Source organism: Nannobrachium achirus (assembly GCF_963921795.1).
Source record: "Nannobrachium achirus genome assembly, chromosome: 2".
NCBI lineage: Eukaryota > Metazoa > Chordata > Actinopteri > Myctophiformes > Myctophidae > Nannobrachium > Nannobrachium achirus.
Genome location: NC_137811.1, coordinates 38,119,111 through 38,242,578, shown reverse-complemented (window position 1 = coordinate 38,242,578; position 123,468 = coordinate 38,119,111). Strand labels below are relative to the sequence as shown.

General features: G+C 41.4%; 4 protein-coding genes across 4 annotated transcripts; all 4 read right to left on the bottom strand.

The window, feature by feature from the left end:
* Positions 1 to 1,337: 1,337 nt before the first annotated feature.
* LOC308298225 (retinoic acid receptor beta-like) lies at positions 1,338 to 19,298 on the bottom strand (the record flags this gene model as incomplete). The annotated part of the gene is made up of 8 exons (XM_080741786.1): positions 1,338 to 1,552; positions 3,260 to 3,418; positions 5,375 to 5,579; positions 8,110 to 8,286; positions 9,029 to 9,195; positions 11,000 to 11,141; positions 13,474 to 13,628; positions 19,133 to 19,298. The coding sequence occupies 8 exons, from the start codon at positions 19,296 to 19,298 to the stop codon at positions 1,338 to 1,340; spliced, it is 1,386 nt and encodes a 461-aa protein (XP_080597912.1).
* Positions 19,299 to 46,070: 26,772 nt separating this feature from the next.
* Positions 46,071 to 52,619, bottom strand: nr1d2a (nuclear receptor subfamily 1, group D, member 2a). Its single transcript, XM_080745517.1, has 8 exons — positions 52,204 to 52,619; positions 50,026 to 50,262; positions 49,796 to 49,884; positions 49,478 to 49,622; positions 48,568 to 49,286; positions 48,239 to 48,424; positions 47,783 to 47,993; positions 46,071 to 47,512 (listed from the first exon to the last, which is right to left on the bottom strand). The coding sequence occupies exons 1-8, from the start codon at positions 52,232 to 52,234 to the stop codon at positions 47,313 to 47,315; spliced, it is 1,818 nt and encodes a 605-aa protein (XP_080601643.1). The 5' UTR covers positions 52,235 to 52,619; the 3' UTR covers positions 46,071 to 47,312.
* A 1,296-nt stretch (positions 52,620 to 53,915) lies between these two features.
* LOC308301398 (ubiquitin-conjugating enzyme E2 E1-like) lies at positions 53,916 to 72,989 on the bottom strand. The gene is made up of 6 exons (XM_080745374.1): positions 72,859 to 72,989; positions 68,570 to 68,747; positions 66,137 to 66,187; positions 60,902 to 61,034; positions 56,588 to 56,735; positions 53,916 to 54,449 (listed from the first exon to the last, which is right to left on the bottom strand). The coding sequence occupies exons 2-6, from the start codon at positions 68,716 to 68,718 to the stop codon at positions 54,352 to 54,354; spliced, it is 579 nt and encodes a 192-aa protein (XP_080601500.1). The 5' UTR covers positions 68,719 to 68,747; positions 72,859 to 72,989; the 3' UTR covers positions 53,916 to 54,351.
* Positions 72,990 to 77,496: 4,507 nt separating this feature from the next.
* LOC308301389 (ubiquitin-conjugating enzyme E2 E2) lies at positions 77,497 to 118,567 on the bottom strand. Its single transcript, XM_080745363.1, has 6 exons — positions 118,443 to 118,567; positions 115,426 to 115,609; positions 114,094 to 114,144; positions 89,735 to 89,867; positions 80,622 to 80,769; positions 77,497 to 78,330 (listed from the first exon to the last, which is right to left on the bottom strand). Exons 2-6 carry the CDS (start codon positions 115,599 to 115,601, stop codon positions 78,233 to 78,235), a joined length of 606 nt encoding a protein of 201 aa, XP_080601489.1. The 5' UTR covers positions 115,602 to 115,609; positions 118,443 to 118,567; the 3' UTR covers positions 77,497 to 78,232.
* Between the last annotated feature and the right edge of the window lie 4,901 nt (positions 118,568 to 123,468).

Below are 123,468 nucleotides of genomic sequence, written 5' to 3'. Positions count from 1 at the left end.
AGAAAAGCCTGGTGACAATATGAGGCAGAGACAGTTCTAGGTGGTGGGGCTGAATTCTCCCGGAAGTTGACTATTTTTTCACAGTGCAGTGTCCCTGCAAACGTATTCCCTGCTGAAAAAATCTGGTCTACGTCTCCTGCTTCGTCGGTTGCGCTCGCAATAAACAAAAACATTGATTCAGGCGATGTTACACCTATAAAGAGCGAGTTAAGAGCTACAATCTATTTTTGTTTTTGTTTTCGCTGGGGAATGTAAACAGACCCGCACCGCATGACGTAACTTCCGAACCCATTTAGGCCTGAACACATTATGACGCAATATTTTATGCTTTAACTATTGAAAAATAGCAGATATACAAGCTCACAGCGCGGCACCGAGTGCCGCGCTGCGAGCTTGTAGATCTGCTATTTTAGAAAAATCGTGAAAATTAGATTTTTGACCCGATTACATAAGTGTCTTTTGAATCCTTCTAAGATTTTTTGAAAAAACGATGTTTGTATGTCAACAATCTGGCCAGCCATCGTCAAAGAAAAAGGTCCTTTTCACTCATATGGAGCTCAGTTAGTCTGTTCTTGAGAGACTACTATGTCAGTGGTTCTCAAACCATTTCATGTGAAGGACCTCCAAAATTATATTTATTTGGCCACGGACCCCCATCTCAAAATATTTAGTTCCAGGGACCACCCAGAAGCAAAATTTGAGTTACAAACGTTCGCTTTGAAAATACATATATTCAAAGATTTGCACACATTTTCACGACTTTTAAAAAAATAGCAGATCTACAAGCTCGCAGCGCGGCACTCGGTGCCGCGCTGTGAGCTTGTATATCTGCTATTTTTCAATAGTTAAAGCATAAAATATTGCGTCATAATGTGTTCAGGCCTAAATGGGTTAAACACAGCACTTCCGCTAGAAATATTAGAACCAACCAGAAGGCATATTGTGGCCAGGGTGGCTCCTGCTCCAAAAGATTCGGCACAGCGTTTACCCACGTGACACGACCAATACAACACTGCTCTGGACCCCTCAGCTCATACGAAGCTATTAACCACTTAAACCCCGGCATCCGCATTAGAAAATAGCAGAGCCACAAGCTCACAACGCGCCGTCACGTTTAAGACGCGTTGTCAGCCTGTAGATCGGCTATTTTCAGCGAAGATATGAGTGAAAACAGAAAACGCACACTTGCACAGAGCCCTGAGGGACTCCGGTCAACCAAGTATAGGGTTTAAGTGGTCAAACAACATCAAGCTATGTGGTCATTCTTTTTGAGGGATTTTGCTGGAGGTATTATACTGCGACAGGGTTTTTTTTCTTTTTGTTTAGTTTTGTTTTCTTCACATGAACAATCCTGTGTCTAGGTACTGTGTAGAGAGGGAGAGCATGGCTGGGCTGTGGTTCTGCTCGGCAGGGCCACCGCTCTCCACAGGCTGCTGCTGCTTCTTCTTCTTCTTCTGCTTCTCCAGGTACTCCAGGTCCTCCAGCATCTCCTGGATCAGGGGAGGCATGGAGACAGGGATCTCCATCTGCAGGGTGACCACCCGCTCCGCCCCTGCACGCACAAACACAAGCCTGCTTTAGACACAAGTCCTTTAACAGCACTGTTTCCCAAACAGTGGGTCGGGAGTCTTGGGACTCTCGGGAATCAAATTTTCTTTTACTACATTAAATAAAATAAAAAAGTATAGCCTATATATATATATTTTTTTTAAATTAAAAAATTAAAAACGTTATATCCACGAGTTTCCAACGCCCCATAGTGCATTGCGCAGACGTCTGCACCGAGCTTCCGCCGCCGATTTACAAGCTCACAACGGGTTGCATCTGCGACGCGACGTGAGCTTGTATGTCTGCTGTTAAACCCGGAAGTTTGGTCCCGATGGTCTCCAGTAAACTCCCGCGGAAACTTGTGGATACATTTTAAAAACAAATAATATAAATATAATAAATAAATGAATGAAATAGACAATCTACAAGCTCGTGTAGATCTGTTATTTTCACTAGTTTGGGTCTCGGGCAAACGTCTAATCTCTCTTTCGGGAACCACTGCTTTAACTGTGTCCTACCGCCTACGGCCTACGCCAACAGTTGCTGCGTTGTTGTGATCAGCAGTTGTTGGCACCATCGTAGGATGGAATATATATATTACACAACAAAACACATACACAGAACACAAGGGGTTCAAGTCCATTAACAGCACATGATCATGATGATGCGTTATGGTATGCTATATACCAGGGGTTCCCAAACTTTTTTGTCTCAGGGCACCCCATAAATATTTTCTTTAATCCGAGGCACCCCTACATAATAATTTTCACTCCCAGCACCTTATATTTATAGCATATCGTCGTTGTCGGGTGGAAACCTTGTATGTCCAAAACCGTTCGTTTTGTATTTATCATCTATAAAATGTACTAAACTAGTGAAAACAGCAGATCTACAAGCACACTGTGTGCTTGTAGATCGGCTGTTTTCACTAGTTTTGTGCGACAGTCTTGTATGATGAAGCAGGGCTTTGCTTTACCAAATGACGTACAATTGGAGATACAAGGTTTCTGCCCGACAGTGACGATATTTTAGTGATTATGTTGCGAGGAAAACGTTGAGATAATTTTTTTTGAAATGACTGAAAATAACCCTAACTGAACCCTAACCCTAACCCTAACCCTAAATTCCAAATATTATCAAATGATCTCGCAGCACCCCTGGACTGCCGTCGCGGCACCCCAGGGTGCCCCGTCACCCACTTTGAAAACCCCTGCTATATACTTTGTTACAAACACAGACCTGCATTTAGCATTTAGCAAGTTACAAGATGAAATGCACAGGGAATGACACATGCAATGACGCATAATGACCACAGGATGGAGTTTGTGTTACATAGCTAGACTCACACTCATTCACATTCATTTACAGCACCAGCTATAGACATAAACATTGGTTCTCTGACTTAGACCAATAAAACTTCCCCAAAACAGACAAAACTATTTTCCAGCTTTTTTTGGGCAAGGAACATGCATGATCATTTCCCCTTGCACCCTTCCAGCAGCCACATTAGTAAATATTATAAGAACATATCATTTTTGTCAGGTGGAAACCTTGTATGTCCAGAACCGTTTTGTATTTATCTTTTTAAAAATGATTTAAACTACTTTTGTGCGACGGCCTTGTATAAGGCTTTACTTTGCGAAAAACGTAGTCACATTTAGAATTTGAAGATACAAGGTTTCCGTTAGCTTGCCAGCACGTTATCTCTGACCTTTAGCGCTGATGCTGCGTAGGTCTGTGATCTTCATGAGGGCCTTGGGGAACATGAGGGGCATGCTGGGGCGCCGTTTACGGGAGTAGATCTTCAGAGCCTCCAACAGGGGCTCCTGGAGCACCTCCACCTTGGACGGCTCCTCCAGGTCCTGACGGTCTGTTGACAGTGACAGGACAGCAGCAGTGGTGAAGATTGTGCGAGATAAATAAGCAACCAGGGTCTACCAAAACAAGCCCAAAAGAAGCGACTTGATGACTATACACGAGCTCGCAATGAAGATGGGGCGCCATGACCCCCCCCCCCCCCCCCCCCCAAAAGAAAACATGATGATCAGGTATTATGATTATACTAAGAGGAAGATAAAAAAAAAGAAGAAAAAAAAAGTGAATAGAACGTGTTAAAATTACGTTTTTATGTGGCCACACCCAACAGTTCATTAAGTATGCCTGGTTGTCAGGTGGGTGGTCTGGTGACCCAGCTGAAGTTAGCCACACCCACAGTGTTGGGTGAATGGTAAAAGGGGAGGAGATTATTATATGATGTTATTAACGCAAGTGTTTTTCGACTGGGCCTTTTGACTCAAATCAAAAATACACAAGGAAGACATATTTGCATATTATAACCACACCTGGGGGTCATTTAGAGTAATGTTAAATCCGTATACACATAAAAATCACACCCGTGTGAACTGAGCGGTGGTCGTGGAGGCTGCGCAACAGCAAAACTAATATATAATAATAATAATAATTATAATAAAAAATATTTAAAAAATATTTAAAAAAAAAATTATAAAAAAATATATATGGGGGGGGGGGGGGGGGGGGGGGGTGCTTGCTTGTGTGTGAGAGAGAGAGCCATCCATCCATCCATGTCACTCCATGTCATTGCAGTTGATGCTCAGGGCAGACTAGACTCAACAGCACCTCTCTGGTCATCAGAGGTACTTAGGCTACATACGGCTACATACGGACCCACCCACCCACCCACCCACATAGACGGATACACACACGGCCACGCTATGGAGACGGTGTGACCACCGCTCAAAAAAAATGAGAAAGTTAAAAACTATGGCACCACCTCTCTAAAAAGAAATCTAAAAAAGATATTTGGAATATTTACAAAATATTGTACAAAATATATCACTGGCACAACATATTTTCAGATGGGGGTCAGTGCAGTGGACACTGGACAAATGCATTTTCATTTGGGTGTCCTTGACATGAAAATGTTTGCGAACCACTGTTTTAAAAAACATTAGGAAGCAAGCCCAAATAAGCAACTACACTTTAGAAACAAGCGCCCCAAAAAAACCAATCACCAATATGTACAAGCTACGTTTACTGGCTTTACTGGACTTTTAGTGATTCTTGGTTTTCTGCCATTAAAGGTATTTTTAATATGCATATCATTTTCAGACATAAGTATACTTGAGACATTTATATTTCAAAGTAAGTTGAAACCTGAAAAGACTTGATGGGTCATCACTGATGGGACTGTTTTAAGAAAATATCTTTGTGACATTTTGTCTCCTTGATGTTCTAAACATGGGGATCAACAATCTATTCTAGACAATATATACCTGTAATAGAATAGAATAGTTTGATTATAGTACAATCTACTAATAGGCTTGAAAAATATCAACAATTACAGACAATGTTCCTTTGATAAGCTCTGTCTGCATTTAGACGAGCATCTCTCACTGCTTGCTATCCTTCTTAGAGAGAAAGACCTGAAAAAACGGAACTAGAAGAGTGTAAGATTAGTGATGAATTTGACATTTGAATTTGAAAGATGATAAGTAGGAAAACAAAGTTGTAGGCTTGTGCAGTATGAATGTGCAAAAGATTTAGAACTTATCCTATTACATAATAGTCACGTTGCCATGTTTTTTTTAATCATTTTTTACTGTAACATCACCATGCTTATTTACATTAAACTTGGACTATATCATGATTGGGTAAATGCCTATAGTTGTTTACACCCATATGCTGGAAAGGCAAGCTCCGCCTCTGGCTTACATAACCACGTTGTCTCTACTATCTGAGTGAGTTGAGGACAACATACATTGCAGGACGAACTTGATGAACTAAACTTGAATATCAACAGCAGTACCTCCAGAAACCAGGCAGATGGCGCTGAGGAGACCGCTCTCTGTGTCATCCATCTCCAGGGGCAGCAGCTGGCCGGCGAAAGTGAAAACCTGGTCTGTGAGAGGTCCAAATCCAGCATTATGGATCTGGGTGCGAGTCAGGGTCAGCCCATCTGAGAAGGTCATTGTGTCCTGATCAGGGGTGTAGCGCGTACAGATCCTCAAGATCTACAGGGGAGGCGAGAGACACAATGAGAGAATTGGACAAAAGATTCAAAAAGACAGACCCCCATAAACTGTGAAACTAACCCCTGTCAGGTTCCCATGAACATGTGTGGCCTACAGTCAATGGATCATTTTAGGAAAAAGCATGGTCAGAACCCGGTTTAGACCTCTCTGATTGGAATAAATCTTTTGAAATTCATAATTAAAAGCCTCAAAATATGCATTAACTGTCTGTACGACAGTTTGATATATTCATCCGTTTCTGTAGAGGGCAGACAACAGAGGATGAGCCAGATCAACGATGACAGATCTAACGAGGACAAATATAAGTAGGCTATGCAAGAGAAATCAAAGAAAAGAAACAAGTAGGGCAATATGAGACAGATCAGGTTAATCATTATTACATTTACAACAGTAATATTTGTCCCAGCAGCATGCCTCATTAGACAACACCCCCATGGCGTAAAAACAATGTGATAGGGCTTTGATTTTACATTACAATCCCGTGGGGCAACCAGACAGTCGATTACCATTGGCAGAGACAGAAAGCTTTGATGACAACAGAGGAGGACACAGTCTGCAGAGAACAACAGAGGAAATGCATGCAAGGAAGACAAAAGGAAACCTGCACGCGTGCATGACGCAACAAAGGTCTCTGGGGATGAACACTGTTCTACTCGATGTGGGCAGTGTTTTTAAAGATGTCACGCGCACATCGCTTAGCACCCACAGGTCAGTTAACAGGTCAGACAGTGGTGTACTGATATGCATACAGGCGTGTTCTTTTGTTAAATCAGCCTGGTGTGACATTACAGCTTTTGTAAACGTTGTCGGAGGTGTGCCAGCCAGTAAACTGGTGCTGTGGGAACCAACACGTGGGCACCGGTCACGAGGACGTCCCACACTAACATCCGTGGATGTAATCAAGAATGACGCAGGAGCGCAAAGCACAAACGAGCTGTCTGGATGTATGGAGAACCAGGATGACTGGAAGCGACGATGGAAGGCTCGTCTGAGGACGACCCAGAGAGAGAGTTTTACATCGATGCATGTCCGTGCACGTGCACCTGCTGAAAAAGATTTGGGACAGGGTGTACACGTGTGACACGACCAATGCAACAATGGACTAGGTCTGCTTTAAGTGATGAGCATTACACCCGCACAAAGGCCCTACTTTATCAACATGGTGCAGATCAAAATTTTGGCATGCGCCAAAATTTAGGCAAGTGTCAGCATTTATTATCGCAACGTGACTTTGACATTGGGTAGGATCAGATCTCACGTCAAGTTCTGAGGTGGTGTAGGGTTCATCTTACACCACTTTGTTCCATTGTAGACATGCGAAGCAGCATTGTCTAACTATCTTGACACATGTATCCACTCCAAAATGTATATCTATCACACTAATAAATAATCCCTGTAAAAATATAAAATTTTATAAAAGCATACTGTACATCATGAACATGCTCGCCGATTTTATTACAATGTTACAATGACAAGCAATTAAAATTTATAGATATGTAAGAAATCTAACAACGTGCTTTAACAGTCATTCAGATAAGATCGCCCGCTCAGAACAAGGATATATTAACGCTCCCATATTAGGCTAGGCTATATGAGCGCTGAGCATTTTCGGGAGTCAGGACCAACAGCACGGCTGTAATCTTTTCGTTTTCGTGGACCGTCCGTGATCGTGAGGTCTCCATACAGTTAAGTGAGTCCTATAAAACCCACTCCAAACTTGGCTGTGCCCAGCCCAGCCCAGTGCACTCTGTGGATGATTTATTTGGGCCACCGGGGAGATATACGTATACATGATTGCTTTATTTTAGTGTAAGCACTAAAATGCGCTCGTCACCGATATTGGGTTAAATTAATATCCAAACGTAATTCCATTAATGACGATGTGACTGCTGGTGTGGTCATGGTCGTGTGTCATGTACGTAGGATGCCAGCCTCCTTTACAGAATAAATCTGAGTGAGGCGTGCGGTAAACTCTTTCCTATTGGCTTTCCTTACGTTGCTATGTAGTATTCTGTTTGTTCTGGTCGCAAAATCGGGGCGTTTCGAGAACATTTAAGGGCGTGTTATTTAAATTCAGCTGGCAACGCTGGGATCATATGTATGCCAGGGTTGGCCAGGTAGGACGATTTCATAAATGCCACTTCAATGTTGGCCTACGCAAATATCTGAGGACAAAAATACACTGATTTTTACACTCCATTGATAAATGAGGGCCAGAGAGTCTCAGAGATTTAGCCATTTCTGGAGACAGACACAGCTGACAAGGTATGTTCTATCTCTCAATATGAATGAATTGCTGTCTGATTGTGTTTGTTGTCGCTCAAAGAGGGATTAGAGGCTTGTACCTCCTAACCTTCTCAGACAACCTTTCTTCATAATTGTCCATGGAACTGCCAAAATGAAATGTGTTTTTTATTTTTATATTCTAACAATAGTATCTACTCAGATATATTTTTCCTTTTAGTGTTAAAACCGAAGACCTTTTTTGTGGTAGAAGCTGAAGCCCTACCAGAATGTCCAGACAGGCAGCTTTAAGAAGAGTGATCTGGTCAGCGATGGTAAGGCCGGTGAAGCCGGGCACTCTCTTGGCAAACTCCACCACCTTGATGATGCACTTGGTGGCCAGCTCACTGAACTTATCCCACAGCCCAAGGTCCAGCTGGATCCTGTGGTCAGAGCTCGAATTCTGCAGTGGGACGAGAGGGGAGAGGAGAGAGACAGACAGACAGACAGATAGAGAGAGAGAGACAGAGGAGTATTTGTTAAGTTAATTTTCCAATCCAATGCAGTGTACAGAGATGCTTTCCCAATTTTAAAGGTATAAAAATGTACGGTAGGCTTTCCAGTTCTTGATGGGTTAAAGTTATCTGAATCACTGTAGTGTGACATTTCAAAAATAGGAAGTTCAGTCATTGCTCAAGTGGATTTAAATACAGTGAATTCATTATGGATCCTATTTAACACACAGCATGTCATAATACAATCTGACAACAAAAACTGTGATTGGTCACCACCAATGGTTTCATTTATTTTTAGATCCTCCATCTATTGATTAACTCAGAAATCATTTTAAATGCTTCATTCAGTGAAGTGAGAATTCAGTGTATTCACTGCACCAGTGTGGTGATCACCAGTGTTTTACTCAAGGATACAGAGCCGCTGATATTGGCAGATTCTACAAATGTCTTCTAAATCCGACAAAAAAACAGTTTTCTGAAAAACGTACCGGTATGTTTCTATATCAGTGGTTTTCAAACTTTGTCATGTCAAGGACCCCCAAAATGATATGTATTTGGCTGCGGACCCCCATCTAAAATTTTCTTTTTCCAGGGACCCCCAGAAGCAAAGATTTGAGTTAAAAATGTTCACTCTGAATTTGGGTCTTGCCTCATGCTAGATGCAGAATAGATACACGCATTGTGACTCACCGTGGTGTATTTCCCCAGCTGGCAGAGGGATGGAAAGGTCTCTCTGTGCGCCCTGCAGATCTTCTCCACAATCAGGCCCAGTTCTGCTGTCAGCTCATAGGTCTCCATGATGGTCATCTTCACCGCTTCCTTCTTCTCCTTCCTCTTGTTCCGGTCATTCCTCACCGCTGGGGAAGGCATGAGATGATATAAGGGCACTGGGTCCTAAACAGTGGGTCGTGGACACATTTGTATGGCTCCCTTTATTTTTGGTTTCCTACATTTTGTTTTTAATAATTCATTAACATTTCCCCAAAAAGCAGTCATTTTATGAATAAATCAAAGAAAAAGCTAAGAAATTCCATAAATTAGAAAAAAAATGTTTAAGAATTAGTGAAAATAGCCGATCTGCAAGCTCACAACGCGGCGCGAAACGGCGCGTGGTGAGTTTGTTTGGGTCACTACTCACTAGTTTGGGTCCCGGGCAAATGTCTAATTTCTCTTCTGGGTCACGGGCTAAAAGGTTTGGGACCCACTGCTATAGGGGAAATAAGTGAAAGAGATTCCAAATGTCATGCTCATTGCTATCCAATCCAATCCAGTTGTTTTATTTTCTTTCTCTGACTTGAAATGTTTTAAAAGTTTGTTAAGTGTAAAAACATTTAAATTTAAATAAAATAATGTCAAAGACAAAATAATGATCCTTTGCAGAATATGAAGACGTGAGGTTCCCATCTGAAACAGCAGTATACTGTTACAGTATGTTCACTTACTACACTACACACGATAGGCCTGATGAATGAGTATGCATACAATAGCTTATAGAATCAGCGTTTTATGGGCCATAGGCCTATAGTACAACTTTCTATTCTAGGCAAGTCCATGAACTTGGCTTAAGGTAACTTAAACCAAGTTTCATAACCGCTGCGGTATCTGTGTCAACACGTTTCGCGATCTGTGTCAACACGTTTCGCTGTAGCCCAATGACTGAAGCCCAATGATTGGGCCGGGCAGCCATTCACATGTTGGGAGTTCCATGTCTTACGTAACTACTGCCGCGCTGCCTGACGTTGAAGTGACGTGCCTGTGCACTCCTATGAGCTGGACTCTCCTCCTCCCGCTCTCACTGGATGCTCTATATCCACTCCGTCATTGTGTAAACACCAGCAGTGAGATCATATTACATCTCGATCACTGGATATGGGCTACAGTGGCAGCCTGCAGGAGTTATGCAGTACATTGTCCACAAGGCTAACACATGTGATGTAGTATTTATGTAATGCGTGTGTCTAGAGTGCTGAGGGCTAACAATGAAACATGTGCCCACAGAGCCATTCCTACTACTTCCCAAACCCTTCCCCCTCTCCCACCACATTAATGACTTTGTTATATGTGAGTCAACCGTGCTGTGGGTAGTAGTGGACTGCTTGATGTTTTTGAAGGATAATAATTGTGTTAAAGAAGCAATACTATTTTTACCTGACTACAGTACACCCAACATCAAAATATAATATAGCCTACTATCCTTCAAAAACGTCATTATTTAATCATTTTTATGACTTTCTTATGGTTGCCATCTTCCTCACTCTTAAAATCAGCATATTGCAATACAGAGACGTGTTATGTCTGAGGCTGTATATCATCGTTGTCGGGTGGAAACCTTGTATCTCCAAGCTTCAAATGTGTACGTTTTTTTGCAAAGTAAAGCCCTGCTTCATCGTACAAGGCCGTCGCACAAAAGTAGTGAAAACAGCCGATCTACAAGCACACAACGCCTCGCGGTGCGAGGCGATGTGTGCTTGTAGATCGGCTGTTTTCACTAGTTTAGATCATTTTTAAATTGATAAATACAAAACGAACGGTTTTGGACAGACAAGGTTTCCACCCGACAACGACAATATGCAAAGACTTCATGAATATTTTATCGATAGGGTGAGGTGACAATCTTGACGATTCGTGCCTCACTTGCATTAAAGTACACCAGACACTTACACTCCTTAGACATGCCGGCAGCGACGCATTTCTGGAGACGACAGTACTGGCAGCGGTTCCTGGTGATCTTATTGATGATGCAGTTCTTATCTCTGTGGCAGGTGTACACCATGTTCTTCTGCACACTACGTCGGAAGAACCCCTACAACCACACAATGCCAAGGAAGAAAGGATTCATTTCGTCGTTGTCGGGCAGAAACCTTGTATCTTCAAGTTTTACATTTGTACTTTTTTTTTCTCGCAAAGTAAAGCCCTGCTTCACAATACAAGGCTGTTGCAAAAAAGTAGTGAAAACAGCAGATCTACAAGCACACAACGCCTTGTGGTGCGAGGCGTTGTGTGCTTGTAGATCGGCTGTTTTCACTAGTTTAAATCATTTTAAAAAAACAAACGGTTTTGGACATACAAGGTTTCCACCCTACAACGACGATTTGTTTTATTATCAAATTTACCACAACCATTAAATGTGTAGTTAGTTACACAATACACAGACATTACTATTTGCAGTAAACCCCCAGTGAAGTGAACACAACTTACTTACTTTATTCGATTAAATATTAGGATATTGCACAGCATTACCAAAAAAGAGCATTAAATACACAAATATCACTTTATATGGTGATTGACTATGGAGTAACGTACAGTAGTTCATCAATAAGAGGAAACAGATTATGAAAGAGACCACGCATTTGTTGTGTCTGTTGTGGAGGCCATTATCAATAGTATTGATTGAAACACTATGATCCTGACATGGAGGCAGTTTATGAGGCCAAAGTTCAACTCTACTTGGGTTTGACAAAAATAAGCACAGCAGTCAAATGCTCCCATGAGTATTTAGACGTCCATGATTTCATTCATTACACAGTGGATCTGCAATCTGGGGAACTTGATCTCTCATCTCTCTTGAGATCTGATTGTTGCTCTTGCATTCTGTTTATTGTTTCTCTGCCTTGTTGTGTTCTCTAACTCTCTCTAGTTTCTAATCTATAGGAAGACTTTCCTCAGTTTCCTCAGGTCCTCTTCCACCATTCCATACTTTATGTTACCTTAGTCAGATGGCTGAGCTTGAAACGCATTGCTTGTCTACATGTTTTATAGGCAGCAACCTACTGTACAACTGCACTTCTATTGAGTTATGCAGTTTAGCAGGAGCAATACAAGTTTCACTTTTTGCAAGCAAGAACCTTCCAATCTCTTGTATTTTGTATTTGTTACAATTGCAAATACAATGTAATAATACCAGTGAGACTCCCTAATCGGGAGATAAGCGACCGCCAGGTCGCATAATGTTGTCTGCCAAAAGTAACCTCACGGTGGCGCTATGGGGCATGTGAGAAATCAGGGGCGGAGGTTGTGGTTTGCCAGCCAAGGAGTGTGTGTGCAAGGTTTTGGCATGGATAGGGGCACCGGAGATAAGAGTCTGCAGAAAGCAACCTGAAGGTGGCGATAGAAGAGGCCCATGTGTAAGTAGATTTATATATTTTGTGTTACCTTTGGAGTAGGCTGCTGTTACAAATACATTTAATTCCAAAATGACATAGCTTCTATTTCCCCCCAAAATAGGAATGCCAGGTTGAAAGTGGTTAATGGCAGTATGGTTGCAGACAAGAAAACACTTGTCTATAACATGTGTCATACTGTATGTCACATGTAGATGGATGGGAGTGGATTAAGATTGAATAGTGTCAATCTAAAATCAGATTATTCCACAGAAAGCATTCAGAGGTGGAAAATTATGCATAATGTAACTGAATTTGAGGTTAGATGCAAACACTAGGGGGTTCCAAATCCAATTGCTATCCCCTGGGACTCCAAATGACGTCCATGACCCCTGAATCTTAGCTGAGTGGTTAGTGACTCCCGCCTGGGCAGCCAGAGGCCCTGGTTGTCGCAGGTTCAATTCCAGGCCAGGCCAGCAATGTGTCAATATGCGTCCCTGAGCAAAGACTCTTAATCTCGAATTGCTTTCCTAGTGCCATTCTACTGCGCTCAATGCTCCAAGTGATTATAGGATAGGTAAATGCAGAGTTTCACATAATGTGCAAATATACAGCGACAAAAGAAAAAAACACCCCAAGGGGTTAGGGTCATTATTATTATTTATAATAATTAGGGCTGTCACGATTATGACATTTTACATGACGATTATTTGTCACTCAAACAATTGCGATTAACTTTTAATTGTGTTTTTGTCGTTGACAATTACATTTCTGCTTTAAGTTGCACATGGTAGATATCATATGACACATAATTACTGACATATTTGACAACTTTATACTTAAAAAAGAACATTGATAGTGGAAATAGCCGATCTACAAGCTCACAACGCGTCGCATCTGCTATTTCCACTATTTTTGACCTTTTATTGAAATATATGATCATTTTTCAACATGGAAACGATTATGACGATTATGAAAAATAATCACGATTATGTCCAAAAATCACGATTGTGACAGCCCTAATAATAATCTTACCTTGCAGCCCTCACATGCGCTGACACCATAGTGGTAGCCCGAGGACTTGTCCTGACATACAAAGCAGGGCTTGTAGGTTCGAGGAGGGGGGAGCGGGGAACGGGGACTGGCGAATAAGTCTTCTGAACCAGAACTAGAGCTCTGACTCTCCACTGCTGCTAGCACATGGTGACAAGGAGATAGAAGGGGAAAGAGAGAGAGAGTCACCAGGGACATACAGAGAATGTTAGAGGCAGGGCTGACATTTCTAAAAGGGCCTTTTGGTGAAAACATCGAAAATAGCAGACCTCCAAGCTCACAACGCGTCGCGCTGCGACACGTTGTGAGCTTGGAGGTCGGCTATTTTCGATGCTTGATTTCTACACAGAGAGGGCAATTCTTTCAACATACGACGCTGCATTCAAGTTCAGGAGAGTTTGGACAAGGCAATTCTCTTGAATGCTGCCTTCAGGTATGACATGGAAAGAGGGCATTTGCATTTCTTTCACCATAATAAAAACTGCATTCATGGTCTGGAGAGGGAACCTTTTTACAGACGGGTAAAAGGGCCGGGGCTCAAGCCCCCTTTTAGGGCTATGTGTGCACGTGCCTGAGTAACACTGAAAGCAAAATTGTCAAAGGAAAAAGAATGAATGATGTGTGGTCAACATTCATCTGATGCAGTGTCTGAACTCTAAAATTATGAGTGTTCATTTAACTCATACATACATACATACATACATTTGCACACTGTCTAAAGTTTCAAATGTATAAAGGAACACTGAGGATTTTATGGTTTCAAGAGTTTTCAATCGTATATCCCAGGTTGTATCAAATTGTCTCTCCTAAAGAATCTGTGAAGGATTAATGATCTTTCATTGTGTTCAAACTCAGTGACGAGTATCAACAAAATTAGCACTGAAAAGGTTTATGCTCTTATTTTTTCAATAACAATAGTCTGAAAATGATACATGCAATTAGATTTATTTATTTACTTATTCATATTTTGTTTTATTTTCGGTATCTTTTCCACTAAAGTTGAGCATAATGTTATTTTCCAACAATACACAATACACCAAACGTTTGAATTGCAAGGACCCTTCGTTTGATATGCATTTGGTATATGCCACATACCCCATTTGGTTCCATTTGTACAATCTCAGAGTTACAAACCATTAAGGGTCCATTTGGCTCTTATTGATTATCAATCTTAGACAGGGACCCCCTGGAACGCCCCCAAGGACCCCTAGGGGTCCTCTGACCCTACTTTGAGAACCACTGCAATACACTGACACAGTTTACACTTTGTAGGTGCCCAGTACAATCCCAGCTTCCTATTGGTGCCCGAAGCTGCTCCACTGAACCAATGGGAGATCAGATCAGACCGTCCTGCATGACTGCTTAACAACAACAACCCTATTCTGGGACAAACATTTGGCGAAAATAGAAGATCTACAATCAATGGTCTACAGATATGTAGATCAGCTGTTTTCACTGGCAAAGGGATTTGGTGTAGAGGGAAAAAAGGAGTAGGGTTTAAGTGGTTTTAAGCTGTTTTCACATAAAAAAAAAAAGAAAATGTCTGCAGAAGGAAAATACTATGATTATCATTTTAGATTGTTTGGGTATGAATTTGTGTTGGCCCTCTTTCAGATGTTGTCATGTAGAACGGTACACAGTATCTCTGTAGCCTTTAAACGAAACAGGTCTTTCTTACATTGATGCTCCTACATATTATTATTTAAGCACCAGAAAGTTACTTTCCATCCCTCATATACTGTGTGCACAGTGCACACCCCATAACCCACACACTGCACATCATTTCGGAGCTTGGACGGGTAAGGACTAGTCTATACTATAATTTTGCGAATGTCTGTCTGAGTGAGTGAGTGAGTGTCTGTCTGTCTGTCTGTCTGTCTGTCTGTCTGTCTGTCACAGCGTTTCTCCTCAGTGGCTGGAGCAATTGATCTGAAATCGCATCACCATTAGCATATGAACACACCTGACATAACTGTGAAGCCCGTTTGTCACTTTCACAAATCGTATGCTGTATATTAGCATTTTTATGGTGTATCTATTATCTATTCTGCATCTAGCATGAGGCACATCTATTCTGCATCTAGCATGAGGCAACATGTTTAACCAGCTCTCTCTCTGTGTGTGTGTGTGTGTGTGTGTGTGTGTGTGTGTGTGTGTGTGGGGGGGGGGGGGGGGGGGGGGGGGGGGGGGGGGTGTTGGCTGGCCCTCTTTCAGATGTTGTCATGTAGATCGGTACACAGTATCTCTGTAGCCTTTAAACGAAACGGGTATTTCTTACATTGATGCTCCTACATGTTATCATACAAGCACCAGAAAGTTACTTTCCATCCCTCATATACTGTGTGCACAGTGCACACCCCATAACCCACACACTGCACATCATTTCGGAGCTCATATCTTTGAACGGGTAAGGACTAGTATATATATATAAAGCTGACACCCTTAAGTGTACCTATTTGTATAGAATGATTACATTATGAACTATGATGCTATAAAATACAATGCACTAAAAGACAGTGCCATGTTCACCCTAACCCTGAAATGTGTATTTCTATAGATACAAATAAAATAGCATTTAACAGATAAGAGATCTTTGAATCATGTCATGATTTGAGTGAAAAGGCAAGACAGTCAGCAACTGTTATCTTATCTGAGGCTGTTAAAATAGCCTTGTGAGAGAATAACACAGGTAGTTAATTGTCATTGTAGGTCTTATCACCTGTAGAGACAATACAGTCTAAAGAATGTCAAATGTGTGGTGATTGTTCCACCACATACAATGAGGCGATCAACAGTCGGTATACATTATAAAAAATGCAATTCATTATTACTTATATGAGCAAAGTACGAGCTAGGGCAGTGGTTCTCAAACCTGGGGTCGGGACCCAAAGTGGGGTCCCCAAATTATTTTGTGGGGTCCGTTGAGTGAGGAAAAGAAAAATATTTTTCTCACTCAACGGTAAACAAACCAACATACAGCATAAGTGTATACAGGGTATCTGCACATTTATAAAGTGACAATTTTTGACTTTCAAAACCGTTTTAATACCAAACTGGCCACACTGTCAATAAGTAAGCAAGAGGCAAACATTGTGAAAATAGACGATCTACATGCTCACAACGCCTCGCAGTGTGAGGCGATGTGAGCATGTAGATCTGCTATTTTCACAATATTTACCTGTGGAACTGAGTCACATTAAATGTAATACCTACAATTCCGGTCCCCAGTTCAAATATGTTTATTTTGGGGGTCACAGCCTAAAAAGGTTTGAGAACCCCTGAGCTAGGGGTTGGGATCCTGATCCTATAGGAACCGGAATCAGTTCTATCACATTTGGAACCGCCTGCAGAACCGCTTGGAACTGTTTTATCACACAATCTTCCGGTCTGCTTTACAATTAAAATTAATATGTACGCAAGACAAGTCTGCATGAATTTGTGTTCATCAAAAAAAACATAATGAAGGAAGCAAAATTATATACAGGTATATATTTTTAAATACATAGGAATCGTTAAAAGGGAACCTTCAGGAATTCAGGCCGCTGAGAGGGAATCTTTAACTTAATACCGGGAGGCATATATGTCTCATTTTAGATTTTAGCGTTGGGATATAAAAAAATAGCACATATATGATTCTTGTACATCTGCTATTTTTGAAAGATCTTGAAAGAGTGAAACTACTTATTTAGAAACGGCCTCCGGTCTTAATAGGTTAAGGAATCGGAATGGTTAAAATCCTAAAGGATCGCAGCCCCATAGACTACGGGCTCATACTATGGGCCATAGTATGATGAGCTACTCTTACTTGCATTTTTCTTGGATAAGCATTATGGCCATTTCACGCCTAGAGAAGCATCCCACCCATGCACATTTCTCACACGGGGGAGAACAGGCCATGCCAGCCTCCCTGCTGTCTCCTAATCATCTCTACCATTAGGAGGACAGAACCTCTGACAGAAGAAAAAAAGACACCCAAGAAAGACATTTAAAAGGAGACAAAAAGAGAAAAATTGCTTATCTCCATCCCCTTGAACCAGTGGCCTCTAGTTGAACCTGGAAACTCCAGGTCAAACAAGAGGACACCCCCATTAGCCAGCATTCTCGCCCAACGCAAAACAATGCAGGAGCATGCCACGACTGACTGATGAGGAAGAGAGAGTGGAACACAGTGTATTTGTGTGTGTGTGTGTGTGTGTGTGTGTGTGTGTGTGTGTGTGTGTGTGTGTGTGTGTGTGTGTGTGTGTGTGTGTGTGTGTGTGTGTGTGTGTGTGTGTGTACGGGGAGGTTATGCTACGCTAAGTGATTCGAATGGGGGAAGGGAGTGAGGTTACCCCAATTTAGGTGGTGTCGTTTGATGTATATGACACAATGCCTCATTTGTATTAGAGTAAACCATCTGCATCTGCAGAAAATGTGAGGGTATTAGTGTTGGAGTGTGACAGATAAACAGGACGTTTCGGTCTTTGTTTTGTTTTGTTTCAGAGAACTTGAGGAGGTGGATTGGATAATAGTGCTATTATTACTAGTGGTGATGAATGACAATGGTTCACCATGGAAGATATGTGATGTCATTCTGTGCGAATCACCTTGTTAGTTAAAATATAATAAAATGTTTAATGAGTATTAGATGAGTAAGTAGGGTGTGTGTGTGTGTGTGTGTGTGTGTGTGTGTGTGTGTGTGTGTGTGTGTGTGTGTGTGTGTGTGTGTGTGTGTGTGTGTGTGTGTGTGCTGGTGGTGGGGCTCAGTCTGGACCTTGTCTGACCTCCTGAGTTGGTGACCGTCCAGTGAACTCAGGGTGACCCCAAAATGACCATCCTGTCCTGTCCAAACTACAGTCCTGGCCACTGACAACATCCAGGCCTCCAACCGGCATGCCTTTATAGATACTGCATGCTGCTCTGTTATTCCAAGCATTATGTGCTTGTGGAAAAAACTACAGAAAATAATACCCCGAGAGATGATGAACACTGAATCATCATCAACACTGATGATCATTGTGATCCTTGAAGAGCAACATGCCAAGAAAACAACCAACCCACACTTGGAATAAAATCATGAAATATATCATTACTTATAATACATACTTATTTCTTAATATAACATATTTTAAATAGAAATGTAGTGATGTGATGACAATTAACCGTTTATGATTAGATTCAAATCAAAGCATATATTAAACAGCAATTCAAATAGGCCTGTTGCAAATTGGTCCATTGTCTGCATGTCTAGCCTAAATTATATTTAAAAAGGTATAATGATTTAGCATTTGTTGAAATTGTTTATATTATAACATTTTAAATAGCCACATTATTTAAGTGTAAAGATACAATATAGGCTATTGTAGGTCTATAGGCCTAGTGACTCGCTTGTTTAAAGTGTTATATAACACCAACCATTTGGAGCGAATAATTCCCCCCCACAGATGTAGATGTCTGCTTTTGCAATGAGCCTTATTTTATTATAGAATAGAATGAGTTTGCTGCTTAATTGTACAATTGTCATACAGGTAACTCACAACAGGCCTAATATGCATCTATATAAAGCTATATCAAACATAATTTCTTATGATGCAAAACATATTAATAATTGACATCAATCACCAAAAGGATAACATTCTCGTAACAGTTAAGTTTAACCTACATTGCGACGTCCGATGATGTACTTGCCAATCCGACTCCGTCTCTGTTAACTCACTGAAGCAGGAGGCAAAAGACTGTTCCTGCTCCTGCAGCATGCAAGGGCTCGCTGTATAAAAATCCACAATCTCCACGTTACCAACAGCGAGAAAATCCATATAGTCGAACATCTTCAGCGTTCATTCAAAGCGATCGGATGTCCTTTTCGAGAGGTGTCTTCTTCATAACAATCAAGTGCACAAAAAAAATCCTAATTTGTGTAGCATGTGCAGCTCACCCGTGATTTCTACAACAGAGAGTGCATTTCAGATAAAACTTGTAATTGATCCAAACGGCGTTTCAATAATAAGCGTCTGAAATATCGCACCGAAAGGGGCGTGAGCAGCACACACGCTTCTATTTTCCATCGACGTACAATCCGTAGCCTACTTGTCTTGCGTCTCCTCCTCGCCCAGCCAACACACAACACTACTACTCCGCAAAGTCCGCTAAAACAGAGCGTGGTTATTTTGCATAACAAAGTTTGTTTGGGAGTTCTTATCTCCTCTTTGTTGACGAATGAGCCGCTGTCTCAAAAGCATTGCAACCTACTTCATACTAGTTATGTCACACTCACGGCGACCGATAGAATTACCTAATATATGCGACTGAACTTTCCATGAACCTTCTCCTAACCTTCAGATGACCCAACCACGGTCTGACATCACCAAGTACCAGGATTTTCTCCTCAAAAGTGATGGTGATCAGCCTGTTCGTGCTAAAAAAGGGGTCTAAAGTAAAATTGTGGCATAAAATACAATAGACCTATGCATGAACACTTGGTTATAGTCTATTATTTGATATTTATATTTTTTAGACTTTTGGCTACCACATTCAGAGACACAGTGCAGATGATGAGCTCCATCTAATTCTAAACTAAAGTCTGAACAATTATAGCCTATTTTAGATTTATTTTTGTCTTCTGTGTTTCACTTGGCGCTGTTGCTGCTACACCTGGAATTTAGGCTGCTGCCAAAAAATATGTATCTGTTCTTATTTTATTATGAGAAACATTTAAAAAAAAAAAAGTGTGTGTGTGTGTGTGTGTGTGTGTGTGTGTGTGTGTGTGTGTGTGTGTGTGTGTGTGTGTGTGTGTGTGTGTGTGTGTGTGTGTGTGTGTGCATGTATAGACATGTATATGTAGTCTATATCTTGTCACTTTGCCAAGTTAAAATGTTGAGCAAAATAACAAACAGGTGAATTGTAAATTCATATGAACATAAATACACTACAGTAGCCTATATAATATTACAAGCCTCTATAACATATTTTGCATTTCATTTGCCAATAAGGATATGTTGTCTCTAATATGATAACAGCGAGAGTAAAATGTTCTTACACATAAACAGGAACTATCTGCCTAAAGTCTTTAAGACGTTATCTAATTGTACACTAATGTGCAGGAAAATATCCAGGTTTTTAGATTTTACGTGATCTTATCAAAGGCATCACACAAACTGGCATCACAACAAAACAAATAATATAGGGATATTGGCATATTGCTACAGCATTGGCATGCTCAGCTGGTCTATGGGGGTCCCTACAAAAATCTATTCTCTTTAGCTTCCGTTTCTCTTCATCTACGTCTACTTTGATCCTCCCTCCTTGACATAAGTAAGACTAATTCACAGTTAGAGTGAGTCATAATGAAATCTACCACAAGATAAAGTAGGTCAGCTGCAAGATGGGCTTGATGAGAAGAGGGGAAGAATGGTAGGAAAATCTGCTCCCTTGCAGCATAATGGAATTAATTGGCACATTTATCAGCTTCAATTGATTTTATCCGATTTCCTGGCCCAAAGGCCTATAAATGAAACCAAAAAAGATCATTAACATTAAAGAAAAATGCCATTTGCACATGAGATCCAAAGACAATACATAAAGTCATTATGAACTTCTGCTGATTTACATCCATCCCAGCAACTGGATGCAGGTACACAAAAATCCTCGACGTTAAATTATCCATTTGTAACTCAGAGAGTGTACAAATGTAACCAAATGGATCAAATGGATGGAGTTAAATTAACACTAAGGATTTTTTACTGTGTACGTATCTGTACACTCAATGGAAAACAGCCTTCATCGTCATCGTAAAAGAAGTGCGAAGAAGAATGCTGAAGCTTTTTTTGTGTGTGTGAGAAAGTAGAAATACACTTGGTCTCCCTCAATGCCACTGCTAACCCCATTGAGGCGCGGGGCAGCGCAGCACCAATGGTAAAGGAGGCTAATTAAGTGTGCCTATGCATAGCATGGGCAGACTTATTGTTATCACTCATACTTAAGCCAGACATGGAGACACACATGTATTTCCCCAAAGTTTGGCACGCTACTCCTCCCACAGTTTTTGCACCACACACTTGCGCCATATGTCAAATCGACTGGCTTACGCGGGAATCGTGTGCTATCAACTTGCTAAGAGAAAGGTTCTATAGTTTAATTGATATGAATTTATTAAGAAATTAATTAACCCTTACCTGTCCCCATTGACTTATAATGGGAATCGCATTCAATAATTTTTCTCTCGCAAACCATAGGGGCTACAGTTTCAAGACTCAGAGAGGAGGTTCATAATGATTACAAGGAATAAATAAAAAATAATAGCGTCATTTGGCCTCATGGTGGCGCTATAACAGCCCACTTTACGTTTTGGCCTGTAACTCTTGAACCGTAGATCGGAAAATTAAAATTCTTTTTTCCCTGGATTCCTTGGGTCAAGACGCATCTCCCCATATAGGCCACGCCCATTTGCGCCAGGATAGATTTTCCACCATCTTGAATTTTCTCCAAAACACACTTTTTGCTCCTTTTCCTACATATTTTCTTCAAATGTCTTAAAAACCGGTACACATGATCTATGAAGCCATGCGATAAACATAGTCAAAGGATATTTCGATAGTCCGTACCGTTCGTTCGTAACGCGCTTCCAAAGTTAGCGGGAGGGGCCCGTTTCGCAAACGATAGCCATAAATCACAAACAATAGGTCGAGTCAACACTGAATTTCAACCACAGGTCGGGGGTGGCATACTCAACGAATCCCCAAAAGCATTTCCACTTCGACCCCTAGGGGGCGTCACAAACGCGCAAAACGTAACCGTTTCGTGCCAGAACGCGTTTTTCACGGGGACCGACCCTCTCACAACGCAACGCGGACGACTCGGCGGACAATCTCACGGTCCGAACCGCCACACAAGGTCGCGCATTTAGCGCGCTGCAGGCACACTTGTCAAAATTGACCCTGTCAATTCTAGTTAAGTGTGCCTGGCATGCAATGCCAAAACACTTATTACTCTCGCTCATATTTATTTATTTATTTATGTCTGTCCATACGATTCCCCAAAGTTTGGCACGCTACTCCTCCCACAGTTTTTGCACCACACACTCGCGCCATATGTCAAAACGACCGGCTTACTCGGGAATGGTGTGCTAGTAACTTGCTAAGAGAAAGGTTCTATAGTTTAATTGATATTAATTTATTAGTGAATTAATTTTTCCCCATTGACTTATAATGGGACAATGCAAAAAGTCACATTCAAGTATTTTTCTCTCGCAAACCATAGGGACTACAGTTTCAAACCTCGGAGAGGAGATTCATAATGATTTTAAGAATAAATAGAAAAATAATTACATCACTCATCCTCATGGTGGCGCTATAACGGCCCACTTTACGTTTTGCCCCGTAACTCTTGAACCGTAGATTGGAAAATTAAAATTATTTTTTCCCTGTATTCCTTGGGTCGAGACGCATCTCCCGATATAGGCCACGCCCATTTGCGTAGGGATAGATTTTCCGCCATCTTGAATTTTCTCCAAAACACACTTTTTGCTCCTTTTCCTACATATTTTCTTCAAATGTCTTAAAAACCGGTACACATGATCTATGAAGCCACGCGATAAACATAGTCAAAGGATATTTCGATAGTTCGTACCGTTCGTTCGTAACGCGCTTCCAAAGTTAGCGGGAGGGGCCCGTTTGGCAAAAAATTGCCCTAACTCACAAACAATAGGTCGAGTCGACACTGAATTTCAACCACAGGTCGGGGATGGCATACTCAACGGATCCCCAAAAGCATTTCCACTTCGACCCCTAGGGGGCGTCACAAACGCGCAAAAGGTAACCGTTTCGTGCCAGAACGCATTTTTCACGGGGACCGACCCTCTCACAACGAAACGCGGACGACTCGGCGGACAGTCTCACGGTCCGAACCGCCGCACGGGGTCGCGCATTTAGCGCGCTGCAGGCACACTTGTCAAAATTGACTCTGTCAATTCTAGTTAAGTGTGCCTGGCATGCAATGCCAAAACACTTATTACTCTCGCTCATATTTATTTATTTATTAAGTGTGCCTATGCATAGCATGGGCAGACTTATTGTTATCGCTCATATTTACTTACTTAAGTCTGTCCATACTTTTCCCCAAAGTTTGGCACGCTACTCCTCCCACAGTTTTCGCACCACACACTCGCGCCATATGTCAAATCGACCGGCTTACTCGGGAATGGTGTGCTATCAAGTTGCTAAGAGAAAGGTTCTATAGTTTAATTGATATTAATTTATTAGTGAATTAATTTTCCCCATTGACTTATAATGGGAATCGCATTCAATTATTTTTCTCTCGCAAACCATAGGGGCTACAGTTTCAAGACTTGGAGAGGAGGTTCATAATGATTGTAAGAATTAATCAAAAAATAATTACATCACTCGGCCTCATGGTGGCGCTATAACGGCCAACTTTACGTTTTGCCCCGTAACTCTTGAACCGTAGGTCGGAAAATGAAAAATTTTTTTTCCCTGGATTCCTTGGGTCATGACGCATCTCCCCATATAGGCCACGCCCATTTGCGTATGGATAGATTTTCCGCCATCTTGAATTTTGTCCAAAACACACTTTTTGCTCCTTTTCCTACATATTTTCTTCAAATGTCTTAAAAACCGGTACACATGATCTATGAAGCCACGCGATGAACATAGTCAAAGGATATTTCGATAGTCCGTACCGTTCGTTCGTAACGCGCTTCCAAAGTTAGCGGGAGGGGCCCGTTTCGCAAACGATAGCCATAAATCACAAACAATAGGTCGAGTCGACACTGAATTTCAACCACAGGTCGGGGGTGGCATACTCAACGGATCCCCAAAAGCATTTCCACTTCGACCCCTAGGGGGCGTCACAAACGCGCAACACGTAACCGTTTCGTGCCGGAACGCGTTTTTCACGGGGACCGACCCTCTCACGACGAAACGCGGACGACTCGGCGGACGGTCTCACGGTCCGAACCGCCGCACGAGGTCGCGTGTTTAGCGCGCTGCAGGCACACTTGTCAAAATTGACTCTGTCAATTCTAGTTAAGTGTGCCTATGCATAGCATGGGCAGACTTATTGTTATCGCTCATACTTAAGCCAGACATGGAGACACACATGTATTTCCCCAAAGTTTGGCACGCTACTCCTCCCACAGTTTTTGCACCACACACTTGCGCCATATGTCAAATTGACCGGCTTACGCGGGAATCGTGTGCTATCAACTTGCTAAGAGAAAGGTTCTATAGTTTAATTGATATGAATTTATTAAGAAATTAATTAACCCTTACCTGTCCCCATTGACTTATAATGGGAATCGCATTCAATAATTTTTCTCTCGCAAACCATAGGGGCTACAGTTTCAAGACTCAGAGAGGAGGTTCATAATGATTACAAGGAATAAATAAAAAATAATAGCGTCATTTGGCCTCATGGTGGCGCTATAACAGCCCAGTGTACGTTTTGGCCTGTAACTGTTGAACCGTAGGTCGGAAAATTAAACTTATTTTTTCCCCGGATTCCTTGGGCCAAGACGCATCTCCCCATATAGGCCACGCCCATTTGCGCCAGGATAGATTTTCCGCCATCTTGAATTTTCTCCGAAACACACTTTTTGCTCCTTTTCCTACATATTTTCTTCAAATGTCTTAAAAACCGGTACACGTGATCTATGAAGCCACGCGATAAACATAGTCAAAGGATATTTCGATAGTCTATACCGTTCATTCGTAACGTGCTTCCAAAGTTAGCGGGAGGGGCCCGTTTTGCAAACAATAGCCATAAATCACAAACAAAAGGTCCATTCAACACTGAATTTCAACCACAGTTCGGGGGTGGCATACTCAACGAATCCCAAAAAGCATTTCCACTTCGACCCCTAGGGGGCGTCACAAACGCGCGAAACGTAACCGTTTCGTGCCAGAACGCGTTTTTCACGAAGACCGACCCTCTCACAACGAAACACGGGCGACTTGGCGGATTGTCTCACCGTCCAAACCGCTGCACAAGGTCGCGCACTGCAGGCACACTTGTAAAAATTGACTCCGTCAATTCTAGTTTATGTCTGTCCATACGATTCCCCAAAGTTTGGCACGCTACTCCTCCCACAGTTTTTGCACCACACACTCGCGCCATATGTCAAAACGACCGGCTTACTCGGGAATGGTGTGCTAGTAACTTGCTAAGAGAAAGGTTCTATAGTTTAATTGATATTAATTTATTAGTGAATTAATTTTTCCCCATTGACTTATAATGGGACAATGCAAAAAGTCACATTCAAGTATTTTTCTCTCGCAAACCATAGGGACTACAGTTTCAAACCTCGGAGAGGAGATTCATAATGATTTTAAGAATAAATAGAAAAATAATTACATCACTCATCCTCATGGTGGCGCTATAACGGCCCACTTTACGTTTTGCCCCGTAACTCTTGAACCGTAGATCGGAAAATTAAAATTATTTTTTCCCTGTATTCCTTGGGTCGAGACGCATCTCCCGATATAGGCCACGCCCATTTGCGTAGGGATAGATTTTCCGCCATCTTGAATTTTCTCCAAAACACACTTTTTGCTCCTTTTCCTACATATTTTCTTCAAATGTCTTAAAAACCGGTACACATGATCTATGAAGCCACGCGATAAACATAGTCAAAGGATATTTCGATAGTTCGTACCGTTCGTTCGTAACGCGCTTCCAAAGTTAGCGGGAGGGGCCCGTTTGGCAAAAAATTGCCCTAACTCACAAACAATAGGTCGAGTCGACACTGAATTTCAACCACAGGTCGGGGGTGGCATACTCAACGGATCCCCAAAAGCATTTCCACTTCGACCCCTAGGGGGCGTCACAAACGCGCAAAAGGTAACCGTTTCGTGCCAGAACGCATTTTTCACGGGGACCGACCCTCTCACAACGAAACGCGGACGACTCGGCGGACAGTCTCACGGTCCGAACCGCCGCACGGGGTCGCGCATTTAGCGCGCTGCAGGCACACTTGTCAAAATTGACTCTGTCAATTCTAGTTACCCCTAGTATCTCCCACACTCCAGGGAGGAGAGGGTCATTCAGAGGACAGGCATGTGAAACATTCCTGCAGACTACTGCTGCTGCAACTCCCCACTGGCCCAGTCCTCCCATGTCGCCCTCCACCTCTTCTTCCAACACCTCCTTCTCCTCCTCTTCCTTCCCCTCCTCCCTTCCTTCTCTTGCCCTTCTCCTACCCCCTCTTCCCTCCTTCTTCCTTCCAATACAGTATCACATTCTCGCCCGTATGCCCTTGCTTTTAATCTGTCAATCACCACAACACTCAGCTGCTTCCCTTGCCCGCAGTGCTGCGGTGAGTGTCTCAGCATCAAGTGTCAGTTTAACCGAGAGTGTACAGAAAATGACAATTAAGGGTTCATTACTGAATGTGTTTTAAATTGACACTTTGGATTTTCTTTTTGCTAGGGTCGGGAAGAGGTGAACATTACCTCCATCATACATTCAAGTATAGGATTAAACGGTTTCTCTATATGCCTTGCAAGGTCAAAAGGAACATTATCTTTTATGTATTCTATATGCCTGTGTTACATTATGTAATGATGCATTAAAGAGCTTTCCTTCAATTCCTCTCCAGTGTGCTTCTCTTTCTGCATCCTGAGAAAAAAATACTGGTCATTTGCCGTGCCTGTGCTGTGTATTTGATCATATTGTTGAAGTGTAGACCAAGTGGACTTTGCATGACGTATTAATTAAGTTCATTGACTGGACAGAATTGTATGTGTGTACTCTTCCTAGCTAATACAGTAGGATGCAACTGACCCAGTGAAGAAGTAAGGTTATATAGTCTTTTGGCCCAATGTTGGTTTTACACTGAATAAAACATGTCTGTGTTTCTGTTCACCCATTCATCACTTTGTAAGCTGCTGCGGTGCAGGATGTTGTGATGCAGCCACCAGAACAGCAGAGATTAACATTCAAATAGCAGCAGATCGTCAGAAATATTTGATTTTACCTTTATTTATACCGGTGAAATCCCTACAAGTTCTCTTTTATGAGGGAGCCCTGTTCAGTTTAGCAGCAGCAGTACACTTACACAATATAAACATAGGCCTATAATTACATGAAAACAGAAACATTATGCTGTGTTCAAGTCCTAAAGACTTGTACAGACCTAAGCTATTATAAAACCAAGCTAAAAGTACAGTAGAAGAAGCTTGAGTGCCAAGGTTATGGGTGCCACCTGTCAGTGACTCAAGTCTCAGCTGGTGTGCCGGTTTGGGTCGTGACAAAACAGGCTGTTTCTAAAATGTAAAATAGCACCTGTAGATGAGAAACGTCTATATTTAGTTGCTACATGACCTATTTATAGACAAAATAATATAGGAAAAAAAAACTTTTACATAGAAACAGAAGCATTTATAAATGAATTGTAAACTAAGAAATATTTAAAAATGAATGGTAAACTAACAGAAGGCAAAAGAAATAATAGCACACTTATTAAAACCATTTAGGGAAGCAGGTCCACTATCCGATTGAGTCTGCCATGCAGTGCCATCAGATCGGAAAAAATGTTTAAATGCCGTGTTCAAGTCCTTAAGCTTCACATATGTCTGCAGGTGATTCAGCACACATGAAGCCTTGTTTGCCAAGTTCAGTTTGAGCTTTATGGACACTAGTGAAGTAGCAGGGAGTTGCTTGAACATAAACTGTAGTTGCTGGGTTTGTATACCCACAAAGGTAGGAGGGAAGCAAACCAAGGATGGATAAGAAGATACAGTATAGAACATGTGGTACATATGATATCCTGTGAACATAATAGGGCAACAATGTGTAAATATGTAGATTTGTATTATTTATGTTTGAGCTAAGATGATAGTACTTTCTCATATTCCTTTACACAGATAAAGAACTGTCTGAATCCTAAAATGAAGAGGAAGCTACTTTATCAACTGCCATATTCAATGTAATCAGTTGTTGTGTGTATGAGAAATAACACAATGTATTCATATGAACAGAGAATATGCTGAGCCACACAAAGGTAAATTTAAACATCAAAGGAAAAACAAAATGGACAGAAAAGTCAGACAACAATTTCCTCAGTCTCAGTGCATGTCATCTTTGAGGACTTATTTATTGGTGCAATATATCTTTTATTCTGGCTGCTACACAAGCAGCAACAGGATGAGAGGGAGAGAGCATCTTTAAAGGGGGTGGCTTTCCATCAAACTTCCTTTCAAAGCAGCATTTGATTTTCTAAAGGGTTGTGTCTGACCTATTTAGCAGCCAACAAAGAAAAGCCATCTTCTTGATTGATGGATGGTTGCCATGGTTTTTTCTTTTTCTCTCTCTCTCTCTCTCTCCCTCTCTCTCTTTAAATTGGAGCATCTGAGGCCAAGGAAAATTGGGACACAACCATATTCTCTGGTCTGGAACCACACTGCAACCCTAATCTATAGTGGATCAAGCAGAAGGTTATATAATATTCATGTCTGCACCATAAATAAAGTGCAACAATTTGTCATTATTATTTCAAAAATATTTAAGCACTATTAATGCTTACTTTTATTAAGAGTGACATTTTCCACCTTTAGCTAATTTAACTTTCATTGTAGCTTAACACTTACTAAAAGCCATCTTAAATTCTTGCTATTGTATTATGACAACAGAATTAATATTTTTCATCAGTAATAAATGTTTAGTAAATTAAATATTTTTCGATGTGATAGATGTGCATAGAAGATGCACGATGCTCAACACTCAGTTTTGAAATTCTTATCCTTTCTATTGTACAAAGCAAACAAAATCAAAAGATCAAAAAGAGCTAGGCAGAGACCAGGGGGGTGAGACCTACTAGTCAAGGCTGACACCAGAACAATTTGAATCCTATCATAGTGAGGGCCCAAACGTTTATACAAATTCTCTGGCAATAATACAACATGAAAATGTATTTATTAATTTAAGTAAACTACAAATAGTCAATACCCTTTATTACTCTATAATACAAGTCATACATTTAATCTGAAGCCCTGCAGTTACCGTTTAAATGACTTTGGAAAAGCTCAAAAAATTGTGTTTGTCTAGCACTGTTAACAACTGTATGCTATAAGTATTCTGAGGATACAGCCACATGTCTGATGCATCAGATACAGACAGTGATGTGTTCTACCTGTAACCCACGTATACGGCGTCTGCTGTCGGAAATAGAAATATGAACAGCCCCTGCCTTCGTGAACCTTTCAAGTAGCGTATTTGATAGGCATTATGCACCGGCGTATGCCCAGGCCCCACGAATAGCCACAGATCATAGATTATAGTATGCCCTCAAAAAAAGTCTAGAACACACCACTGGATACAGATGATGTGTCAGATGATATCTGATCGACTGGGCAGTGGTTATCCATGACCAGAACATGACCCAGGTTGACTCTAGATACCTAAGCATACACATGACTGAGGGTCTTTGATGTCAAGTAGAAGTTGTTGCTCCTCTTCTACCATGCCGTAGAGCAGAGCATTCCGCCATGCAGACCGGTATGGCATATGCGTATGGTATTAGCCTGGTTTTTGGCAACCTTAGTACAGCTGAAAGCCCAGATTACCATGCAGTTTATACAAAGAGACGAAAATCGTGGGGGTCGGGCAGCATCCCACTCTCACGGCTGTCATATGATGAGGCTATCATCAGACAGGCCCAGAAGATTATTTTAGACCCCACCCATGTCCCCCACCCTGAGTAACAGCTAGAGATTATTCAGAGCCCCCCTGTGCTAGCGGAACCTCCTTAAGCACTCCTTTGTCCCCCTGTCCATGCATCAAAGCCCAAAATGACAAGCTAGCCAGAGCCAAACCCCGTAACGCTGATTGTATTTTAATGTTTTAAATGTACATGTGAACATTTTTATGGTGATTTTATGTTGAGCTTACTGCACACTATTACGTCTACAATGTGTGTCATTCAGAGGGGAATATGCAATTAGTTGGCAGTCTGCATCTGTATAGGTTTGATTTCATTTTATTTTTTAACAGAAAGGCCTGTGGCCTTGTTGATAGTTGTTAGATTAGTTCTAGTTTACTTGAATTTATTACGCACTAAAACACAACATAACTCACAAAAACAAGAAATTGCTTACCTACATTAACTTAACATTAGTTCACATAGATTTGTGACATGCATATACCGGTCAGGATCAAAGCTATTTCTAACTAAGAATTATTTTTGGAAAAGTATTAAAACTCCATGATGTAATGTTGTATTGATTGTTATAAATCTCAAATACAACATAAATTTGTATTCAGCTAATCTATTTCTCACACTTCACTTAGCTACATTTCTTCATTTGATCCGATTCCCTGTAGTCATACCGTCCCACTTCAAACACAATAGTGATTGAAAGTAACAACAATGAAACATCAGTCTCTCTTTTTAGAATTATATTTGGTTTAGTTAGGATCACACATCCTGAAGTTACATTCATTTGGAGAGGGATAGCTGAGGTCAGAGGCAGAACAGGTTTCATTAAAAACAGCATTTCATTAAACTGGTTCAACTTTTATTCAAACCCCCAGTGAGAAATTACTGCTATACCTGCATTATGATTGATTGAAGAATTTATTAGAAGTTTGCATAGGAAAAGGCCAAGAAAGCCTATGGCTTGTTTCAATTGAGATCCTTTTTTTAAACTCATATAACATTGAATGACAGACAGATAGAACACAGTACTATGCAGAAGATAATCATCAGAAAAACAATCGTAAAAAATTGCAAAATAAATGGTATTTACAATAGAAAGGTCAGGGGGAGGTAAATAAGTATTTGTTTTCATTTACCAGTTTTGAGTAGCCACCTCTAAGTGGCTTTTCAGAGTCGTTTTAAAGGAAGGTAGGGATTGACGTTTAAGGCCTTCGGTAGGGCATTTCACATTTTTTTGTGCCAAATCTGGGTTGGACATGATCTGTGGAGCTGCCTCTCGTGTTGTAATTGTGAACATGGTACATGGGTATCGTAGCCTATCTTATACACCAGGCCCATTGCAAGATGCTTTACTCTGTCAGCTACCTGTGAGCCGCCCCACGCTTAAAAAGTGATAAGCGGTAAGGTATGGTATTTGTTGGTAGACTGAATCATGGCCAAGCATCTTTACATTTAAAAGCAATGCAGGGGCATACCGGCAATTTGTGTTTGTCACCACTGGTTAACCAATTATTACCAATAAACCATATGCATAAGGCAAGGGGGAAAAGAAACATCAGAGCCTCAGGCCAGTGCATCTGTTCTGATATAGGGCCTGTTGTGCGTGGGCATAGACACTTTAGTCATGTTTCAATTGTCATGAGGGTGAGTAGAAGTGACAGGACTTTCATCTACTGTATGGATGAGCTATGCCTTTATTGCAGGCCTCCTCTTCTGGTGGCATGCTCCAGCGTAGTGTGAAGTTAGTCATCTGACTAGCTAGAGCCATATGCAGCTGTGAGTGATTAGAGTCAATCATGCTGAACATGTGATGTACAATACCAGTAAGACTCCCTAATCGGGAGATAAGCGACCGTTGGTCGCTTATCTCCACAAATAGGCCAAAAGTTTGTTTTACCAATTATCAAGACATACGGGCAGTTGACAGTTTGCCATGGTTACTCATTGAAGTTGAATCTCCATATATGGAGATAACCTACGCATCACACTAAGTCTGACCTCACCAGCCCATATTTGGGCATGAGCAACTTTTGTCTCCATATATGGAGATATGATGACATCACACAGTCCTCAGCCGATGATGTGGCGTGATGTCATACAATACACAAACGAGCCCTACAGTATAAAGGGGAAATTCTTGCGCGACTCAGACCTTATCGCCAGGGTTGGCTTATAGCAGCTGTCGGTAGGACCATATATGGATTCTGTTAGTGTGGATCTCCTAACAGGGCATCATCTGGGATACAATCCCTTTTATGCCCATATATGGAGATCCCTAACAGAATCCCTTTCATGCCCATATATGGAGATCCCTAACAGAATCCCTTTTATGCCCATATATGGAGATCCCTAACAGCATCCCTTTTATGCCCATATATGGAGATCACTAACAGCTAACAGAATCCCTTTTATGCCCATATATGGAGATCCCTAACAGAATCCCTTTTATGCCCATATATGGAGATCCCTAACAGAATCCCTTTTATGCCCATATATGGAGATCCCTAACAGAATCCCTTTTATGCCCATATATGGAGATCCCTAACAGAATCCCTTTTATGCCCATATATGGAGATCCCTAACAGAATCCCTTGTATGCCCATATATGGAGATCCCTAACAGAATCCCTTTTATGCCCATATATGGAGATCCCTAACAGAATCCCTTTTATGCCCATATATTATGGAGAAATCCCTGCTCTGAGTATCTGACATCAGTGTGATGTCACCTGTTTATGCCCATATATGGAGATCCCTGCTCTGCGTATCTGGTTGCTATGGTAAACAGTTGGTTGCTAGGGTAAAAAAACATGGTTGCTATGGTAAACAGTTGGTTGCTAGGGTAAACAGTTGGTTGCTAGGGTAAAACCATGGTTGCTAAGGTGGTTGCTAACGTACACTAACAGACCAGCAACAACAGACTGTTGCCACAGCAACGTACACAAAGGTTTGTGTACACATGTGGTGTGATGTCATACTGATGCGGAGATATGAGCAGGGCAAAGGTGTGACGTGTGACGTGTGACCGACGGACGGACGGACGGACGGACGGCCGGTGGAGGTTTTCATAGTAAACTGCTCCCTGACGGTCGCAATCAATGTACAATATCTGACCTTCTCTATCCAAAACAATGAAATAACAACAACACAAAATCACAACAAGCTTACATCATAGTGATCATACATCACTACCATACCTGCTGAAGAAGTAGGTTGTGTATGGTTGGATCCGCCAAGTCAGCCTCACTCTGTATTTGCATCCTCAACATCAACACAGTCTGTTTTGGGCCTTAGAACGTGCATGTGCACAAATGCATGTGACACGCACGCACGCGCACACACACGCACGCACGCATGCATGAGCACACACACACAGTGATGAAAAAATGGATCATTCTCAGGCAAGGATATAACAGATATACAGTAAACATTTACCTCACCTTCATTACAGATGAAAGACAGTTCATGGTCACAGCTCTGTTCATGCCATTTCTTTGTGGAGAGGTTTACTGCCGCACATGTAGGCCTATGTGTGAGGTTTCTGGGTTGTTTTTTTGCCCAGTAACTCAGATGATCGAATTTGGTAGGCGAAGGCCATACGAAAACAAATCGTCTCAAGCCAATCCAAGTACCTCCATTTTCCAGCAGCGACTGTACAACTTCATCCTCACCTGGAGTCTGAATCAATGCCAAATCCGTGTGATTCGCTCTACAGTAACTCCAGGTTCTCAGGAATGGCATGCTGTATTTCACAAGATGGTATGTTTTGTGGTTCCCTTCTAGTCCTGGAAGATGAGATTCATTAGGTGTTATTTAGAAACAAGGGGCACACACACATGTTTGTCACAATAGTTCAAATACTCATGAGTGAAGCAAACGAAGGGAAACCTTCTATCACCGGGGACATCCTTCCAACGTCCTCTAGATTTGACCATTATTGCGCATAATTTACCATTACTTTCATCAGCTGCATGCTGACTGTTCTCCCAGTTGTAAAACTGGGATTAATTTTCATCTACTGCCCACAACCAATAAGAATTGTTAATATGCAGTCCTATCCAGGCCTACTCGTTGAGGGATGGCGTCCTCTCATTCATTATGGACAGTTGGGTTTCATCCTCTATGGCCAAGTCAGTGTTAAATGACCTGCCCAGCATCTTTAGCCCATTAAATAGCCTACAGCTCATGGTACAGAGGCTGCAGTGCATGACATCATGCCAACTGTTTTCCAAATCATATATGGCAACTATGTGCTTTGGAAAATTATCTATTTTTGAGGAACCCTTTGGTTTCCATATTGGTTTGAAAAATCAACTTGAGAAAGACTTGAAAATAGATGATGCAGCAGAACAGTGTATGGTGATTTAATGCTTGTTGAACTTGACTATTGCTAGAAATAACACCTCCAGTAGCGATATCTTTACTAATCCATAACTTATTATTAATGGTGATATTCATAAACATAAGCCAGAAATGTGGAACTTGAAGGTTTATGGTTTTCAATAAATAGCATAGCACAATCATTGTTGTCATTGTTTTCAAAATGTAACTGAAGTTACGGAAAGTATGTCCCGAGTTCCTGACTTGCTGCTGTCCATGCAATAGTAATAGTAGGATATGGTCTGAGAAGTAAACCACTAAACCTCACCTGAGACTAGAAGCAATAGCAGAATCAACCTCCCAACAACTTCCTAGAAGATTCACAAGACAATGAATCAGCTAGACAAGAGATATAACAGATTGTTAAAGTGTTTTGATAGACTGCCTCCTCAAAGTATTTGCACCCATTAGTAAAGTTAATCCAAAACACACTGAGAAGATAAGACAGTATCAACATCATATAACAAATGTATAATCCTTTTCAAATGCAATGAATGAGGAAAAATGAGGATCTTCATTACTTATTCACATTAAGGATTTTGAATAAAATCAACAGCTTTTCAGAGTTCAGAGTTACAGAGTGTAAAATAAAGCTTATCACTTGTGTTTTTATCTGTTAAAATAACATGCCATATAAACTCATATCTTCATGCACTGAAAAATGCTCTGTAAATGTCTTTAAGTGGTTTCATCAAACACAAGATTGCACTGGAGCAGATGGTTTTCAATAAAGTAGGTCTACATACCAAAGTTGAAAATATCCGGAGATTGAGCTCAATACTCTTTCATGGTGGTATCTTATAGAGAGATCAGGTACAGTGAGACCTCTTCAGAGAGTTATAAGCTTTTCCCCCATGTAAATGTTGTATTATTTTTGTCCAGCACTTTGGCCTGTTGTTTTACATAAGCTATATAAATACAATCGTCTTACAAACTTACTATAAGCGATGTAATCTGAGGACATTTGCAAATGTATTTAGGGAAATTGCGATCATCTAAACACAACCTGTACTACAGGTCATGTTATAGTACTGTAATGGTGGCGTTTGGGATTCATTCAAAGATGCTCAAGTAGCCAACACAATTTGTGAGAGTATTGATGGTCCAGCCTCATCAATTCACAGAGGAGAGTGAGTGTACATCTTGAATCTGTATTTAGGCCAGGTGCAGCCGGTTCAACAATCAAGCTGAAGAAGGAAAAAACATTTGCACATAGGTTTAAAGATCCAAAATGTAATTTATTTAATGGCACAACGTTTTGACCTTTTATGTCTTCACTATTTGCCTATTGATGACGTATGGTCAAAACATTACGCCATCAGTGTAAGTATGCAGATGTTTTACTCTTCTTTTCCCAATATCAATACAATAAGAGCAGCATGGATTCAGTCATTTTAGCTGTGGCCATTTCAGCTTTCTTCAAAAGAACAACATGACAAATGGAGCTTGATGGAATGGATTATTATATTCCATATGAATAGACAGTTTCCCCCAAAATGATTGAATTCACTCCCACACAATAATAAATGAGACCACACAGTGCAAGTCCGGGTTTTTCTCTTACTGTATATTAAATCAATGAGCATACAAAATAGATGTCCAGTACAGTACAATAAACATGTGTCTCTTTTCTTTCTCAATCTGAATCTTCATACAATGTAACATCAGTTCACAAATATACTTCAGTAGGTACAGGGAAAATAGATTTGTCAAGCATTCATTGGACAGTTAAACAATAACAATGGATCATGAGATGGTGTTGTGACTGAGTCTCGTGAACTCAGAAAGGATGTAGAATGTTTTGGCCAGTGTCCGGGACACTTTGACATTTCGCTGGTCAATCTCTCTGTCCCTGGAGTGGGCAGATTCTCGTCACATGCATTAGTTATCAGATCAAAACAAAATAACCTTGTCACTTGTAACACTGAAGTTGGTGTTTTAAATATAATAGATATTAAAATGTTTTTAACCCAACAATTCCGCCCTAAAACAACAGCTGAAGGAGTTAAAGTGTCGACCCTAGAACCCCAAACAAATGCTGCCAAAGGGACAGAGAACTTATGGTTCACTATCAGCCAAATATTTAATTAAACTCTTTTCGATAGCAGAGTCAAAGAACTGTATATTTCCAAAGGTATTTAAATCAGAACATCTAATAATTGAATCACAATAGGTACAAATATTATGATAACTTTTAAAAGTAGAGCTAAAAGAAAAATATAGCTGTATTTTCTTAATTATTAATTATTATTATATATTATTATTATTTTTTTACAAAGGTTCAATGTCCCAAGGTTTGTTGAAAAATTCCCCATGCGATCAGGCGAGTCAAAACACATCAACACGTTCCCAAGTCATAATTATAATTTAGGGCTTTACAGTCAAAACAAGACGAACTTGACTCTTCATCATTTGTTTACTTTAACAAGACAAAAGAATTTGGGTTAAAGGAGACAGCATTCTGGTTTTGCCTACCCTAGTAAACTAGACTCCTCTGTCTACGAGGCTAGGTTTGACGCAGAACCAGCCGTGGGGGCCATAATTTCCTGCCCATCCCCGATTACCTTATGTAAGGTGTTCGTCCCTCTAGACCTGTGGAGATGTCGGAAACCGGAACCTCCTTAAGCCAAGTGTTCCTTCCTTTTTACCCTTAAGGTTAGTTATTGGCTGCTTTTGTCCGAGTCAATTTCTGTAAGAAAACACTTTACAGCGGGAAAAACGTGTGTAATGTCTTTTGATACTCACGAAATACCATATAGAATTTCAACCTCCTTTTGACATTTCTCCTTTGGACAGACAATGAGGGGGTCTGTCAAATCATTCTCAATTATCATCGAAATATCTTATCTGTAAGACAAAGGAAAAGAAAAGACAGGAAACAATCAATCAATACTGTAAGTAGTAGTTTTTTTTTTTAAGTGTTTAACATCATAATGATTCCCAGAACAGAAATTAAACAAAATACTTTATAAAATACTTTAGACCGTATCAAACATTAAACAAGGGAATGTTGTTATTAACTGGAAGAGAGCAGGTCTAAATAATCTCTCACACACAGACCATCTGTCCTTGAAGGCTACAAATGTCTTCTAGCCACACATACGCACACGTACGCACACGCAAGCAGAGACAAGAGTTGGAGAGAAAGTGGGAAGTTGATAAGGTAGTTAAAATCAATTAATGTTATAGAAAATCAAGTTAAATTCAAAATCAATGTAAAATCACTGTAAAATCAGACAAACAGATAATAGGCAATCAGATAAACTCCCCCCTTGAACACACAATGTCCATTGTGTGTGAAAACATTAAAGCATAAATGTACTTGTTGTTTTTAAATGAAATGATTTTTTTTTTTTTTATAATCAATAATCATACAATTAATTAATAATTAATAACATTTTTTTTTTTTTTTTTTTTTTTTTTATAATGAATCCAACTACTGTACTGTATAATCCTAACATGGCCTAAGATGGGCTGGCTAAAATAATCAAAAGTGGGCTGTCTACTAAGGCCAAACACTGTGTGCCCGTCGTCCCCGCAGACAGCCTACCCTACCAAAATAAATCAAAGAAGGTAAACTGACAAATTAAACGCCAAAACTATACTAAACCAGCCCATTTTTTATTTTTATTAACAATAATTAATACTATTCAAAGAGAGTAGTCAATATAATACTATTAGAATGAAGGTTACCGCCCTTAGAAACTTTGTGGCTGCAGCGATGTGGTCTGGTTGCAGCGGGCGTGTCACACCATAGAGTTCCATCAAGGGTCAGAAAGGCCAGGGAAAGGCAGCCATGGTTCTGCTCCGCCCTGGACTCCAACAACTGCAGGCTCTATGAGTGGAGAACTGACAACAATACTAAATTAGGCATGAAATACAACTACTAGGGTTGGCACCGTGATCAGCCGATCAACGGGGTGCCACACATCTGAAGTGTCAGTGTCAGTAGTAAGTAGTCTGGTGGTGGTGGGAAAGAGTAGTCATTATCATAATCATCAACAATAGCCAAGTTATCTGGGTGGCATACGTGGGTGGCCCAATGGGCCTTTATCTAGTCATGATTGTACTTGTACCTGACCTGACTCAGTTGGGGGACCGGGACCCTGTGTAGCAGGGTTCTGCTGCTGTTGGGCCTGCCACTTCTTTCCACAGCTGAAACAGGTGATTGTGTGTGTATTGTTCTGGGCCCTGTTAGTGTTTGTGTTGATGTTGTTACCTTGACTCAGTCCTTCAGGTCCATTCCCGGCTGGGGGATCCCGCTGATCACCACTGGGACCCCTCTTCGGGTTATGTGTTCGGTGGAGTGTCACTTGTCCATCATCCGACATTACGGCTCGCAACTTAACTAGTGGCTTGGGCTCTGGAACGATGTCGTTGTAATACCTGGCTAGTATTGTGATCTTATCTGTCGTTCTCAATCTCCATAGCGGGTCATGCATAATGATCGCCTGTCTCAAATGGGGGCGTAAAGCGTCAATCAAAAGCTGATTAAGCACACTGGCATATCCTGGCAGCCCTTTTGTGAAACCAGAGTGGCGGTCAAACTGAGTGGTGAAGTGATGGACGAAATCAGAGACGTCCTCACCCTGCCTCATCTTAATGTTAGTGATTAAGGAAAAGTCCACGTTACCCCTAACAAGGTCCTTAGCCTGATTAATCATAACCTGTACTGCGGCTTGATGTGGGGCGTTCCTGACCTCACCTGCAGGGTTACTACCTTGGGCCGGCACGGGCCGCATACACTGGTATGGGTGACCGTTTGCCTGTAGCCAATCTAATCCCACAGAAATCTGATAAGGAAAAGCGTTAGGTGTGCAACACATAGTAATTAGTTTTTTAACTTCCCAGGTGTCTAGTCTTAGCTCCACAATTTCTGCCTTTACAGATTTTTCCCACTCATCAGGGTTGCTGTGGATATCGGGTAAACGTTCAGCCGTGTCTCGAGCATCCACTGGGTACCAATTACGGTACACAAATGTAATTTTGCCATCCTCTGGGTACGCCAAAAGAGAATCGTTAATTTGACTAGGTGTGGGTGTGTGAACCTGTTCCTGACGCTCACCTGTGTACACTTTTTCCTTAGTGAGTGTATGGCCATTCTTAGTGGGTGTTGGTTTTGGTGGTTTGCGTGGAACGCCGGGGAGGGGCGGATTCGTGTGGTCAGCGGGATCTCCCAGCTCGACCTGATTACAAGGAGGAGAAAAAACAACTGAGTTATTTAAATCATTGTCACATCTTTCTCCTTCATGTTGCCTCCCCCCTCTCTCTACCCCCTTCCTATCAGATAGAAGTGTAGGTAATGAGGTTTGCATGTCAATGTGATGTCGTGCATTGATACCCCCCTGGCGTGGAGGCCCGTGAGTCACAGCCACAGGTGGGGGAGGTTGTGGTGATGGTGTTCGTCCAGCCGGGCCGAGCTCACTGTTGTCCTTCACCTCTGGTGTGGCACGGTGTCGTCCAGCCGGGCCGACCTCACTGTTGTCCTTCACCTCTGGTGTGGCATGGTGTCGTCCAGCCGGGCCGAGCTCACTGTTGTTCGCCCCTGTTCTGGCACGGTGTGAGGAAGGCAGAGGCTGGCTGTCCGATTCTGAAGGCCTCTCCTTTTCTTTTCTCTCCCTCGCTGCCTCTCTTTCTGCAGCCGCCCAGCGCAGCTGCGCCAGAGCGAGAATCCCAAGCCTGGCGACCTCATTTTCGGCTCTCTTCAGACTTTTCCGTTGTGAGATTTTATCGATATGTTGATACAGTACTCCAGAAAATCTCGTCAAGTCCTCAGTCGTGAGAGAGTCATCATATCCGAATTCCTTTCTCCATATGGGCAAAAATGGTGCAATTGTTGGGCACCTAGAAACAACCTGTTTCATTTCCTCATTGTCTATCTTAGCCGTTAAAGCTGTTATCAGTTCATTCTCCAAGCTTTGGAGAGAGGCTTCAAACTCAAAGTTGTTGTTCAGTTTGTAAAGAGGTTGTTTAGATTTCGGCAGGTGTTTTCTACCTCCCTGTGCATTTCCCATTTTTGAAGCTGGTCGGTTAGGAGGAGGATGAAATCGAAGCTAGTTTGCTTGTCACCTCAGCTGGCGGATTAGACGGAATAAAAAAATAATAAGACTAAAAAAAGACGAAACACACCAGATAAGACACAACATGTAAGCGTAAAGCATGAAGATTTCCGTCAGAACGTTCTGTTCTGGAACATAAAGGAAATCTACCAATTAAAATAACCACGCTATTTCTTATGTGATTAAGTGGCTTGAAACAGCCGTATTGGGTTATGCACTGGCCAAGAGATTCTCCCTTCAGAACAATTGCTTTTGTTCTGGGTACACTAAACAAAATCGTGTAAAGATTTCCTTCAGGACAGAAATAACTTTCGTCCTGGCAACACTAAACTGGAGTCTCGTGCTAAATAACACCAACTAATAATATGGACAAGCATGAATCTGTGACCAACAGTCTGCTATGTCCTCAGAACAGGAAACCGCAGTCCCTATTCTGTTACTCAAACGTGCAACAAAAAGCAACAAAACAATAGACAAAAAAAAACATTAAACATTAAACAATCAAAACGCAGCTTGGGCTAGAGGTAGCAATTCTCTAACTTAGCCGGTACAAATCTTTAAGTACTTGACCCATCTGTGATTTTCAGTCCAAAAAGGCATGAATAAAATCAAAACTTACACTGTGTGCTTTATACACACTTCTCAAGTCCCATGGTAATTTCTCCGCGCGCAGGAGGAAAAACGAGTGGGAGAGAATCCTTTCAGTGATAATCCGTGGGAGTCAGGGGAAATGTCTGATAATATCCTCGGCTGGTTGTTTCTCTAGCAGAGATGAACGAAGACTCCAAAACAAACTGTCCAGCAGCTGTATCGAATCCATAAACGTCAACTCAGTAGAAATCCGCAACTGGTTCTAGCAGCGGAAGAGACAAAATGAGTCCAACAAAGTCCCCAATATCTCCTCGGAGCTAATCCGGCAATCGAATGGGCCAATTGATGGAATGGATTATTATATTCCATATGAATAGACAGTTTCCCCCAAAATGATTGAATTCACTCCCACACAATAATAAATGAGACCACACAGTGCAAGTCCGGGTTTTTCTCTTACTGTATATTAAATCAATGAGCATACAAAATAGATGTCCAGTACAGTACAATAAACATGTGTCTCTTTTCTTTCTCAATCTGAATCTTCATACAATGTAACATCAGTTCACAAATATACTTCAGTAGGTACAGGGAAAATAGATTTGTCAAGCATTCATTGGACAGTTAAACAATAACAATGGATCATGAGATGGTGTTGTGACTGAGTCTCGTGAACTCAGAAAGGATGTAGAATGTTTTGGCCAGTGTCCGGGACACTTTGACATTTCGCTGGTCAATCTCTCTGTCCCTGGAGTGGGCAGATTCTCGTCACATGCATTAGTTATCAGATCAAAACAAAATAACCTTGTCACTTGTAACACTGAAGTTGGTGTTTTAAATATAATAGATATTAAAATGTTTTTAACCCAACAGAGCTCTCCTCTCACCTAGACAGGTGCTAAACATTGACTGTGTACTTAATTATTTAAGCAGTGTAAACAATGCTACAGAGCCATGTGCAACTCTACCAGTGTAGAGGCATGCAAAGAACACATTATTGTATTCCCTGTTGTTATGATGCTCGTCAGATGATCTATTCATAAAGCTGACTATGAAACGCGATTCTTGAATTTATTTTCTGTTAGAAACCATGATATTATTGATGCATTGATAAAGATATATCTTTATAGCTATATGACTGTGATTGTTAGGTATTTTAATTCCTTTAGAAAGTAATCCATTTCCAGAAGACTCAGCTTCCACCCACAGAGTAAAACCACAGTAGGAGTCAGAGTCAAAGAAGAGGCAGCACAAGAATAAGTCAGTTTGAAATAATTGTATTAAGAGAATAGTTCAGAGTTCAGCGTACAGTACAGCAATTCACCCATAGTGCCTTCTGCCTAATAGACAGTTGACATGATTTTTATATAGTTAAGACAGTAGGATGGGTCCTAACATGATGATGTAATATCGTGACAAGTGGTCACCTGAAATGACCTTCATCAGTGGACAGAACACCAGAGATGTAAAAGAGTCTTTGATCTCGAGTCAAGTCCGAGTCACGAGTCATTGATCTCGAGTCACGAGTCGAGTCGAGTCTTTAGTGGGTCAGCCCGAGTCGAGTCACGAGTCTTTCATCACGAGTCACGAGTCGAGTCACGACTCATGAGTCACATAAATACCAAGTTAGCTGAAGTAAAATAGCTGATGATGAGCTAAACATGTGTGTTTTATTTCGCCGTTTTAATATTTAAATCTTACGATGAAAGGTCCATGCAGACGGCTGTGTCTGTGGCACCAGAGAGGAAAGAAGAAAGGAGAAGTAAAGGCCAATATTTGTCGGGCTTGTCATGCATTATAGTGCTTAAAATAAAGATTGTTCACGAGTCTTATGAGCTCGAGTCGAGTCGAGTCGAGTCTCGAGTCTTTGAGGGGCGAGTCCGAGTCGAGTCTCGAGTCTTTGAGGGGCGAGTCCGAGTCGAGTGACGAGTCTCCAAAAACGCGACTTGAGTTGACTCGAGTCGCAAGTCTTTAACTCGAGTCCCCATCTCTGCAGAACACAACAGAGTTGTGTAATCTTGTTGTTGACAGCTCCTGCCGTCACAGACAGATCTAAAAACTCATAAAGATTGTTTACTTAAACAGTGGAAGGTCAGACAGACACTTGTGCCGAGTCAAGGTATCAGAGTTGTTGTTTTAATAACAACTAGTCCTTACCCGTTCAAAGATATGAGCTCCGAAATGATGTGCAGTGTGTGGGTTATGGGGTGTGCACTGTGCACACAGTATATGAGGGATGGAAAGTAACTTTCTGGTGCTTGCATGATAATATGTAGGAGCATCAATGTAAGAAATACCCGTTTCGTTTAAAGCCTACAGAGATACTGTGTACCGATCTTCATGACAACATCTCTGTAACAGGGCCAGCCAACACCCCCCCCCCCCCCCCCCCCCCCACACACACACACACACACACACACACACACACACACACACACACACACACACACACACACACACACACACAGAGCTGGTTAAACATGTTGCCCCATGCTAGATGCAGAATAGATATGCCTCATGCTAGATGCAGAATAGATAGTAGATACACCATAAAAATGCTAATATACAGCATATGATTTGTGAAAGTGACAAACGGGCTTCACAGTTATGTCAGGTGTGTTCATATGCTAATGGTGATGCGATTTCAGATCAATTGCTCCAGCCACTGAGGAGAAACGCTGTGACAGACACTCACTCAGACAGACAGACAGACAGACATTCGCAAAATTATAGTATAGATGTTAGAACAACAGGGTTTGTTTTGGAACATGGAGTGGCAAACAGCACAATTAATAGATGAGCTGTTATGTACAGTAGTTTGACCTTTAGACAAAATTGGTACAAAATATTTTATTAATATTATATTAATAATATTAACCAAACTTTTCCAACAGTGATTATTCCTTTCTTATCCACTCCCTGTTTCCATTCTTGTTATCAGATTGGATATTGATTCAATTGTTATTCCTTGGAGATTTTAATTTGATTAACAAAATATATTTTGTACAGTATTTGTGTTATATCGTAATGCTTCCAGGAAGACCATGACAGTGGTTCCAGAAACAATCAGTCTTGTCTTAGGCTGTACAGAAGATACATTACTTAAACATAAACAAAATATGTGCCAAATTATTATTGTTATTATCTGTTCAATACACATTTTTACACAAGTCGAGCAGCTCTACACACAACAAATGTCTCTGTTTCTTCAGCATTTCTCACACTGAGTGCATTGACTACATTGATATATTGAGCCATTGTTTGCCAAAAGGACATGTGTTACATGGTAACATGATATACAGGGGTCATCAATTGCCTATGTCCGTACATGAACAAATGTGTCTGTGGCAAAGACTTGGCCTTGTCTGTGAGAAATTTAGATCGATTTTCCTTTTTACACACCATTATAATGTTCTTATTTTGAGTTATTCTGAGAGGAATTCAAAACATTTAAATTAAGCATATAGTAGTGCCACTTCTTCATAAATTTGCTTTTGTTACAACAACAAATCCCTGCTCCCAGTTGAGCCAGATCATCTATGGTAATTTTGAACCATCTTTGAATGTAAATGACACATCCTTGCAAATGTTAGGGCCGTGTGAGTGAGAGTGTGTGTGTGTGTGTGTGTGTGTGTGTGTGTGTGTGTGTGTGTGTGTGTGTGTGTGTGTGTGTGTGTGTGTGTGTGCGTGCGTGCACGCGCGTGCGTGCGTGAGTGTTGTATGCAAAGGTAATCTGTGCAGGCAGGAGCTCTATGAGGAACCATGTGTCAGGCTTTGACAACATGCTTTTATTTAGAAAAGAGGAGAAACAAGATGAATGGTGGCACATATTGTACGGTAGTACTCTCTCTCTGAAACCTTCATGCAGTGCATATGATTTTCAGGCCACTGTGACCAAAAAAAGGAAAAGCACAATGCATTTTTAACAAAGATTTTGGATATGGTGAGTCACAAAACAAGCACATGAACATTAATCTCTCACCTACGGCCTGTCAGAAATAATCACCCTTAACAACAGACTCCAGGGGACCAAAAGATAACCTCTGTGTCCACTCACTCACTCTTTTAAAGATAAAAATGTCATCAATCAAAATGCCATCAGAGGCCTAAACAAGCCTCAAAGATGGCCTTAGCTGCTGGACTATATCTCTTCTTTGGATGCTGTTAATGATGTGTCCCAGACTCGTTGTTAGGCCTGGCTTGTAACTTCTTTGAGGTCACAATGTTATTGAAGGATTTCACCAATGTATTTATAATAATGTCCTACAAAGGCAAATAGAAATACGTTTTTGTATGATTTAAATAGGCATAATGGGGTTAGATGATTACTCTTTTAGTAGGTCTATATATTTTTTAATTGTAGGTAGGATAGGAATACTTTTACACCATTTCCCCCGTTTCACTTGCTCTTTGACTTTGTTAGACAGTATTCTTGTAATTTTACAGACACCCCAAAGCTGTTAAAATATCACACACAGCAAATGAAATTATTTTAAGTAGACTAAATGTTTGTTAAAATGTCCATAACATTTTGGCAAATAGATATCTTAAGTGCCAGGATGAATGTCAATCTTAATATTTTTGTGTTTTTTCATAGAAACGCCCCTAGAAAAACACAAGTCACAGGGAAATCCTAGAGACTAACAAACATTTCCTCACAGTAGGCCGATAGCAACACCTTGTGGAAAATCTAAGGCACTGCAGTTTCAAAGCTTGATATTGGACTGAAAGGGATTGGATTGGACTGAAAGTCAAACACATTCTAACAACTGGATGAGATGATGGCAAAGTAAGATAAATACTAAAGTATCAGGATGCTAGCTTTACTAAACCTAAAGCTCAACTTTCAATAAAGGCAGACAACACACAATTAATGTATCACTTGTATTTATTTATACTATAATATATTCATAATTCCTATGTTCATGAAAGATATACATGGCTATTTACATATTGCAATGTTGCCAGTGGAAGAAACATACATTTCAATAAAATAGATGAGTAATATATGTCGCGAAACAAGTGCTGTGCTCAAGGCCCAGAAAGTTGTATACAAAAGTTTCTTAAAAAGTGGAAGTTGAAAAAAAAAAAAAAAAAAAAAAGTAAAAACACAAAAAGCATGTAAAAGCATGAAGCATGATTGCATTTACATGTACTCTACTCTCCCATTACATGTAGCCCATACATGCATGATGATCTAGGATACTGTGTGGCTTTTGAGTTAGTCGGTTGGTAGCTGTTCCATAACACCATGTGCAAATGTAGTGTTGCTAAAATGGCGTCATTATAGTCTCCCCATATGGAGGCATATACTGTAGGCAGTTGACAGGGGCTTAAACACAACCCCTCAAAAAACAATACAACACTATACAGATAAACACTTCACATCTTTTCTATATACATTATATAAAACTGTAATGTTTATATATATTTATATATCTATATAAATAATGGTTTCCCAAGGCAAAGGGAAGAGGAACCATGTCAAGTTGTTCGTTTAAGGATAGCCATGCATTAGCAGCAATCGTCACACAATCATATATACAGTTTCTGATAGTTTGCCTGTCTTAAACATTTATTGGTCTTAATATTGGACCAAGTATAAGGGCGCGCAGCCGTGCACATCAATTTCTAACATGCTCTCAATAAGGTATGGTCTATCTATGGTACTGGTTCTCACATTCACACTGCTCATTAGCAAATACACTTTGGAATTAAATGGCTTTTGGAGAAAAATAAAATCAATAATGCGTAAAAACCAAATCGGCTTTCTGAACTTTATCCTCTCATATAGCCAAATAAGTACTCTTCTTGCTCTCAAAAATAGAAAGGCGCCTCTAACTCTGAAAAACTAGGAACCTCTGTGTGCAACAAGCTTAAGCTGTCTATTTCTTCTACAAATACAGTACATTTCAGATTCGATCAGACCCTCCTCTGGCCTACTATAACAAAAATATAATAAAAAATAACTTTACAATACATTCCAGAAAGAAAACATCATCACTGGATTGGTCAAATGTGGTGGGCAGGGGAAATACGAGGCAGACTCTGGCGGCGGCGGTGGAGGTCGTGACTGTGGGTAGGAAATACTGTCCTTTAGTCAAAGGAGATGAGGTGAGAACAGAACTGTGCCCTTCAGAAAACCTTTTAAGGGTGCACTTTGAAGGAGAGCAGTTCCTCTGAGTGCATGTTGTTGAGAGAGCGCAGCTCGGGTAGCTTGAGCAGCAGCTTAGTGAAGGTGGTGGCCGAATCGTCGCCGTGGTTCATCATGACCAGGTTGCGCAGTGCCCGGATCAGGTTGTCCTGCAGGGCCTCCAACGAGTTTACGTCCCGGATCCCCGAGCGATCTGATCAGAGGACAAAGAGGAAAAGTCAATATTCATGAACAATAATGAATAGATTTTAAGATTTCACTTTAACTACTTTGTTCAAAATGAATTTTCATTTCTATAATGCTGCTGTAAAATACAATCTGATGGGTACAAACAAACCATACAAGCCAACTATATTTATAACACACACACACACACACACACACACACACACACACACACACACACTATATATTCAGTATATATAAACAGTAAATGTCTACTTTTATGTTCCAGTATCCTTACCAGCTGAGACGAGCACCACGGCTGTAAAGAGGCTCATCTCGTCATGGTCTAGCCGCAGTGCTGCCAGCTTCTCGCTGAACTCGCACATGGAGTTGAGCAGCTCGCCAGCTCCTACCGACCGCAGCATCTCCAGGCTGTAGGACTTGCCACTCAGGAAGGTCACCGTTCGCTCTGCCATGTTGAACAGAGAGGCGAAGCGCACCATCAGCACCTACACATGAAGGGGAAGGGCCAAAAGAGAGCAAAAGTGTTATATGGGTCATGTTTTCCTGTAAAGGTAAGAAAAAGTAAAAAAGGACTCTTTGATTTCCACTGATGGACTGAATCAAGAGAGAGCTATATTCAGAAGCCACATCACTAACAGAGTATTTCAAAAGGTCCCCTTGTACGGTCTCAAAGCAAGCACAAAATAACATTTTAGTGATATTTTTAGGCATTGCATGTTTGCTTTCTTACCTCAAAAGTCCCAGCTTTTAGCAAGCTGACCTGGTCATGCTCAGGTAGGTCACGGAAGCCTGGAATCCTCTTGGCGAAGTCCACAACATCCCGTACAGCAGGAGTGAAGCTCATGGAAAACTCCTCCCAGATCTCTTGGCCGAGCTTGTGTGGGTCCACGAAGGGCGAGTCATTCCTAGGACAAAACTGGACAAATAGACAGCAGAGCTATCAGCATAGGTGAAATGCTACAATACGATTCATACCTATGTAATGCCTTCTAACCTAGCAAACCACGTATCTATAGTAGATTCATTTGTAAAGTTTCTAGAAGTCTTGCGGAGACCCACCAGGTGTGCTCGCTGGTCCACACTGCTGGTTGGTCCATTGTAACCGCTGAAGACGGTTGACGTATTCATGTTGTGCTGCCTCTGCTGAAGGCTGTGGCCGTCTTCTGGTGCCTCACAGCTCAGGCTGCTGTTCAGCTGAGGCTGTTGGTGGACTCTCCTCTCTTCCCTGTAGGCAGCATTCGTGATGTGTTGACCGTTGCTGTTGAGACCGCGCTGGTAACTCCCCACGCTGACGTCATTCCAGTGGTTCCAGTTCTCTTGCTGCTCGTCCATGCGGCTGTCGCTTGGCGTCTCCGCGGCAACTGGCACCGGCGAGGGGTAGCGCTGGTCCTGTCGCGGCGACTCCTTTTGGCCGTAAGTGAACACGTCGCGGCATTGCCTGGGTGCCTCATCCTCGCCGCTGTCTGAACCGCAGGAGGAGGAGGAGGAGGAGGAGGAGGAGGAGGAGGAGGAGGAGCTGGAGTTGGTGTCCATGGAAACCACAGACTCCGAGTCCTGGGGACACTGTGGCGACGAGGGGTTGGAGTAGGAGACGGAGGACGAGGAGGATCTTGTGCCGCAGTCGTTGGGCAGGGCCTCCATGGGGAGGGACGGGCTCTGGCGGCCTTGCAGCATGCTGTGTAGTTGGCTGTTGTTGCTCATCATGTTGTTCATGGCGTTTTGCATCTCCAGCAGCATCCTCTGCTTTTCTCTCTTTGGGATGCGGCCAAATCTGACAGCTGCAAAGGTCAATAATGACTGATGAATTGATTGCCAGCATTACAAGGAGCATTCTTTCACTGCCCTGTCCTTCCTGGCATGACCTGGTGTAAGCCCCCCCGAGGGGTCTCCGACCTCACTTGTACACTTGCCCTAAAACATGTAATTATTATTTACTCTAATATAAACATAATATTAATAATGTTCTCACCATCTCTGGACATTCCAACGGCCAAACACTTCTTGAAACGACACTGCTGGCAGCGGTTCCTGTTGATCCTCATGATAGTGCAGTTCTCCATCTTTAGACACTTCTTATACTGGATGTTCTGCTGAATACTTCTCCGGAAGAAACCCTGGAGAAACCAAGAGAATCACACATGCCATTTAGCCTTTTAAAGAATTGTACCACCCTCTTGTTTACTGGCCAATAGAATGGTACTACATTACAAGTAGTAGTTCAGTGCTGTTGAGTGACTGAACGAATCAAACTAGTAGAATGGCTTTGCAGCATTCCAGCTCGTCTCACCTTGCAGCCCTCGCAGGCATGGACGCCGTAGTGGAATCCTGAGGCGACATCACCACACACCTTGCACAACAGCACCATTCCATTGATTTCTGAAAAAGAAGATTAACCACCACTCAATCAATTCCCCAGGTAGCGTACAACTCATGAGAAATATTTGTTTATTTCCTGGACATTGATTGCTTGAGTTGACTTATGAACACATATTTTTTCTTCTTCTTCTTACTACTTACTAGTGATACTGCTCTTAGAAGAGGTAGACGAACGTCCGGTCTTCTCCGCGCCAGTGCTTCGCTGATGCCCCTGCTTGGCAGGGGGAGCGATGTCAACCACCAGGCCCACAGCCCGACTGGGCAAAGAGGGCCGTGGAAGGCTTGGGGAGGTCGACTGGTAGCTGCTATTAGAGCTGTCACTCATACAGGACTCTGGGCAGGACGCAGAGCCAGAGGAGATGTAGGCTATGACGCCTCCTACAGAAGAACACATAAAACAGCCATGATTAGTTGTGGCCAATCATTTCTGGTTTAAAAAAACAGACCATGTGTACCCTTTTCTCTCCAATTCTATATACTAGAATCATTCAGATTCAAGAAATTATAGGCCTATTAGGTGAAACCAGGGTGAAGTCAAACTCTGTTTGGCATCTAAAGGCTAATTAAAGCAACAACAAATCTGCACTCTTTCACCATAATGGCACTGTGGCACATTGCTGTAAATGCTTGTTCGTTTTCCTCCACAATGACACATTCCATTTAAGTAAACTGTTAGTATAAAGTTTAAACAAGCACAATCAATGTTCATACTCTAACAAATAAAACAAGGCTATGGATAATCATAAACATATGCCTTACCCTTAATTGGAGTTTTAAACTATTTATGTATGTTTGTTTGTTTTATCCCTGGGTTGCTCATTCATCAGTGATTGACCTGCTTCAGCTTTCTGGTTTGATAACACGATTACATAAGAAGCTGGGCTTCTATTCTATGGGAGTGTGCTTCCCTGTCTGTACAATCGACCGACTTCCAGGCTAGGTCAGTGCAGCAGTAGGCTACACAGGTTGTAGGAAGAAAAAACCCTGATTGATTATGTAATAACATTTTCTTTGCCAAGCAAGGAAAACATCCACTGACTGGTTGAATTTATGTAATATTTTCTTTGCCAAGCAAGCAATTTCTAACTCACAATTAACAGGAACTGGACATATTGACACAAAAACAAGACCATAGTAGTCCACCCTAAACTTTCGTGAAATAAGTTTACCCTTTTCTATCCTTTCTTAAAAAAGATATCTTAATTGTAGCCTACACAACCAGATATGCTGAACTATTCGATTTAATTGGCATGGTATCTAGCACTTGTTGACTGCAATGTGAACAATGGGAGGTTGATTGATTGAATACTTAGAAGTTATTAGAATTTTGCAATAGGAAAAAGTACAGGACAGTACAGTTAACTGATACACGGTCAACTAAAAATGATTTATACCACAAGAAAGCACAATGTCTTGTTTGCATTTGGGGTCCTTTTGTAGCCTACTCAATTCATAAAGAGTGCATCTGCAGGGAAGGTAATATGGTAATAATAAATAAATAAAAACTCATATGATAATACACAGTTGAACACACACACGTGTGTAATAACACTGCAATTTTGTCGTTTGTTCTAAAAAAGCGGTCGTTATTATACCTAACCCCATGACTACTCCTCGTTCCCCGACCCCCCCGCACGTGGACCTGTCATGCATTCTGTTAAAGAGAGGAACAAATCTAGGTCACACAGGGACTGCTGCCTGTCTCACGTGGACCTGCGGTCTGCGCCCGCACCATACTGATTAAGTAATGACCGCGTCACCGCCTCCTGCGAGCCAATCAGAGGCGAGTCCCGCGCAGCGTGTACACAGAGACACATGGCTAGGCTCCGTGGTCCATGTGAGGGAAGTGGTTGCAATGCTGTTGTTGTGTCAAATGCCCCATTATAGCTACACTGACTGGTACTCCTAACCCCATTTTAATGGCTCCACCAGTCCACCACACAATGCAGCGACCAGACTAGAATATGCGTTTTATCAGAATGTTTGTTTCCAGCCTTTTGGTTTGTTTTTTACCGACGAGTCACAAAGACAAAAGAGAATCCAGAAACACTATTTTTGAACAGGATGAATGAAACCCCATGGCATGCATGATGATGAATCGATGCAGGATATACTATGTAGCGAAGCACGTCAACTATCCTCCTGATAGCAAGAGAGATTAACATTCATATAAACATTCTAACCAGTGCAATTTTTTACGTTTGCTATTTAGTGCATCGACACTGATTATTGAAATTTGAACTCTCTTTGCATGTTCAACACACATCTCCACATAGAGCTGCCTATATTTGCTTTTGTAGTTGATGGATGTTTTCTTACCAGGCTTGGCTATTCCGACGTCTTCAGGCATCTCTGAACTGGAACTCTTCACAGGATAAACTTGTGTGGAATGGATTCAGCCGCTGTCACGATCTCGCCGGTGTCACAACAAGTAGGTCGCTCGAAACTAATACTGCGAAAAGTGTGTGCGAGGTTTGCTCATTCAGTGCATTAAGTCAGTGTTACAGAGTTATAATCTCAAATTCAGAGATCATAACAGTTACTGTTATAGGACCGTCATTACTTCTAATCTAAATGGAAAAAAGTCCGAGTCTTTAGAGTAGACCAGCTCCAGCAGTATTCTTCAAAGCATCAAACAACTTCAGCCTTCAACACAACCTTGACGAATACAGCAAAGTAGTAGTAGGTGAAAAAAGAAAATGTTCCACAGACAGCAAACTGTGTTGTCGCTCCGAAGAGAGTCTCTTGTTGTATGGAGTCCGGTAGTCAGAGAGGACTAAATGTTCTCGGTAATGTGTTTGTCGGCCACTCCCCTTTGCCTGGCCGCTCAGTCACTTTAACCCAGTGACACACTTTAAGACACTGGAGGCGGAGTCAGCGCGGTGTGAACGTAACGGGGGTACACCATGGGTACACTGCTGTCACGTTGCAAGGCACGTATGTGTATGTATGCGAAGCACAGCACTGAACGGTTGAACCTAGTAGCAAGACAAACACATGTGGTGGAAAAATGTACTCACATGTTTTACTTAATAAGTGAAAGTATCAACACTGCCATGTAGAAATACTCCCTCCGAAATTCAAAATGTACAGAAAGTACAAAAGTTATTGGCGTAAAAAACATTTTGTGTACCTCCGTCCTCCAGAAGTAAAAGTAGGCCTACTCATTATGCAGAATGTCCCATTTAAAGTTTTCAAATTATGTTTAAAAACACAATTTTGAAAATAGCAGATCTACAAGCCCACGATGCGATGCACTGTGAGCTTGTAGATCTGCTGCCTTTTTTCCAAAGGCCAAAATGTGTAGGCCTATAGGGCTGGAGTGGTTAATGTATGTTTTGTAATAATAATCAAAATCTACAAAGTAATTAATAAAGTTTTCGAATATTAATTGTAAAGTAAAAGTACAATATTTGGATCTGAGATGTAGTGGAGTAGAAGTCAAAGTATTGGAAATTGTACATACTCCAGTAAAGTAAAAGTACCTCTAAATTGTATTTAAATACAGTACTTGAGTAAATGTACTTTATTTACACCATTGCTAGCAAGACACATCAACGTGAGGATGCGGTTCAGAAGAGTTTGACACATGTTGCTGGCTGCTGTCAAATTAAAACGTGGATTTCGGTATATTTTTTTGCAGTATAAATGGATATAGTGCAGATCACTTCCCAAAACTGACTGAATTGCATTGAAGGTCAACTTTATTTCATGTCAGCCACACAGGGATATTAACAAGAAATTGGGACCCATTTAGAATGTTTATGCTTGTGTGTGAAAATGTACTGTCTATATATATTTTTATTCTATTTTTCTCTCTCCATCTCTCTCCATATCCAAAACAATTACCTTAATTGACACAGCTACCAGTTAAAACAGTTGTAAACATACAAAAGAGTCAACAGGCCAGTCAGAGGATACAAACACACTCATGACAAATGACGGAGAGACAATGACATGCATGTGTCTGCTGGTCTCAGATCAAATTCCACTTGTGGTGGGATACACAAAGTTGTAGACAAACTTTGAACCAGCGTTTTATCTCAATCCTCTTTAATGAAAATGACCATTGTGATTACATTTATCCACTGACCACAAGATAAAAACAAAAAACTTCAGGACATGGTTGCCGTAAAAGAAATATCAGTCATAGCTGATGAAGGTAAAATCGACTGATTACAAATGGTTCAACAATATCTTGCATACATCCACCCATAAAACATAATTCCACATCTGAAAAAGCAAATCATTTCCAAACAGAAAGAGGGACGTAAACAAAATGTTCCTTTTCCATTGTTGTCTTTATTACCATATTTGAGGCGATAACTTAATCAAGAAGCAAAAAAAATATACCAGACAATAAAGTACTAAAAATCTGAAATAGAAATACCCCGCCCCCCAAACACAAACTGTTTGGAGCTCCCCTTTCTCCCTCCCCAACACACACACTGCTGTCCTCTTGTGGGCTTATGTTGCGTATCGCTTTGTCCACTGTTTGGCTGTTCGATCATGCTCCGCTCTGTTGGTCGTGTACTGGGTGGCAATGCTTCCAACAAGGGGATCAGCTAAGAGGGGGGAAAAAAAATCCATATTTAGTTTAGACACACAATCCAATTAGAATTTGAAAATAAACAACCTGCAAAGGGGGCTAGGAAAACATAGGCAAAAACAAATACTAAGCACTGAATGGGATATAAAACAATTTGTTCTGCAGAAATGACAATTTCAGTTTGACTGGAAAGAGGTATTTTGATCAACCAATACTGAACAAGAAAAAATAAAGATTTTTTTAATAAAAATATATATAAAAAGACGTGCTCTACCAAAATTAGTTGGATGTCACATAAACAACATTACAGAAAAGAGATCATTAGCTTTCTAACATTCTACATTTGTAGCACTGCACTTAAGGGTGGGTACTCGGGGCTGGCTGGTGCGCCTGGTTCCCCCGGGGGGTCCCTGGAAGTGGCGGCCGGTGCTCGGCGGTCGGCCAGGGACCACCAGGGACCACCGGCGCCGCCACCTGGTGGAGCGGCGCCGGCCAGAGAGCACCCAGGGAGCAGTTAGCTTAAGGTACATGAAACCCCGCCTCTTTATTTATTTTATCAGAATTCAGAATATGAAATTAACTCTCAAATGTAGGCGTGGTTATCTGTTGTTGTGGGGGGAGGGGGCGGAGTCGAGCGCACATATCATATTCTGAAAGTAGCCACAGAGAAGCTGTACGCACTGCACTTGCTGTCCGCATTTCGGAAACAAAATTTAAAACTAGCCATTGCAGGTATAGAAATTATAAAGATTCCGCAACTTCTTGGAATATTTACCGGTAAAAATGTGCAAGTCTTTTACAAACAAGCCATCTGAGATTTTATCCATGGTTTAACTTTCTCCACCCGTGTTTGTGGACACTTTTACCGGCCATGTCCTGCTGGACAACCGGAGCAATCAGAGCGCCGCTGCTGATAGTACTGTTCAACATTAATCCACAAGCCTACGGGCAAATTGAACCATATTATTGCTCCTTATGACAAGTGACTTATTGATATAATATATATTAATAGAAAAAGTGATTTTGGGTTTCGTGTCCCTTTAAGTGTCTTGCTCAGGGACACTTCCGACACTTTGACCAGGGCTGCAGGGGACCAAGGAGCTTCTGATTCCCAGACGGTCTCTCCATCCATTCAGCTACCAACACCGCTATTGTTTGCATTTAATATGTATTGGTTTCTACTTATGTGAAAGCATCATCTTTATGCTATTGTCTGGGCTCTATTGCATGATACCATCTCTGCATTCTACCTTCTTCTTTGTTGCCATTCTTAAGAAATGCCTTTAATATTGAAATGATCAATATGACGACATTTATCCACAAAATGCTACACAATCATCATTTTCCACCGTTAAAGTTAATTCATCTACCTTTTTCAACCAGTGTCAGGTTATATAAAACCAACTGGCATCTTTATTCTTTACCATGGTTGGAGACGATCCATACTGCTATTCATATCTTGGATGGGTTAGGACAAAAGCTTTTCTAAACACAGGAAGCGACTTTAGCTGCACCACTGCAGGCTACTGTTACTGTGAAGTAAAAATATTTACAACACCATAACCGACGTTATTGCCCAATTTCATTATACAAACATTGAAACCCTTATTTATTTTTACAAGGGACGTTTACTGCCTAACTAACCAAACACGGATGACAATGGCTGTGACATCTTGTTTGTAGGCAAACAAAATATACTACAATATTTCTCACAGACAGTTGTGAATGTAAAGCAACATTGATTGAAAATCTTGCATTTATGAATACCATTGTTTTTTGTCTTTCATTAGTATCAAAGTATCTACACCATTTTAATGTACAGATTTAGCACTGGTATATACCAGTGTTTGTTCATACTGGTATATACAGTATGAACGTAAAATATGAACGAAAATAAAATAAAATAAACACAAATATAAATAAAACAATTCACAGGAGGCAGGCAGTGATCACCCCAGGTGCACAGTGCACAACGCCCCCCACCACCTTGTACAATTCAGCAAAGTCTCATCTCAAGTCCCTACATCTGACTCGGTAGAAGAGGTCACTTTTGGCATGAAAGGTTTACGATTCTAGACAGTAGGCTAGTTTGGTATGGAGAGCTTGCAAGGGGGGAAAAAGGTTTAAAATGCAATTCTCCAGCCACAGCCTTACCTGGGTTACAGTCAGTGAGCAGGGAGCAGATGGACAACAACACCTTGGAGATGGTGAGGGCAGGGCTCCAGTTGTCCTTCAAGATGTCTAGACAGATCACCCCCTGGCTGTTGATGTTGCAGTGGTAGATCCTCGTACGAAACGTCACCTGGCAAGACATAGACAACACTGGGTACTGCAAAAAGAACAGATATATACCGTGGCGTGTATATATAGACAGGTAACAAATAAAAGGAAAAACCATCGGGTGCCCGCTGGCCTACTGGTCCAGGCGCATACCACTTAGGCATTGCCACATAGGCATGGATGCCTGGCGCCGCCGCCGGTTCGATTCCCGATCTGGACGACCTTTGCCGCATGTCACTCCCCATCTCTCCCCCCATTTCCTTTCAGTCTACCGTCCTATCCAATAAAGGCATAAAAGCCCAAAAACAAATCAAAAAAAAAAAAGGAAAAACCATTATAAAGGGTCTTAGTAAGGTGTTGGACCGCCACATGTGCCTTGGCATAGATTCAACAATTTCTCTGGAACTTTATTGGTGACCTGTTGGCACTCGTCTGCAGTGATCTCCTCAAAAAGTTCCAACTCTCTGACAGACTTCTCACTGCGCAGATGGGTGGGCAGTGCACCTCATTCATTCACATGAATTTGAATTGTGGGCAGGCATGCACGGAAATAAATATCTAGTCTATAAACACAGTGTACTCAAGCATTTATGGAAACCAGAATCACACTGGATAGAGGAATTCTCAACCAGGGGTTTGTGAGCCCCTAGGGGTACTTGCCAGTACTGCAGCACAGGGTTCACACAATTGTGAGGAAAATAAGATGTTTTAAAATATATATTCTGTACAAAAACGTTGTAATGACTTTTAATTGTAATAACAGTTTTGAGACCGAGTTTAAAGTGAGACAGAGAGTTGTAATTGTTCACTACATGTGTAGCCTACCTTTTAAAACTGCAATTAAACCTATTATTGCTATTGAGAAATGTATTTCATCATAGGGGGTACTTCAGTTGAATCTTTTGAGACATGCCCAGCAAGTGTTCTCACTTGTGCTTACATCCAACATGGCAATAAAAAGACTTGACAAAAACTGCAGTACACAATGACAAGGAATCAAGGATATTGCATGATGTCCATTTAGGGTCATATAATATAGATCCTGTTGTTTTTACGTTGTTGTAAATACTCACCATTGAAACTAGGCCTCTGTAGTGTGTGAATTCATGTCAGTCTATGCATGAAGGTTTTTATTCTGGTATGGTTGTTTGAGCTTGTTATCCATGTGGACCGTTATTGTGTGCACCTGGGGTCAGATATATTTATACACAGCTTAATATGGAGCCTACTGTATAAATTCATCAGGCCACCACAAACCTTAAAGGACAACCTTTTTGTTTTTTTTACAAGGGTTCATATTTTAGATTGTAATTAGAGAAAAGAAGAGATGATTGTTAAAATGTTTTCATTTACTGCCATCTATCATTTTAGCGATTTTTAACAATTTTGATATCAGTGGGTGGACTGGGGGCATGCGTACAAGTGGCTAAATGCGTCTTTATATACACAATAAGCCCATTTCCAAGACACACTAGAATTTGTAATTGGGTAGATGTGACTTATGGGGGCTAGTAGTGTTACTGTAAGTGGTAATATAGTCTCTAAAAAGACATGTACGCATGCCCCCACCCACTGAAATCAAAATCGCTAAAATGCCTAAAACGATAGAAAGCAATAAATGAAAACATTTTAACACCCAGCTTTTCTTTTCTCTAATTACAATCTAAAATATGAACCCTTGTTGTACTGACCACGCTGACCCGTGAAACCAAAACACACAAGAACACATGGTGGGACTACTGTACTGTATTTTACCTCCGGTTGTCCCCTCCCTGTTCTGCATATTCTCTGACCGGCAAAGAGTTCTTGAACTTGAGCCAGACTTATTTGTGCATCAATCTTCGTCATCTATATTTTTGCTGTTTAAAAGTAAAGGAAGATGGGACTTTATTACAGATGTTCCTGCGTTTACTTGATTTCCTGAATAACTACTCTTGCAGGGTTGTCGGAGGATGAATGAGTGAGCTGCTCTTGGTACATGACTATGTCATGAGACAAAGAAGAAGTCGCCAGTACTCAAGGAATCTCCTTTTCACATGATTTAATTCACCTCACTGGACAGGAGGAACATACGCGTTTCGACCTGTTGGTCTTCGTCAGCGTTGTCAGATGTTGCAGACATCTTTCTCTACTTGACTATGTCATACTACGAAAGCAACTAGGCTGAGCAGGTTTGGGGCTTTGTTTGAATTTCATTCAACCTTAATACATAGTAGCTGATTATATAAATCAGCTTTTGTGTTAGTTTGTTTTTATTTAAACAGTCAATTACACTGGGAACCTTAACACACACACACACACACACACACACACACACACACACACACACACACACACACACACACACACACACACACACACACACACACACACACACACACACACACACACACACACACACACACACACACACACACACACACACACACACACAATCTACCCCACCTCTCTTTCCCGCTCTCTTAACGACACCAATTCTGCAGGAGAATTGGGTGACAGTAGTGAGTTATGCGCAGATGCCTTGCAGGGGCACACGGCACATGTTACAACCGGGTTTTGGCTACCGACAGTTATCGATGGCAGTCGAGTGTGCCACAGCCTTAAAAACACAGTAGCAGCTAAACGGCTAAGTTATAACACTTCAGTTCAACAGCAGCCGGTCTCAGTTTTCACTTTGATAACCAACTACATGCTTTACTTCCAAACAAATCTCACATTTGCTAAATCACATGAAACCTACTGTAGCCTACATAGAACTGTTTACGGAGGTGTCAGTTTTTGATCCTTGCTAAAAACAAGTGAACTGGGACATTGCTGTTATCAGACAACAGTAACATAAGATTCCTTATTGTGACTCAGCAAAAGGGAAAAGCCCTCTGGTGGCTGAAAAGAGGCACTTTGAAACGCCAGGAAATACCCATTCATGTGACTACAATGACAGCACGATCGATTTTCACAAAATGTTATGCAAAGTCGGCATCTCCAAGGACATCAGTTTTTTGTTCTTCCTTCGTTTGAAGATAAATGTTTTATGAGCAGACAGAGATTTCTCTTCACTTCTATTTATACAGCAGAAGTTCAAGTATGACTCAATGAGTAAATGTTAGGAATAATAGATTTTTAGATGGAAAAAGTCTAACTGGCATTAAAAGCAATATTGACTGCCATTACAAACAAAAAACGGGTTATGCTGTACACAAACACGACACACGTGCATATCTCCTTGTATGGGCCGTTCTGTCCCTGACATCAGCTGTGGTGATGTCGGTTTCTGAGTACCTTCTATGATGTTAGTCTTGTGTGACGTCAGTCTCGTACTTTACTTTATTTGTTTATTTAGACAGGACATTACCAGTTCATGAACACAGAGATATTATATTGACATATTGCAAAGAATACATACATATGATTTTGGTGTAAACCAGCCGGAGTTAGCTAAGGCTAATTTCCATCCGTTGTCCTGAAGACATAAATCAAGAAACAAAACAAAACCCACGGCCATAGCGAGTAGGGACACACAATTTCATAGAGACGGACATGGGGACACACAAAGCCAGGCGTAGGAGCGGTAAGCACTGCTCAAAAACAAAATGTTTTTTAACCGGTACCGAGTGGCACCTATAACCACCTGTTATACAGTATATATTAGGGTTGTTCGATGTGGCCTAAAAATAAAATCTCGATTTATTTCTCAGAAAAGTTGATTTTCGATTCCGATTTCGATTTTTTGGTAAAAGAATAATACATTGTTTCAACTATGTTGTTTTCATTTAAAAAATGCAAAGACATGATTTTTTTTTTTTATTATTGTTTTACTTTTTACATTTTTTATATAGCCAAATAGCAGAATCTAATGTGGTGAGCCCTGCCCAGTCTGACGTGCGCTGCATGTGCATCAAAGAAATTACACATCAGAGATAAAGTAGTATTAATTTGGTGTCGGACCTTGTCGTCCTGCTTTAGGAGGACCGGGCTGTGCACTTTTTGCCCCGTGCAAGGCTCCAATGAGTAAGAATTACCCTAATTAAAGTGAAAATCGATTTTACGATTTCTTATTTTTTAAATCTTCCAAAGGACAAAATCCCGATTTCGATTAAAAATCGATTAATCGGAAAACCCTAGTATATATATATAAAGTGGTTGCGTGGCAATAAGTGAGCTGTGACATGGACATTTTGAGCTCAGTACCTTGGGTGGTTTGAAGGGGTAGTCAGGTGTGAAGGCAATGTCCAGGAAGAAGACGCCTCCCTCGTAGACGGAGCCCGGCGGTCCCAGGATGGTCGACCTCCACTCATAGATGTTGTCTCCCTTAGGACCAGCGCTGCAAGAAGAAAGACATGTCACCCTCACTAATTACGGTAGAGCAGATTTCATCTCAATAGAAACTCTGGAGACAGGCAGTGTTTTGGGGGGTGTTTTGTTTTGTTTTGGCCCTAACATGATGATGTTGTGAATACAATTCTAGAGGTTGTGAGCCTAAAATAATTCTATATCTATTATACCCCTACCACGCAATGTTAACACATTCACTGCCATTGACCGACAGGGATCCATGTCAATTGGTGTTTTCATCGTTTTATTGTAGTCTCCAATTCCCATGATGCATCTGGAAGTCCTCCTTTCCGCCCAGAACAATGTTATGAAATTCAGAAAAATTGATATATATCGGTTTCTTCTCCCAAATGACTTTTTTGGTCAAACCAAGCCTTTTTCAATGGACCATAACTAAATCATGGATGATTGCAGTTGCAGAGGGACACATGGTGCGTTCATGGAGCCGTCGAAAAATAAGGTAAAAATACTGAAAAACCCTGGCTGGCAGAGGCGGATGAATTAATTCATTAATACCTGGTGGTGAATGTGTACTAGAACGTTAAGCTAAATTATTAGTTGGTTGCCAAAAAATGTCCTTGTTGGTAATGTCCTTGCCGTAGTGCAGGAAGAATTAGGAAACACTCCAAAACATAATGACATAATAGCAGAGTGAATAGAAAATTGTCACAAAGTACAGATAACAGTGTAACACATTGAGCTTTGGCAGCAAGGTTCAGCTTATACCTGGAAATAACTCCATGCCAGGAAGTGGCAGTAGTCTGCAGTGTTAACCAAAAGGTTTTCAGAAACAGTGAGCAACAAAAACAAAGAGTATTTTTTTGCACTACTGTAACTCTGAAACCTGTTTGTGGTCTCGTATGTGCTCAAAAAGGAATTGAGAAATGAGAGTATGGTATTGGTATTGTTGAACACACCCCTACAGTAAGTCTGCAACACTGACATAAAACATCACGTTTTGCCTTTCTCCCTCACACTCATTCGCTTTCTGCCATCTTTCTCTGTCTCAGTATTTGCCCTGACCCCCCCCATCCCCTTTTCAAATGTTATAGTCCCCACCAAGCACCGGCAGAGATGGGTTTGGGTTTTTCGCTATAAAGAATGACATTTCATTCTATGACAACCTCCAATATGACAACCTCCAATTCGTGGCTGCTCAAAGAAAACCTTATGGAGCTAAAAAAAAATAATGAAGTTAATAATACTTAAACGGGAAGGTGACTGTCATGAATCTCACTTTCAAAAAGATGTCTTGTCTATTCAAAAATGTTCACTTCTATTACATCCATTTCTGAAGAAAAAAAACACCCACTACTCAATTTCAGCAGAAAAGTCTTTTAGCGAGGAAAGTCCTATTCCTCTGGGCATCATTCGGAAGACATCCCTTACAGCAAATCACTGATATGCGTCTATGTGTTCCGATCCGTATTGATGTTCTTAAAGCGACTGTTCCCTCTTACAGTACATACTATACATGTTGCCCTGGAACACCCACAGAGAGTCCTGAGTACAATAAATAAATGTAAGTGCTTTTTGATCCAAAGTAGACGTAGAGTTTTTTTAAAGGTGGATTATCGATCAAGAAGACACCCTGTGAGTTTTCACTCACACTCAGTTGAAAAACATTCAGGGCGGCTTGCACCAACACGGTTTAAGCCTTAAACTGGTTTAAATCAAGGTTTATCTTTTAATCAGCTTGCACCAAACCTTAAATCTAGTTTTCATTAATCAGGTTTAGTTTTAAACCATCCTTTTAATCTTGGTTTGAATTTTCACTGTAAACCTGGATTACTGTTAATCCTGTTGCACCACTACTTTAAACTTTGATTTAAACATCAGTAAGGGATTAATTTTAAACCTGCTGTAGAGGTGGTTTAAATGCAAACATGTCATTGACATGAATGGGGGTCCCTCTCCTGTGAGGGAAGCCCCACAGCAAGTAAGCTGCAGACAGCGTTTCACAGCTGAAAACAAACACCTCATCACATCCTTGTAGTACTGTACATCGGCTATTTTAAATTAGCGAACATTTAAATATTTACAGGGACATACAGACATTCGTCATGGAAGCTTGTGGACTTCCCAAGCAACATGGAGACGTTTTAATTTTCGAAATCGCTTCATAATTGACTCAAATGTGACTGTGATCAAAACTGTGGTCTTTTCTTGCTTCTAGCCGCGCATCGCCGCGCCGCACCGCACTGTAGCGTCCGAGCGTCACCGTCGTATGACGGGGAGCGTTATATTTTAGTTATGTTTTGTTTTGGCTGCAGGCGCTATTCTTAACCTAGGCCTGCCCACATTCTCCTAGAAGTGAATAAAAGAGTAACGCTAATGATATTAGGCTCAAGAGAATAGCATATTCCAGTTTGTTTATATCGAAATCCAAGATGGAGGACATTTAAACCATGAATTAATCACAGTTTATGGTTTTAATCACAGGTTAAGGGTTTAATCACAGATTTGTTAAGCAATGCTTAAATTTAAGTGGTGCAACGCACCTCGATTTAAAATAAAACCTAGATCAACAAACCCTTGATTAACCCTAAACTAAGATTTATTTAATCCCTCTTGGTGCAAGCCGCCCTCAATGTTGTAAAAGGCTTTGACGATCAATTCAAGGTAGTCTCCAGCCTCAGTTCAGTTTCTGATAATCTTGTTTATTGACTATGAACACGAATATAAGTATTTACTGTATATTTATTAATAAATTATACAATGAGCCTAGGCTTACTGCCACAAGTTGAATATGACCATGTCTCTAATTTAAAAGGACAACTTTGTTTTTTTACAACAAGGGTTCATGTTTTAGAATTTAGATAGTACTTAGAGCATATATATATTTTTTAAATGCTTTCCATCGTTTTAGAGCATATATATATATATATATATATATATATATATATATTAGGGCTGGGATGCGATTAAAAATTTTATATATATATATATATATATATATATATATATATATATATATATATATATATATTATATATATATATATATATATATATATTTTTTTTTTCTTTTAATGCTTTCCATCGTTTTAGCATTTTACCAATTATTATTTGAGTGTGCTAATTATGTCTTTTTAGACACAATAAGCCAGCAATTTCTTTATTACCATTTACTGTAGGCCTACTAGATCCCATAAGTCACAATATCCAATGAAAGTGGGAATGTCACATGTCATATCCCACTTTCATGGGATATAGTGACTTATTGGGAGCTAGTAGGCCTATGATTTGTTGATATAGAATATCTTTCTAAATATTACAAACAATCGAGTATTCGGTTAATTGGAAAAGTAATCGACAGGATAGATCGCGCATGAATTAACGAGATTTCCACTGTCCCTAAGTTAACTGCTATCTAGCAAAACCACAGCCGAGGGAACAGGCTTGGCAGAATTGGCGGGGAAACAAACAAAGTTCAAACATCCACTGTCAAGTGAATGGCCCAGTACAGGGGGGTGATTTTATGTCTATAGCTAATTCTGACCGTGGTCACAAAATGCTTCAATACAAATGTTCCGTATTAAAAGGTAATTCAAAGGAATATATGACTATGGTTGTTTACTTTTATTAATTTACAGTGTTTTGGCCAGTTTAATTCGTTCTGGCATCAATTGGAGGGACTGAAAATGTTGCATCACATATTAATCCATCTTAAGTTGGAAAACAAAATAGACTAAAGCACCTCTGGCAGAATTAACTTAATATTTAAACATGTGAGCAAACAAATCTCAGAAGTAGTTATTATATTTGAAATCATGATTGCATTTACAAAGTGTGATGAAACCTGAAATTCAAAATGGACATGATGTTGATCCACTGGCAACCTATTTTATTGCAATGTTTTATTTCTTTTCAGTGTTACCTCTGGGTTGAGCTGTAAATTGGCTGTAAAAATTGGCTGTAAATATCAGTCGTATCAAACTCCCCACTGTGACAACTGTCACGATGACAATGATTCATTTCAATTAGGGGTGCACAATAAATCATTCAGTCATCATTTTAGTATCCGCCTAAAAGAACATAAGAATAATAAATAGATCTGATTATTATGAACCAACTAATAAACTATTTATTAAATATAATATCTTGAAATTCTATGACAGTTGATCAGAAAACAGTCTTATTAGCATTCAAAGCGCAGCATAAATCACTGCCATTCTGCATTCAGAAATTGTTCCAAATCAAAGAAACCAAGTATGAGCTGAGGGCCAAATGCATGTTCGAAATGGAGACTCCTAGAACAAATATCAAGAAGAGATGTACATCATTTAGAGCACGAGAAATATGGAATAATTGTCATAATGACCTTAAAATGTGTAGTTCTATTTACCAGTTCAAATGTGTAGTTCTATTTACCAGTTCAAGAAAACCTTTAAAGTTAATGTATTAAATATGTATAAAACTGATTTGTAAATGATCTGTAACCTTAACTGCTGTGCTGCCTCTGGGCAACTGAATTTCCCCCGTGGGATAATAAAGGTATACATCTATCTATCTATAAAATAGTATTTCTATGCGAGAAATGTCAATTGTTATATATTTTACGGAACAACGATTTTGTTTACGATTTAAGAATTTAAAATTATACAAAGGACAAAAAGGGTAGGCACTATAAGCTTCGGCTTCTGCCTAAACCTTTTCGGTTGGATTATTGTTTATTTATTTTATATTGTTATTGTTTTAAATGATTTTATACCTTGAACCGAAATAAAAACCATTAATTCATTCAAAAATAAGGAATGGTCGTGGTATTGGATTTCAAATGTATTCCTAATAAGGCATGCTGATATCATCACATCATATTGTGTAAACCACGATGATGCACTGGTGGAAAAACAATTAACCTACCTACACAGGAGACAATGTCTGCGGTGTCAGGAGAAAGACAATATTCGTACCAATATCGATAACGGTTTATATGACCATGGAAATATGTCAATATCGTACAGTACATCCTTCATTTCGAAAGCATTGCCACTGCATAATAAATATACAACACAATGCAAGCTTTTCAATGAATACACCACAGGCAAGGAATGAATAGACATTTGAGCTGAGATTAGATGAAACATACCTGCAGTTAGGTGGAGGGTCCAGTGTGATATCCGCCAGCTCTTTCTGAATCCTGCAAACAAACAAGAATTATAAATCATGGGCAATGTGCATCTTTTACTTAAAACAAGACAGATGATCTAAACCAGGGTTCCTCAGGGTTTAGATCATCCCAGGGTTCGCTATTTTTGGCAAAGAGGTTTGGTGTAGAGGGGCAAAAAAGAGCACACCAAGTACAGAGTGAAAGGTCAAGTTTATTAAGTATTGACGGTAAATATCTGAAGACACAAATTGATATGAATCCAAAATACACTGACGATTGTGCTGTCAATCGATGAAACCATATGGAATCTATGAAAGGTTGTGGGGGGTCCCTGCTCTCTCAACTAAGGGGTCCTTAGCCTGAAAACATTGAAGACCCCTGGTCTAAACGGTGAGACTTGCACATGGATCTCGTGGCCAGTCTATGAAGTCAGTCATCTAGAATGTGATCTAGGACTTATCTTATATGTTTTGTCCTCAATATGTGGACATGGACTCTGATCTGACCCTCCTTACTAACTTACATCAGTACAAAATTAAAATGAAATATATGAGGCCGGCCTCGATGAGACTATGAGCCGAGTTCTTTGAGGTTTTTATAGACAAAACATAAATGTGCACAATTTCCATTGTGGTCTTTTGAGTGAAATGTGTGGACTTTAAATCATCAAATAGTTCTCTACAGACATCAGTACTGAAATCGATGTGTAAAAAGGACACAAAATAGCCAATTTAAATTCATGGATAATCCTCCAGTAGCAAGTAGAAGAGCTAGCTGAATTAATCCACTTCTGGGTATTCCACTTGGCAGTCGGCTCAAGTAGTTGCATTTGCTAGCCCCCACTAGTAGCTAGCATTAACCCAACGAACCGGTATTTAAGTTAATATGTTAGGCTGACACTTTCATAGCAAGCATACTACTACCAGGTCGGAAGCTGTCTGAGTTATACCAGGGTCAAATGTTGTGACACACACACACATGCTGTGAAATATACTATAGATTATGGGCGAATTCGCGGAATGAGAAAGTTATGAGATGTTTCCGGTGAGTGAATGGATGCGGTTCTCAAGATGTGTGACTCATCTCACTACTAAGAAGCCATAATTGCTATCTGGAAATGTTTTGAATGATCTGTTCCTATCTGGAAATGTTTTGAATGATCTGTTCCTTACTGTTTTTCTTTATTGCGACCGTAGATCGCAGTTTACTATCAGAACCGTCACAGCTTGTCCATTGACGGGTAACGCCTGACACTGTGGTTCCCCTGACACATCACTGTGCAAGTGTGTATCACAGGTATGTCAGATATTCAGAGCAGGGATCTCCATATAATATGGGCATAAACTGGTGACATAACAGTGATGTCAGATACTCAGAGCAGGGATCTCCATATATGGGCATAAAGCGGATTCAGTTAGCGATCTCCATATATGGGCATAAAAGGTATTGTATCCCAGGTGATGCCCTGTTAGGAGAACCACACTAACAGAATGCATATATGGCCAAGACAGATGGCGCGACCAAGGGTGAGTTCGCCTTTCGCCCTTAGGCGTCTTACTGGTTAAATAACATGATATAGTATAGATTATGTGCTCTCACACATAATCTATACGACCATTTCCCAGCTTTGGGTCGGGACCCATTTGTGGGTCATGGACCTATTTTTATGGGTCAACATTTCTTTTCCTACAAAGAATTAAAAATATATATCAAAAATGTTCCACTCCTCCCCCCAAAAATGTTTTAGAAATAAAACAAAATTGAGAATTTTATACATTTTCAAACAAAGAAAAACACATCTAAGAAATTCCATAAAAGAATATATAATAATGAAGTAGTAGTGAGCTTGTAGATCTGCCATTTTCACTAGTTTGGGTCCTGGGCAAATGTTTAATTTCTCTTTTGGGTCTGGAGCTAAAAGTTGGGAACCATTGGTATAGATTAGATTATGTGCTCTCGCACATGGTCTATCTATACAATAATTCACAGAATTTGTGTGTCACACAAGATTTGAGACTAGTCTAGGCAGCCTAGACTTTGTCTACACTGTATTTTCTTATGAACGGCAGAGTGAAAAAAAATCTGCTAGTCAGCATTGGCTAACCACAGATGTATTATGAGGCTACGGCATTCAGCTAATGTTTTAACTCAACCTACACTCTGCCCACTAAATGCCTTAATGCTTATTATCGAAAAAGGAGTATTATGTTGCTACATGCATTACTGTCAGTTCCCACATTCTTCATAATTCTGGACCAGAGATCCATTGACTTTGAAGTTTATTTCGAAAAGAATGTGGACCTTCACTTACGAGTGATGAGTAATAAGACCATTCCTTACTAACCAGTAAATCTAAATAATCTCATAACAGTTTTGTTTTGAAAAGTCAAGCCAATGATGGATGTTTACTACCTTTTAGCGCTGGTGGAAAGCAGCTTGGAGGTCTTGCTCATGGCTTTGCTCTCACGTTTCTTGCAAGGCGTGTCCCTCTGTCTGTTTTGGCTGGAGGACGAGGGTGACGATGAAGAGCTGGTACTGGCACGGGAATCCTCATCCGACATACCGGTTTGGATTGGAGAAGAGCAGGAACCTAGAGTGATAAGTAGAGACAAGATACCGGTGCAGAGGCAAAACAGGGTCACAAATGCATCCAAATTAGGACAAGACCTAGAGAGTAATTTAGTTTAGTATTCTCAGACAAGTGGAAAATGTCTTAAAGCTTGTTAAATTTAGGTAGTGCTTTGGTCATACTGTAACCTAGCACCAAGCCGTAAATCCTGTGGTCACTTGTGATGTGAGCAGTTTCAGTTTCAAACGGTTTCAAAAATTACGTATGAGTATCCAGTTCTTTCTGTAAGGGCAAGTAACATTAGGCGGCTGCTTAAGACAATTAAGCAATTGCCTACTTTATCATCTTGTGTGTTGTGTAGTCTTCTCTGTAGTCTAGTCTTGCGCCTTAGGCTTAGTTTACAGATTGTCACAAGATCATATTGCTCAACAAAGCGACTTTTCAATGAAAAGTGTGGACAAGACATGTAATTTTGTAAATCGGCGTTGGTTAACAGAGTTTGGACACGACATTCTCTTCATTTTCACAGATATTCAGTGTGCATAGTTTGGAAGACATTGCCTGCAACACTGGATTGCATCATCATGACATCCAAGGAATCCATAGGAAAGAATGTTTAATTGTATGACCTACAGTTCTATTGTCATAGGTCAAAATGAAAAGTCACTATGAGGTCAATCTGAAAAATGAGGAGTGTGAGTGTGTATGCAAAATGTTATGCTGTGCGCTTCAGTGGTGGAGAAACAAATCTGCCAAAAAGACATTGTGTTGCGCATCAAACATATCAGAACTGCTATTTTTGACACAACACCGGAACCCATTCCAATTTAATTTAGTTAAACCTAATGATGATACATTTACTGACAATATATAACTCTTGGCTTTTGACACGCTTGTCAAATGGTATGAGAGGTTTTGAAAATGACTCGTTTGCAGTGTTGGACAATGCTGTTGGCTCTTGAGGTGAATCCAGACTTCCAAAATTTTGTCCGCCGAGTTTTTATTTTATACAGATGTTTTGGGGATTTAACATGATCCACAAGGGCTTTAAATCCTTGTGTTCCATGTATTATTAGGTTTGAACAAAGTGAACAAATCACTTTAGCCGGCATATCAACCTTTATATTAACTCCCTGCGGCTGTTTTGACATCATACCCCCGAATGAAACCGTTATTGTCCAACTCAACCAGTCCCATCGGAGCATAATGTCTCACATCTTTGTCAAAATCTTTTTCTTTGTAACCGATCTTTACCTTGATAAACTTTGCCATGTTGGTTTAATGGAAATCTCTTTATCTGTCTGTCATCAATATGATGTCATAGTACTGACATCATGTGCCATCCAATTAATATGATATAATACCTGTACTGCAGGATACAACAACGGATACTGCATAAACTGAGTGGGTTATTGGGCCCAATGCTTATCTTCCCAATGGGCATGACACTAGTTTATCAAATTTTCGATACCTGCATGTAAGGTTATTTTGTAAATGTTATTAGCTGGCAAATGTATATATCTTAATATTAAGATGCTTTTTCAAAGTATTTTTTATTTTACATTTCACATACTTTCTGGCTCAGGCTGCCATGCCCACGGCGTAAACACCTACATCTGGGAGACATCAAAAATCATCCCAGAGTTTCCCAGTTTCATTGAATTGAAATATTGAATTGCAGTAGGCTAAATTACATTATTCATTGTAGTAGGTGGTCAGAAATTCAGACTTTCCAAAATATATTGAATATCCGCATAATTTAGCACAAGTTAGCTTTTCTCAGTGGTGGAAAAAGTACTCACATTTTTACTTGAGTAAAAGTATCAATACTGCAATATAGAAATACTCTGTTAAAAGTAAAAGTCTGGAATTCAGAATTTCCTTGAGTAAAAGTACATAAGTATTGGCATCAAAATGTACCTAGAGAACCAAAAGTAAAAAGTACTCACTATGCAGAAAGTCCCATTCAATTTTGAAAATGTTTTTAAAAAAATGAAGAAAATAGCAGATCTACAAGCTCACAATGCATCACATCGCGACAAATTTTGTGCTTAATTGTAGATTGGCCATTTTCAAATGGACGAAATATGTATATAGGGCTTAAGTGGGTAATGTATATTTTGGAATTATAATATAAATCTATAAAGTAACTAGTAACTAAAGTGTTCAAATAAATGCAGTTAATTAAATATTTGGATCCGAGATGTAGTGGAGTAGAAGTAAAAGTATTGGAAATTGGAAATATTCAAGTAAAGTACAAATACCTAAAAATTGTACTTAAGTACAGTACTTGAGTAAATGTACTTAATTACTTTACACCACTGCTAGCATTCTTTGATAAGAAAGAAGAGACATATCATAGGGGTGACAAGTCAGCTAATAACGTTTATGATTTCACAAGCTTTAGAACAGAACAGCCCAGTGAAAAATCACTCAACATACTGGCGACATATGAGCAAATTAATTAGAGATGCTGGAACTGTTCTCAATCATCAATAATCAGCTAAAACCGAAGCGTTTTCGTCGTACGATTGTATCGCGCGCCGATCTGCAAGCTCACAACGGCTCGCATCGGGCTTTAAACTCTATGGCATCGGGACTGGCTGCGACCTTGTAGATCTGCTATATTCCCAGCAGTCCCAATTGGTTCTTCTCAAAGTGGGGTCCGGGGGCCCCGGCCCCAGGGGTCCTTGAGGGAGTTCCAGGTGGTCCCCAGCTAAATGATAAGTTAGGAACCAAATGGACCCTTATGGGTCTGTAACTCAGAGAGTGTAGGAACGAAATAGACCCATTTGGTTCCTAGGCCTACACTATTGATTTTACAATATAAACTGGGGTCCCAGAGATAGAAACAACATTAAAATGGGGGTCCGTAGCCTTACAATGCATGTCAAACTGGGGGTCCTTGAAATTAAAAGGGTTGAGAATCACTGTCTGCTAGAGCCGTAAAAAACCTTCTCTTATGGGGGGTCCCTGGCGTATATTTTCAAATGGGGGTCCGCGGGCTAGTAAGTGTCAATTTGGGGGTCCCTGACATGGAAAAGTTGGAGAACCACTGGCCCAAACGGCAACGAAAACCAGTTGGGTTTTCAGGCCTGGACCCCAGGCCGGGGCAGACTACTTGCTGGAAAGGAACAGGCGAACTCGCTTGCTAACAACACAGTGGTGGAGAAAAAAGTACTCTCAGATGTTTTACTTGAGTAAAAGTACCAATACCGCAATGTAGAAATACTCGCAGGTTAAAGTAAGGGAATTAAAAACGTACTTGAGTAAAAGTACAAAAGTATCGGCTATCAAAATGTACGTAGAGTACCAAAATAAGTAGAAAGTACTCATTATACATAATGTCCCATTTCAAGTTTAAGTGTATAAAAGATATTTTGAAAATAGAGATCTACACGCTCATAATGCGCACTGTGAGCTTGTAGATCGGCTATTTTCAAATGGCCGAAATGTATGAAGTGGTTTATGTAGGGTTTTTGTAATAACAATCAAAATCTACAAAGTAACTAAAGTAAACTAAAATAATTGTGGAGTAAAAGTACAATATTTGCCTCTGGTGTGTAGTGGAGTAGAGGTACTGAAAATCCGAAATGCTCAAGTAAAGTAGCCTACAAAACCTCAATGTTGTACTTATAAGTACAGTACTTGAGTAAATGTAATCAGTTACTTTTTACACCACTGCTTGCTAACAATAGGCTACCGTCCTTTAACTTGGGCATTTAACGACGCCGAGCGACACTCTACCAGTGTAGGGTGGGCTTATTATACGCGTATGGAGCACTTTCAACCAAAGACACAACGAAATAACGCGTCCCTGTAACGGTCAAAACGAAGACCACGTTAGTAGCATTAGCCACGGGAAAAAAAACTGTTCCGATCCAGCACATAATCACAGCCATTTCCGAGCAACCAACCAACCAACCAACACAACCTCCCACAAACCCCCAAGATTGTCTTGTTGTTGCGAATGCTTGCGTTATCCGTCGGCTGACTTGTCTTGTTGTCAACCGTTCTAACGGCAAATCGATGTTAAACACGTACACGTAAACATAGGCGTTGGTACAACGTTCGTTTTGGGAAATGTTACGAGAAAAGTGATCTATTTTTGTTGTGATCAAACCGTCCTTACCCTCTCTATTGTGTCTGGACCTCCACCACTCTGACTGGCTGGTGCCTATTGCTGCTGCTGCCTTCTGCGGAACGACGGAAGTACCGCGGCTGGCTGGGCTCAGTGGGCTGGCTGCTGCAGCAGCAGCGATGGAGGCTGGCTGACAGTCGATCGAATCCAGATGAAAAAGTGAATCCACCGTCCCGTTTAATACAGGGATCTTCATCAACGTTTTCAGGCCAAGGACCCCTTAATAGCTGAGAGAGAGAGACATGAATCTGGGACCCCCTTTACATATAATTGTATACAGATTTTCATTGATTTCATAGATGGATTCATAAACTTACTAAACTACTTACTAAACTTCGCCTTTCACTAGTCTGTACTTGGTCTGCTCTTTTTTACTTCTACACCAAACCTATTTGCCAAAAATAGCCACTCTCAATGAGAACTTGTAGATCTGCTATTTTTGTCTAAAGTTCTCCTCAGAATTCGAATACAAAGGTTCAAGTTGTTAATTTAAAAGAATTATCCTATCACACAAAGATTTGGCAGCCCCCCTGTAGTAACTCTGAGGACTCCCTAGGGGTCCCGGACCCCCTGTTGAAGACCCATGACCTACAATTAACAGCTGGACAGGCGATCTACAACAGTGGTTCTCAAACGTTTTCATGTAGGTCTACTAATGATGGACCCCCCAGATTTATATATTAGACCTAGGACCTCGATGAAAACAAGTCCTCAGAACTTCTTTGGGTTTTCATTTAGACGTTTTTCAGCCCAAGGAAAGGAAGGACCCCCTAGCTCAGAGAGATATGAAGGGACCCCCACAACATATTGTATAAAATTGTATTGCACTTAGATTAACCTTTTTCATAGATTTATTTGACGTGTTTGACAGCACTATCAACAGTGTTGTGTTGGATTCAATTCATCGTGTAGGCTATTTTCAAATAAACGGTAGTAAACTTGATCTTTCACTCTGTACTTGGTCTGCTCTTTTTTTTTCCTCTACACCAAACCTCATTGCCGAAAATAGCCGATCTACAAGCTCTGCAATGTGTTGTGAGCTTGTAGATCTGTTATTTTTGGCTAAAGTTCTCAGTACTGGGATGGTAGGTAGGGTTCAAGTCATGGGCAGGAAGGCCATGGCCGCCGTTGCCCCTCAGTTTGGCCTTGTGCCCCTCAAACCAATGGCATGACCTGAGGCCACTAGTGGCCGTAATGCCTCAGCTGACTGTACCACTTTCTCCTCTGTCTTTCTTGTCAATATGTAGACAGCACCAGTGTCTCTTTCTTGTCATGTAGACACCAGTGTCTTTTGTTGAGATTCTGAAGGTGCAGGGCTGAGCATAGATCAGATTGTAAATACCATCATTCATCTATTTCACTGCAGATTAGGTTATCATCCCTAACCCTTGAATTCAACAAATTATTTCAATGTACTAAAATCTTGTTTTATTTGATGGCCTTCCTGCCCTGGCATTTGGCCTTTGTGCCCACAAAAAATGGACAACACAAAAGGCCAATTGGCATTGCCCCTAAAATGACGAAATCATATTATACCAGCTTGCAGCAAGCTTTATTTTCCCACAATCTGATAATTAAAAAAAGAATCTGCAAAACATTTTACATTGCAGGCAAAGTCTTTGATTTAACGTATTCACTGGCAAGAATATTTAACCAAACCACTAACCACGCCAGCTATTTTTAGTTTGTCCTTACCTTTGTGAAATGGTCCTTTAAGCTCACACCATTGAGTCCTGCCGCCGGGCCTGGGTTGCAGGGGTAACAGTAACAGAGATTTCCAGTCTTCCCTTTCCTGAGCAACATTATCCACTTCCTCCGGGGGTATCCTGAGGTGTTCCCAGGCCCGTGTGGAGTGTAATAATCCCTCCATCTGGTCCTTGGTCTCCCAGTGGGACATGCAGGGAGACTCTCGAGAGGCATCCGTACTAGATGCCCAAACCACCTAAGCTGGCTCCTTTCCAAGCGAAGGAGGAGCGGTTCTACTCCAAGTGTCTCTCTCGGGTGACTGAACTCTCTCTCTAAGGGAGATGCCAGCCACCCGTCTGAGAAAACACATTTCGTCCACTTGTATCCACAACCTTATTCTTTCGGTCATACTCACACTTCATGACCATAAGTGAGAATAGGAACGAAGATTGCTCGATAGCCAGAGAGCTTTGCCTTCTGGCTCAACTCTCTTTTCTTCACAACAGTGTGATACAGCGACTGTAATTCCGCTCCTGCTGCTACAATTCTCGGGATGATGTCCTGCTGCGTCTTTCAATCATTCGTGAACAAATCATTGTCTTTAAATTGACATCTTATATACATACAGTAAACACAATTGACACAAGGACACTACCACCGGTATTTTATTTTATTTCATTGGATTAATGAAGGAATAAGTACCGTATTTGAAATGCCATATAAATTGTGAGTGGACCATGAGTCTCTCATTCCCTGCATCAGTATGCCATGTGAGCTTAATGTTCACCTCTCAAACATGTCCTGACACTCGATCTTCACTCCATATTGTTTGATAGATGCATCATAAAAACATGATTTATACACCCAATGATAATAGACACTTGAGAATTGGCTGAGTATAGCCCGATTTAACGGTGTCCGACATAGTCAGGGGATATTAATAAAATCTGGGAATAAATTCCTTACCAAGAAATGTCTTGACCAATGTGTTTTGTGTCTAGTAACACATCTAACAAAGACTGAAATTCAGTTTCCCTAGGGGAAATATTTGACAGTTTGGGGTCCCATTAACAGGAAAAAAATACAAAAAACTTGAAGCAGTGCTCTTCCGAGCACAGGTCTCCGTCAGGTCAGGAAGGTTTTGTAGCATCCTGGTGGTGCTATAATAGGCTAATGTGAAAAGGGTGCCATGTCTTCTTCCGCCTTTCACGGCAATTGGCCGCTGTATGCATGATTTTGTTCCAAAAATGTGTTTATCAAAAGTCGACCTGCTGTTGGCGCTATAACAGGCCAATGCGAAAATTGTCACAGAAAGCTCAAGCTGCGTTCATGATTTGAGGAATTTTGTTCAAAACGGACCAATCCTGCCAACTTGTTAGCCAATCAGGATGGTAATGAGATATCTGACAGTTCCATGTTGATCACATGACTGTAGAGATACCGTTTAACAATTTGTATGATCTTTGGACAAAATCTGTGGGAGTACTGTCAAAACAATTCTTTTGAAAAAATCGATCTCATGGTGGCGCTAGAACAAGCCTCATGTGAAAAATGTGGGGAAGATGTTCTGAATTTGCATCCAGGGAGTGTGCGCGCAGTTTGGCAGCAACCAGGCAAACGGTGGCGGAGATTAGCTAGCAACGGACGGACGGACGGACGGACGGACGGACGCAGACAGACAGACAGACAGACAGACAGACAGACAGACAGCATTGGTGCAAAACAGTCTCCCAATGCCTACGGTCGCAGTTTATTATCAGAACCGTCACATCTTGACCGTATCTGTAATGCTTGTCTTTTTTGTTGATTGACTCTCACACTCTGACATCACACTCTAACATCACTGTGATGTCAGGGAAACCAAATCCCTTTTATTGCCATATATGGAGATCCCTGTGATGCCAGGGGAACAAATCCCTTTTATGCCCAAATATGGAGATATGGAGATCCCTGGCATGCCAGGGGAACCAAATCCTTTTTATGCCCATATAGGAGATCCCTGATGTCCACATCACTGTGACTTTGTCCCTTTTATGCCCATATATGGAGATCCCTGTGATACCAGGGGAACAAATCCCTGTCCAGATGGCCAAGACATGGTGCGACCGCTTTTCGCCCTTAGGCGTCTTACTGGTATGATATATCACGGCACATTGTTTGACTGCTGCACGACTATTCTGAACATCAACTTGCAGCAGTCACCAGGGCAGGCAGTCCCTGTAGTAACTCTGAGAACCCCTAGGGGCCCAGGCCCCCTGTTGAAAATGCCTGTAAAATTTAAACCAAGTGTATGACTGTACTTGTGCTGTTTGCATCTCTGTCCAATTATTTAATCAATCAAAACACAGATGTGAAAATAGTTTCTGCCAGGGAGGGAAGGTACCCCCATTTTTCAAAATTATTCAAAATGTTCTTTCTTTTCAAAAATAGTAGACCTACAAGTTCACATTGTGTCACATTGCAACGCATTCTGAACTTGTAGATCGGCTATTCTTGAATAGCAGCCAAAGTATGAAAAAGGGTTGTGGTTAAACAGATTGATGATATATTGATACATTTTTCGGGGGACCACCTGGACCCCCCCCAAGGACCCCTGGGTCCCCGAACTCCACTTTGAGAAGCAGCAACATCATCACCACCACCAACCTCATAATTCAATACAACATACTGTAGTAGGCATACGATCAATGATGAATAACAAATCTTGCTGTAATAATAGATAAAGCTGCTGTGGAAGGGTTGTAGACAGTATTATTTATATCATTCATCATATCTTAACCGTTTTAATAGCCTAAACTGAGCTATGTTTAATGGGACTGTTCATGTGATGGTAATGGTGATGATGATGATTTAAGCAGATTAACAGGTCATCGAATTGGCCATAATGATCTGGTCTACATTCTATGGTGGTCATAATGGCACAAGAAACTCGGACACAGAGGAGAGCATTCTCACAAGCCAACCACAGTGTGTTTTATTGGGTGCTTCAGTAATACAAGTGCACAACAAACCACTCTGCAATTGCAGAGGTGGCGGGTAGCCAGTAAATATACAAGTCCTGCCTCTTTCACAGGCAGACCTATATTTTTGTGGTCTGCCTCAAAAGCCTTTGAAAAAATACGTACAGTACAAACAAAACCAGAGGGAGTTGAAAAGCATGAAATTTCCATTGATGCAAATCTTCCTCCTATTTCATGCAGATAATATACTGATGACAAAAATACAAAATCAAAAGAAAAGAACACACACTAGAAGAAAAAAAAAGTAAAAGCATATATTCTGCATGTTTGTTCCAGGTGCCACTAAGAAAACGAGATTACATATTGTATAGCTGAAGGACAATGCGTATGATAATTATAATATTTTTTTTTTCTCAATACAATACTTCCAACATTCAGATATTGGAAAATAAAAATCCCAATCTACTCTTTGTATAAAAAAGAAGCTTTCAAGTCAACAAGGAACAAAGGACAGTTCTTTACACAGAAAAGGTAAATAAAAAGGTTAGGGAGGGGGAGGGGGGGGACAAGGGAGAGGGGACAGTAGAGGAGGGACAGGTATACTGTTGCACTTAGTGAATGTGCTTTGACAGACTAAAGGGGAAGAGAGGTAGAGAGAGGTAAAATGAGGAGGGACTTGGGTGGTAAAGGAAGGGGGACCGGTTTGAGTGACAGGGAGTCTATGTGGCATATCTCTTTGTCCATTGCTTGGCTATTCTGTCATGTTCCGTTCTGTTGGTCAGATATTGTGTAGCGATGCTTCCCACCAGAGGGTCAGCTGCAACAACAGAGAAAGAGAAGAGTGTGTAAGAGTCAGTGTATATGTAGCCAGGGGCGTCGCAACCAGATTCTGGGTTCCTGGGGTACAAGGATTCACTGCGGGCCCCCCATGAATGTTCTTCACAGGGGCGGAAGGGGTTTAACCCATTTAGACTGGGAACGCATTATTACGTATTATTTTGTGCTTTAACTACTGAAAAATAGCAGATATACAAGCTCACAGCGACGCTGCGAGCTTGTAGATCTGCTATTTTTGAAAAACCGTGAACATTTGTGCAAGCCTCTGAATAGTTCAAATCCTTCTAAGGTTTTTTGAAAAACATATGTTTCCCATCTCAAAATATTTAGTTCCAGGCAGCGACCCCCCCCAGAAGCAAAACTTGAGTTACAAATGTTCGCTTAAAGAATACATATATTGAACGATTTGCACACATTTTCATGACTTTTCAAAAACATATCTATTTTCCAATAGCTAAAGTATAAAATAATTAAGGCCCCTCCACCCTGGGCCCTAGTAACTCAGTCTCACTTTCCCCCCCTTGTGACGCCCCTGTATGTAACCAACGGTCACTGTGGCAGGAACTTTAGGGTTCAAGCACCGTGGCCTGGCTTGAACCATGAACCTGCACAGCTTATCGCAGCTGCGCAGCCACAAACGTTGAGTGCACTACACTGTCTTCTGTACTCCACCGCTTGGGGGGGGGAAATTACGGTAATCCACTTTGGATAACAAAGCAAGGTATTTCAGGATTCATTTACCGCTGAAAGGTTTATTAAAAGGCCAAACGTCATATCATCATTATTTTGTTTTACTGTGAGGATAAACTCGGATGTTTCAATGAAATGCTGGCAGCAGCAAACCGACACGTTTCGACCAGAGGCTTCTTTAGCGTAATTACGCTGAAAAAGGCTTTGTCCAAAACACTGGCTGTGTGCTGCTACACACGCCAAACACAATAACAGAACCTAAAAGGGAATTTACATGAGTACTGGTGATCTGGTGAGTACTGGTTGAGTACTCGTGACACATAAAATATTATTTGTTGAGAAGTGCTCGCATCCCATTGAAATGAATGTGGCCCTTCCTTGAGTATGCTACTGGTATATTGTAGACCGCTCTCTGCTAATATGAAACCAAATCCCTTTTCCTTATGTGCCCGAATAGGTTATTAGGCTTGTGTATTTTCTACTTATTCTTTTCCTCTGAATTTTGTTTTATGTAACGTTAGCAAGTGTAAAGCAGTTATAGGTCCTATTCTCGGTGGTTTTCAAATGTTTTGTGCCCAAGGCACCTCAATGGGCAAGTCAAAATCTCAAGGCACACCTGTAATCAGAGCGACAATATCCTAGGGATGGGACGATATGCGATATTATCGTTTATTGTGATAAAAAACACTCACAATAATCATATCGTGGAGATTTAATGTACAGGTATTGTGATATCGTCCTCTGTCGTGCACTGGGTTCAATTCACCTTTTATTTGCCGAACTGCATATCCGGTACCACTTAAACCCTGTATAATTGGTAAAAGATACTTATAATATACGTACATGATAGTCTTTTTTTTTCACTCTCTATCAAATGTCTTTGCCAAAAAATTGCAGATCTACAAGCTCACAATGTGTCGCGTTTTGCGACTCGTTGTGAGCTTGTAGATCTGCTATTTTTTGGCAAATGTTCCACCCAAGCATCTTTTGATTTTTGCGATAATATCGTAAAGCGTGATTTCTTTTGTCACAATAATCGTGATATGAAATGTTCTAAGAAAATGTTTTAAGGTTTGACTGTTTTTTTTTAAATTATTTTATGATTTAATTTTGGGGGAAATTATCCCAAAAATAGGGATGAAATAAATAAACTAGCCCTCAAACTCAAAAGAGCAACCCTGATTTATCTTGACCAGGAAGCAGTGTGGCTGCAAGTTACAGCCTGGAAGGGGTTTCTAAGAATCAGCCACCTTTGAAGGCCTCAGGGAACATCAACCTAATTAAATTTCCACCCCAAAACTGGAGTGTTAACTATGTCTATTATTATTAATCTTTAAAGTCACAGACGGTCCTGAGGGGGTCATATAGAAGAATCACATGCTAGAGGAAAACCCTCCAGAAGATCTCCACGCAAAATCTACCACAATTAAATGCAAATTGATTGAAATTCATCACGCAAGACTGAATAGAATTGTGTTCTTGTCGTTTGTGCCAACTGAAATCCTTGACATGACCCTTTGCATAACAATCCATCGGTCCCATCCTGAAAATTATCTGAGAACAAGTGGATTGACATCTTACCTGGGTTACAGTCAGTGAGCAGGGAGCAGATGGACAACAACACCTTGGAGATGGTGAGGGCAGGGCTCCAGTTGTCCTTCAAGATGTCTAGACAGATCACCCCCTGGCTGTTGATGTTGCAGTGGTAGATCCTCGTACGAAACGTCACCTGGCAAGGTAGACACAGTTCACAATTAAACCCATTATTTAGATCTGGAAAGCATTATTACTTTAACCACTATTTTATGTTTAAATACTGAAAAATAGCAGATATACAAGCTCACAGCGCAGCACCGAGTGTTAAACCCCCTCCTCCTGTGAAGAACATTCATGGGGGGCCCGCAGTGAATCCTTGTACCCAGGAACCCCCAAAATTATGTGTATTTGGCCGCGGACCCCCATCTCAATATGTTGTTCCAGGGACCCCCAAGAAGCAAATATTTGAGTTACAAATGTTCAAATATATTCAAAGATTCGCTAAATAATAATATATATATATATATATATTTTTTTTTTTCTTTTCTTCAGAAATAGCAGATCTACAAGCTCGCAGCGCGGCTGTGAGCTTGTATATCTGCTATTTTTCAATAGCATCAAATAATTCCAGGTCTTAACGGGTTCATTTGCAGAGTGCATCAAATGAGTGGAGATTTATCTTGATACTGAAACTGAACTTCAACTTACAGAAGAAAAAAATATATGTTTTTCCCACTTTTAGAGCTTATCCATGGTCATAATGGAGATATATTAGCAATAGATGGTAGGAAAGAAAAAAGAAGAAAAGAAAAGAAAGAAAAAAAGAAAGTAAAAAAAAAGAATGATGCATTTACTCCCATAACCCGGAGACGGACCGTCAGCTGAGACTGCGGTCACAAAAAAGTCATTGTAGCTGGACTTTAAAGTTAAACACATACAATGTAAATAATAAGGGGTGTACCTAAATATGACAGTGTATTCTCCCTCTAAATTGTTCTTAAATAGACCAATCAAACACACACCAAGCAATTCCTACCTGAAAGCCCCCATAACCAATTTGTCACACCACAGAGTAACATGTTGTTAACCAACTAGCCAAATTAATGACCAAGTTGCTAAAATTTGCTTTCAAAGTCATGACAAACAAACAACATCTCTGTTCAGTCTACTGAGGGAGTGTTCGCTGAAGCTCTCCATGTTGATTTCCCAAGATGCACTTGGGCACACTTTATTGTGATGTTTATGTCATTATTTGAATATGGGAATGTGCTGGTGGTGGATTGTGTTGTGGGACTTGATGTGTAGTGTTGTGTTTTGGTGTTCATTTGGTGATTTGTGTTGAAATACTCTATTGTTATGTCTATTTGTTCCGACACCCCCTCTCTTGAGTTGATGAGTGGTGGGGTTGTGTGCATTTGCCACAACAAAGAGTGATGTCTTATTTATGCTTTGCATGGCGTCTGGTGGTGAAAATAGCTGATCTACAAACTCACACGTGATCCATTGCAGTGTGCAGATCATCTATTTGGCTTCGTGACAACTAGTGTGAATAAAATGTAGCTAAAACTAAGCTTAGCTGACAGCACTCTAGTTATGATTGGGAGTATGCATCGTTACAGTAAGACTGTGGTGCATAGTCACATTCATCAAGTCAGATTTCAACCCCACCCAAGAAGATCATAATAACTCAGATATGGACACATTTTTATGGGCCCCGAAAAATGCATATCTGTTTCCGCTTCCGGTCCCAAACCGGAAGCACTGTCTTTGGGCACTTAGGAACGGCAGATCGGCGATCCGATTTTGGATTGTTTTCACGGTAATCAAATCTAATTGATTAATAGCTCGGGAAACTCAGTCCTGGCACGCAAATACATCGGGAATAACTCGGGCATGAGTTAATTATTATTATTTCAAAACATTTTCAAAAAACATTCCTAAAAAAAGGCAATGATATTTCACGCAGCAAAGGTCATCAGGAAACGGGATTCTAACCCGCGACACGCTGTCAGGCTGGCATAATTGCAGCCTAGGGTGCCCGGACCACCACGCCGGCAGCCCGGGCCTACAAATACAGTTTTCTTAAAGCCATACTGTGTAAGATGACCAACTAGTGGTAATAGCCCTATAGCAAACCGCGGTCGCGTCCGCGTCTTTCGGACGTTTTTCGTACCTTCAGACCCCCGCGTCTGCCTCCACCTCGCTGAGATCTATCTTTTAAGGGGTCCCTTGTTCCTGTGCGTTCAGTAATTCCAGAGATACGGACTCCTTCACCCTGCCTATAGGCGAAATTACCTAGAGAAGGGATGGTACAAGCGGGCGACAACAAATATGGCTGCCATAGCGACCCCACTTCAAGATGCGCTGTGATTGGCCGGCAGTTGTATAACCCTCGCTGTGATTGGCCGGTAGTGTGATGACGCAATTTTGGCGCGAGATCCGGTCCACGGCAAGGATCTCAGTTTACATATAGAGAAGGCTTTACAGGCTGAAATTCACGGCGCGGATCTTCTAAAACTTTTGTGATTTAATAGTTAGGAGAATTTTAAGATTTGTTTTATAAAAAAAGTTACATAGTACAACTTTAAGTAAATCACACCCGTGTGAACTGAGCGGTGGAGTCTGCGCGCGCGTGTGTGTGTGTGTGTGTGTGTGTGCGTGCGTGCGTGCGTGCGTGTGTGTGAGTGTGCCTTGCCTGTTCTGGCCTGGCCTGAACAACAGCGCCCCTCCCTTAACATGTGTGGTCAGAAAAGGTACTACACCGCTTGAGGCTACATACAGACCCACCCACCCACATACATACATACATACATACATACATACATACAAACAAACATACATACCTACACACACGGCCACGCTATGGAGACGGTGTGACCACCGCTCAAAAAGTAAAACATACAAGTTAAAATTACTCTACTCTCAAAAAACACTACTTAGGTAAATGTAACTGAGTAAACATAATTAATTACCTCTGCATAAATACACAAATTAAATGAATGCCTTGGCTCTCTGGACTCTTGAGAGGCTGTTTTTTTCCTATCAACTCATTTGAACTCAGATATAAAACAAATTTATCTAAACTCCATTTCAGGAAGTTTCCTTCAAGTCCTATATAAATCAAGCCTAAATCTACACACCTAAACTTGAAGGGTGGATTAAATCTTTAGGAAATCGGATGAAATCTCATTGCATAATGGACAATCTCTTCACTTTCACCCACATAATCTTCTATTCCTCCAGTTTCCTGTGTTTGCAGTTAGTAAGCAACTGGCAAGCTTTCCAGTTGAAAAACCCTTGAGAGATTTCTGAATTTCAAATTAAGCCAAGCATTCAAAGAAAGTGTGTTGAGCTGAGAAACTTGGATGGAATACACAGACAAACAATAACCTCAGCGGAGCCTCGACATAATCTGCAAAAAGACCCAGTGGTTAAAGCACACCTGGGAGCAGCACGGCATGACCGTAGTTCTCTAAATTTGGCCACTGCAGCATTTGAGGGTTGTGTGTGCCACGCTAAATGCCATGCTCCACAATAGTTGTTGAGGGATAGGAGAGGGGTCACTCTCTCACTTCCCCTGACCAAACGTGACATTTTTATGCAGAACAAAGGTCAAGCTCCGGCTATTATTGTAGGATAACAAGGGTGCATTCATTTACCACTGCACACAAACTGAATAAGGAGCATTTGAAAGAGCGTGTTTCTCCTGCGCAGTATGGACAATTGCCGTCCATCAGCCAAATGCCTTTAAAATCTTGTCTGTACCTATGTCAGGTAAACAAGCCACCCCTTTTAATAATTACCACTTCAATGCATTGATAAACTCGATAGTGAATTCTGGAATGCACCAGTCAAGTCACTGGCACATCAAATCCTCCCCAGCCCTAGTGCTGGTAAATCACTGTGGATAGAACAAACAAGAAGACTTGAGCGAGTGGTGAGACATAATAACCATTGAAACGGCTGACAAATCAGCCTCACTGACAGCAAAATGTGCCATTGCTCCACAGAGGCCTCTTTAACGCAATCCTGTAAACATTGCTATGCATCTCGCCAGACTTGTACCATTTACATTAAGGTTGCTTTATTTTATCACAGCCGGTGAGGAGCATTAGATAAACGACTTCCCGACTAACTGAATTGTTGTGGGACTTATGCCTCAGGGCACTGTTCACCTGAAACGTGTGAGCAAGCAGAAATGTATACCCTCCTTTTTTAAAGACAAAGGCCTGTCTAATGTAGTTCTCATTGTCTTCCATTTCAGGTCATTAGACCCGCCAACAGAGGGCAGCGTGGTGTATGTTGAAGGCCTATCAAAACAATAACAACCGTGACTCTTGTTTTGATATATAACTCCCGGGACAGTAATTAATAACCACCCGGAGTAAGTGAATGAGAGTGAACACTGCACCAGCAAGCTCACTATCCCCTATAGCACAGTGCAAACTGTGGGTTGTGGGAGACTGGGTCAACATTCTTATACAGCAACTTTACAATAACAATGTAATTACATTAGCCTAGAAAAAAATACTTTTATGTAATTACGTATGTATATATTGTCACTGTCGGGCAGAAACCTCGTATCTCCAAGTTTCAAATTCGTACGTTTTTTCACAAGGTAAAGCCCTGCTTCATCATACAAGGCCGTCGCACAAAGGTAGTGAAAACAGCAGATCTACAAGCACACAACGCCTCGCAGTGCGAGGCGTTGTGTGCTTGTAGATCGTCTGTTTTCACTAGTTTAATGCAAAACAAAGAGTTTTGGACATACAAGGTTTCCACCCAACGACGATATATTTGATAGTCTACATTTAAGAGCAGGCTTTAATGTGCCTTGAGAAATATTATGTCACCTGAAGATGTATATATATATATTATTTTTTTCTCCTTATGTTTTTTAAATCTGAGGGCACTGGGGAAAACAAAGCTTTATTCTTTAGCTTTAAATGATTACAAACATGGCTGTTGTCAGAAGTCAAAAGCGATCATGTCTGAATATTAATACAATGGGTTTGGTCATGGCGTGCATGGATCAATATTTCGGTGTCACTCGGGAACATACCGTACCCCTCGTTTAGCAAAAAAAGACCGCAACAGTGACCTACCTTTACCTCAATGCATTCCAACTAGACACGCGTCCGACCACGTTAACACGCACAGCATAACCGCTTAGAGCCGCCTCAGCACTCGGACATGCGCTTTAACATGTCGTCGTTGTCGGGCGGAAACCTTGTATGTCCAAAACCATTCGTTTTTTTATATCATTTAAAAAAAATCAAACCTCGGTTCGAAGTGGAGCGGTGAATCTGAGCAGCTATACCCTGTGTGTGTGTGTGTGTGTGTGTGTGTGTGTGTGTGTGTGTGTGTGTTGTGAGTGTGTGTGTGTGTTGTGAGTGTGACTGGCCTGCACAAAACAGCGCCCCTCCTTTAACTAGTGTGTTGTGTGTGGCCACTCAAGGTATTGCCAGGCTACGGACACGGCCAGCCACCCAGCCACCCACCCACATACCCTCGGACATACCTGTCTATTGGGAGCGCTTTCACCGCTCCAAAAATGAACTAAACTAGTGAAAACAGCCGATCTACAAGCACACAACGCCTCGCACTGCGAGGCGTTGTGTGCTTGTAGAGCTGCCGTTTTCACTACTTCTGTGCGACGGCCTCGTCTGACGAAGCAGGGCTTTGCTTTGCGAAAAAAAAAAAATTGAAACTTGGGAGATACAAGGTTTCTGCCCGACAGTGACGACGACGTGCTTGGCGGTGGTGACACCTGACACCTCCCCCCCCCCCCCCCCCCCCCCCCCCCCCTCCGTCCCACTTCAATCACCAACATCTGGCCTTCGTGACCTCGACCTTCCACAGGAAACTTCTAATGAGCCTTGCCATTCCCAAAATCACACAGGACAGGCCTTTATAAATAATCCCCCCAGCAAACTGCCCCTCCCCCGCCCCACGCAGCTGAAACTCATCCACCCAGCGAGAGCTCGTCAATTCGGGAAGGGCTCCGTTCTGTTCCGTGAAAATATAAAAGTGTGTTTGTGTGAGGAGGAGGGTGGGGGTGGCATCCCTGGACCCAAGAAAATCCCCCCCAAGTTCCAAAAGAGTGCATTCAGAGACCGAAGGTTCCATTGGAGCGTTTCCATTGTGTGAGACAGTGTATGGCAAGCTACGGGGCAGGGGTGTCGCACCAAATTCTGGGCCCTGGGTACAAGGATTCACTGCGGGCCCCCCCCATGAATGTTCTTCATAGGGGGAGGGGGTTTAACCCATTTAGACTGGGAACGCATAGCATGATATTGCATCATCTGATGCATCATATGATGCTTTGTAGCATGCTGAAATACTAAAATATCTAAAAACACAGATTGAACACAAAAAATAACTCGGGATTGTGTTGATCGTGTCCCAAACAACAATAAACTAAGATCTGCTTGTCCCAGAGGTGAAGTGGTCCTTTAACAACTGAAAAATAGAAGATCTACATTGTAGATCTTCTATTTAAAAAAAAATAGCAGATCTACATTGTAGATTCTACAAGCTGCGCTGCGAGCTTGTAGATCTGCTATATATATATTTCTTAAATCTATGTTTCTATGTCAGTGGTGCTCAAACCTTTTCATGTGAAGGACCCCCAAAATGATATTTGTCCATGGACCCCCATCTCAAAATATTTAGTTCCAGGGACCCCCCAGAAGCAAAATTTGAGTAACAAATGTTTGCTTAAAAAAATACAGATATTCAAAGATTTGCACACATTTTCACAACTTTTCAAAAAGTGTCACGTTGTGAGCTTGTATATCTGCTATTTTTCAATATCTAAAGTATAAAATAATTAAAGCCCTCCACCTTGGGCCCTAGTAGTAGTCCCCCCCCTTGTGACGCTCCTGGCTACGGGTGAAAAAGGACGGCGGTGGAGGGAAGGGGTTAGAGAGAGAGAGAGAGAGAGAGAGAGAGAGAGAGATGGGGGGGGCTGCGGATCACAGTGGGGGTGGGGGAGGGGTGGGCTAAGGGGGGGACGGAAACACTCAAGCCCTCTGGCTACAGAGAGCCAGGCCGGAGCCTTGTGGATTTGTTTGAGTCCGCTGTCAAACACCAAGCTGCCGGTTACAAAGCTCAAAGAGCAAGAAACAGGGAGTATGGAGAGTCACGGAGCATGAGACGTAGAGAGAGAGAGAGAGAGAGAGAGAGAGAGAGAGAGAGAGAGAGAGAGAGAGAGAGAGAGAGAGAGAGAGAGAGACACACACACAGAAGTGAAAGGGTAAATGTGGTGCACCCAGTGGGACAAAGGGAGATTGCCCCTCGACTCATTCTGCGTGCTTGATAATGACCACCACTCTAAAACAATGGTTCTCAACCTGTGGGTAGGATTATTTGGGGGGGTCCCCAGGCCCAGATGATTAACTTAATATGCAAAATTGTTTTCTCACTCAACAGTAAACAAACCAACATAGGGTTTAAGTGTATACAGGGTATGTGCACATTTCTAAAGTGACAATTTAAGGACTTTAAATACCTTTTTAGTACCTCTGGTCAAACATTGGTAAAATAGTCCAATATTAGAGGCAGAAATTGAGAAAATATCAGATCTACATGCTCACAACGCCTCGCAGCATGTAGATCAGCTATTTTCACAATGAAATAAATAGATCAAGTCAAACTAAATGTAATGCCGACTCCTACAATTCCAAGTGCATGTGCAGGGTGGGGGGTCCCCAGTTAACATTTTGGGGGTCATGACATGGCCTGAAAAGGCTGAGAACCACTGCTCTAAAAGGACAACACGTAATAAAACAAAAACCTAAGAATCCCTTAAAGCAGAGCCTGAGACCACTTCAAAATCGCAGGGGCTGAGCATTTCTAAACAAGCTGTAGGACATTTAGGCCTAGAATGATTGAATGCTTTAACCAGTGAAAAATAGCAGATATACAAGCTCACAGCCCGGCACCGAGTGCCGCGCTGCGAGCTTGTAGATCTGCTATTTTTGAAAAAGTCGTGAAAATGTGCGCAAATCTTTGAATACATGTATTTTCAAAGCAAACGTTTGTAACTCAAAGTTTGCTCCTGGGTGGTCCCTGGAACTAGATATTTTGAGATGGGGGTCCGTGGCCAAATAAATATAATTTCGGGGGTCCTTCACATGAAAAAGTTTGAGAACCACTGACATAGTAGTCTCTCAAGAACAGACTAACTGAGCTCCAATTAACTCACTTAGCGCCGAGCGACTTTCGGGGCGACTAACTAATGATGGCGTTTAGTGCCGAGCGACTCGGAGCGACTTTTATATAAAAGCATTGTTTAAGCTTTTAATTTGGGTTGATAGACGGAGCGGAACGGTTAGCTTACCTTCGACTAGCATACAGATGAAAACCGTGAAAAAAAAGGATACGATTATGACGTCACCTTTAAGCCATAGCTTCCTGTTTACGTAGGCCTCTGTTAGCCGCTAGGCTCAATGCAAACCATCCGACCCTCACGTAGCTTCACTAGGTCGGATTTTGATTCGGAAACTTTCTGTGTGGCATCTATATACGTTCCGATGCCCATACCAATGGTGGTTTGAGACGATCAAGCACGAATTGAGCAGTATTGAGCTCAAATGGCGGCCCGCGGCCTGTCCATTGAATGTCAATGGAGAGCATGTCATTGTACCATCCTGTTATGTCATGAACCTTGTTTTTTATTCTGACTTAACATGGGACCATGGAAAGTCAATGGGCTATGGCTCACTCTAGTGGTCATCTTGTGGCATCTGCAGGCACGTGTACCTGTTTATGTAATGTGATTTTGGGGATTCAATATAGCTATTTCCTGGCGTTATAAGCGCAGATTCATATTGAAATCTGGCTCGCTCGGCGCTAAGTGAGTTAAGTGAAAAGGACCTTTTCTTTGACGATGGCCGGCCAGATTGCTGACACAGAAACATAGGTTTTTCAAAAAACCTTAGAAGGATTCAAAAGACACTTATAGAATCGGGGTCAAAATTCAAATTTTCACGATTTCTCAAAAATAGCAGATCTACAAGCTCGCAGCGCGGCACTCGGTGCCGCGCTGTGAGCTTGTATATCTGCTATTTTTCAATAGTTAAAGCATAAAACAATGATACACAATACTGTGTACCCGTTCTGAATGGGGACAGCTGCGTCTACTGGCTGCTGACCTTGGGTGGTTTGAAGGGGTAGTCAGGTGTGAAGGCAATGTCCAGGAAGAAGACGCCTCCCTCGTAGACGGAGCCCGGCGGTCCCAGGATGGTCGACCTCCACTCATAGATGTTGTCTCCTTTGGGGCCAGCGCTGGAAGATTGAGACAGAAGATGCGTTAATATGTTAATCATTGAAGTGCAATGGAATACGATAGCCTGCTGTTCAAACTGCCAGCGGGTGGACAAGAGATTTATGCGAAAGAGCTGTTGAGGAGCTAAATGCCGTCTTCTGACAAGCTAATGAAGGGAGATCTGAGAATGATGGAGAAGCCATGGAGATTTTGGCCCAGTACTATTTATTTTGGCTTTAGATAGATAGAACTATGTGCTGTTGAGGCATTCCTAACACATTAATGAAACAAAAACACGAAACCACTTAGACCATTTATACTTAGTAAAACGGAGTTGAACAATTCGATCTACATCAAATCTCTTTGCTGAAAATACTCTATCTATAAGCTCACAGCGCATTTCAACGTGACTCGTTGGGAGCTTGTAGATCTTGTAGATCTAAATCCCCAGCATAGGGATTCAGCTGGGGTTCAGGAAGTGGTTAAGGACGAACCCCTACAAAACACTGAATAAATCAGTGATCACTAAACATAGAATAATTTTAACTCCAATTAAAAGGCAGTTTTTAGAAGAAGAAAAAGGGACATTTAGGGCATCCGCTGCAAAGTGATTTTTCTTGTTTACAAGATGAGCGCTTACGTTGAATAAGGCTGAAGGTCGCATCTGTTGTGCGGTTCTGGTAATTAATGCATTTCCATATTAAGATGTCCCTCCCCCACAGTTGTTTGTGGTCAGGGGTGTCACAAGGGGGGGGGGGGGGGGGACTGAGTTACCAGGGCCCAAGGTGGAGGGGCCATAATTATTTTATACTTTAGCTGTTGAAAAATAGCTAAATATACACAGTGTGGCACCGAGTGCCGCGCTGCGAGCTTGTAGATCTGTTATTTTTTAAAAGTCGTGAAAATTTGTGGCTCAAATTTTGCTTCTGGGGGGCTCCCTGGAACTAAATATTTTGAGATGGGGGGGTCTGTGGCCAAATGCATATAATATACATATCACATGAAAAAGTTTGAGCACCACTCTGACATAGAAACAGGTTTTTCAAAAAAACGTGCACAAATTTTCAAGATTTTTCAAAAATAGCAGATCTACAAGCTCGCAGCGCGGCACAAGTGCCGCGCTGTGAGCTTGTATATCTGCTATTTTTCAATAGATAAAGCACAGAATAATGCGTAATAATGCGTTCCCAGGCTAAATGGATTAAACCCCCTCCCCCTATGAAGAACATTCACAGGGACCCCGCAGTGAATCCTTGTACCCAGGGCCCAGAATTTGGTGCGACACCCCTGGTAAAGACCCCTTTGCTGGAGCGCCGCCAGCAGGAGAACTGGGACAATGTCCAGATGACAAAGCCTGGGACAATGAACAATCCCCCACCCATTTGGTGTAATTACCAGACCTGATCTTTAATTCTGACCTCCTGATATTCAAGAGCAGTGGTTCTCAACCTTTTCAGGCCGCGACCCCCAAAATAATCATATTTTAACTGGGGACCCCCACCACCCAGACGAGCACATAAAAGTTGAGGCACTACATTTTGTATAACACGGTTCTATTGTGAAAATGGCAGATCTACATGCTCACAACGTTGTGAGCATGTAGATCGGCTTTTTTCACAATTTCTGCCTCTAATATTTGACAATTTGGCCAATGTTTAATTTGTCATTTTAGAGGTATTAAAAAATTACATTGTCACTTTAGAAATGTGCATGTACTCTCTATACACTTCAACTTTACGTTGGTTTGTTTACTGTCGAGTGAGAAAACAATGTTGCACATTAAGTTAATCATCTGGGGACCCCCCAAAAGAATTTGGGGACCCTCCTAGGGGTCCCGACTCACAGGTTGAGAACCACGGTTCAAGAGCACTTGTGAGGACTAGTTATAAAGATGTAATTTACAAAGTATCTCACACGGCGCTTGCAAGGACAGTTATTGTCCCCTTCAAACAGACAGTTTTTCTATGGTAGTTTCGTAATAATGATATGAAACGGCAAAGCATGAAAGGAGCATTTGGCTCCGTGTGTCCTTGACAATGGACAAATAGAATTTAGACATTAGACACCACCTTCCTCCTTCAGTGTCAACACATGCAAATTCCGGCTAATCTCCTTTGCTGCCCGCTCGTATTGCCCCTCTCCTAAGCCTTCTTTAATTAGTTAATTATGATCACGTCTTCTCCGGGGAATTGGTTAAGACTACATTTGGTGTTGATAAGGGGCCCGCAAATCTGGACTTGTGTTGTTCCAGGGACAAAGGAAATCCAGGGACAAAGGAAATCTGTTGGATTCTCTCTCTTTGGCTCGAATAAAATCCTTATTACACACACTGTGTTAATACGGATTGGATGCATTGGAAGGGGCACATTTTGGCCATTCGTTCCTGTAACGAGCCAAATGAATGTTGAGCTGGTGTTTCAGTTTGTGTGTTAAAAAAGCAGGGAGGTGATCGCACACACAAATAAAGAGATCAAACTACACAAGTCTGGACTGCAAATAAAAACGTCATTAGAAGATGCAGGGCTAGGGCGCCTGGTGGCCTAGTGGACCGGGCGCATACCATATAGGCATTGCCATTTCGGCATCAATGCCTGTCGGCGTCGCCGGTTCGATTCCCGATCCGGGCGACCTTTGCCGCGTGTCACTCCCTGTCTCTCCCCCATTTCCTGTCAGTCTACTGTCCTATCCAATAAAGGCAAAAAGCCCAAAAAACAAATCTTTAAAAAAAAGAAGATGCAGGGCTGTGCTGAACAAAGCAGAGGTCAAACGTTTCGGTCCTCAAAGGGTCTATCATCAGTGCACCAATGTAGGGATGGGACGATAAGCGATATTATCGTTTTTATTTTTTATTTTTTTGTTTTTTTTGTTTTTGGGCTTTTTATGCAAAAACACACAGTAGACTGACAGGAAATGGGGAGAGAGATGGGGAATGACATGCGGCAAAGGTCGGCCGGATCGGGAATCGAACCGGTGACGCCAGCAGGCCTAGTATGTGGTATGCGCCTAGACCACTAGGCCAGCGGGCGCCCCAGATCTGCTATTTTTTGGCAGTGTTCCGCCCCTGGATTTTGATTATCGTGTTAATATTGTAAATCGCGATTTCTTTTGTCACAATAATCGTGACATGACATTTTCATATCGTCCCATCCCTACTCCAATGTGGGCACGTGGGCAGTAACCCCAGAACAGCATGGCTCTAATCAGAGTGCAATCAATCAAGCTCCCTTGATTGAGTGCAGTTTGTGTGAACACGTGGATATTTGATAGGGCCTGCAACTACTCGTTATTTCCTTAGTGATTATTCTATCTATTACTCCTTCCATTTATCGAGAAGTGGTTTTCTATAAATTAGATTTGTATCCATCCAACTAACCATTAATGTATACGTTGTCTCACAATGGTATTGTGCAAAAATAGTGAAAATACTTTAACTTTAGAATCAATTAAATCGACTAGCGTTTGATTAACTGTTGCACCCCAAATATTTGATAATGTGGTATGCAGAGGAGAGGAGACGACGACTGAGATTCCTATAATATAATACCTTCTCAGAAGGAGGAATCTGACAAACCGCTTCCCTTTCACCTGATCTATGCTCAAGGCGATGTTCCATCCATGACGCTTGGCATGAATTTGTGCGCTCCAAGCGCCTCACGCTAATATTCCCATTACCGTTGTATGATGTAAATGTCTCCCTCTCGGAGGCATATAAAGAGGCTGGGTTTCCTTTTCAAAGCACCTTCCAAATGGAAGCAGACGCTTTCGACCCCCCTTTGAGGCTTTTGAGCTCGTCACCGAGATAAGACGTGACGATAAGAGACGAGCCCGGCGTGGCAGAGGCTCCGCTCAAGCCACGGCGCTGCTGTGTGCGCTGACAGCCGCACAAGAGCCCCCGCGCGAAAGGCTAAGTCAATAGCTTGAATGTGCATGCCACCACTGGCCGTTGCCTGGAGACCTCCGCCCCCCACCGGCTCAGGCAGGGGTGTCGCACCAAAAATTCTGGGCCCTGGGTACAAGGATTCACTTCAATTATTTTGTGCTTTAACTGTTGAAAAATAGCAGATATACAAGCTCAGCGCGGTGCCGCGCTGCGAGCTTGTAGATCTGCTATTTTTGAAAAATTGTGAAAATGTGTGGTTTTTGAAAAACCTATGTTTCTATGTCAGTGGTGCTCAAACTTTTTCATGTGAAGGACCCCCAAAATGATATGATATTTGGTCAAGGACCCCCATCTCAAAATATTTAGTTCCAGGGACCCCCCAAAAGCAACATTTAAGTTACACATGTTCACTTAAAAATATACAGTATATATTCAAAGATTTGCACACATTTTCACAACTTTTCAAAAATAGCAGATCTACAAGCTCGCACCTCGACATTCGGTGCAGCGCTGTGAGCTTGTATATCTGCTATTTATCAATAAATTATCTAAAGGATCCTCCACCTTTGGCCCTAGTAACTCAGTCCCACGTATCCCCCCCTTGTGACGCCCCTGAGCTCAGGGGTTGCATGTGGTGCTTTGTGGCGTCTGTCCCTGAGAGCTGCCTCATTCAGGCGCTGAGCGTCTCTCACTTGGCCATTAATGCGGGAGAGAGAGAGAGGTAAGTGGTGGTGCGGTCACTGCAACACGCTTCCAGCTGGCATGCAGAGGGCAGCAGGATAAAGACTGGAGCTGAATCGTGGCATCAGTGAGTCTTCACATGCAAGCCCTATTCACTGGCCTGCATTAATGTGTGGCTAATAGCGGCAGTTAACCATAATGTTTATGATACCTTGACCCTGGCAATACATCTATAGAAAATGAAGTTCTGCAACCGACTAGTGCAATTCAAAGTATAGTACCTGGGTGGACAAGACATTTCTTTGAAATAAATCACAATGTATTTAGCCAGTGGCAGCTTTACAATGGCAGGTCTAATTTTTACAGCGTGGCACTGAAGGGATCAGCAGTCTAGTGGTTCTCAACCTTTTTAGGCCGTGACCTCCAAAAATTATATTTGAACTGGTGACCCCCCCAGCCTGACATTACATTTCCTGGAACAATTTTCAGGAATTACATTTCGTTTGACAATCTGATAGTCAAAAGGCGAGGCGTTGTGAGCATGTAGATCGGCGATTTTCAAAAAATGTGCCTCTTTCTCAGGTAATTTTTACAATTTGACCAATGTTTGACAATTGTTTATAGTATCCACAACTTTCCAACGTCCCATCGTGCATTGCGCAGAAGGTGTGCGGCAGCTTCCAGCGCCGCAGCCGAGAGTGATCTACAAGCTCACAACGGTTGCATCTGTGACGCGACGCTTGTATGTCTGCTGTTAACCGGAAGTGTCCCGCAGATAATTATGGAGTTATTTTCGATTCATTATTGTGTAAGCACCTTTCTGATGTTGAGCAGTTGTATATTAAGAGTTGTACAGTCGTACCTCTGAATTTGCAGACTTGTATGATGGAATCTGAACGTGAAAAGAAAAAAAAAATACAAATCTCTGTCTACACGTTCACAACTCGTCTTATGCGACCTCGAATCCTTTTCTACACATGCTCAAATTAGTTGAGACTGTTGTTCTCTATTTTGAAACATATTCCTTGATATGTTGATGCAATATTTGGCAAAAGCGAGCAGGCGACACTGAAAAAATGCGAGCATCTGCACATGATGATTCGAGAGGTTGCAAACTGACATCTGTACGTGTAGAGAGTGTTTTTTCCCCCTGCTCACTCACACATTTACTTTTACAGCCTCAACTGCCTTTCTTTGCGCTCGCAGATCCTCAAGTACACATGCTCAAATGTGGTAAACTGTCGCTCACGATATTGCAACATAATTATCGATATGTTCTTTCAAAATCTGGCAAAACCGTGCAGGGGACACTGAAAAAATTCGAGCGCTTCCAATCTTGATTTGAGAAAGTGTACACGGCGATTTGCGAGCGTGTAAAAACTAATCTGAGCGCGAGCAGAGGCAAATTCGTGAGGTGAATCTGCTTTGCAGAATAATTTTGTTACGGAAGTGCGAGTGTGTGTGTGACTGAGGAGAAGCGAGAGAGCACAGGATCAGCCATGGGATCAGCTCTGCGCCTTGTAGGAACTGCAATGATTTTTCTTCACCACCCGGGGGAGCTGTTTTCAATGTGTCGTCAACTCCCCATATCAAGATCGCCTATTAATCAATCGCCAGATAATCAAGAACATTTATTTATATTATTACAAAATTAAAATAACGCCATGGTGAAACGTTGTTGCTGGGGAACGTGCAACAGTGATTAGGCACCGGAACGTATGAAAGGAGTATTATTATTTAGACCACACAAACTAGAGATGGGATTTATGGTTCTTTGAAATGAGCCGGAACTCTGGGATCTGTTCCTTTCAAAGAGCCGTTCAAAAGACTGGTTCATTCTACTAGTTACTTTATAGATTTAGATTATAATTACAAATAACTTCAACCTTATATACATTTATTTCGGACATATATAGGTGCAAACCTGCCATTTGAAAATAGCTGATCTACAAGCTCACAATGCATCGCAAAGCGACGCATTGTAAGTTTGTAGATCTGCTATTTTCAAAAGATTTTTCTGCTTTTTTCAAATGATTTTTCTACATTTTACTCATTGGGAAACCTGTGAAACAGGACATTCTACATAGCCTAATGAGTAGGCCTACGTTTTAATATTGGTATTTAAGTACATTTTGATACCAATACGTTTTTACTTTTACTCAAGTACATTAACATTCCAAACTTCTACTTGATTGCAGTATTGATATTTTTATTTAAGTAAAGAAATTGAGTAGGCTACTTTTCCCACCACTGTTCATTAGAAAGGAACGGCTTCCTACTGCGAACCGGATCCCATCGTTCATTTCAAAGAGCCGTTCAAATACTCGATTCGTTCGCAAACGTCCCATCCATCTCTAACACAAACAACTGAACGTCGGGAACTTACAGGCGACACCCAGGGTAAGTTAGTCATTGTTTATTAGACGATTGATTTCACCATTGTTTAGTAAACGTTGATGTTGCGTCGCTTTAGTGAATGAGTGAAAAGGCTGCCTTGGTTTATATTAGCCATACTGTAGCTTTGGATCAAGAAGATCAAAACTACTGAGCCATAACATTCGCTATATGGACGGACCAGCGCTAAACTTAGACCATAGGTTCTCAAAATGTTTCATGTCAAGGACCCCCAGATTGACACTTTTTAGCCCGCGGACCCCTATGATCATTAATCTAATAACCATTAATCTAATAACCAGTGATCAAGGATGCCAAGTTATGTTGTCAATATCACTATCACAGAGATCTTGTGTTGTGATGTACAGTACCTTTACCTTACCTCTGTCAAGAAGACGTTTCTAGTAACATGCAAATTCATCTAACTGTGAAAGTAAAGTTGTCCATACCATACAGTATGATTAACTTGTATTGTGATGAACCCTCTGCTAATAAAAATGCGTTTTTATTAACATGCTAATTAATCTAATAACGATCGTGATCAATCACTAGACATTTGGTCTCATGATTTGTCTTTACAAGATGCCATCAATCATTAACAGCTGCCAAAGTAGTCAACCACCACAATATTGTAACAGTTGACTTTTAATTTGTAGGCTACTCTACCTGCAATGTCATAATCACTGTTAACCTATTATTGTAATGAACACTCAATCCCATTTCAGTTTACAGTATATGCCCCTCTATCTCTGTATAGGACAGAGAATAATGCATAATTCTCAGGAAGCAGTGATAACATATCCTTGTAATGGTTATAACTTCAGAAAACTATATGTGCTTGATCCAGGTTTTCCCCCCTTCTTTCTAGGCCCAGAAAACCGATGTGTTGTTATACCTGTTACCTGCTGAAATGTACCCGGTCTACCAGGTAAATGTTTTAAATGCACTTTAGGGATGAGGTAAAAAAAAAAAAAAAAAAACGAAAACACACACTGTACATAGATAAATACATGTGGTTACATTTGCACGCACACACACACACACACACACACACACACACACACACACACACAGCAAAGTTATTAACAACTTGGGAATGGCATTGCTCCTGGGCATGGCAACCTAGAAAAGATTGTAATGAAAACATCTGTAACTATTACAATGCAATGCCATAGGTTACATGTATTTGTCATGTTGTGTGGTTATAATTATGTATTTTTTATTATTTCCCAGCTGCCACTCCTGGTGAAAGCACAGCCACCTCCCCTGCCCATTGCCAGTGATGTCTACCAGAACACACCACCATCAGCTTCAGTTTGGAAGATGCCAGCAAAATACAGAACACCACAAGAGACCAACCAAGATGAAATGATAATACATAAAAAATAATAAATACAAATAAATAAAACAGAGCGAGGCTTTTGTACAGGATATATATTATCACAAGCCATTCAACTCGAATGCAACCAGTCTATTGTCAATAAAAAACATCCATAATACATACAATACATGTTAATGAAAAGTAGGCCTATTGGAAATTATAATAAGGGGGGGGGGGGGGCATACTGCACTTAGTAGTATATAGTTTTCTGATTGAAGTTACCTTATTAATTAATAATAAGGTTAATAGGTTACCAGTGATTATGACATTGCAGGTAGAGTACAAATTAAAAGTCAACTGTTACAATATTATGGTGGTTGATTACTTTGGCAGCTGTTAATGATTGATGGCATCATTCAAAGGTAGGCCTACAGATCATGAGACTAAATGTCTAGTGATTGATCACGATCGTTATTAGATTAATTAGCATGTTAATAGAAACGCATTTGTGTTAGCAGAGGGTTCAATACAAGTTAATCTCTAGTGATACTGTATGGACAACTTTACTTTCACTGTTATTAGATGAATTTGCATGTTAATAGAAACGTCTTTTTGACAGAGGTAAGGTAGCCTACTGTACATCACAACACAAGATAATCTCTGTGATAGTGACAACGTAACTTTGGCTTCCTTGATCACTGGTTATTAGATTAATAGGGGTCCGCGGGCTAATAAGTGTCAATCTGGGGGTCCATTTTGAGAACCAATGGTCTAAATTGACTACACATTGAAAACAGCTCCCCCGGGTGGTGAAGAAAAATCATTGCAGTTCCTACAAGGCAGTAGAGCTGATCCCTGCGCTCCCGCATCACAGACACTCTCTGCTCGCGCTCAGATTAGCCGTACGCTCGCGCTCCCACACAGACACTCTCTGCTCGCGCTCAGATTAGCCTCAAATCCCTTCTACACTTGCTCAGATTAGTTTAAACTGTTGCTCTTTAAATTGAAACATATTCCTCGATATGTGGATGCAATATTTGGCAAAAGCGAGCAGGCGACACTGAAAAAATGCGAGCAAATGCACATGAAGATTCGAGAGGTTGCAATCTGACATCTGTACGTGTAGAGAGTGTTTTTTTCCCCAGATTCCATTATACACGTGTGCGCTCTGCCCATTCACGCACACATTTACTTTTACGACCTCAACTGCCTTTCTACGCGCTCGCAAATCCTCATTTTTACATGCTCGCGATATTGCAACATAATCATCGATATGTCCCTTTCAAAATCTGGCAAAACCGTGAAGGTCACGATTTGCGAGCTTGAAGACCGGAATTTGCAGTTGCAGAAAGAAAAGCGTGCAGTGTTTGAGTTTTTTTTACTTTTCACGTTCAGATTCCATCATACAAGTCTGCAAATTCAGAGGTACGACTGCACAACTCTTAATATACAACTGCTCAACATCAGAAATCTCCTCTCACGAATAAGTTACAATAATAACTCCATAGATAATGCTACAGTAAATTAAGTTACATTTAGAAATGTGCACATTATTACCCTGTAAAAACGTTGGTTTGTTTACCGTTGAGAGAGAAAACAATGTTGCACAATAAGCTAAATCGACCCACAGGTCTAGAACAACCTACTGTGTGTCAAATTCTGAAGACTTGTGAGCTCCACGTGGCCCCGGGCTGGCCTTCAAGGACTGACTGCACAGGTAAAACACGCCACAAAGACTCTCGTTCAATGCAGCAAGCTGGGGCCCATGGAGTGATTCGTCTCTAGACTAGTAAGACGCCTCAGGGCGACATGCAACCTCAAGGTCGTGCCAATTCACCCTTTGTTAGCCTCCTGGTTGGTCCCTGACTGACCAACCAGTAGGCTCTATCTGCCTTGTCCCGCCCTGGTTCCGCCCTTTTTATGTTGAATTAACTAAAACATATTTTTTGGAGAAATAAAAACATTTAAAACATGCTGATTCACTATGCTGCCACTGAGCAGCTCCAATTGACTGAAACAAAGTTTGAAATTAGAATTGAGCACACAGAATAACAGTATGAAGCAACTGAATTAACATGGCAGTGGATGGAATGTCCCACTGGATGTCCCACCAAGACACAGCAACCAATGGGTGTGGAGAGGGGCAGGACAATGGGCGGGACTTGACAAAGGGTGAATTCTTGGCCATCTGGCCAGTGATGTATATCGGACCAGTTACCCATATATGGAGATCCATATATAGTACATCCCTTCTATGCCCATACATGGAGATCCCTGTCTGAACCAGCCGCACAGATATGGGCTGTCTCCCTCCATATATGGGCATTCCCATATGAAGTCCTGTTAGATATGGGCTTAATATTGATGACATCAGGGATCTCCATATATGGGCATAAAAGGGATTCTGTTAGAGTGGTTCCCATGACATCACAACATACAATATATTTCATGCCCATACATGGAGATCCTTATCTGAACCAGCCACACAGATATGGGCCATGTCTTAGCCATGATCTGGCCAGTGCAATATATGGATGACATCAGGGATCTTCATATATGGGCATAAAAGGGATTCAGGGGAATACCCATATATGGACTTTTACATAGGTGATGTCACCTGTGATATCACCTGTGATGTCACAGTGATGTGTCAAGGGAACCAACCCATAATGTAAAAATGTGTACACACAGATTCACGTCTACACGCAGACAAGCTGTGACATTTCTCATGGTAAACTGTGACCTTTGGTCGCAATAAGCGTTTGTGTTGTGTCCTTCTGTCCATCACTCCATAGTTTGGCAAGACTGATGTCATCAATATAAGTAACCTCATCAACAGGATATCTGAGAGCCATAGAGAAGCCACTGTGGTCCATAAAAAAAGGTATTTGCTTTGAAGGAAGATCTTTATTTATTAACTGAAAGTCACATGCTAGCAGCATTACATAAAATCTAAACGGTTCATTTATATTTGTACAGGTGAAGGCTTATGGTTCAGAACCATGGTTGTTTGATGATAGCACAGTATACAGTAAAACAGTATACTGTTACGTCCCTAATGACAAGTTGCTCAAGGAGAGAGAAGAGCAAACCCCGCCCAATAATCTGACACCAGACCTAAAATTGTGCAGCCTCAATTAGCCTGATGGTGTAACCTCTAAAACAAAACAAAAAACAGAAGCTCTCTCTCCTCTGTCTGACTTTGGAAAAAACACTCTTCTTCAACTCAGACAGATGTGCCGGACAAATATATGACATTAAACATGATACACCACGGCTCACGAGTTCCGTGTCTGTTGCAGCCCACAATTAGCCCGCACCCTCTGTGCGAGGGAGCAAGAGTGCTACATGTGAGGGAGTGAGGCTACTTCTGCGTTCTGCAATAGATGTCGGCAGAATTCCTTGATTCAGTGAGTATCTGGGTCATTTGTTTCTTGAGTCTGGGATACATTAGAGTGCGGGTGTCCGTGAGAATCTGCCACAGCCCTGTCCTCCGAGATTACAATCATGTGGGAACTCGCTTCGACAGCTGGCTGGAGTGCTGCCTCTGCAATGATACACCCAAATAAAACGTCTCACCGCCCATTCACACCGCTTTCACGCTTTTACTGCGAGGATAGTCGTTCAAGTGTCAATCTCCCACTGTTTTGCACTTCATCATTTTTAATAGAATCAACAATTCTAACTCTGCAAAAAGACAGCCATCGAAAGCAGAACACAAGTAGTCAAGTCAACACATTTTAAACAGTACTAGCGATTTTGTGTATTACAGTGCATGCGAGAGAACAAGTAATTGCATCTAGCATTGATCTTGTTATATGCTTCACTTGGACAATTACAGCCTTATCAATGCACACACAAAAACAAGAGATTGGGTGCTCTGGAAATGCAGGAAGCCACTGAGGCAGCTGATGCAAGGGCCCTTCAGAAAACGGTTTCTTCACAGGGAGAAGAATGTACTACAGGCCTACTTCCTCATTCATACCTCAGTCTCACCTCAATTCGGCACATTATGAACACCATCCAAGTAACAAGACAGGATCCATAAGCAAGGAACGCCGTACTAATTTCCATATATATTGAATGACCTTTCCATCCTATGGTACAGCGCAGCGTGCAAGACTAGGGTGCTCTCTGCCCTATTCAATCATCTACATTACCTCATCCCCAGACACGGGGCAATGTACAGATTATGCCGACATATGATAACCTTTATCTTATGGTATGAGAGCTGGGCTAATCTATGTCAAAGTCGCAAATCTTGCATTTATTGTCTGTCCGTGGGCTAATCTAATCCCCCCGTCCCGTCCCGACATCAGGTTGTGATTAAATTGATGAGGAGAGAGGAGATGCAGTCAGATGATCAGCCCATGTCACTCACGCTCTGAGCTGATAAGAAGAAGAGAGACTTGGGACACCTTCACACCATCATCGTCTCATAGGCATGGACACATTTTAAATATTGGAAACAGCACTATACACGTGTAATAAATATACCTTTCGATTATCCAGTGAATTTGTGCAACCATGTCTAATCTGACGTATACTGCAAACCGACCAGCTGTCCAAACAGGTAAAATATTGTATTTCAGATGGGGCTCATATCCACAGCAAGGCACAACTAATCCAACAGACAGTTGAGTAAGTCCTGGATTACAAGGTTAAGGACCGCATCACTGAAGCATATCCAAGTTGTAATGTACATTGGCATAATATCAAAGATTATGGTGTCCTCTTATTTCAGGCCTTGGAAGAGAGTTGCTCACATTAACAAATGCTAATTTGAAAACTAATGAGTAGTATTAAATTGAATTCAGGTATGTTAGCAGTCTGAACAGCCTCTATTACTTGAGAATTAAAACTGTCAAGATGTTCTGCAAAACTAATTTGTCAGTGTACAAATACTAAAATGTAATTACAGTTACTTTATACAAAGGACATTCATTCAAAGAATGTTTTTTGTCATGATGACAAGAGAAGCAGACAATGAAGGAATGCAGGGAATAAATGTGTTTGTTCTTCATCATATCTTGATAGTGCATAATGTATGGTCAATGAAATATTATCCTGACATTGATAAAAAAAATATATATTACCACAAACAATTCGAAGGGGCAATACAATGCAGACTTTAAGAATTTAGACCTTTTGTCTTTTCACAATTGTGTTGATTTTTGTAAATAGCCTACAATAAAGTGAGATACTTACAGACCACATAGAATGCAATATAAATGTTATATATTTAAAGAAAAAGAAACACCCAACCCTGCATGGTACCAGCACTATAGCAACATCACCATGCACAAAACCTAAACCTGCCCACTTCGAAGCAAGCCAGCAAGCCAGAGGGAAGATGCTTAGCATGGCAGTACTATCAGTGAAAAGCAGTCAGTGTCAACACCCGATGTCAGAAAGACAATAAATAAGCATGGAAAAGTAAACCCGTAATTGAATGTAAATCAGTATGTTTTTCAGCTTGTGAATACCATCGTGCACAAAGTAAAGCTATTATGTGTATTATTCGCCATTCCGGTTCATTCTCCCCCAGGCACTTCTCCCCCCCCCCTAATGGCATACTCATTTAGTTAAGATCTTCCATTCTATCAGCCTGGCTGCTGAGGCTATCAGAACAGGGACTTTAATGAAGCAATCTTCTTTCCCCCTGACCGTGAAAAAGCCCAAAGACCGCCATGTAGCTCAACGGTTGAGGTGACACCATCTTCCTCCGGTTTCTCATCTTTATTGTCTCAAATGACATGGTTTGTGTTTAATCAAGCCTTTTACTGTTCATCTGCACGGTGAACACTGCAATTACTGACCGGATGGTTAATTCCGCAACAAGCCTGTTTTGCAAGGGAGAAGCCTGTATACATGTAGCCTACGCGTGCAGGAGTTTCACATCCAAGGGAATAACACAATTTTACCCCCGAGAAGGCAATTTCACATGCTGGGTTCAATCAATCTAAACGGCCGTTGGTGTTGAGCTGAGGATCGAGGTATACATTGAGGCAGCGGTTTAGAAATCTGTCCTTTCTTTCAGGAAGTTTTTCTTTCCCCTCACTGTGGCAGCAGCTCATGTTTTACAATGCTGTAAATAAAACCCTGGCTCCGTTTATTATCCCCTAGCCCTCCATTCTAATTCAGGGAGATGGTTCCGAGGTACACACATTTTGTTGGGGTAAGCAATTTTCCCTCTCTGCGTCCAAGGTGCTGCCTGCAGAGAGCTTCTTATGCAGTGCAAACGTTTGCCTCCGGCTACAAATGAATAATGTAGAGCATCTATCATTACCATAATACACAAGCTTCGCATGCATCAACGGCACATCATCATGACTCATAGAAATATCACTTAACCCACAGATCAGCGGTGTGTACCTGGAGTGAAGGATGACACAACAAACACCACAAGACGTTTCAGTCCCAACAATGAGGACTTCATGACCTCAAACCAAGGCAACACAATATTGACAACAGCTAAATCCTAGTGAATATTCTTGGCTGAATGTGACAGTAATGTGAACCATTAAGACTGCATAAGCTATTGTCTAAGACCAGTTATAAAATAAAGCAGTTTCAAATAGGGATGTGCGCAGTTAGTCAACTAGTCTTTTAAAAACGGTGCCGCTACTAATCGCTTACTAAATACTAGTCGTTTGAAAATCTATCACATGAGAAATACATTGATTTTCTTATTTTTTTTGTCAGAATGAAACTACAACTACAACAAACTTCGATTTGTAGGATAACAATGGGCTTAATGCCCTACTTTTCTGCAGCATTTAAAATAAGATTTGGTGTGACTGCATTTTCAAATGGCTTTCATATACATATGTGCTCAGTTTGGGCTGTTTTTTTAGTCTTCCCCTTATTTTAGGCTAGTTTTACTAAATCTTCGTTAAATGTCAGTTAAATTAGTCCATGTACACAAAAAAGGAAAAGAAATGCACTTTATATTTGGTGCCTTTTTTTAAACAATTTGCTCCTCGAGAGTCAATAGACTCACAGGCTCTATTCAGCTATGATTAAAGACGACACAGTCTAATCCTATTTTGTCCATTTCTAACTCCAACTGCACTAAAAGGAACCAAATCACACCGATGAGTCCATTTTGTACACTACACACTCAGTTAACCCATTAAGAACTGGAATTGTTTTATACTTTAGGTAATGAAAAATAGCAGATATAGCTGCTATTTTTGAAAAGTCGTGAACATTTTTTGCAAATCTTTATATCCTACTAATAATTTTCCAAACTCACGCTCTAACGCTCTAACGCTCAACTCACTCACGCTCTAACGCTCTAACGCTCACGCTTATCTACGTTTATCTATTCACTCGCTTCAGCAACTGATCCCAAAGTTCACATGGTATTGCCCATTAGCATTATACCAACGCTGACGGAGCCCGAATTTCATTTCTCCCAAATTAAAGCAGTTTTTCTAGCGTTTTCTTAACCACTTCTGTTGAACTCTGCTGTCTGTTGCCAGGGTTACGGTCCGTTCCTCCAGGCCATGGGATCTGTAGCCCCACACACACACACCCCTTTCTCTCACAGTTAGGAATGTTTCTCTCTCTCTCTCACACACTTTCACCGGGTGCGTTTCACATATTTTGGAGCACATATCTTCGAACGGGTAAGGTCTAGTATATATGTATTTTTGAATGCGAACATTTGCTTCTGGGGGTCCCTGGAACTAAATATTTTGAGAACCACTGATTTAGAAGACATTTTTAGAATCGGGTCAACATATTCAAAGACCTGCACATATTTTAATCGTTTTTTGAAAAATAGCAGATCTACAAGCTCGCAGCGCGGCATCTGATATTTTTAGTCATGTAGCTAAAGGCATAAAATAAGGGTTAAAGTGGTTAAAATCTAAAGTGACACAGATTTGCGTTCCAAGTCTAAATGCCTTCAAATTAACGCAGTCTGAGGATTTGATTGCTTCTGGTCTTTTCGGCTGCTTCTAGCCGATCTCCAACATCATTACTGCAGGCAGCCGTTTGGCCGGGCAGCCGCTTGGCAAGGGAACGGAGTTCTAACCATAAGGTCATTGATCAGAATGAGTGCTGCTACCAGAGCACTTGATACTCCACTGCGTCCCCTTGATGCCACATTAGCTTTTTGTTGTCTAGGAGGTAGTAGGTATATTGTACAACATGGATTTTCTTTTTAACACCATGGGCAAATCACCTCATTAAAGAGAGCAATAAGTACTGCTGGTTCTCAACCTGTAGGCCGGGGCCCACTGCTGGGCCCCGGCCTTATTATTAAAAACGATTTTAATAATATAATAGTATAAAGTAATATTACCAGTAAGACACCTAAGGGCGAAAAGCGACCTCGCCCTCAAGGGCGAAAGTCACGCCATCTGTCTTGGCCATATATGGATTCTGTTAGTGTGGTTCTCCAAACAGGAAATCCTATGGGATACAATCCCTTTTATGCCCATACATGGAGATCCCAAACAGAATCCCTTTTATGCCCATGTATGGAGATCTTACATCACTGTGATGTCACCTGTTTATGCCCATATATGGAGATCCCTGTTCTGAGTATCTGACATCACTGTGATGTCACTGTGATGTCACAGTGATGTGTCAGGGGAACCATAGTGTCAGGAGTTACCGGTCCGTCCGGACAGACAAGGATAAGTTTTGACGGTTCTGATATTAAACTGCAACCTACAGTCGTAGGTTGTAAAATGTATAAAAGAATAAGAACTTAAAGTATACTACGTTAGTTCCATTGAAAGTATATTATGTTAGTTGCATTGATCCAAGGTGGAACACAATCGATTGGATGATCATTAAAATAAAGATGCTCTCAAAATGCACACAGATTTCGTTTTCCATGTTACATGGTCAGATGGGTGGCCGGGAATGCTTTCAACATTTTCAAGTCCAGAAAAGGTTGAGAATCACTGCCTTAGGGATGTAAATTGCACAAATTAAGCAAAAGTTCTACAATTAACAATGAATTCCCTTCCTCACGGACAGCCAGCACAAAAAAAAAAGAACAACAAAAAAACACCTCAAACCTACTTGGCACTTGGCAGGGCTTATTATTTATGACTTGACTTTAAAGTAGAAAGACATTACGTTTTAAGATCATATCCCTGTGCAAGTGTTAATGGAATCTAAAAGCAACCGTTTACTTTTGTATTATTTGTTCACTTGCCAAGGATTCTTGTGTTTGCTTTGACATCAGCTACAGATTACCATTCTGTCACAGACTCTCTCTGACCTAAACCGCTGCTGTGAAAGCCGTATCATAAGGGCAACAACACTGACTCCACCACAAAATGTCTAAAATGCTGGTGCTTCATGCATGGTTTCCCCTCAAACCCATTAATAACATTCTGGACAAATGTTTGCCAGAAAGTACCTCGCAAATGAGGACATTGAGAATTCAATGACACGCATGAATCAAGACGGGCATTAGCTGTCAAACAAGGGCTGCGGCGGAAAGCTTTACGGACACATTAACATGAGCTGATGTCTTGAGGTCTGGGACATATGTTACCTTCATTCACTGGGAGCAAGTACTTTCCCACTCTGAACTTACTGTAACAAGACATGAATGACGACAGACCGGGAGTCTAAACAGGAGATGTTGAGAGAATGCTAGCTAATCCAAACACCAGAACCATGTCTTGACCCTTTTCACTGTACAGGTGACATTCTGTTGTTCTTGTACCATGTGTCATTGTGCACTGCATTACTATACATTGCATTTAAGTCTTAAGAGCAGATTCATGTCCACTTTGTTAAGTAATTCTCATTTCAATAACAAAAGCACCATGCTTTTGTTCATATATATATATATATATATATATATATATATATATATATATATATATATATATATATATATATATATATATATGGTGAGGGACAGGCCAATCATGTAACAACAACAAATATGATAACTCTATTCATACATATTTAGACGAGATAGATTTGAGATGGATTGACCCTGAAGGAAAAATCCATAACATAATGAGTGTATATATTATAGTACAAGAACTGAGATGTCTAAGGTCAAATGCAGTTATCTGAACACATTGGGCTATATTTATTCACTTCAGACAGGCTTTCTGTGGAGAACCAGACCTATAGATTTATTCACATATTACTGTATAAGTTACTAGTAGAAGACCGCAGAATGTCCAGGAGGCATTCTGGCACTCAGTCACTATATCCCCTCCTGCCCCCATGTCTCCGCCCCCCTCATGAATATTGATGCCCCTCCCTGCTGTGCTTAATGGCACTCAACACTGTGAAAAATGGTTCTGGGTGCGTCACTCATCACAAACTCCCATAGGAGCACAGCACAGCACATCGCCAACATGCAGTTGCCACAGAAATGAAAATTACCCCATCAGCGAAAAGACAATTAGAGGTCAAGGGACCTCATTGACAAAGGGAAGCTTCTCGGTGACACTTGATAATGATAGAGATACATATATCCACGTCTGGGACGGGAGCCAGAGTGACTGAACACATGACGAAATGACCAGCTGGGTGTCTCGGGAAAAGAACATTCCCTCCATGATGTCATCGGGGAGTGACAGCTCTGGTTTTGGGCATTGTTGGGACACTGCATCATCAAACCAATTAGATGGGGGGCATTTGTGTCACGCTCCTTTTTATCCATTTGTAACTCAAGAGTTAAATTAACAGAACATTTTACTGCATGTCCAGAATGAATTATGAGAGCGACCGCTCTCTCAGTGTCCAAATCCCAATGTGCCAAATGACAGGCATTCACTAGTAAGGATGTGAGAAGGTACAAGCCTTCACACAGCCAGTACACTAAGAAGAGATCATGCATGTGACACGGAAGAGCTTGGAAGAGCTTGGAATGAAAGGAAATAAGGAGTAAAAGGTAGAAATGACTTTCTTTCCCTCGACAGGAGCCTATCAGAACAAGTAGATGAGGATGATAGAATAGGGTAGAGAGTCAGGGGGAATGATAAGGGAATATTAATTCCTTCCACTCCGATTCAAAAAAGCTATGCAATGGCTATTGCCAATTCCCATAGTTTCCATGAGGTGTAACGGCTATTTTTGGGTTGTTATTGATCATCTGTGTATCAATCCTGGTGGTTAAGGCGGGGGAAGTGTGTTGGTGGTTTTCCTAAGCCATTTTCTTTCTCCTTTTACCCGGTAAAATGCAATGTTAAATGCAATGTTAAATTTAACTCTGAAATGTTAGAATTGACCTGCACGAAAAACAGACCCATAAAGGAAGGACTGGATGTGTCTGTGTGCTGCGTTATTATTTTGTCCAGTAGAACAACAACAATTTGTCAAAGACATCTTAAAAATAGCCTGGAATGGCACCATTAACAGTTGAGAACACAAACAGCTCTGTGCTAAAGCCAGAACCCAGAGAGCTAGGTGGTCAATGGGGTGGATAATATGGCTACATTCTTGTTCAGAACTGACTCCACCAGTTAAACTGGACAAAAAGTCAAACAATCTACAGATCTACAAATTAATCTGCCATTCATTGTCTTGAGCGGCTCCAGATTTAATTGTTCTAAAGAGCTTTGCACACAGGCGCGATTTTCATCCATTGCGTTTTTTTCCGTTTGCTGGATGATTAAAACGCATTGGATTTGGTGTGCAAGGCTGTGCGGAATCCACACTGCGGATCCGAAAAGGAGTCATAAAAGGAGTCAATGAGTTTTTACCGCATGCGACAAGACGCACAAATCGGGGAAAACGCACTGCCGCAGCCACCTGCCGCATGGCAAATTCGGAGCCGGTTTGCATGAGGTCATAGAGTATCATTGTTTTCTTTTTAAAAAATGAAATAGTCCGTTTTTTCCGTGCGAAAAAGAAAAGAAAAAAAAAACGCGCCTGTGTGCAAAGCCCTTAAGCGTTTCGGTGCTTTGAAAGAGAATTACATTAAGTGTGCTTCAACAATATTGATTGAAGTGTCCTAGGCCCTATCAAAGTAATCCTTAAACTGAGTATTGTTCCCTATTATGTGTGTAGGCCTGTCACAGAATGTTGCCTAGATAACAGTTCCAGTCCAGAGAAGTGCTTTTCTTTTCAAATCCTGCTTAATTTGCATCTGATGTAAACACACAAGTGCAAAATATTTGAACTTGAAGTGTATGACAGAATAATTACCATGTCAAATCCTCTTGGATTTCAAAATGTTCTCATTGTTTAAATGCATGTCAGACTATGTCAGGGTGATGAGCGAGCCGTCACAATACTGTGAGTAAGATAGCGCTATGGGTGGAGCTATGGGTGGAATTTAAATACTTCTTGTGCATTTTTGGAGAGGTGAGTAACATAGGATAAACCTGTACCAATTTTGTTTTTGTTTTATTTGAAAATGTAATTGTTTGAAAGGTTTTTCATGTGATGCCAAAGCACAGTTAAAAATGATAAAGGTTGGAAGTACCTTTCCAAAAGAGTCCTACGTTTATTTTGGAAATCAACAATTGTTTTCAGAAATGGGATGCATTAACTTTGAAATACATTAACACATTCCCTGCCATTTAACAATACCTTCGTACTCTCATATGCCTCCAGTCTCCAAAGACTTCCATGTAATTCATAGTGCACGGATCATGCACACCCATGCCTAGATAATGCACCACGTGTGTCCACATTGCTCACAGCTTTCAAACAAAAAAATCCGAATGGAAATCCGTTCAGGCATTCATGAGATAGCAGCCATTATGTTTTCCTAAAATGTAAACAAAGATGGCTGCCATGTTTGAAAGATGGGGTTGCTAAGGGGGTTAAACATGCAATTTCGCGATTGCTATCATGCCTACTACATTTTTGGGGAAAAACATTTTTTGATTTTTTTTTTTTTTTTCAAAAAAAATTTTTTTCTCTGGATTATCGGGCGACGGGCCTGGCAGGGAAAGACATTGAAATAATCTCGGGATTATCGGGCCTGGCACACATGAGTTAAGTCTATAAGGTAGTTTGCAACATTTTGATAATGCTTAGAGAGAGCCATCCATTGCAGGATGCCTCAAAACATGGCTTTAACATTTGGGATGCCATCATTTTGGTAATTATTTGCCTATAGAGTGCCACCATTCACTTGCGCTTTATTTTGAAGAGCCCCGGAAGCCACAATCAAGTCCATGTTGTGGAAATTCACGGTCTGTAATGGCAGCAGAGTATGTTTATTTTGCCGTGAAAAAAACGGTTCTCTGCGTTTTTGGAAGTGGATTCCGAGATGAAGCCGTTTCTTTGCATCAGCAATGAATAGGAGCCTATGGAGATTAGACGCTTCCTGATGCTGGCGGCCGAGTTCCATTTGGCCGAGTTGTTTTGGCTCACCATCGCCATGGCGCCACTGCCCCATAATTCGTATCACGTTCCTGGACGTGTTTAGCAGCGGAAGTGTTAAAGCTATACTGTGTAAGATGCTCAACTAGTGGTCAGTAGCCCTATAGCAAACCGCGGTCGCGTTCGCGTCTTTCGCCCGTTTTTCGTACCTTCACACCCCCGCGTCTGCCTCCACAACGCCGAGAGCTATCTTTAGAGGGGTCCCTGGTTCCTGTGCGTTCAGGCATTCCGGGGAAACGGACTACTTCACCCTGCCTGGTAGGCGAGATTACCTTTTGAGTAAAGAGACACACGGGCGACTACAAATATGGCGACCCCACTTCAAGATGCGCTGTGATTGGCCGGTAGTGTACCATGTGTGCATGATCGGCGATGTGATTGGGCAACGTATACACAACGTATACAGATGATGCAGATTACGTCATTTTGGCGCGAAATCCGGTCCACGGCCAGGATCATAGAAAACATATAAAGAGAAGGCTTCAGAAGCTGAAAATAACGGAGTGGGTGTTCTAAAACTTTAGCGATTTAACAGTTAGGACAATTTTAAGATTTGTTTTATAAAAAAAGTTACATGGTACAACTTTAAGGGGAAGAAGTACCTCACCCAATGAAAACACACATGGATAATGGCCGCAGTCCATTTGACCATTGATGTATTATTTTCTATTATTTCACTTTCAATTTTCACTTTTAATTTAACTATGAGAGTATAGTTCAGAGTTACAAATGAATAAATTAACAATGAGGATGTTGCTGTGTATACACCGAACCAAATAAAGCATTACTCTCTACTTTGCAGTGCACCACGGCATAATCCAATTCACATCTCCATGGGTGATACAAACAACAACACTGTCGATGGTACCGAGGAGGCTGCGTGGTTTTACTACACAATGACAAGGTTGGGGAATTCTCTCCTGCCTGAGCTTCTCACAAGAGAGACAGATGAAAGAAATACATCAGTTGGCCTCCAGCTCTGGGTGTTGAATGTACCAAGGTGAATCTCTTTAACGCGCGACTCACTGTCTGTCTCCTGAAGGGGGGCCAACAGGCTGTGACTCCATTTGTGCTGGGGGAATGAAATGAATAACCTTTCAGGGCCAACCTGGCCAGAAGCAAGTGTTGCGTGGCATACAAATGACGACATTGGCTCCGCCATGCGCACGTGTTTGTGCAAATATGTAAATTGCGCCCCTGATTGTTCACATGAGAAACATGACTTGATAAATTGATTACATCATTGCTATCAAGAACGGGCTACACCCCCCCCCCTCCCCCATTGACTTCAATGACATGGTGGCGCCATCTTGAGAGGTTTTCAGCCGTTGAGTGTGATATAGACCACTAATCTATTTGAGTGAATCAAAAGGAACCACATTATAATTTGTGTACACAGAGACACAGAGAAGGAACACACAGAAGGAATTATCCTGAAGCTTAATTGTTTCCCAGGCAACAAATCCCCTGCCAAGTGTGACATTTCTGCTAGCGATTATTTTACTTTCAAACGACTTGCAGCTAAATCTTTCGAGCAAATACCTAAATCTTTTCTCTTCTCTTTTAGCCTTACCTTTTGAAAATAGATAATTTCTAAGTCATGAAGAAAAAAAATAACCCTATGTTGCAGGTTTTGAAATGAGAAATGCCTGATTTATGCTTTGTTGCACATCCTGCCGTGCACTGAAAATAGCGGATATTCACAACGTTCACAACGCATCACAGCACGATGCATTGTGAGCTAGCAGATCCACCATTTTGGTGTGCGTCACAGACATGCAACGAAGTATAAATCATGCATTAGACTTTCGGATGAGACTCATCAATGTGTTCCCTCAACAAGGCTTTCTGAGATTAAGTACCGTAATTCAATACCACCAGATGAGTAAAAGTAATTTTCCTTAATCGTTTTAAACAGGTGCCCGTCAACATCTCAACGCCCTACAGGGCTCGTCTTCCTCAGCAGTCAAACATCCTGGATCTAGGTTTGGCCTCCATTTTCTTTCTTAATTTGTCTCTGAGTGCTGATTTGGGGGGATAATTAGCGCTGTAATAAACAAAGGCATAATCAATGACAATGTCACTTTGTGTTATTTAAGTTAATAGGAGCTGGCTTCTGTGCTGTGTCCCCACAGGATGCCTTTAGTCACGTTAACAGCGTGGATGAAACACACGTGGTCTGCCACTCGCTAGCGACATACTGTATCTCTTCCTCAAAGGGCCAAGGGCCGTGGCAGTGGCACACAATAACCATTGTCTGTGGTAAATCCCCAGAAGAACGAGGGGGAACCACATCAGACTCGAAACAGCATTTTTAAGTCACACCGCTGCTTTTCCTCTGATGTTTTAATGTGTTTTAAGGAGTAAACAGCCCTAGAATAGACAGGAGTTTCACTAATCTGCCAGAGATTATCATCCCAAACAAAACCCACAGAATAGCATTATGGCAGTGTGGCAGCAGAGAGACAAAAGGCATGTGCACTAAAGCACAATCTTTTGTCCATCATCCATCCATAGTTGGTTTATTCAGGAAACATTTGCATGGTCTAACAACAAGAGAAGTGTGACCATAAAAGCTCCATTTGGGTACAGACAGAGATCTAAAGATCTAGTTAGAAAGATAACATTGACCTACCTGCAGTTTGGGGGTGGGTCTAGTGTTATTTCTGCAAGCTCTTTCTGAATCCTGGAAAAATAAAAAATAAAACATTCATGTTTTAATCTGTTGTTAGAGATCAATTGATTCATCATTATAAAATCGATCAAATTAACAAATGTCTGCTAATTCTATAGTGATCAAGAAATAAAGTACTTAATTAAAAGCACATCAGATGCATGGGTGCGTCTATGCAAACATTACCTACCTAATTATTAATGGGTCATATAATGTCATTACACAGTAATAAAGCTGTCAGTTGCAATCAATATGATAAGCGTAATATGGATTAAAAAAATACCTGCTGCTAGGAAACAATGCACAAATTTGCACTGACTTGTACCTTTATTTTTCATATTTTACTTTGATGTTCCATATGGGATAAATAAATGAAGTTCTACTGAACTGAATGGAAGCTAGAGCTGCACCATAACATTACAGTGGCATACGTAAAGATTGTTGCAATGACATTCAACAGCAGATGCCAAAGGATAACTGAAGGGCAATTGTTCCAACGCTGTTGCCAAGGTGTATCTGCAGAGCATCAATAATCCTCAGTAATATTGACAATAAACAGCATTTCCGACAACGGCAAAGCTTCTAAACTTTACAGTTTTCTTCAGTCTGAAGGCAGTGTGTTGGGGGGCTGCAGTAAGTTAGTGCTACAATACACGCAAAAGGGAGATCATAAAATCAATCTTTTGTCATAAAAATACGCTTGCTCAACTGGTTGCATAATTCTGTCATCGCCTGCCTTTCTGAGAATTACTTGCCTAGTCTGCTAGGGGGCAAGTGGTGCTGCTTGGTTGGGGAAACAGGAGTGGTGCAGTGTATGCACTAAAATCCTTATTGTTCATTTAACTCTTGAGAATGTACACTCGTACACTTGTAAACTCTCAAGAGTTACACGTGGATACATTAAAACGGAGGATTTCACTAGTGTGTATGGTTCAATCTGCTCCAATAAATAAATACGATTCTCAGAGAAGTGTAGGCCATCTACACCATGCAGGACATCTTGAGTATCACTTGAGTATCTAATAACTTGGAGTACCTTTTTTTTTAAAACCACCTTGAGTATCTGACATCTGTATAAATTACCCTCTTTATGTGGGTTCAGTGGCATACTGAATAGCAACACTGATCAAAGTAACAATGCCAGCGGGCCCTATTGGCTTTATTTAACTTCAACTCCCCCCACACACACACACGCACACACCCCACATCCCGGGGGCAGAGAGAGAGAGGCCTTCAAACAAACATGCCCTGCCTAAATACCACGTGTCTGAACCAGACTCACGCTCTTCTTACCTCTTGGCACTGGTGGAGAGTTTAGCAGCGGTTTTACTTGAGATCTTGGTCTCTTTCTTTTTGGGCTGTGCTTGCTCCCGCTCCTGTTCCGGTGGCGCCGCTTCGCGCTGTTCAATGTCCGAGCTGCCCCCACTGGTGCTGGGGCTGTCGTCCGGTCTCTGCACTTCGCTGGACATCTTGGGCCCTGAAAATGGAAGAAAGTTATCATGTCAAGTCACCTCTGGGAGAGATAGAGAGAAGAGAGAGAGAGAGAGGGAGGGAACACTGTGAAATCCCCAGTGTTGGGTCCATTTGTACACTTAAGTCAGTGGTGCTCAACCTTTTCTGGCCGTGACCCCCAAAATAATCATATTTTAACTGGGGACCCCCCCACCCTGACGAGCACTAGGAGTTGAGGAATTACATTTTGTATACCACACGGTTCTATTGTGAAAATAGCAGATCTACATGCTCGCAACGCGAGGCGTTGTGAGCATGTAGATCGGCTATTTTCACAATTTCTGTCTCTAATATTTGACAATTTGGCCAATGTTTAATTTGTCATTTTAGGTGTTAAAAAGTCCTTAAATTGTCACTTTAGAAATGTGCACATACCCTCACTTAAACTTTGTGTTGGTTTGTTTACTGTTGAGTGAGAAAACAAAGTTGCACATTAAAGGACAACTTTAGTTTTTTACAACAAGGGTTGATCATCTGGGGATCCCCCAAAATAATTTGGAGACCCCCCGACCCACAGGTTGAGAACCACTGAGTTAAGTGAACACTGAGGGTTTTGAAGTGAAGGCAAATTGCCATTACGGAGTGGACAATAAAGTCAATCTAATCTCAGGAACATTTTTACATTTGGGGGCAGCCAAGTTAAGGGGTGTTCATTTCATGGATGTGCAGTTGGTCGTGCTTGGTCGTGCTAAAATAGAATAGGCTACTGGTTGCAGGACGTGCTGAGTGAGAGTGGGCAAAGAAGGTAGACATTTATAGCAGCCCACAAAGAACTGACAGGGGATAAAGCTACACGCCTATATAATGTGATGGCGGTGGGCTATTAATTAGGACCCACACACGATCAAGTCAATTTAATGAGTCATCGACACAAAGAAAGGAAAACAGAACGTGGCCTTCTCTTCTCCCGAGATCAGGGGCGTCAATTGGGTATGGCAGGTGTATGTAGATGCCATACCCTGGGTCCAGGGGGAGAAATAAAAGTTTGTTTTTAAATATAAATCCATGAATGTCTCTTTGTCTATCTGTGCTGGTTATTATGTTGTTAAATTACAGTAAAATAACTACAAATGGACAATTTTACAAAATGGTCACTTTAACAAGGTATTAGACCTATAATTATATTCTCCACACTTGTATTCTCCCCATCTTGACAAAATGTTATATTCCCAGATTCCGCAGGTCAGCTGCACAGGTGGAATTCATTATTGTTTTGTGGCACGTTTTATTTACTAACATGCCAAGTTTAGCTGCACTTGAACAACGTACCAGGCTGCCATATCCAGTCCAAAACGTAGAAATGGGGTAAAAAAAAAAGTGTACTTCTTAAAATAAATGTATCGTGCCTGTTGCTAAGGTATGGCAACATGACTGGTGTCTTGACACCAGTCATGTTGCCATACCTTAGCTTTTTCTGAACTGACGCCACTGCCCGAGGTCCATGCTTCTTGTCACAATGATGAAGGCTTGGAAATCCTCTAGGTCAGGATAACTGCACCCATTGAATTGACGATATGTTTATTGATAACCTGCTGAGTGGGAGCGGAATGCAATTACAAAGTTGTAACCGTTTCATCCGTGACAGATCAGAAAGAGACACATCACACATGGAGCAGACCACTGTACCCCCTGAGTGTGTGATGGTGGTGGTGGTGGTGGGACACATAGATCGCCCCTGTCCCATTATGTCAAGCGCTCTTCGTGGAACGCTAAAATAAACATATTGTATGACATAACTGAAACCGATAGGGCAGTCTATATATCCCAGGGAGAAGAGGGGGAAGCTGTTAATCAAAACGGTGAACTAAAAGTGGCACGAACGGCTCGCCTTTCCCCCGGGGGTGGTGGTGGGGGTGTTCCATCCATGATAGGGACATCAACGCCTAAAATGTACCCAATAGCACTCGTCAGAATGAAAGAAACATGCGTCGACTCGCCAACACAGCCGCAAAACGTTTGAGATGTGACATCAGACAACGTGTGAAGACTGCAGCCTGTGAAATCCATCAAAGGCCAAGTGAGATGGGAGGGAGAGGAGGGGGTGATCGAGGGGGGGATTTACTGTTATTGTGGCCGTTATCAAAAGACATCGATCAAATAGGATAAAGTCAACAACATTAAGGACGACCAACACAATAGGTCGGACCCCCCCCCCCCCTCCTCCAACGCACACACAAACACGCACACACCCCGCCGCCCCCTCTCCGAATGAAATGGAGCCCGTCGTCCTCCTCCAGTCCACACACACACACACACACACACATACACACAGAGCAATAATAACATCATTAGGGGCTACAGCAGACAAGGGGGGAAAGTAGAAGGGCAGCCGCACCACTACCACGGGGTATTTAACAGAAACACCAGGCCTCTCGGCCGTTTTAAACTCGGGGAGAGGAAAAATACGCAGAGAACGCCTTGCTTCGGCTGTGATCATCCAGACCGGGGGGGCTGGCTGGCTGGGGCTGACGATCGAGGGCAAGCTAGCTGCTGCTAGTCGACGACCGACAGACAGCCGAGCCAGGCAGGGCGAGATGAACACAACGAGGCTCACGAAATGCGCGATGATTCCTCAATCCTCAAGGTTTTTTTGTTTTCTTTTCGCGGAGTGTCCACATTGTGTGCATGGAGGAGTGCACTGACCCCCAGTACCTCCTCGGCACAAAGGGAGGAACGTCCCCCCCTCCTCCTCCGCCTCCTCCTCCTCACTGGAAAAAACGCCACTTCAGCGGGACATTTTTACTTACTTTACGTTGCATCTAAAAGCGAGACGGGCTTTTATATTAGTTTAATATTACCTGGCAGCTGGCCGTCGATGGGTTATTCCGTATTTATAATCCCAGGTGAAAAGTATATCCTTTTTTACACGGCTCGTCTGCTCGCTCGCTCTCGTGTCCTTGCTATTTAACTGGAGGTAGCAGCGACAGAAAAGCGATTACAGAAAAACTGAGGCAGCCCCGGACCGCCTCCACGCGCGCTCCCGCCCCATAGCCCGGTCCGCGCGCACCCTCTCTCTCTCTGCTCGTGCATACATAGTAACAGCCTGTATGGCTGCATTGGTGGGAGTCTCTGGGAGAAGAAAGCCTGGCCTGCGCTAGCCCAGGCCTCAGGGCCGGTTCTAGGATTATTCTGGTGGCCCTATAAGCAAGATTTTTTTTCATGACCCCCAAAACCAGGGGTGAAAGTGACTTCACTTGACGTTCTTGCTGGAACTCCCAGAGGTGAAAACCAGGGACACCTCTTGGCCGCACGGCCGGAAATATTTAGGGGGTTCAAAACCAGCGGTGTAACAACCCCCGGTTCGTTGGGCAAGGTTTTCGCACGCATGACTGCGGCGACAAATTTCAACGATCAAACTATCCAGAGTTATGGAAATGTTCAAACCAATCCTGTACAGAATGAATGAATGTAATGAAGTTCACACACCTTGAATATACGGCTACTCGGCCGCTATCGGTGGACGAAACACATAGAAAACTTTGGCACAGTTATTCCTAACACTCCAAAACCACAACCAAAGAGTTATTTTTCTCTCCCCCTGTGATGTGCTTCCCCCTTAGTGATTGTGCCCCTAAGCGACTGCTTATTGCTTAAAAGCAGAAACCGGCCCTGCCGGCCTACAAGTAGGCCTACGTTAATTCAGTGGTTCCCAAAAAGTGGGGTCTAGGGACTTTTGAGAGTCCTTAGGGGGGGTTTCGCATCAGGCAAAAATCACAATTTGAAACCAATTGAAAACAGATAGATCTACATACAAGCTCACAAAGTGATGCGATGTGATGTGAATTGATGCATCATCTTGTATGGGGGTCCCTGACACAACATATTTTCATATGGGGGTCTGCAGCCGAATACAGGATAAGAGTGGGCACACGGAAAAGTGGACACTTTGGGTGAGAAGAGTGGGCACTAGAGAAGATTGGGCAGGGCACCTGGAAGAGTGGGCATTTTGGGGGGAGAAGAATGGGCACTATGCCTAACCACTAGGGGTGTAACGATACATTTTAATAGCGATTCGATACATATCACGATACATGGTTGACGATGCAATACATGGACGATATTGGTTCATTCATGGCGATACGATACGATTCGATTCAATGATTTAAAGCTATACTGTGTAAGTTGCTCAACTAGTGGTCAGTAGCGTCTGCGTCTTTCGGCCGTTTTTCGCCGCGGACCGGGCCTCACACCCCCGCGTCACCCCCGCGTCTGCCTCCACCTCGCCGAGATCTATCTTTAGAGGGGTCCCTGGTTCCTGTGCGTTCAGGCATTCCGGAGAAACGGAGTGTTTCACCCGAGTATAGATAGAGACACACGGGCGCCTACAAATATGGCCGCCCTATTGTGATAGCTAGCGACCCCACTTCAAGATGCGCTGTGATTGGCCGGCAGTGTATAACCCTCGCTGTGATTGGCCGGTAGTGTATGATGACGTAATTTTTGCGCGAAAACCGGACCCCGGTCAGGATCATAGAAAACATATAAAGAGAAGGCTTCAGAAGCTGAAAATAACGGAGTGGGTGTTCTAAAACTTTAGCGATTTAAGAGTTAGGACAATTTTAAGATTTGTTTTATAAAAAAAGTTACATGGTACAACTTTAAAATCGATATAGTAACTAATTAGCAAAAAAATTAAATCTGTGTGAAAAGTCTGGATAGTGCAGGTTTTTAAGGGACACATGTATTATTATGGATATAAATAAGTAAACACAGTGATTATCTGCCAAATACATGGACATTGTATATTGACAAACCTGCACCTTGACATGAACCCAGAGATTACACACATTTATCGATAGACCAGTGTAGCTATGGGGCTTTTAAGCCGTGACATCATTTTGTAGGCAGAGGAGAACTCTGCCCCCAGAGCATTTTCTGTCCCTCGCTATTTCAACAGATCCGAGACAAAAATAACGACTAAAGTAATTCTAACATTTTCCTTTCAACAACAAAGAGAAGAAAAATGTGTAAATGGTAAAAATAGTAAAAAGATTCACAGAAACTGGGGGCAGAAATTCTCCTCTGCCTACAAAATGATGTCATACTTAACAGCCCCATATGGAAAGGAAAAGTAATTAAACCCCTCCCTTTATTTTTTCTTCTTAAAAATGCTAAATACAATGGACAAGTAGGTAGTATCGATACAATCAATTCTTTGCACTGCCGATTCGATACGATACAAAATAAAACGATACGATTTCGATTTTAGCTGTTTTCATTTCGATATTTCGATACAGTTACTATATCGTTACACCCCTACTAACCACCTTAACCCTTACCTCAGTAAACTATGCCTAAACTAAACCTTAACTTTAAAGAACTATGCTTAACAAGCATGTCATTTTCAAAAACAGAAAAGTCACTAGAATAGAGCCCAGAGGGACTCCGCTCAACAACATTTGGGGTTTAAGTGGTTGAATTTGTTCTGTGTGATGATTTCATTAGCTTCATGGTGCTATTGGCCTTGAGACAACTGGAAAGGGTATTGACAAGGTGTCTGAAATGGCTCAAATATGTTCGGCAGCAGTGGTGTAGTAATAGTTGATTGTGATTCAACGGACTGAGCACTCTTTCAGTGGTCTTAATAAGTTAATCTGTATGATTTATTGTAATCACCAACACCTCTTCAAAAGCCTATTTTTAGATATATTTTGGCTACTGCTAATTTTGTTGTTGTTGTTGTATTTTGATACATGGCATTTTTTCTTTCACTTTACTGGAGTATTTCCAATTTTCAATACTTTTACCTCCACTCCACTATATCTCAGAAGCAAATGTACTTTTTACTCCACTATACAGTTATTTGAAAACTTTACAAAAAAAAAAAGTAAAAAAGAAAAAGGTTACTTTGTAGATTTGAATTATCATTACAAATGCCTATTTGAAAATAGGCCATCTACAAGCCCATAGCGTGACCCCCCGGACTTTTACTTGTAACGGAGTATTATTACATTGCAGTATTGATACTTTTAATTAAGTAAAGATTACTACTAGCACTTTTTCTACCACCTTTTCAGCAGTCATTGCTGCACCAGCAGCACCAGCAAGCAACTCTTTTCAACCTTAATGTTCACACAGCCTGACTATGATGTAGCTACATGTAGTAACATTTTAAACACTTTCTCATAAAAGCTTTGGCTAATTATTATTTAAATATCAATCAATTAACCAATCAATCAAATGTTAATTATAACCTTAACATGTTGGAAAAGCTCCTCACGGTATTCTGACTTATTGTGAGATAAATATTAAAACTGCATAAAAAAAGAATAATAATAAATTAAAATACTTCAACTTTTAAGGTGCTACTACCTGAACCTGAATCAGGACAAATTCTATGGTTCAAACATTCAATTGATGTTAACATTCAACAGCTTGAAGTTAACTTCCTTTGAGTTTGTGAGAGGTCTTTGACAGTTGGCCTGGCTATTATTGATAGATGTAACTTCAAGATCTATTGTGTTTTCTTTTTATGTGTCATTTTTATTTATGCGCTGGAAATGTCAATGTCATCACTTGACTCAAATCTTGGCCTGGTAAGGAAGAGGCATGCTTTGTTTTTGGGCTTTTTATGCCTTTATTTGATAGGACAGTAGACTGACAGGAAATGGGGAATGACATGTGGCAAAGGTCCTCCGGATCGGGAATTGAACCGGCAACGCCAGCAGGCATCATATAGCCTAGTATGTGGTATGCGCCTTGACCACCAGGCCAGTGGGCGCCCCAGGAAGAGGCATGCTAAGGTCATTTATTTAGCACGTTTCAACACAATGTACACAAGACAGAAAGCAATAAGACATCAAGACAGAAAAATCATCATCCATTTATGAACAGAGTGGATATTTGAATATATTCCAAATAAACACAAAATAATTATTGAATGATAGGCAGGCAGCAAACAGAAAGGTATCTTAGAATAAGTAAGAGTTATAGCAGACCTGCATTCTCCTGGGGGTTTATTCCAGACATGCAGCGCATAAAGAATGAATGCTGTTTCTCCACATTTAGTTTTGATTCTGCAGACAGAAAGCAGATCTGTGCCAGACAACCTGAGGTGTCTGGATGGTTGATACGAGATGTATCTTGGTTTTGGCCCTACACCAGTCAATGATTTATAAACTAACAGTAGTATTCTGAAATCAATTCCTTGAAACACAGAGAGCCAGTATAAAGTGAACTGGAGCGATATGATCCACTTTCTAGATGTTTATCAGTAAGGACTCAAGTAGTGTTCTGAATCAACTGCAGTCATATGATCGATTTTTAGGAAGACATGTTTCAGTAGTCAAGTCTACTGCAGATGAATGCATGGACACATTTTTACAAATCTTGAGACATACGTCCTTTATTTCTTAATATATTCTTATAGGCTGACTTTGTTTCACCCTTTGTCAAATCCCGCCCGTTGTCACGCCCCTCTTCACACCCATTGGTTGCTGTGTCTCGGTGGGACATTCGGTGGGACATTCCATCCACTACCATTGCAATTCAGTTGCTTAATATTGTTATTCTGTATATTCAATTCTCATTTCAAACTTGGTTTCTTTCGTGACTCAGCATGTTTTTAAATGTTTTCATTTCTCCAGAAATTATGTTTTAGCAAATTCAGCATAAAAAAGGTGGAACCAGGGCGTGACAAGGCAAATAGAGCCTGCTGGTTGGTCAGTCAGGGACCAACCAGAAATGTGGCAACCAAAATGTGGCAGTTAAAATTCAGGTCTACACCAAGAGTTTTGGCTTGGGTTGTGGTTTTTAACATTACCGATTTTTAACATTACCGATTCAAGCTGAGCACTGGCCTTTAATTGCTCTTCCTTGGCTCCA

Bases quoted from the DNA above. Each gene is read 5' to 3' on its own strand.
- nr1d2a (XM_080745517.1), bottom strand. From the start codon at position 52,234: ATGCCTGAAGACGTCGGAATAGCCAAGCCTG. The intron at 49,885-50,025 runs GTAAGTAGTAAG...CTTCTTTTTCAG, and splicing joins TTCTAAGAGCAGTATCACTA to AAATCAATGGAATGGTGCTG. The intron at 49,287-49,477 runs GTGAGAACATTA...TGACCTTTGCAG, and splicing joins CGTTGGAATGTCCAGAGATG to CTGTCAGATTTGGCCGCATC.
- LOC308301398 (XM_080745374.1), bottom strand. From the start codon at position 68,718: ATGTCGGATGAGGATTCCCGTGCCAGTACCAGCTCTTCATCGTCACCC. The intron at 61,035-66,136 runs GTATGTTTCATC...TTCTTCTTGCAG, and splicing joins GACCCTCCACCTAACTGCAG to CGCTGGTCCTAAGGGAGACA. The intron at 56,736-60,901 runs GTACTGAGCTCA...ATGTCTTGCCAG, and splicing joins ACCCCTTCAAACCACCCAAG to GTGACGTTTCGTACGAGGAT.
- LOC308301389 (XM_080745363.1), bottom strand. From the start codon at position 115,601: ATGTCCAGCGAAGTGCAGAGACCGGACGACAGCCCCAGCACCAGTGGG. The intron at 89,868-114,093 runs GTAGGTCAATGT...TCAATCTTCCAG, and splicing joins GACCCACCCCCAAACTGCAG to CGCTGGCCCCAAAGGAGACA. The intron at 78,331-80,621 runs GTAAGATGTCAA...CTGTTGTTGCAG, and splicing joins GCTCACTGACTGTAACCCAG to CTGACCCTCTGGTGGGAAGC.